A 144,179-nucleotide genomic window follows, 5' to 3' on the forward strand; every position below is an offset into this window, starting at 1 on the left:
AGCAGCAAGGTACTGAGGGGCCAACGCACAAAACGAACGCAGTTAGCGTTTGATTTGCGTACACGTTATTGTGTGCAGAATGTTCACAGGGCTTGAGGGCGGATGTTAACCTGTCCACTAAACATTGCTGCAAAATGTGTTTTAACTGGATGCAAATGAGGTCAGTAACTATTCCTTCCCAGTGCTCAGACGGCAGCACTGCAATGCCCAAAGCAAATGATGGTATTAAATGCTGAAAACGTACCGCCAGCTCAAGGGCAGCGTACAGGGGTTTGGGGAGAGAATTTCTTGCTAATTTTTCACTTTAAACTGCAGAGTTTGTCATCTTTTAGAAGTGGAAGGAAGCCTGTGCACCTTCTTAGTACCTGTCGTGAGAAACAAACAAATATGAGCTTTTGAAAAATTTTAGTGCAATTTTTGAAAAGCTCATATTTAAAAGCACAGAACAGCACCACGTGTGCTTGCATGTCCGATTTTGTCTAGAAATGCGTATGAGTTGCGCTTACCGTGAAACATTTGTGCAGACCCCCTTGCTTTCAGCTTAATAGCATATATAAAATTTGAATGTCATTTGCTTTGAGCATTAGTTAGCTATTTTTCTGCACTGTTGTTGTATTATGGGGTTTGTTTGCCCAGACTTTGAGCTTTGGCATCTGGGTACCAAAGCTTGAAGGCCTGGATTTAGATATAGGCAACTGCCTAGAGCACCAAAGAGGCCAAAGAGGAGCCTGCTTCAACTTACCTTGGGCCCATGTGCTGCTTCAAAATGGGTACCTCTCTGGCACTGTGGTATCCCTCTGCTCCTCTTTTTGTTCTCCAATCGTTGGGCTGTCTGACTCCACCTAGGCTTCCATTTTCTAGGATCTCCTTTCTGCCCTTGCATGTGGGTAATAACATCTTAAATCCAGCCCTACTACAAAATACCCATTGTTATACGACAATCTGGAAGTTCTGTAGATTCCCCATCTTTGGAAAAGGTGTGTTTGTATTTAAATGTCTGTATTATATCTCCCCTACCCTTCCTTTCCTCTACCATATACATAGTCAGGTTTTTAAGACTCTCAAATACACACTATTTTAGTCGCTTTTCTTGGAAGTGATTCAGGACTTTTTATATTCTTAAGATATGGCCTCCAACGCAGAACACACTTTGGTATCAAGCACCAAATCTCCAATTCATTTATGGTCCAACAGGTGCAAATGACATGGTATGCTGAGGTGGCAGGGATCTGGTGCTGAACAGAATCTGGCTGGAAAGCCTAGTTTCTGCTCTTAACTAATGTTCAGTGGAATCTGGCTGGAGACTGATGAACTGCAGGTCACAGGGAGTGGTGAACTCTTGAGCTGCTGCTGTGGAGAGCGGAACTTTGTTTGGTTTTCTTATCTGTGTTAGCTGTTTCTCTTCCTGCTGGGGCCCCGTTCATTAGCCCACCACCATCAGGGAGCAAGAAAGAAAGGAGCTACCAGGAACCTGAACAGTACTATTTCCCTGGAAGGAAACTCATTAACTAAACTCTGCAAAACAAGATAAAGACTGCGAACCGGACCAGAGTAACCTGCTACAAATTCCTTAGTTGCCTGATACACATCATGGTTTGTATTCTGAGGCCTGGGCTTCAAGGTTTCTACAACAATGGATGCCAAGACGTTATCCAGTTCCAGGCTGAAAAATTTCAGGACAGTCCTAGCTTTCTGACCACCCCATCCTGTTGCATTATGGGACTTGCAGCACTGATCTCAATGGACAAGATCAGGCACTACAAATCCCATACTGCTTTGGGACATTTCAAAACCAGGATTGTTCAAAAATCTCCAGCCTGGAACTGGGTAACTTGGCATCTGATACCCATGATGAAATAGCAGATATTTGGTAGAAGTCCCAGTGTTCCTATAACACACTTATGCAACAGCAGGGATTATACACAAGGAAACAGCGGAGAATTGTCCTAACAACAGTAGATAGTAAACGTCAAATATTCTTGTATTATACCTGCAATGGAAGCTGAAGGAAGGAAATTTAAAATATTTCTTCATGGAAAGTGTGGTGGATGCTTGGAATGCCCTCCTGGTGGAGGTGGTAGGGACAAAAATAGTGACAGAAAAAAAAAACCCTGGTGGTTCAGTGAGACCCTTAGTCAGGACCCCAACCATCCCCCTCTGAAGCCTAGTCCTGGTGGTTTAGCGGTGGCCCCACCCCCCACCCGCATCCCCTACCTTGAAGAAAAGAAGAAGAACTAGGACTTTCTCTCTCCTCCTGCCGAGTACCTCTTCAAAATGGCAGCACTTTGCCCTGGGATGCACTGGGTGGAGCTTAACTACATATAAGGGAGGGCTGGGGGGCTGGGGTCCAGACCCTTACGTGTTTGGGGGGGGGGGGAGGGTGTATGGGGTCCATCGGACCACCAGAGCTTTTGACAGATCTGGAAGAAAATCCCAGACCTGTCAAACCTCTTCTGTTGGAAGATAGTGCCTGAGTACGCTAATCCTCCCCTTAATGCTCCATAAACTCCCTCGTGATCAACACTATGACTGCGTTTAAATTTGCATGTCATTAGCGTTGCTTCATTCCCCACACTGCTTTGGCGGTATTTTTACTGCGCTGTTCGGAAGAGCACGAGGGTTCTTTTCATCAGGACCTGAATGCCAACACTGCTACTCCTGTGAAGCAGACAATTTTTTAAAAAATAGCCTATATTAATTCCCAGGTGTCAAACAGCATTTCACACCTGGGAGTTTTAAAGTTGTGTTTGGAGGGTTGGGGTCCACTGGACCACCAGGGCTGTGACGGCTGGTCTCCCTTAGTCCTCCCCTGCTCGGCACAACCCTAACGCCAGCTCCACGCTGGCATAGGGTTTGCCATGGGAGGAGCGCCCTTGTTGGCACACTGCTCACTGAGCATTTGGTAGGAATGCGGGAGACCCTGTTTTGCATGCACTTGCATGCTCATTGCATTTGGAGCCACTGAGCTTGTTATTCCACGTGCTTGCCGGCTCTAAGCAATCAGTGGTAGCAAATGCAGGCACTAGTCCGACACTAATGGCCTATAGCACCCACATTTGCTTCTGAGCATCGGGCCTCAGTATTCAATGTCCCTGCTTCATTTAGGGGGGTTGTTATTAAGGTGCATTGTGATCCTAATCAGGGCCGTAGCTACGTGGGGCCACGGGGGCCTGGGCCCCCGTAGATTTGGCCCTGGACCCCCCTGCCGACGACCCTCTCGACCCCCCTCCTGCCGCCAACCCGCCGTTAACCCGCCATTGCCTACCTTTGCTGGCGGGGGACCCCAACCCCTGCCAGCTGAGGTCCTCTTCTTCCTTCATTCTGTTTCTGAGTCTGACGTGCAGGACGTCAGACTCAGAAACAGAACGAAGGAAGAAGAGGACCTCGGCTGGCGGGGGTTGGGGTCCCCGCCAGCAAAGGCAGGCGACAGCGACGGTGACAGCAGAGGAGGGTTGGCGACGGGGGGAAAATGCTTCTCTCTACCTTGGCAGTTGCAGCAGGCATGCGCTGAAAACAGAGCATTCGCAGGTGCCAGTGTCATGGAGCACACCATTTTCATTACCATCAGGGGGAAGTCTTCAGCTGGTAGAGCTTGAAATCCCCATCAGCTACTGCTAAACATGTGCTACTGTTGGGTGGGCCTGAGCCCTAAGTGGGTGGGCCCCAGCCCACCCAAGCCCACTTATGGCTAAGCCACTGCTATAAACTATGCCTAACTTTAAGCGTTGAATCACGCTAACTACCTTCTTTAGATCATAGCTTCCAAAAAAGACTTAAACCTGTGTTGTTTAGTGATGACAGAGCAATTCTCCAAAGTATGGTTCTGTCCAGACTTGATTACTATAATTCACTTAATTTGGGGATTTCACAGCAGAGTATAAAGTTGCTGTTTTTTTTGTAAAGAATGCCTCTGCTCTGCTCATCTATTGACAGGTACATCACGGTATTCCCATATTGTGCCATGTTTAAAAGTTTTACATTGGTTGCCATCCATTTTCAGATCACATTCCAAATTTTAGTTTCGATCCATAAGGCCCTAACAGAATGATGCTCCACACTTTGTGTAAACAGTTTTGAAGACCTATGTGTCAGGCAGAGCCTTACAGTCTGAAGATATGCAGTGTCCATCCATTCCATCTGATCTGACGAAGAAGGGCAACCTTCGAAAGCTAATCAAGAAATGTATTAAGTTATGTCCAATAAAAAAGGTATCATCTTATTTTTTTTTCCATGTTTTATTTTGTTTGATTTCTATTGGTAACCTTAAGAGTGGACTAACACGGCTACCACACTCCTCATCCATTCCATCTAAATATAAGATACACTTTTCAGAAATGAGATCCTGCTCATTTCCCATAGCAGAGCCTAAAGACCGGAATACTCTCAGAATGGTAACTGACACTTTAGGATTTAAAGAGCAACTGATTCACTCCTGTCCATGCAGACATTTTGTCTTTAGTATTACTTTTATTTTGTGAAAGTAATAATGTTGGTGAGATGGCATATGTTTCTTATCTCTTTTGTTTATTTTGTTAGTTGTTCTATTAACTTTTGTTATTTTATTCTATATTTGATGATTTTATATATGTGTTATATTATTGGTTCTGTATGCTTGGGTTGTAATCCACTTAGTTATAAGCAGTGCGTTTTTTTTTTCTAGCAAAAAAGGTGCCGGTACTCAAATGCCAGGCCACTCTTCAGGGGTGGGGTGATTACTGAGGGACCCATCCCACAATAGCCAGGCCCCCTGCAACCAGTCACAGAATCTATGACAAGGCAGAATTGGTGTGTAGAGCCTGAGCTCTTTCATTAAAATTTGGGGACCATGGGTCAATTTTAGCAGACAATGGAAAATGTGCCGGTACTTGGTACCCCCAAGTACCCCCTCAAAAAAAGTGCTGGTCATAAGTGGAATATAAATGCACAAATAAATAAATCTTCTCTCTCTCTCTCTCCCTCCCTGTGCCAGTATCTCCTGTCTCTGTGCCCAACACCTCCCTTCTCTTTCTCTCCCTCCTGCATTTCCCAGCATCTCCTCTCTCTCTGTATCTTTCCCCTTTATCCAGCACCATTCCTTGTAAGGTGTGCAGGAGTCACCCACCTTCCTGCAATTTGGAGTGATATAGGAATATCACAGATTCAATTGGGAAGGGGCAAGTAGGTGAATTGGGAATCCTATAGAGCTTGCCTGATATTGCTGTTCCACTCCCACTGGTAGGAACTCTGGTGGAGGACTACCATGCACTTTAGCATCTCCCCTCTCTCCCCCACTCCCAATATACAGCATCTTCCCCTTGTTTCCCTTCCTACCTCCCTTACCCCCAGTCCAGGTATTTTCCTTGCTTCTCCCCACCCCAACCTACAGGTCCGGAACAGACTACTAATGGGCTACAGTGGCAGAAACCTCTATTCACAACCACCAGGGGATTTCCTCCCCTCCCCCATTGTTATTTCTCCCCTCCCATCTCCAGCCACCAATTCACAACCCTCAACAAAACAACCACTAACAATGGTTCTCTTCAGAACCCAGGTAATATGGAGCTTAAGGGAGGTGATTGGTTGTCACCATGAGTGTTCTTCTCAGCAGACTGTAATTTTCAAACAAAAACAAACAGACAAAAAGCTTTATGTGGCAAGGTGACAACTGCATAAAGATATTCAGTGAAAGAGATAGCACTGGCATGGTGATTGCAATGTATGTAGAGAGAGAGAGAGCTGTGCTGAATATGTGTATTAATTTAAATGTCAGTGCCAGCATTTCAGTTTGTATATCACAGTGCTGGCTCGGTATTGAGTGCAAAGGTAATAGAATTGCTCTGTAGATTCCTAACTCCCAGAGTGTTACTGCTTTGTGTGGTCTGATTTGTCTCTCTGTTTCTAAAATAAACAACGCAGTTCTTTATATGCCTTTCATTATTTTGTTTGTCTCTTTGTCCTGCCGAGGTGTCAGAGCCCTTCCAGCTAATTTCCTGCCAGTGCACTACACTTCCTGACCCTGTACCTTTCTAGACATTGATCTTGCCTGACTTGCATTAATGGTCTTCCTTCTATTGTCTTGCTGGGGGACTAGATTTACAAATCTCAGCAGCTGACATAGATTGTTCTGTGTGGCAGCTGAACTCTGGTTAGTGGCGGCCTCTCTAATTTTAACCTGTGGTGGAAAGTGAAAGGAATCATCAAATACTGTGTGGTGAACTGCCTTTAAACCTAGACATCAGCATTGTAGGGCCTCAGCTGGAGAGGAAAACCACTCTCCTCCCCGGAGAATGAAGAGCTGGGTAGGGACAGGGACAACCTGACCACTAGGAGAACTGGACACTTTCCTGGGGTGGCACAATTTGGGGATGGGGTGGGGGCAACACCAGCTTGGCAATGAGCCTCTCTAAATAAAACTCACAGCAGCTGGTGCAAGGCCTTGAGAACCCATGTGGCTGGCACAAGGCCTCCCTGGTTCAGCCCCTTCTGAAACAGGATGTTGAGCATGCAAAAATACTTGAGATCCTACGTTGGCCGCTCTGAGTCTTGTTTAGTGCAAGAGGCCCAGGCAGACTTGGTGGTGGTGCAGCAGCAGCAGCAGTATGAAGTACCAGTAGGAGTGAGGTAGGCCCGACAGGGGAAGGGATGGAGATGTTGGGGACAGGGGAGAGAAAGAGGGAGATTCTGCCAGTTGGGGAGTAAGGACAGGAAGAGGGATGCTGGTGTCCTGGAGGTAGGGGAGGTATACATGGCTGAAGTTTCGCCTAGGGTTTCAGACAACCTTGGGTGAACTACTAGGTAGAATTGAGGTACATTGCCAGAGCTTGGGAGGGGGTGGAGGAAAAGGTGCCTCAATATTCGAACAGCAGGAGTTATTGGCAAAACTGTATATTGGGTACTTAGAAAACACTAAGGGGCCGATATAGAAAGCTATTACAAGCTAAGGTATACACCAGCGATCAATGTAGGTTGGGGTTAAGGGCAGGTTTATCTCAGTATGGCATACATGGCCACACATTGCATTCAAATGAATGCATATGAGGCCATTAAGTATGCCACACTGAAGCAAAAAACAAACACATGGCCAATTTCATGCAGTTACCATTTTCCGGTTAGCTTTCTGCATTGGCACCCTCTTCGCTCTTCTACTGGACATTTGGGCACCCCCTACCCAGCCCCAGGATCTAAGGCACTTGACCCCTTAGGGCACCCCCCACCCATTACCCCTCCTTCCCCTTGACCCTGGTACCCCTCTCAACCCCTCCCCCCTGACTGCCCGACCTACCTTGATTTAAAAAATATCCCTGTTGTCTAGTGACACCCCTTCCTCCATCCCATTCCCCACCCTGTCTCAGCTAAATAAAAACCAAAATGTCCTGTGGCTAGCAGGTCCCCCTGCCTCATCAAGGCACCCCCCCCCCCAGCCCTGTACCTTACATTTGGCAGGAGCAAAGCCCACTTGCTCCTGCCTCCAAGCACAACCATCTGCAAAATGGTGGCACCCTGCCTAGTGAAGTGCATTTTGGGATGCACCACATGGAGCCAGGATACCATATAAGATAATTCTTCCCTTATATTCCTGGCTTCGCCCAGGAGGGTGCCACTATTTTGAAGCTGAAGGCGCCCAGAAGGCGCCCAAAGGCAGGAGAGTGTGGGCATTGCACCTACCAAATGTAAGGGGCTGGGGGAGGGGTCTTGGTGAGGTAAGGCACCCACTAACCACCAAGACATTTTATTTTTATTTATTTGTCAGGGTTTGTGGGGACGGGTGGGAGAAAGGAGTGCCTAGACACCAGGGATTTTTGGTTTGGGGCTCGAGACAGGAGAGGGTCAGTTATGTCAGGGGGTCCCACTAGACAGCAGGAATTGTTTGAGAGTCAGGACAGGAAGGGGAGGAGCAGTCATGTCAGGGGGGGGGGGGAATGCCACGAGATGCCAGGGATTGTTCAGGGATCAGGACGGGAAGAGAGGGGCAAAGTGTCAGTGCCTGAGCCAGTCACCACTCAGGCACTGACAGGAAGGGTGACAGTTATCAATGAGCTGCGGATTACTGCTGTGATTGTAATTTGCTTGCTTATTGATTATACAATGCGTTGCGTTGTTTTGTTTTTGTGGTAGAGTGTGGGCTCTACTGCAGAGCTTTCTGCATCGGCCCCTAAAACTGCTAACAAATACTAAAGCCAATGGTGCTGAAGATTATCTAGATTGTAAGCTCTTAGAGCAGGGACTATCTTTTTGTGTATGGTGTACAGCGCTGCGTATGCCTTGTAGTGCTATAGAAATGATAAATAGTAGCAGTAGTAAACCACACATGAACAAAACAAACTCATCTCTCTATATAAAAGGCAAAACCAACGTTCTATGAAGCCTCCAGCCGGAAGTGTGAAGGGGGCGAGATATCCGGTTTCCTTATGAGTGTCTGCCCCGCCCTCTCTGTAACACAGTCAGTGAAGGAAAACAGCAGAGCATGAAATCAAATCGCTGGCTCTGTAACAGTGAAGGACTCACAGGGGGGAGGGGAGAGAGGCCAGAGGGCAGGGACACACACACTCCCACATGCACACAGAAGAAAACATTGCTAGCCCCCGTTTCATTTGCATCAGAAACGGGGCTTTTTTACTAGTATGAATATAATACCAGGCTCCTGTAGGCTGCACCCCTGCAATTCTGTGGATTCCCACATGATGGTAGCAAAGCACAAAGATGTTTTGTCTGGTAGCAGATATCCTTAGCTGTTTATAGATTATTAGGTTATCAATAGAAATCAAACAAAATAAAACATGGAAAAGAAAATAAGATGATACCTTTTTTATTGGACATAATACATTTCTTGATTAGCTTTCGAAGGTTGCCCTTTTTTGTCAGATTGGAAATAAGCAAATATTTCCGATCTGACGAAGAAGGGCAACCTTCAAAAGCTAATCAAGAAATGTATTAAGTTATGTCCAATAAAAAAGGTATCATCTTATTTTCTTTTCCATGTTTTATTTTGTTTGATTTCTATTGATAACCTTTAAGAGTGGACTAACACGGCTACCACACCTCTCTACTTAAGATAGATTATTAGGGAAATTTTCAGCCACAATAGTCAATGGTTTTTTTTTAAAGCTAGTTGCACTGGTCAAATTAAAAGCAGATATTCAGCATCAGCATCAGTATCAGGATAGTGCCAGGTCAGTCAGTAATGATTTACAGAGACAGTATCCAAATAGTGCAGCTGAAAATCAATGGATGACCCTGGGCAGCAGAACTTATTCAAATAGCGGGTGCTACTCTCCGGATGAGTGTGTTTGAATATTGGTCCCTATAAATGTAAAAGTGGCAACTGGGAAGGAGGTTGTGCTACGGGTGGGTAGAGGAGAATCCCAGCCCGGGAGCAAGGGGATTGGAGCTAGAGAGAGAGCTTGTCCCCAAGAACCAGGGTGGATCCAGAAGGGTCACCGCTGGAGAAAGGTCAGACTAAGGAGAGATCTGAGCCACTGGAACTGAGTTTGTTTGGAGAGGAGGAGAAACAGTCTTTGGGTCCTGTACCTGTTCTGGGGATAGACATGGACAGGAGACTTGTACACTGGTAAATATCCTGGACCTATGAGGACCCTTGTCAATAAGCCTGAGGGAGGAACAAGAGTTCTCCGGGAGGAATATCAGAATTGGAGCTGGTTTACTCTGCGTTGCCAACTGTTTTGAATTGCTGCTGTTGCAGATCCTATATAATAAAAAGCACCTCCAACATTCTGAAGCTGACTCCGTGGCACTGTGGCAGTGTAGGGTTCGTAAGTCTGTAGTTCAGCATTTCATTGGCTCTCACTGTCCCCGCCCTCACGTCGAGGAAACGGAACGCTGCATAGTTGCCAAGCAAACAAATGCGACGTCACAGGAACGAAGAACCGATCAGACAGAACGGAACTTGTAGGAGGGAAGTGGAGTGGATTGAATCTCTAACAAACAATCATATACAGGGAGGTACGAACATCAGTGGAGGCAAGTGCACAGAACGGAAGGGAAGACAAACATTTAATCACTATTTGTCACTCACACACATCACACACACACACACATCACATACACACACTCAATCACTCTGTGTATCTCTCTCTTACACTGTCTGTAAAACACACTGTCACTCTCAGTCTCGCACATGGGCAACTGTATGTTGCATTCTCAGGAGTAAGGAGTTTTTCTGATGTGATTGTTAAACTGAAGGGCCTGAACAAGGAAAACTTTTACCACATTGTAACACAGTTTACACAAAAAATATTGTATATAAAGAAATCTTATACATGTAAACAACAATTATATTCAGAATACAACCGTGGAAGCATTAATGGCGGGAACTCATTACATTGCTAGCGCCCGTTTCATTGCATTAAGAAATGGGCTTTTTTACTAGTTTCTAAATAAAGAGTCTGAGTTCCCTTTTTGCATAGGTTGCTCTGAGGGAAAGAACCAGGACCCTAACCCAATCAGACTGAGGATTGAGGCATCCCAAACTGCCTGAATCACAGTTACAGAACAGTAAACCCACTCCCACGCTTGTCTGGGGAGTAAATTGACGTGGTAGAACTAGAGGACATGAATTGAGGTTGACGGGGGGGGGGGGGCAGACTCAGGAGTAATGTCAGGAAGTATTTTTTCATGGAGAGGGTGGTGGATACGTGGAATACCCTCCCGTGGGAGGCGGTGGAGATGAAAATGGTAATGGAATTCAAACATGCATGGAATAAACACAAAGGAATCTTGTTTAGAAGGAATGGATCCACGGAATCTTAGAGGAGATTGGATGGCGACGCCGGTAATTGGAAAGCAAAACTGGTTCTAGGCAGACTTCTACAGTCTACGCCCTGATCGTAACTGAATAGATATGGATGGGCTTGTGTAAATTTTAAGGGGTTTCAACATTAGCTTCAGAACTTTTAGTACAAGAGTGCTGGGCAGACTTCTACGGTCTGTGCCCTGAGAATGGCAAGGACAAATCAAACTCAGGTATACATATAAAGTATCACATACCATGTAAAATGAGTTTATCTTGTTGGGCAAACTGGATGGACTGTACAGGTCTTTATCTGCCATCATTTACTATGTTACTATGATAGAGAGTGCTGAGTGTTGGAGTGTGGATGAGTCTGAGGAATTGTCCCTGTCAGCCCAGGCCGAGTGAAGTGAGCCTGGGGCCGAGGTCCGGGTTACAGAGGTTTAGTTTAACTGCCTGTCAGTCCAAGTAGTGGGTATGTGCTGGGAGAATTAGATAGGAATTCTCCTTACTTGTTCTTTTATTTGAATTCAGTTAATTCACAAGGCTCTGTTGCCAAAGAATATACTGCCTGAAGTTAGGGCACATACACCGAGGACAGGGAGTAAGGTTTTCTCTTTCGGAGTTTTTTTTTTTTTGTCAGGATAGTAGGTACCCTGGAGTTCCTGAGCCAGTGAGCTGATACTGACACCTGAGGTAACGTGAATGGAGAGATGCCTAACGTAGCCACCGCAAGACAGCTACAATGCTAGCAAAGATTTAATATAATAGTAATATCATTGTGTGCACATTAATTTATTTCATTAAGAAAATCTCAGATCTGAGTATACTAACTACCAGTACACATTCACCGTAAAATACTTACCTGAGGAAAATCTGTGTGTGTGTGTGCATTTGCTGAAACCTGTAAAGGAAAATTAAGATTTGAGAACAAAAAATCATGTTCCTAGTAGAATTGGAATTATGTTAAGGTGAAAGAGTAGCTTTGTATGCTTATCTGATGCTGTGGTCCTTGAAAGCTCTTGGTTGCAGAGGTTGCTGAGGTACTGAGAGAACAAATCAACAAGTAAGTTTTGTGCAACATTTGGGATATTTTGTGTTATTACAGAAGTTAAATTGAAATTGTGTTAACTTTAATTGCAAATTTGAACATCTTATTGCCTTTGGTAGTTGCTTACTAAAGCTTAGCTCACGTTATCTGCAGCAGGGCCCATAGGAATAAAATGGGCCCTGCTGCAGATAACTCGAGCTAAGCTTTAGTAAACAACCCCCTTTGTAATTTATTGCAAAGTATTTAACACCTTGTACCATTTTCTTTAATACCCTTAAACGTGTTAGCCATGATACATGGAGTCTAGCGCAACTCGAATACAGTCTATGAGCCCTGAAGAAGCCTTAGTGAAATGCTGCCACCGTCGGTCGTGGACCTGCATTTGTGCACTGACTGAAGAGGGCATGACTCTTTTTAGAGCTAAGTAAAAACTTTTTTTTTTTAACACTTGTTACATTGCTATTTAAATACAGGAGGTTTTTTGCCAATGATGAAGTATCTTAACCTAAGGACAATGTTTTAAGGCTTCTACTTCACATTAATTTCTCTGGTGCTGTCCCGACCTAAATCCCGCACCCAGACGAAGGAGCATTGCTTTTAACCTTATCTGTTGGACCAGATGTGGTGGTTTGTAATTTTCCACCATCTGGTAACTTAGCCCCTGATGCAGCCGTTTTAAGGCGAAACATGGCCATGTTGGGCACAGATGTGTAAATCTCTGGGAGCCTTTGGATTTTAAATAAAGACTGTTTATCTTCTTATTATGTCTGCCTTTTGCTTTTAGCTTCCACATTGGATTTGGTGGAATGTTTGCCTTGTATTTTTCTTACTTTTGGAAATTTTGTGATTGCTTTTGCTGTGTTTTGTTTCTTATCTCTACAGTCTGCTATTTCACATTAATTTCTCTGCCACTGTCCCAACCTATGCCCCACCTACCAGTTAATGCTCTGAATTTAACATCAGTTCCTCTCTGGTCACTATTTCAGTAACCATACCTGCAGCATTTGCACCATGGGCATGCGCCAAAGGAGCACACCCAAGTAGCATGTTGTACTCCTTGGGTGAGTTCCATGGGGTGATGACTTTTTCTCTTTACCCTGTCAGTATTTTACCTCTTTTTTTTTTTTTTACTCCTGGCTGATGTTCTCACCAGTTTTCTCCATGTATGCTATTCCGGTGGTATGGGGCCGTTACCCAGTCCCCCTCCCTCTACCCCTCCTTGTTTTCTTGTTTCATGTCTCCCTTCTACTAGTCTGAGTACTCCCTCTCTGACTTTGTCTCTCCCTGCCCCTGCTCTCCCCTGTGTTCCTTCCTTTCGCTTACCATTAGCTTCAAGCCTCCCCTTACCCTTCTTTCACTTTCCCTGCTTCTGTAGATCGATTAGGCCCAAAACAGCATTAATCTCAGATATTCAACATTCTGCCTCGTTGATTTTGTGTACTGAGTGAGACTTGTTTCTGCTCTTGTGAGGATCCCCTTCTGTCTCAATATTTGCCTGCTAATTTCTTAGTCTGCTCAGTTCCCCACTCTACTAATAATGGGGGGGGGGGGGGGGGGGGGGGGGCGGGGAGAGATAGTGGCTTTGCTAGCTCCTTGTTACTTTTCTTTCTTGGACCTCTCTTATGAGCTCCACCCCCTCCCAGATTTTGTGCTTCTCTGTCTATGCTCTCCGGTGTCTCTCCATTTTCTTCTTGTTTATCTTCTCCTATCCCCTAATCCTTCTCTTCTTCACTTCTTTAAACAGTGTCTCTCTGATGCTGTTACCCGTTTTCGTAACATGGTAGTTCTTGGTGATTTCAATATTCATTCTCTTGCCCTATCCAGATCGATTGACAAGTTACTACTTTCTCTGTTTAATGAACTGGGTTTGACCCAGCACTTTTCTTTTCCCAGTTACGAAGAAGGTCATGCCTTAGACCTTGTTCTACACATTTTTCTAATCCCTTTTCTCTTGCTAATTTTCTGCTACCCCTCTTCACTAGGCAGATCATTTCTGATCTACTATTATTTGAATTTTCATGTTCTCCCTGCCCCGTTACTCTCAGTTTCCTACCTCTGTTTTTCAGCTGTAGATCCTTTTCCCCTCACTCTCCTCGTCTTATTTTCCTTCTGATTCAAGGAGGCAAGCGATGCGAATGCGGAGCAGCCGGACATAACATGGCGGCTGCCGCATGCTCGCCCCTGGGCCCGAATCGTCCTGCGCTTCCGGCTTCCCCGCCATCCCAGGTGACGTTGCGGGTGACCCGCTGCGTCATTGGCTGGGAGGCCGGAAGGGGGTGGGATCGCAGCGGGTGGACCCCCGGGTATGGATAAAAGCTACCGGGGGAGGGGGGGGGGAGATTGTACGAGTCTTTTGGTCGGAAGCAGGCGGTACACGGGCTTTCCCTCCCCACCCCCACAAGCACGTTCTGTAGTTACGACGGGCAGAGGGGGGTCACTAGGAGAATTTTACTGTTATGTTGTAATATGTTTAGTTTGTTAGGTTATAGAAATAGGGTATGGATTGTTAGCAAGTTGTACCATGTTAAATTCGGGTATCCAGTGTGAACATGATATGCCACTTATATGCATTATACGCTTACCTTTGTTACCCATTATGACTGTCTTTACCAGTTATGTTGTAAGAAACAGGGCGGGGCGGGAACGGTTAGTATGTCATGTTATCACAGTAGAGTGGATTGTTAGCAAATTTTTACCACATAAGTTTGAGTATCCATTGTAATATGATTTGTCACTTATATACATTAACACACTTACCTTTGTTACCCATTATGACTGTCTTTGCCAATTATGTATGCTGTCACAGCAGCGGAGGCACCCGAGCCTGGGAATTCTTGGAGGTGCCAGGACAATGGGCAGAAGGAAGATCGGAGCTTCTAGCAAGAGACGCTGGGAGACTATTCACCTCACTGGGTTACATGGCGGGTGGAACACTGGTCTGGAGCACAGTTCCAAAATCCGATGGGAGTGCGGCCACGCTGGAGGCAGAGACATGGCTGGCCGCAATGCTGGATTGAGACGTGGGCCCTCTAGCTGGAAGCATGGCGGAGGGCCGGAGCATCTACAACATCATGCCCAAGGCTCGGGTGCTTCCTAGGGGTGTTGCTGTTAATGTGTTTGCAATAAAGCTGTGGCCAAATTTTCCCAAAAGAGCAAGCCTATCTCATGCATGGTCTATGGGGCAACGCGATAATGATGAGGGAGGGGGGCGAGAGTGTGTGCTGCCTGCCCATGTTATGTTTATCAATCACTTTCGCAGCAATCCTCTCTCTTTGGAGCTCCTCCCTTTCTAAAGCAGTTGCTGCCGAAGTCCCCTCCCATACTAAGACTGTGGACTCGTCTCGTAAGCCGTGGTATCAAGCTGATTTCAGAACTATTAAATGCCAGCTACACTGACTGGAACAGCATTGGTGTATGTCTAGATCTTCTCAAGATTGTCATTAGTATCTCTCACTGCTCTGTTTTCATCGTATGAAGCTCCGCTCTGCCCGGCAACACTATTACACCTCTCCTAAAAAGCTTTATGAAGTTGTGTCTCAGATTTCTTCTATTGATTTGCTCTTTTCTTACCCTGCCTTCAGCTGGTAACCTGGCTTCTTACTTCTCCCAAAAGGTTGCTGTCCTCACAGCTTCCTTTCCCCCTTGTCCCTCCTCTCCTCCTCCCTCCTTTTCCTCTTTCTCTTTCCCTCTGTCATTCTCTTCTTCCATCCCTCCCCTCCATCTCCCACTCCTGGTCTACCTTCAGCTTTCCATCTTTCACCACTTTTGAATGATATTTCAACTTTTGCCATAAAACTATTTATTTGTTGGATCCTATCCCATCCTCTTGGATTAACCTGAATTCTCATGGCTTTCTCTCTCTTGCCTTTTCAATGATTATCAATAGTCTTTTGACCGACGAGTTTCCCGCACCTTGGAAAACTGCAATAATTAAACATATTTTGAAAATGTCTTTCTTGGACCCTACTGTCCCCGATAATTGCAGACCAATTTCCAATTTACCATTTCTTTCTAAATGGACAAAAAAAATTGTTCTTGATCAACTTGCCCAACATGCTGAATCATCTCACCTTCTCCACCCACCCCAGTCTGGTTTTTGGAATGGTCACTCCATTGAAATCAATATTACTTCTCTTCTTAATGATCCTCAAGCAGCCTTGGACCATGGTAGGTCTTCCATTATCATTTCTCTTAACCTTGGTGCTGCCTTAGTGCTGGCTCATCACTTTCTTCTTCTTTCTCGTCTTTCCTCCATGGGTATCTCTGGCACAGTGCATAAATGGTTTTCTTCTTACTTGAATGGTCGTTCTTTTTCTGAAGCCAGCCCAACTGGAAGAAACTAGAGGGATATAGAAGTAAAAGGTCTTTTTTAAATCATATTTTATGTATATATGCCTGAGGGCTATTAGGACTTCTCTGAGTAAGGAAAGTTTCAGATTCATAGCCCAATCCAAATTTTTTTCACAACTGGATTATTGTAACTCTCTGTATTGTACAGTATCTGTAAAGTTGCAAAGAAAGCTTCAGCTTTTGCAGAATACTGCTGCCAGGCTTATTTTCTATTCGGGTATGTGACACCCCGAGCGTGGCTTGGGCGTGGCTGGTGAAGTAACACAGCCAGACAAAAGGATGAAAGAAAATAAATATTTTATTTAAAGGGATTCTTGGGTCTATTCCTTCAAAGGGCCTGAGACGTAGGGTGGAAAGCCCTCTGCAGTTCATCAACCAGGGGCAAAGGCAGGCCTCTGGCAGCAGGCCAAAACACAGTCCATGGCTGCCAGGGTTGCCACACCTCAAGCACAGCCTACAAGTTCTCAGATTCCTTCGAGATCCAAGTCTGGCTCCAGACAGACCTCAAAGCAAAACCTGAACAGTTCAATTCAATAGAAATAACGGCTTACCTCAGCCGGGTCACAATTATGGAATGGGCGCTTCAGTGGCATACAGTGGGCATTTACATTTTTCCTCTCTGGGCCTCCTTAACTTCTACCTAGCCCTGCCTTTTGAACTTCCTGATAGCGACTGCGTCCCTCCTTGGTTACTTTCTTCTGAGGCGGGATCTGCACTCTTAAGGTGGTCCAGGCTAATTAAAGAGGGACTTCTTTTAAAGATGAGGGGCAATGTCCTATAAACCCCATCACAGGGTATATTTGAAAGGGTTTCCCCTTTACTGGATGCGTTAATTCACGGATAGTTTATAAACTTGAATGTTTGATTTTTAAATCATTTCATGGGTTAAAATCAGATGGAGTCACTAGGATCTTAAGTCTCCCTAATAATCAGGCTGCTATAAGTGAGATTAGTAAGATGAAGCTTAATTTCCCCATCTTCAAAAGGGGTGCTAAAAATAAGCTTGTTCTAAACTTTAGAGATGCCCATATATTCCTATGAATAACCAAATTTAATGTCCCAAACAAAAAAAGCTTTACCCATAGATTTTACAACCTCATAGACATTGTAAAGTAATTCTAAGCAGGAGTAGCATACAATTCAACTTCTGTCGTCTTCATCAACTTAATAGAGTGTTCAATCTTTTTGTATGGGGATCATCGGACACTAATGCAGCTCACACCATCAGAACTCAGCATTCCTTGTTCCATTGAACAATGGTTGTGGTGCAAATCGTCATAAGATCACCCTTTAAGAATTTTCTAGAGTGCATTTCATTGTAAACATTTATCCAGAAAGGTGCATAGTATAACAATGTCTCTGTTATCTTTGTTCAACATCTCTCATCTTTGTTCAAAAAATAATATGTAGTGAAACATCAGCACTTATCTCTTATCTCTTTTTTCAAAATTGCAGCAACCTTTTACCACAGGAGTTGCTGCAATTTTGAGCCTGAAATAAGAGCTTGTATTATTTTCACTTGGCAGAGCCTGTTCAGTAAGGTCAGTCTGACCTATAGCTGCCCTTCCAAGACACTGAATGCCCTAAAGCAAAAGATCTGGTCATGAGGATACTGGTTCCTCAATCTTAGTCACCTAAGCAATCATCTGTAGACCTCAATCATCAAAGAGGATAAGTAAGCAATGGCATTGGTGAGCGTCATCTTCCTAGCTGTGTCAGGGGATATTTCTCCCACCCAGGGGTCTATCCTACACCCAGTCACCAAGGCAAGCCTTCAGTACTCACGCAGAATCTATACCATCAGAAAGGGATCATATTACCACCACCATTCTGCTACCACCCAATAAGATCCACATAAAAGGCTCTGTAAATTGAACAGTAAAACTAACACCTAAGCTAAAAGAAGAAAGTAGACCAATTAGCTGGGAGAGACCTGAAAATAAATACCAAAGGATTAAAGTACAGTCTAACACCTACTATAAGTGTGTGAGAGATATTGGAGTTGGATGTCAGTTAAGTTATTATTATTATTATTATTATTTATTTTTATTTGTTACATTGTATCCCACATTTTCCCACCTTTTGCAGGCTCAATGTGGCTTACATATAACCGTTAATGGCGTTAGCCGGTTACGGTTTGAACAAATGCATAGTATGAATGAATACCAAGTGATATTGTGTTATAATGAGGTATATGTATGTATGAAACATTTTGGGGGAACTTAGAGGGAAAGGGGGAAGAAGAGTCTTTGGTATATTGTGTCGCAAGTGACCGGTATTTTATGTTGGGTCAGTGGGGTCAGTTCCTTCAAGGAGATCTTCTATTTTTCAGTGATGAAGTCTCATCAGTTTAATTTGATATCATAGACAATTTGCCTTTTACTTTTATTTCCCTTACTTGTACATACTTGTTAATACTAGAATACCCCAATTAAGGAATTATTTTTATCTGAAAGTCTTCTGGTCTCCAGTGTACCAGGGCTGTACGTGTAAGCATATAATAAAATTGGCATATCCCCCCCCCCCCCCTCTTCCCCTGCCAATACATCTAAAAAAACATGAAAAATGTATAGGAGATAAATGTTGATCTCACAACATGCTATCAAGGTAAACATGGAAATCCAGAATGTTCTAAAAGGGTGCCTATAACGCAGACACTGCCTATAACGCAGAAACCAGCTCCACATGGGGAAACACATGCATGGCCTGCCCTTCATGTGTAGCAGTTAGTGTCTATGAGGTCCCCTTGCTATGGAAGCTGTCCATCTAGTGCCTGTTTGGAAGAACATCTAGCAGGGTTTGCGGTGGGTGGCACCTACATTTCCTAATTCTATATATGGCGCTCAAAATTGCACATGCATGTTTGGGCACATTCCCAATTGCATGCACAAATTAAATGCTTGATGTGCCAATTAGCACTGATAATTGGATGTTAATCAATTATTGGCATTAACTGGCAATAATTTAAATTTAGGCATGCATCTTTATAGTCGCTATTCTATAAAGGTGTATGCGTATGTTTTTCCGTGGGATCCAAAAAGGGAGTGTGCCCATGGAAGGGGCATGGGCAGCTCAGGGTCATTCCTGGAATTTGTGCACAGAATAAGGCTGATCCAAGTCTAATTTAGGTATGAGGATTTATACCAGCTTTTACATGGTGTAAATCCTCATGCCTAAAATTCGGTGTGAATCCTGGCACCAAACGCTATTCTATAAATGGCACCCAATTCAGAGCACCCTTTATAGAAAAATGTTTAATATTCATTTTTTCTGTGCTGATTTTTCAGCACCATACACAGATCTAGCCCATAACAGGCTCCTGCTACAGCAGTAGGCATCTAAAATACCTGTGATAGTTGGCCCCTGCTGGTAATGACATGGACCAGCCCTGTGCCTGTGGACCACCTCACATAATCAGCCCCATTTAGAAGGACAAATAAGTCCAAACTGAAACGTCCAGGTCAAGATGTCTCCAGTTTCAGTAGTATTTTAGAATACAGTCTGCTGATGTAGAGGCTGTTCTAAAATACAGAGAAGCAAAATTGGCACAACACTCCATTTTAGAAAAATAACATATAGGGGTTGATAATTGAAATGATTTAACTGGCCAGAAATGGCAAGCTGACAGGTTAAATGGCTTTTTGGGACTATCTGCTAATTTAAAGTAGCATTTAACTGGTTATCACTGCTGAAAATTGACTGGTTAGTGCCTAAGTGAAAATTAGCAATTTTGGGGGCGCTCTAGGGACCCAGTCAGCATTTGGCTGGTTATGTGCCGATATGCAGCATTTAACTGGCCAGGAACCTGCATAAATGGGATGGCATAAAAGTCAGTTCCTATCTTTTATGGGATAATTCATGGCCGGTTAAGTACTGAATGTTGTCTTACTGGCTATGTGTTTAGGCTGCTCCACAAAAAAAGCAGTATTTAATACCAAAGCCCAGACGTGGCCCGACATTGAATATCAAGAATAACAGTGCTGGCAGTCAGCAAAATCCTCATGGTTGCCACCTGAATATTGACCCCCCCCCCCCCCCCCTCCCATAGGCTGTTCTTATGTTTTCAAGCTGGCACATAACCAGGTATCTTTGTGACCTTGTAAACATAACCGGTTATCATCTCGACACTGCACAATGACCACTTTTCCCTTTCCAGTTGGATCTGGTGGGGGACAAAAAACACTGGTGGGACTAGGGCCCCCCCAGTGTTTCCAGTGGAGTATTGCTCAGTAGCAGTTGTTTCCCAAATCCTTAATGTGCTTGGGTAGTAGGAGCAAACTCTCAATATCGATCTTTTAGGACATAGGTGTTTACCCCCTAACCCTCAGATTCTATGTAGTGCAACTTAAGTTGTGCGTGGAAATCCGTCATACTCTGGATTTGCGCATGCAACTTAGGGCTCCTTTTACTAAGTGGCGGTAAGCCCAAAACCGATTTACCACTCGCTAACAGGAAGTACCGCCGGGCTACCACAACAGCCTGGTGGCACTGCCCAACCCCTAGCGTGCCGTCATTTCCTGCACTACAAATTTTTAAAAATTTTTGTAGTGCCCGAGTGTACCCAGAAATAATCGGGCAGTGCCGCATACTGCTCAGCAACCATTTGGGTTAACGCGGAGCCCTTTCCGCCACTTCAATGGGTGGTGGTAAGGGCTCCCCTTGAAATGGCAGCACGGCAAGTGCTTTACTTGCCGCCTGGCCATTTCCTGTAGGAAAGCGAGACTTCCCTTTTATCAGCTGTGATAAAAAGGGGGCCTCAGCGCACATGTAAAACATGCGTCGATGCCAGGGCTGGCCCCCTTTTGCCGTAGCTTGGTAAAAGGGGCCCTTAATTAGCAAAGAAGCCAATCAGCGCTGATAATTGCCAATGAACAAGCAATTATTGACACTAATTGGCATTAATTAGAATTTACATGCACAACTAAGCGTATTCTGTTAAACTGATGTGTGCAAAGTCTGACACAGAGTTTGAAAAGGGGGCATGGCCATGGGTATGGAATGGGCCAGGTCATGGGCATTCCTAAAATCTATGTGTGTGGTTATAGAATACACCTGGTCCATGCCTAATTTAGGCATTGGCATTTACACCAAGTTTTGCTTGGTGTAACTGCCTGTGACTAAATCTAGTTGTGCAGATGGCGCTCAGCATATTTTAGAAATTGCACCGAAATTTAGGCATATTCTATAAAGAACACCTAAATTTAGACATACTTTATAGAACATGCTTGTCATGACCTCGGGGGTCCTTCGCAAAATGTCAGGGAAAACGTGAGCTCTTGGGCCGCTGCTGGCAAACAGCAGCAGCAGGCAAACCTTCCAACCAGTACAGGACTGAACAGGCAAGACTGGAACAGACTAGAAGTGCAAAAGCACACAGGCAGGAACAGACCAGAAGTGCAATAAGCACACATGCAATACTAAGAAACAGCATTTGGCTAGACAAGAACAGGGTACACAGAAACAGAACCAAGTAAAGCAAGAAGAAAGAGACTCAAATGGGACGCAAGGCCAAACTGGAACCCAAGCACAAAGGAAGAAGGCAAAAGAGGAGGCACGTACTCACAGGCAGAGGCAAACACAAGAAGGCTGAACACACACAAGCAGCAAAGCTGCACTGGAGTCCACAGAAACACAAGGGCTAAAGGCAAGCCCAAGTTCACACAAGCATATAGGCAAAACAAATGAAATAAAACACTGGGCAAGGCAGAAAAGGCAGAAGAGCTAAACCTCACACCAGCAAATAAGCAAAGGACACGATAGAAGTGCCAACCAGGCACACAGACAACAATCAAAATTAAGACAGAAGTGCTAACCCTAGCACACAGGCAAACAAATGAACAAACCAGAAGTGCAATAAGCACACAGGCAATAGCAAACAAAAGAAACAAGGCAAAGCAGAAGGGCCACACAGGCACACTAGCAAACAAAACACTGTGCCACACAGCACTCAGATAACTAGCAAAGGGAAACCATTCAAAGAAGCACTCAAGGAACAAGACAGAAGGGCCACACAGGCATACTAGCAAACAAAACACTATGCCACTTAGCAGTCAGATAACTAGCAAAGGGTAAAGGGAAACCACTCAAAGAAGCACTCAGGGAACATGACAGAAGTGCCCACACAGGCACACAAGCAAGGAAACAAGGAAGAAGTGCCCACACAGGCAAGGAAACAAGGCAGAAGTGCTAAACAAGCACAAGGGCAAACCAACAAGGAACATGGCAGAAGTGCTACAAGCACACAGGAAAAACTGGAGAGCTTTGGCGTTGCAAAGGCCCTGATTGAATGTCCTCACCTTCCTTATGCGAGCCTTCACTGATGATGTCATGACTACAGGAAAGAGGCTTGAAACTCACTGAACACCAGAGTGAGGTTTGGAACACAGAAAAAATGATAGCAGAGGCAACAATGCAAAGAAAAAACAGTCTGGCGCCACCTCTGAGGCTGACAACCAGAAAACAAGGTGAGTCAAAGTGGGGTCATGACCACAGTTGTGACAATGCCTAAACGTATTTTTCACGCGACCTTACTATTTAAATGAACCACAGCTAATCATAAAGGTACTATGCCGATTGGATACTCAAGAAGACCCAACAGCCAATGAGACTACAACAAAGACTACCAGTCTATTTCTGCATTTAAACCAACCGGAAATAATGTTTTCAACTGAAATATCCATCTTTGCTCTTTCAAGTTTAATAAATGAGCAATGTTACCACCCTTCCATCCCACATCCACTTGATCAATAATTCTCCATCTAAAGTCTGTTAACAGATGACCACAATCAGACCAATGTTGAACCATAGGTGCAGAAAACGTTAAATTTTTAATACGTGATTTATGTTTCATTCAACGTATCTTATAGGTCTGCTAGATCTTCCTACATACATTTTATGGCAGGGACAAATGATCACATACACTACATTCTTAGAGAGACAGTTAGTGTTTGACTTAGCATAGATAGGTCGTGCTATATCTGAATATCTCCAGACTGGACCTTCAATCGTGGATTCGCACCACTGGCACGATCCACATTTAAAATGTCCCAAAGTAACAGAAGTCAAATTCTCAGTGTCTAATCTTTTATATGATAGCAGTTCACCCAGCGTTTTACTACGCCTATAAGTTCCAATAGGGTGCTGTTCAAAACATTCATAAATCTGTAAAATATGCCAGTGTTGATGAATACTTGACATAATTTTAGAACTGAGAGATGAATATGGAAAGTACAGCAGTCAACTTATCCTCCTGTCTTGAGATTGATATTGTAATAGCAAATCTCGGTTTGCAAATTTAGCTCTCAAGTAGGCTTTCTTGACTACCAATTTTGGATAACCTCTCTCCAAGAATTTATATATTATTTTTGATGCTTGATCTTCAAACATACTTGTCTCTGAACAAATTCTCCTGATTCTTAAAAATTGACTGATCGGTAAACTACCTTTCAAGTGGTATGGGTGAGAGCTAGAAAAATGTACCAAGGTATTTCGTGAAGAGGGTTTTGAAACAATGTAGTTTTATATCCAATTCGATGTTTTAAACACCCATACATCCAAAAATTCCAATTCTTAATGATGATAATGGAATGTAAACTTCAAATTTTGTTGTAAAGAATTTATGGAGATATTAAATTTTTCTGCCATTGTTTATACCTTAGTTCCTTGACCCTTGGTCACTACTGGGACTTGGTGATCGCCTTGACGGTATTATGTAAGCCACATTGAGCCTGCTAATGGGTGGGAAAATGTGGATACAAATGTTATAAATAAATAAATAATAATGGAATAAAATAAAAACATCCAGGGGCTATAAATTGGGGACGTTTTGGTCTAGACCTGTTTTAATAAACCACAAAAAAGTGCCCCAAATAACCAGATGACCACTGCAGGAATAAAGAGATGACACCCCCTTACTCCTTCAGTGGTCACTGATTCCCTTTCACCCTGCAAAGTAGTAAATGAAACAGTACATATCAGCCTCAGATGTTATGGCCGTTCCTATTATTTATTTATTTAGATTTGCTCACACCTTTTTCAGTAGTAGCTCAAGGTAAGTTACATTCAGGTACACTGGATTTTCCCTGTCCCTGGCAGGCTCACAATTTAACAGGATCTTTAACTAAAGCCTAGCTTGAGTTATCTGCAGCAGGGCCGTTTTTGTTCATGAAAGTGATAAAGGGAATGGAATGACTTCCCTATGAGGAAAGGCTGAGAAGGTTAGGGCTCTTCAGCTTGGAGAAAAGGCGGCTGAGGGGTGATATGATAGAAGTCTACAAGATAATGAGCAGAGTAGAGCGGAAAGATGTGAAGTGATTGTTTACACTTTCAAACAACAACAGAACCAGGGGACACAAGATGAAGCTAGAATATGGTAGATTTAAAACAAATAGGAGAAAGGTTTTCTTTACTCAGCATGTAGTTAGACTCTGGAACTCGTTGCCGGGAGAATGTAGTGGACAGCAGCTGGCCTTACGGAATTTAAAGGGAGTTTTGGACAGATTCCTGAGGGAAAAGTCCATTGAACATTATTAATTTTTTTTTCGGGGGGGGGGGGGGAGAGGTTTGCCGGGTTCTTGAAGCCTGGATTGGCTGCTGTCGGAGACAGGATGCTGGGCTGATGGACCCTTGGTCTTTTCCCAGTATGGTGGTGCTTATTGTACTTATGCACTTATGTTCCTATGGGCTGTGCTGCAGATAACTTGAGCTAAGTTTTAGTAAAATACCCCCTAAATTTTGTACCTCAGTAGTGGATGGTTAAGTGGCTACCCATGATAATGAGGAGCAAGCAGTCGGATTTAAACCAGCCCTCCTAACCACTAGAACCACTCCTCCACTCCAGCCTAGTCATGGGTGCAGTGCACTGTAGAGAAGGTAACCCAGGCCCATAATCCACACTATTACACATGTGGTGTGAAAATGTCAGCCCCCCCCCCCCCTCCTCAAAACCTATTATACCCACATAGAGATGACACCTGCAGCTATAAGGACTATTGTAGTGGTGTAGGTCGTGGGTTTTGAAGGGCTCAACAAACTATATAAGTGGGTAATGGCGAGATGTGTACCTAGGACCTTTAATGTGAAGTCAACTGCAAGGCCCACTGATCTGCTGGGATACCTGTGTGGCCAATCTACTAGGAAAGCTGGCTCCTCCTACATCCCAATGACTTGATTTTGTGCATTTTTCATCCTGGCCTTTCTTTTTTCTTTGGAAAATGGTCCAAAAAGATAGACATAGTAAGCACAACAACATCTAGGAAATGTTAAGTTTTTGCATTGTTTTTGGTTAATTATCAATAAAAGAGATTTAAACTAAAGTTAGGCACATCAATGTGGACTCACACTAGCATCTAGAATGACAGTTGTGCATACAACTGCCGCTATATAATCCGTGTTTCATCCTGGCACCTAATTTTAGCAATCTATTGAGAATTACCTCCTTAGTCCCCTTCTGAAATGGGGACTAAGTCTCTATGAACTTGCCACACCCTTTTCCCACCCCAAACATGCCCAGACCACACACCCTCACTATTTGCAGACACTTGGGTTTGAGACGTGCATATCTCATCGTTATAAAATGAGAACTTAAGATGTTTATGTAAGATAAACATTTCAGTGCTGGTTTATGCACATCTCAAACGCAAATAGGACTTGTAAGATGAGGGCCTAAGTGTGGCATACATTACAAAAAAATAGAAAAAGAGATGATGTCCATCTGAATGACCAGAGTGTGAGATATAGGGTGATCTGTAACTATACTGGAAAGAGTTATGTGATCTTTGGCAGCCATGAGCTTCAGCAATTTACCAGTGTTCCATATCCTTATGATTTATGATCAGACTTCTGGCAAAAACACCCCCACCCCATCCCCCGTTTTTTTCTCTCTCTCTTTCTTATGGCCACACCTCCCATCAACACAGTCATATTCTTGGTCTGGAGGTTGTTTATATGATCGGGAAGCACAGGAGAGTAAGGGAGTATCCTGCTCTGCCTTAGGTGAGGTAAGGACTCTGAGTAAGTTCTGTAGGTTCTGTTCCATCCCTAGCCTCAGGTGGACTGGGCAGCTCCAGGTTATTCTAGGGCTGTTAGGTGGAACAGGGTGTTTGACAGGTCAAGGTAACCCAAAATAAAAAGTGCACAGTAGGGCTGATATGTTTGCAGAGAAAGCTGAGGAAGACAGACAGCAGCATTTATTGCTTGAGGGTGAAATAACTTTATTAGCGCAACAATTTTACATATGTTGCCAAAGTAATACAAATACAAGGGTAAAGGTAAAAAGAAGAAAGAAGTGATTTACAAAGTAGGAAAAATAACAGCAAAATACAGGTCTATGAAATAATGAGTGGAGTTAGAGGTCTATAAAATATTGATTGGAGTGGAACGGTTAGATGTGAATTGCTTGTTTACTCTTTCCAAAAATACTAGGACTAGGGGGCACACAATGAAGCTACTAAGTAGTAAATTTAAAATAAACCAGAGAAAATGTTTCTTCACGCAACGTGTAATTACTACTACTACTACTTAACATTTCTAGAGCGCTACGTAATTAAAATCTAGAATTCATTGCTAGAGAATGTGGTAAAAGCAGTTAGCTTAGCAGGGTATAAAAAGGTTTGGATAATTTCCTAAAAGAAAATCCATAAGCATAATTAAGATGGTCTTGGGAAAATCCACTACTTATTTCTAGGATAAGCAGAATAAAATCTGTTTTACTGTTCTGAGATCTTGCCAGGTACTTGTGACCTGGATTGGCCACTGATGGAAACAGAATACTGGGTTTAATGGACCTTTGGTCTGTCCAAGTATGGCAACGCTTATGTTCTTATGTTCTTAAGTTACAGGGTACAGAGAGAATAATGAGAAGAACAATTCCCAGGTTCTGGTTCTTGTCTGTATTGCCTAGTCAGGTTACATTTCTTCCTAGAGGCAGGATCCGACATATTTTACTGCTATTGCTGTTGATTCTCCTCTTTCCCCCAGGATTATACAGGATTATATTATCTGCTCATTCTTTTGTGAAAGTCTTTAATTTTCTTTGTTAGTTTTGGGAAATGTGTTTCCCTGATATCTTTGCATTCTGCAAAGTGCAAGAGGAAATGCACTGCTGATTTTTTTCTCCATTTTTATATTGCATGCAGAATCTGGCATTTTTGGGTTTCAATTCTGTTTTTATGTGTATCTTTCTATTTCTAGATTATGGTTTCTTGTTCTACATTTAGTGAGGGTCTTTTGTGTTCTGTGTGTGTGACCAAGGTCTGGTATTCTGTTACTATTATTTTCCGTGTAGGGATCAGTAGAAGTCCAGCTTGTTCTGTTTTCCAATTTGCACCTCCATATGAGGCCAGGGTAATACATTGCGTGTTAAGAATGTATGCTGAAAACCAGTACACAGCTTCTTAACTTTGTACAAACAATCCCCACCTGTATTTTCTATGCTGTATAGAAATTGCAAGCAAATTACTGTGGTGCTAAAAACAACAAGTGCACAGACAGAAAAATGTGTGAAAAACGTTGCAGTAACATATACACAGTTTCTGCATTGGGTCTTTCTGTGCATAAATTTTATTCAGTGCCTCAGTGAAGCAGAAACAAACAGGAGACAGTGTACTGTAGAAGCAGAACAGACAAGCAAGGAGCAGCAGCAATCCAAAGAAGGACGGGCACAGCAAGAGTTTATATAAATGTCAACTTTAATGGAAACAAGACTCAACCTGGTCAAGCTTCGGAAACATTTTCGACAGGGGTCACATAGGTTTCCACAATACATTCTCAGACTCAAAGCATATTCTGTAATACCTGTATTTAAAAGAAAAATGAGGTCCAATGTCAAAAGTAAAAGAATGCAGCCAACAATATCTGCACAGACAAAGCTTTGGTCCAATTCCAAAAGTCAGTAACCACCAAGTCTCCAGCCTTTAACTGCGTTTTTTGAATTTGGGGCTGGAGGCTTGGTGGTTACTGTCTTTGGAACTGGACCAGAGCTTTTCTATGCGTATGCTGTTGGCTGCATTCTTTACTTTTGATATTGGACCTCATTTTGCCTTTAAACACAGGTATTGCCAGGGCTTTTTTGAGGGGGTACTTGGGGGTACTGAGTACCGGCACCTTTTTCATTGTCTGCTAAATTGACCCATGGAACCCAAGTTTTAATGAAAGAGCTAAGGCCCTACACACCAATTCCGCCTTGTCATAGATTCCGTGACTGGGTTGCAGGGGGCCTGGCTATTGTGGGGTGGGTCCCTCTGTGATCACCCCACTCCTGAAGGGTGGCCTGGCATTTGCGTACCGGCACCTTTTCACTAGAAAAAATGCACTGGGTATTGCAGTACATGCTTTGAGTCTGAGAATGTATTGTGGAAACCTATGTGACCCCTGACAAAGGTTTTTCCGAACTTGGAAAGGTTGGGGTCCTGTTTCCATGAACCTGACATTTGTTAAGCACTTGTGTTTGTCCTTCCTTGGATCACTGCTGCTGTTTGGTTGTCCATTCACTGAACCTCACCAATCATGGGTCCCCTCACCGTCAGCTGACAGTGAAGAGACCAATTCCTGATCAGTATTTAAATGGAACAGAGGTGGATTCCTTTTGACTGAAAGACCAACCACTGATGAGGGGTAGAGAATAAATGAATAGGAGAGGGTAGTGGCTCTGTCATTACATACCTTATATAATGAGTTTATCTTGTTGGGCAGACTGGATGGATCATACAGCTCTTTATCTGCCGTCAACTACTCCCTGCGGGAGGAGATTTTAGCCTCTTTTCCTCCTCTTAGGCTTGGGCGTTAACAATCAATTATTGATGTTAATTGGTAATAACTGAAATTTACACGTGCATCTTTATAGTTGCTATTCTATAAAGATGTGTGTGTAAATTTTTCCATGTGGATCTGAAAAGTGGGTGTGACCATGGGAGGGGCATGGGCAGGTCAGGGTCATTCCTGGAATTTGTGCTCAGTGTTACAGAATAAGGCTAATCCAAGCCTAATTTAGGTGCGAGGATTTATGCCAGGTTTTGCATAGTAGAAATCCTCATGCCTAAAATTTGGCACATATCCTGATACCAAGCGCTATTCTATAAATGACACCCAATTCAGAGCATAGAATAACACTTAATGCTCATTTTTTTCTGTGCAGATTTTTCAGCACCATACAGAGAATCTAGCCCATAACAGTAGGCGTCTAAATACCTGTGATAGTTGGCCCCTGCTGGCAATGACATGGACAGCCCTGTGCCTGTGGACCACCTCCCACAATCAGCCCCATTTTAGAAAGGACAAATAAGTCCAAACTGAAACATCCAGGTCAAGATGTCTCCAGTTTCAGTATTATTTTGGAATATAATCTGCTGATGGAGAAGCCTGTTCTAAAATACAGAGAAGCAAAATGGCACAAACATCCATTTTAGAAAAATAAACATATAGGGGTTGATAATTGAAATGATTTAACTGGCCAGAAATGGTAGCTGACTAGTTAAATGGCTTTTTTTTAGGGGGGGGGCTATCTGCTAATTTAAAGTAGCATTTAACTGGTTATATAACTGCTGAAAATGACTGGTTAGTGCCTAAGTGAAAACTCGCCATTTTGGGGGTGCTCTGGGGGCAGAGTCAGCATTTGGCTGGGTATGTGCTGATATTCAGCACAACTGGCCAGGCTAACTGCATAAATGGGATGACATAAAAGTCAGTCCTATCTTTATGTGATAAAAAAAAATATAAACTATCATAAATGAAATTACACATAATAAGGAAAAAAATACTTAGTAGATATCGGGCCTATAATAAGAGGAAGACAAGGACAGAAAATTGAGAAGAAAGAGCTATCAAAAAGTAGCAAGAAAGCACTATGCTCCAGGGGCATTTAGGTATAGAATAGTCATTAATCTTAAATAGGATTTACACTCAAGAGCTCTCTCTTACTATTAGTAAAGGTGACTGTGTAGATTTGAAACAGTATTTAACTATACATTTGCAATTTCAAGAGAAGCTAAAAACTTATCTCTTTACACTAGTCAGCACCTAGATCCTTCTAACTGGATGATAATTTATCTCTCTTCTGTATTATGACATAATTAATATGTACATTGTTACAGTTTATTTGCTAATTTGTTAATCCTTGTCTTTACTTCTTACTGTGTTATGATTGCTGTAATTCATTCCTTGTCTGTTTAATCCTTATTGCAAGCCACATTGAACTCAAGCCTTCTCGGGATAATGTGGGATATAAATGTCATAAATAAATAACCCGAATATTGACATAACGAATCGCGTTCAAAATTTGCACTATGTTTCATAAAATTATCTACGGCGCATAAGTACATAAGTACATAAGTAGTGCCATACTGGGAAAGACCAAAGGTCCATCTAGCCCAGCATCCTGTCACCGACAGTGGCCAATCCAGGTCAGGGCACCTGGCACGCTTCCCAAACGTAAAAACATTCCAGACAAGTTATACCTAAAAATGCGGAATTTTTCCAAGTCCATTTAATAGCGGTCTATGGACTTGTCCTTTAGGAATCTATCTAACCCCTTTTTGAACTCCGTCAAGCTAACCGCACGTACCACGTTCTCCGGCAACGAATTCCAGAGTCTAATTACACGTTGGGTGAAGAAAAATTTTCTCCGATTCGTTTTAAATTTACCACACTGTAGCTTCAACTCATGCCCTCTAGTCCTAGTATTTTTGGATAGCGTGAACAGTCGCTTCACATCCACCCGATCCATTCCACTCATTACTTTATACACTTCTATCATATCTCCCCTCAGCCGTCTCTTCTCCAAGCTGAAAAGCCCTAGCCTTCTCAGCCTCTCTTCGTAGGAAAGTCGTCCCATCCCCACTATCATTTTCGTCGCCCTTCGCTGTACCTTTTCCAATTCTACTATATCTTTTTTGAGATACGGAGACAGTAGGCTCGGGATACATGACAGACCTCATAGACCTACCAGCTAGAAACGCAACAGGACCAACACGAACGTACTTAAATCTCCACTACCCAAGCTGCAAAGGACTCAAATACAAATCAACTTATGCATCCAGCTTCTCCTACATAAGCACACAACTATGGAACGCATTACCTAAGGCCGTAAAAACAACATATGACCACCTAAACTTCCGGAAATTACTAAAAATCAACCTGTTCAAAAAGGCATACCCCACCGGCCCAACTTAAATGCTTGAACAACTGCAACACAACGAAACCAAAGCTAGTACATAAGTACATAAGTACATAAGTAGTGCCATACTGGGAAAGACCAAAGGTCCATCTAGCCCAGCATCCTGTCACCGACAGTGGCCAATCCAGGTCAAGGGCACCTGGCACGCTCCCCAAACGTAAAAACATTCCAGACAAGTTATACCTAAAAATGCGGAATTTTTCCAAGTCCATTTAATAGCGGTCTATGGACTTGTCCTTTAGGAATCTATCTAACCCCTTTTTAAACTCCGTCAAGCTAACCGCCCGTACCACGTTCTCCGGCAACGAATTCCAGAGTCTAATTACACGTTGGGTGAAGAAAACTTTTCTCCGATTCGTTTTAAATTTACCACACTGTAGCTTCAACTCATGCCCTCTAGTCCTAGTATTTTTGGATAGCGTGAACAGTCGCTTCACATCCACCCGATCCATTCCACTCATTATTTTATACACTTCTATCATATCTCCCCTCAGCCGTCTCTTCTCCAAGCTGAAAAGCCCTAGCCTTCTCAGCCTCTCTTCATAGAAAGTCGTCCCATCCCCACTATCATTTTCGTCGCCCTTCGCTGTACCTTTTCCAATTCTACTATATCTTTTTTGAGATACGGAGACCAGTACTGAACACAATACTCCAGGTGCGGTCGCACCATGGAGCGATACAACGGCATTATAACATCCGCACACCTGGACTCCATACCCTTCCTAATAACACCAACATTCTATTCGCCTTCCCTAGCCGCAGCAGCACACTGAGCAGAAGGTTTCAGCGTATCATCGACGACGACACCCAGATCCCTTTCTTGATCCGTAACTCCTAACGCGGAACCTTGCAAGACGTAGCTATAATTCGGGTTCCTCTTACCCACATGCATCACTTTGCACTTGTCAACATTGAACTTCATCTGCCACTTGCACGCCCATTCTCCCAGTCTCGCAAGGTCCTCCTGTAATTGTTCACATTCCTCCTGCGACAGGACGACCCTGGACATATATTAACTCCTCCCCTCTACGAATCCCTAATGTGTCTGTCACACATGAACTCTATTCTACCACTACATCACTTTGTATTTGTTCATACCGGAATTGGCGATCGCCTTTACAGTACCATATAAGCCACATTGAGCCTGCAATTAGGTGGGGAAAATGTGGGATACAAATGTAACAAATAAATAAACTGGCTATGGGGGCTCATTTTTGAAAGAGAAAAACATCGTTATAAAATGGGGACTTAAGATGTTTATGTAAGATAAACATTTCAGTGCTGGTTTATGCACATCTCAAACGCAAATAGGACTTGTAAGATGAGGGCCTAAGTGTAGCATACATCAGAAAAAGAGAGGATGTCCATCTGAATGACCAGAGTGTAAGATATAGGGTGATCTGTAACTATACTGGAAAGAGTTATGTGATCTTTGGCAGCCATGAGCTTCAGCAATTTACCAGTGTTCCATGTCCTTATGATTTATGATCAGACTTCTGGCAAAAACACCCCCACCCCATCCCCCTTCTCTCTCTCTCTTATGGCCACGCCTCCCATCAACACAGTCATATTCTTGGTTTATATGATCGGGAAGCACAGGAGAGTAAGGGAGTCTCCTGCTCTGCCTTAGGTGAGGTAAGGACTCTGAGTAAGTTCTGTAGGTTCTGTTCCATCCCTAGCCTCAGGTGGACTGGGCAGCTCCGGGTTATTCTAGGGCTGTTAGGTGGAACAAGATGTTTGACAGGTCAAGATAACCCAAAATAAAAGGTGCACAGTAGGGCTGATATGTTTGCAGAGAAAGCTGAGGAAGACAGACAGCAGCATTTATTGCTTGAGGGTGAAATAACTTTATTAGCACAACAATTTTACATATGTTGCCAAAGTAATACAAATACAAGGATGAAAGTGAAAAGTAGAAAGGAATAATTTACAAAGTAGGAATAAAAACAGTAAAACAGAGGTCTATAAAACACAGATTGGAGTTAGAGGTCTATAAAATATTGAGTGGAGTGGAACTGGTGTAAGTGAATTGCTTGTTTATTCTCTCCAAAAATACTAGGACTAGGGGACACACAATGAAGCTACTAAATAGTACATTTAAAATACACTGGAGAAAATGTTTCTTCACTCAACGTGTAATTAAATTCCGGAAATTCATTGCCTTAGAATGTGGTAAATGCAGTTAGTTTAGCAGGGTTTAAAAGGTTCAGATAATTTCCTAAAAGAAAAGTCCATAAGCCATTATTAAGATGAACTTGAGAAAATCCACTACTTATTTCTAGGATAAGCCGAATAAAATCAGTTTTACTGTTCTGAGATCTTGCCAGGTACTTGTGACCTGGATTGGCCACTGATGGAAACAGAATACTGGGTTTAATGGACCTTTGGTCTGTCCAAGTATGGAAACGCTTATGTTCTTATGTTCTTAAATTACAGGGTACAGAGAGAATAATGAGAAGAACAATTCCTTGGTTCTGGTTCTTGTCTGTATTGCCTAGTCAGGTTACATTTCTTCCTAGAGGCAGGATCCGACATATTTTACTGCTATTGCTGTTGATTCTCCTCTTTCCCCCAGATTTATACAGGATTATATTCTCTGCTCATTCTTTTGTGGAAAGTCTTCCATTTTCTTTGTTAGTTTTGAGAAATGTGCATCTCTGATATCTTTGCATTCTGCACAGTGCAAGAGGAAATGCACTGCTGATTTTATTTTTCTCCAGTGTTATATTGCATGCAGAGTCTGGCATGGGCTTCAAGTTCTGTTTCTATGTATATCTTTCTATTTGTAGATTATGGTCTCTTGTTCTACATTTAATGAGGGTCTTTTTGTGTTCTGTGTGTGTGACCAAGGTCTAGTATTCTGTTACTATTATTTTCCGTATAGGGATCAGTAGCAGTCCAGCTTGTTCTGTTTTCCAATCTGCACCTCCATATGAGGCCAGAGTAATACGTGTTAAGAAAGTATACTGAAACCAGTACACAGCTTCTTAACGTAGTACAAACAATTCCCACTGATATTTTCAATGCCGTAAACAAATGGCAAGCAAATTACTGTGGTGCTAAAAAAAAAGTGCACAGACAGAAAAATGTGTGAAGAATGTTGCAGTAACATGAACACAGTTTCTCCAGTGTCTTTCTGTGCATAAAGTTTTTTCAGTGCACCTCATCAGGGCTGCTGAGAGATACAGTGGTGCCCTGGTCAGGAATGCCCCACACACCTGGGTCACTGCAATGTCCCAGTCCCCACCACACTTGGGCCGCTGTCCCTGTCCCCACTGTGTCTGCTTCTTCCTGGGTCTGTTAGCACAATTACCCAGGCCCTGGCACACAGGAGCAGTAAAGAGACAGACCCGAAAGCAGGCAAGTAGGAAGAAGGTTGTGCTCCCTCAAAACCTTGCTGGCACTGGGCCCCCCCTTGGAGGCTGGGCGCAGGGAATCTTGCCCCCCCCCCTGCGCCCCCCTCTCGGTAGCACTGCACCCCATGAATCAAATGAGTTCCAATGTCAAAAGTAAAAGAATGCAGCCAACAACATGTGCATAGAAAAAGCTCTGGTCCAGTTCCAAAAGTCAGCAACCACCGAGTCTCCAGGCCAAATTCAAAAAGCACAGTTAAAGGCTGGAGACTTGGTGGTTACTGATTTTGGACCTCGTTTTTCTTTTAAGCACAGGTATTGCGATACATGCTATGAATCCATGAATGTATTGTGGAAACCCATGTGACCCCTGACACTTGTCTATGTTTGTTTTGAATGCCAGATACAGCATTTTAATTATTAATGGATATTCGGCGCTATCCAGAGAGTGAGGGCTGGGAAGTACCACTGCTGTCCAGATAGCTGCAATATTCAAACCAGTATCCAGACAGCTCTTCAAAGAAAGTTAGGACAGCAGTATTCCTGGCCTAACTTTATTCGGATAAATTTCCAAATGGCATTCTGAAAATTGTGACAAACCGGATTACTTCTTCCACCTCGGACCATTTTAGATGTTTCAGTTCTTGGTATTAGTATTGGTATGGAATGATACAGGGCTGGCCCAAAGGTATCTAATGCCCTAAGCAAATCTTCACAAACCAGCAATGGTTTCCTGTCACAAGGTGTTGTTTGCTGATTGGTTGGCTGTTTTTTTGTTCTCTCCATGGATTAAACTGTTATATAACCACGTGCATACAAAAAGGATTTATCCAGGCTAATCAGCTTCTTTTCAGAGAAAGTTGTTTGTGACCCCTGAGGCAGGCGCTTTGACGCCGAAACACAGACTGTGTTGGGTCCTTGATATGAATATTCTGAATAAACTGCTCTTTGATATTATCTCCCTATTGGTTTGCACATTTGTCAGCCTCTACTTTTGCTGGTTTGTTTCGATTTTCCATGGAGGCTCCTCCTGTTTTCTTGGATAAGCAAATCTTCACCATGTCCCCCCCCCCCCCCCCACCACAAGGAGCAGATCTAGACCCTTTCTCCTCCTGTCTACCAGTTACCCATCCCTATCCCCCATCTACATCACCTCTCCCTACCCACCAAGTGTCCACATCACCCCCTCCATACCCCCATGTGTTCAGTCTCTCCCTTTCCCTATCCTCCAAAATGTTCATCCTTTCCCTTTCTGTACTCCCCCCCCCCCCCACCGAGGTATCCAACCTCTTCCCTTTTCTTCCATAACCTCCACCCCTGAGATGTCTAGCGTTTCTCTTCCCTTCCCTAACCCCTGAGGTGTGCAGCATATCTCCTTCCCAGGGTGTGCCAACACGGTAAGCGAGGTAAGCATGGCAGGGGGGTGCTTCCCTCTGGGGGGGCGCCGCCGCACCATGCTCACCTCGCTCGCCCTCCCCCCAACATCCCTTTTCTTTTTTTTTCCTTTTTAAATGTACCTCCGTAGCGGTTCCGGCAGCGCAGCGTCAGTGAAGGAGGCGGCGCTCCCGACGTCGCTAGCCTTCCCTTCGCTGTGTTTCGCCTTCTTCTGACATCATTTCCTTGACGTCAGAAGAAGGCGGAACACAGCGAAGGGAAGGCTAGCGACGTCGGGAGCGCCGCCTCCTTCACTGACGCTGCCGGGACCGCTACGGAGGTAAATTAAAAAAAAAAAAAAAAGAAAAGGGATGTTGGTGGGAGAGAAGAGAGCATGGATGCGAGGGGGGGCGGTCATGGAAGGGAGAGAGGGAAATTGCTGGAAAAGGATGAATGGAGGGGGCAGGGGACAGAGGAGCATGGATGGGCATGGATTGGGAGGGCAGGGCTCAGGGAGAGAGGGGAATTGCTGGAAAGGGATTAATGGAGGGGGCAGGGGACAGAGGAGCATGGATGGGCATGGATTGGGATGGCAGGGCTCAGGGAGAGAGGGGAATTGCTGGAAAGGGATGAATGGAGGGGGCAGGGACAGAGGAGCATGGATTGGGAGGGCAGGGCTCAGGGAGAGAGGGGAATTGCTGGAAAAGGATGAATGGAGGGGGCATGGGACAGAGGAGCATGGATGGGCATGGATTGGGAGGGCAGGGCTCAGGGAGAGAGGGGAATTGCTGGAAAAGGATGAATGGAGGGGGCAGGGGACAGAGGAGCATGGATGGGCATGGATTGGGAGGGCAGGGCTCAGGGAGAGAGGAGAAATTGCTGGACATAGAGGGGAGGGAAGAAAGATGAAGGAGATGAAATGAGGGAAAAGGAAGAGAGGAGAAAAACTGCACATGGATGAAGAAAATAGGCAGAAGCTGAGGACCAGAAATGAAGAAGAAAGGAGGAAAGGAAAGAAATAAATGGAAAGGAAGCCCTGGAAACGGAGTTAAGAGGACAGATAGCAGCAGAATCAGATACTGAGCCAGCATGATCAGAAAAAGAAAGTCACCAGACAACAAAGGTAGAAAAAAATCATTTTATTTTCATTTTAGTGTTTGGAATATGTCCACTTTGAGAATTTACATCTGCTATCTTATTTTGCAATGTATAGCAATCTGTTTCTAAGAATATTGCTGACAATTCCTGTCAGTGTGGCAAGTGATGAGCGATCATTTTCACGGGGGGGGGGGGCGCCGCCGCCGCCGCCAACTGATAGTCTGCGGGGGGGGGGGGGGGGGCGCCAACTGATAGTCTGCAGGGGGGCGCCAGAGACCCTAGGCATGGCCCTGCTCCTTCCCTTCCCTACACTCTCCAGGTGTCAGGGCCTCGAAGCAGAACCGCAATACGTGAGCCCTTGGACCACTGCCAAGGAGCGGCAGCGGCAGGCAAGACCACCCTGGAACTGGATACATGGAAGGACAGGGCTGGACTTCTGGACTGGAGTTGGGACTGAGGCAGGCAACTGGAACCGGCAGAACAGGAACAGCTTCACCTGCACTTAGCCACCGTTCCTCCGGAGTTGAGCTCCGGATTGCAGGTGGCCGGCAGGACTGGCAGGACGAGGCCAGAACTGGAGATCCAGAGGACCCACCCTGGGTCAGGGAACACGAGGAAACTAGACTAACTAATAGACTCAGACTGAAAGCTGCTGTGCTGCCACTAGCAAGGAACTCAAGACAGAACAGGGAGACAAGATGAACAAACGCGTAACAGGAGCAAGGACTAGGGCACACTGCAAGCTAGGCAGAACAGGGTTCAGGGAATACCCACAGGGTAAACCCACTAGCTAGGTAGAGGCAGGATACAAGATAAGCACCCAGAAAATACACACTAGCTAGACAGAGACAGGATTCAGGATGTACACGCAGGATATACAAGCAGGGTTCAGGATATACACTCAGGATATACAAGCAAGGTTCAGGATATACACTCAGGGTAAATGCCCTATCTAGGCAGAGGCAGGGTTCAGGATATACCCTCAGGATATACAAGCAGGGTTCAGGATAGACACTCAGGGTAAACACCCTAGCTAGGCAGAGGCAGGGTTAAGGATAACCCTTCAGGGTAAACGCCCTAGCTAGGCAGAAGCAGGGTTCGACAGGAACCGGCAGAGGTCAGGGCTGGCAGCAAGCGAGGAAAGTCAGGAACAAGCAGGAGTCAAACTCGCCAGGCAAACAGAAGGAGTAACCAGGAACTAACGGAGTCTTAGGGCTGGCAGCAGGCAGAAGAGTATATCTGGGTTCAGGCAATAGTCAGAGGCAGGCAGCAAGCAGAGAATATCGGGGTTCAAGCAATAGTCGGAGGCAGGCAGCAGACGATAGAATACACCAGGAACTAGCAGAGTCAGGCTGAAGCTACAGACTCTCACCACAAACCAAGGGAGAGTGGCTGACGGCTTCAGACTCCAAACACAGAGCAAGGGAGTAGAAGGACAAGCAGTCCACATGTTGCAGGAATTGATGCATGAATTACCCCTATTGTTAGCAGAATCTGTGGTACTTCAGGAGTCAAACAGCACATACCAGAGTGAGGGAGAAATCTTCTTTATTTGCCAACAAACAAAGTAGGACATCAGTTCTAGCTCTCTTCTCTCTCTCTCAGCTCTCTGGATGTTATGGCTTCTGTCTCAGCTGCTTCTCTCCTTCTGCTGTCTCTCCCTCTTCTGTCTGTTCCTTCTGACGTAAGCTGCTTCTACTCCCACTTATATACCGTGCTATCCCCCTCTCTAGCCCCCCTTACTTTCCAGATGGTAAAGAATAGATTGGTTACCTTGCCTCAGCCAATCATTACTTTAAAAATATCAGTTACATAGGTTTGATATTTCTCAAACTGACCTATGACCTGGGGCCCCTCAAGCTAGACAATATGGCACCAGTCTCTTACATTTTCATTATGATTAATTTCTCATATTCCTAGTCAACTTCATACTAACTGCTAACTGAACTCTGGCATTCATTAAGGGGTCAAGGGCCAGTCTTACTTAATGGCATACAGCTATAGTTTGTTATTACTTTCAGGACCATTCCTACATTTACCTATAATTAATCAAGACTTTTCTTGACCCTTTTCACCTATCAGCTCCATACATTAAACCAGCCAGGACTGCAGAAAACTCAAACCATATGCTGACCTTTTCACTGCAGTCTTACTTAGAAAGTCAGACAGAGAGTTGAACAGACATTCCACACAGAATTATTAATTTACACAGAATACAGCATATTCTAAAGTAAGCATCCTTATAAGACATATTCTAAAATACACAGAAATCAGAATTCAAGAATATCTAGAATTATTTAACCAGCTTTAAACTACTTTTAAACTACAGCATGTCTGGCTCATGCTTTGTTTATAATAGTATACAGATGTGTGGTAAGGTAATATCTTTGAACTAGCATTAGCAATCCATCACTCACAAGGTGTCAAAGAAAGTTTCTGTCTCTGACCTTTCTAACCTTTAGCTTAGCCAAAGCTAGACTTTCTAAGTAATTAAATCCAGCTGCCATTCCTTCACTTGCAGGGTGAAAAAGTTGAATTCAAACATCAAACTTTTAAACCCCAGATTTTTAAACAGAATTAACACTTAATATAATTTCTTATATATGTATAATTATGCCCATGCTGTCTCACACAGACACAGAGTAGCAGGGCAGAGCCCCTCACGGAAGGACTAGCAGTCCACACACAGAGTAGCAGGGCAGAGCCCCCCACGGAAGGACTAGCAGTCCACAGACACAAAGAGAAGCTGGGCCAGAACCCAGAGAAAGGCTAAGCAGTAGTGCAGCAGAACACTAACTAACCTGACCTGGCCTAAAGGCATAACACCATGCAAAGGCCCTGAATGCTAGCACAGCACTTCCTTATGAAGGTCCTCACTGATGATGTCACCTGCGTAGGACATGAGCAGGAAACACATTCACACCAAGGGGAGGCTGGGAACACATAGGAAGTGAACACACAGGAAAGACAAGCAGGAGCCATCTTGGAAGCTGGCACAGAGTAGGTGGCAGCCATCTTAGATGCTGGCTCCCCAGAGAGGCATAACCCACACAGGTGAGGTCTAGTGAAGTAATCAGCACACAGAGCCAGAGACAAAACTAACACAGAGACAGACAGAAGCCAGCACAGAGGCTGACCCCCAGAAACAAGGTAAGGCAGAGGGTGGTCACGGCCACAGATGTGACACCAGGGCAGCACAAACTTCCTGTTTTAGAGGATATGGGACACAACAGGCCTTGAGCCATGCTCATGATCAAAGCCTTGTGCTGGCTGTGTTGAATTTAAAGACACTGACTGCCTCACCGGTGCTGTCCCCCCCCCCCCCCCCCCCCTCAAAAAAGTGCTGTCTAGTCTATCTATGGGTCTGGCTGGCCCTGGTATAATAGATTTGCTGTGTACTTGCGAAATATGTTTTTCCAGTGTATTTTGTTATTTTAGAAAGTGCCTGGCAATAGAGTTTCTGCTATTGTTGAGATGACACCAAAATTTGAATATTCTTTTTTGAATGGTGAGTAGTAAGAGGGGTGTTTCTGTCTTCTTGGAGGTTTAGGACTTCCACTGGGGAATATAGGGCTATCAAAGGATTGCCTCTGGTAAAGCGTGAGAAGTCCAATGTCCCTACTAAGTCCGTTTGTGTATGTTTCAAAGTATTTATTAGTGATGTGCCATGGTTAGCATGCATCCAGTTTGTTAGTGGAGGAGTAGCCAAATGGTAAGAACAGTGGGCTGGAAACTAGGGTTCAAATCCCACTGCCATTCCTTGTGATCTTGGGTAAAACACTTAACTGTCCAGTGTCTTCGGAGACAGGAGAAAACCTACTATACCTGAAAGAAGCTCACTTTGAGCAGCTGTTACAGAACTACTAGTACTACTACCTATCATTTCTATAGCGCTACTAAACGTACGCAGCGCTGTAACCTTGAACATGAAGAGACAGTCCCTGCTCGACAGAGCTTACAATCTAATTAGGACAGACAAACAGGACAAACAAGAGATAAGGGAATATTAAAGTGAGGATGATAAAATAAGGGTTCTGAACAAGTGAATAAGGGTTAGGAGTTAAAAGCAGCATCAAAAAGGTGGGCTTTTAGCTTAGATTTGAAGACTGCCAGAGATGGAATTGACGTACGGAGTTCCCTGGGAGGAATGTAGGGAGACTTGAGAGTGGAGAGGTACTGAGGAGCTGCAGAGTGAATGCACTTATAGGTCAATAAGAGGAGTTTGAACTGTATGCGGAAACGGATAGGAAGCCAGTGAAGTGACTTGAGAAGAGGGCTAATATGAGAATAACGACCCTGGCGGAATATTAGTCGTGCAGCAGAATTTTGAACAGATTGAAGAGGAGAGAGATGGCTAAGTGGGAGACCTGTGAGAAGCAAGTTGCAATAGTCTAAGCGAGAGGTGATAAGAGTGTGGATGAGGGTTCTGGTAATATGCATGTGAGCCAAATCCCCTTCCTCTTAGAAAATGTAATGCATGCTAAATTCATTTAATACGTGTTAACCTATGAATTAATCCATGTTCAGTCAATTAACACACATTGACAAGTTCTAAGCCACCTTAACTATTTATTAAAATATAAGTGTACAACCAGCTGAAAAAATCCAGAAATCAAGAAGACCGACCAAAAAGATAGCAAACCCAAAATGTTTGCCCAGTGAACAGCCCTAGTAGTATTGCTGCTTACATTTGTCTCTGGAGACAGGGTAGTCAATGGATAAAATTTTATTGGTGCCCCTCCCCCTCCCCCTCCCAGTCCCTTTAAATGTTCACTGACTCAAAAGAGTGGTATTATTTTATTTATTTATTTTCAGTATTTATAAACCACCCAGACTTAAGAAGTTTGCAATCTTTACAGGTACCTACACTGTCCCTAATGGGCTCACAATCTAAGTAGTATGTTGAACCTGGGGCAATTGAGGGCTAAGTGGCTTGCCCAGGGTCACAAGGAGCTGCAGAGGGAATTGAACCCAGTCCCCCAGTATCTCAACCCACTGCTGACCATTAAGCAGCAGTGGGAATTGAACATGGTTCCACAGGAGGTATGCAATCTGCTGCACTAACCATTAGGCCACTCCTCCATTCTCCTTTTTCGGTGATGCTTGTGGTGGTCTCCCTTCTTGCCCCTCTCTTGTGACAGCCCTGCCTGGAGACACTAAAACAAGGAGCAGGGCTTTTTTTGAGGGGGCACTTGGGGGTACCGAGTACCGGCACCTTTTCTATTGTGTGCTAAAATTGACCGATGGTCCCCCAAGTTTTAATGAAAGAGCTCAGGCCCTACACAAAAATTCTGCCTTGTTATAGATTCTGTGACTGGATGCAGGGGCCTGGCTATTGTGGGGTGGGTCCCTCAATGATCACCCCACCCCTGAAGGGTGGCCTGGCATTTGAATACCGGCACCTTTTTCGCTAGAAAAAACGCACTGACAAGGAATAGTCCAAATCTGCCATGAGTCTACTGGCTCCCTCCTGCTGGGAGGTCTGAGCCCCCTGTGCTGTCTTGTTCTGAACCCCTTTCCCAGCTAGGGGTTGATGCATTCACCGATCCACCAGTGTGAAGGGGACACATTTCCTAGCAGTTCTGGCTATAGCTAATATTAATTTTTTCAGTGCTTGTTTTTGCTTAGTATACCATGAACATGGCATTGCTCCCAGATGAGGCCCTGACACTGAGGTCACATTTTGTTGAGAAATCCTGGCACAAAATAGATCCAGGCAAGCTATGAAAGGGAGCTGATCCACACATTGCCCTATGGATACTTGCTGGCAGAAATCAACCACAAAAATGCATGAAAGTAACCCAGAAGCAGTACAATAGAGTACAGGAATCCGAGCTGGTGGCTTCCAGCTTTGGAACCCTCAAGGCACATCCCAGATGTTTTACAATTTCAGCTATGGAATGCAGCACTAAGTCTGAGGCAGCTTTCACCTGATCAGGGTCCTAAAGTGCCTTACAGCTTGTTTCAGAAACAGCTGTGCTAGAGCTAGGGCAGATGCAAAAGTGTTAGGTGCCCCCATCTGAATCTTCAGCTTTGTACACTCTTCCCCTTTCACATGCATAAATATGCTTTCCAGTCCACCCAATTCCTGAATCTTCACTCTCTCTACTTGCCCCAGATCCAAATTAATCCCTTGTCTTCCTATCTACCTTTACCCCCCACCCACCACCAATTCCAATCCCCCAGTATCCACCAAACCTGGATCTAGGTATAGGCCACGTGGAGGGGCATAATCAAAAGGGACACCCAAGTTTTGCTGAGGACGTCCTCACAAAGCATCCCGATGGAGGGGCGGGGAAACCCGTATTATCGAAACAAGATGGACGTCCAGCTTTCGTTTCGATAATACGGTCGGGGACGCCCAAATCTTGAAATTTAGGTCGTCCTTAGAGATGGTTGTCCCTAGACTTGGTCGTTTCTGATTTTCAGCGATAATGGAAACCAAGGACGCCCATCTCAGAAACGACCAAATGCAGGCCCTTTGGTCGTGGGAGGAGTCAGCATTTGTAGTGCACTGGTCCTCCTCACATGCCAGGACACCAACCAGGCACCCTAGGGAGCACTGCAGTGGACTTCATAAATTGCTCCCAGGTACATAGCTCCCTTACCTTGTGTGCTGAGCCGCCCAAAACCCACTACCCACAACTGTACACCACTACCATAGCCCTTATGGGTGAAGAGAGGCACCTGCATGTGGGTACAGTGGGTTTTGCAGGGCTCACATTTACCACCACAAGTGTAACAGGTGGGGGGGGGGGGGTCGTGGGCCTGGGTCCGCCTGCCTGAAGTGCACCGCACCCACTAAAACTGCTCCAGTATATTTTCAAAACCCATCCAAATCTGTCCAATTAATACTGGCCAATTAATATTTGGGACAGGAAAAGGTCCAAGCTCAATTGGAAGAGGTTAACCCAATCAAGGGAAGATGGGTTTGGAGCTGTCCTAGCCTTACTCCTAAAACAAGCCTATAAGAGTGCACTGGGTGTGGTTAGAAAGGGAGGTTATGACTGCTCAATTTTCTAACTAGTAGGTGTTAAGAGAAGTACAAATCTAGATAGAAAGATGGAGGGTGTGGCATAATTAAAGCCTGGGAAACCATACAGAAATAGATTCAGTTAAATTGGGTGGTTCCTCCAAAGTATACCAGAGGAATTCCATTCTCACAGCAGAATTCTGCATCATTCCTAAGGAGTTTTAGGACAAAGACATAGGGAAATCTACATATTTATTTGATATTGTTGGTTTTGCGTCTACAGTTTGAGCAATTTGATACAAAACTGGACAGCTGAATAGTCTACTGTATTTCTACTGTTTTCAACTCTAATACTTTGCCATGGAGCAAGAAAATGGAATAATCATTTATAGAGATTCAAATATTTTAGAAAAATACTTTTTAGAGGTAATAGAGGTCCCTGCTATCCAGGCTGAACAAAGTATTGACCAATGTTTGCCTCTCACAGACACTTCCATACACCAGTGCCCGGAATTCATGGTGAGCAGTTCCTATTGCAGAACAAGAGTGCAGGGTAATCAAACATACTGTGTATCTTTGCCACTAATTGGTAAACAGTACTATATCATACTCCACTTAAGGATAAAATGAGATCCATCCCCCAGTTACTGGAGGGGAAGTGGGCAGAAGGATATAGTGGAATTAGAAAAGGTACAGAGAAGGGCGACAAAAATGATAAAGGGGATGGGACGACTTCCCTATGAGGAAAGGCTGAAGCGTCTAGGGCACTTCAGCTTGGAGAAGAGACGGCTGAGGGGAGATATGATAGAGGTCTATAAAATAATGAGTGGAATGGAAAGGGTAGACATGAAGCATCTGTTTACTCTTTCCAAAAATACTAGGTCTAGGGGGAATTCAATGAAGCTACAAAGTAGTAAATTTAAAACGAATCAGAAAAAATTTGTCTTTACTCAAAGTGTAATTAAACTCTGGAATTCGTTGCCAGAGAATGTGGTAAAGGCGGTTAGTTTAGCAGGGTTTAAAAAAGGTTTGGACGACTTCCTAAAGGAAAAGTCCATAGACCATTATTAAAATGGACTTGGGGAAAATCCACTGCTTATTTCTGGGATAAGCAGCATAAAATGTTTTTTTACTTTTTTGGGATCTTGCCAGATATTTGTGACCTGGATTGGCCACTGTTGGAAACAGGATGCTGGGCTTGATGGACCTTTGGTCTGTCCCAGTATGGCAATACTTATGTTTCCCACATGTGATGGGATTGCAGTGTCATACACAAAATTTGGAAAGCATCTTCATATTCAGAGTGAAAATCTGCTGGGCATGGCCCTTATCAGGAAGCTGAAGCCATCTCTATTCAAGCTCCACAATAAGATAGTATGACAGATGCTCATATGATCAAATTGGCTGTGTGGCTTTAACTGGCAGCTAGAATGTTGTATCTAGGAGATAGAAAGCCTCTTACTGGGTAATGATTAGGGAATGGTTGAGTCAAGGGGGAGCTTATGTACCATGACAAACTCACTTGGGCTTTGAGAAGGAGATATGCATTCTTTATCTTAGTACAGTCCCCAGTTACAAATAAATTTACTTCTCATTGACCTGGGTATACATTTATACCAGCAGAGCAGAGACATATGCTTTGAGAAAATATATTTTGCTATTTTTCTAAATCAAGAGTTGTTGATTTAATGGGGGGAAACTGAGGGGTCCTTTTACAAAGGCGCGCTGAAAAATGGCTTGCGGTAGTGTAGTCGCGGGGTTTGGGCGCATGCTGATCCATTTTTTAGCGCACCTGTAAAAAAGGTCTTCTTTTTGCCAAAAATGGACGTGCGGCAAAATGAAAATTGCTGCGCGCCCATTTTGGGTTTGAGACCTTACTGCCAGCCATTGACCTAGCGGTAGAGACTCACGCGATAACCAGGTGGTAATGACCCATGCGCACAAAATGCCACTTGGCTCACATCCGTTACGCGCGCCCGGAAATAAAAATATTTTTCAGACACACGTAGTGGACGTGCGCCAAAAACGAAATCACCACAAGAGCCACGCGGTAGTCGGGCAGTAACTCCATTTTGGCGCACATTGGGTGTGCATAGACGCTTACGTGGCTTAGTAAAATGGCCCTTGAATGGGTAATACAGTTTACTGGATTTGTAAAACTAGATGCTGTAACCCTCCTCCCTCTTACTTAATGACCTATAAGTGCATTCACTCTGCAGCTCCTCAGTACCTCTCCACTCTCATTTCTCCCCACATTCCTCCCCAGGAACTCCGTTCACTGGGTAAATCTCTCTTATCTGCACCCTTCTCCTCCACCGCTAACTCCAGACTCTGTTCCTTTTATCTTGCTGCACCATATGCCTGGAATAGACTTCCTGAGCTGGTATGTCAAGCTCCATCTCTGTCCGTCTTCAAATCTAAGCTAAAAGCCCACCTTTTTCATGCTGCTTTTAACACCTAACCCTTATTCACTTGTTCAGAACCCTTATTTTATCATCCTCACTTTAATATTCCCTTATCTCTTGTTTGTCCTGTTTGTCTGTCCTAATTAGATTGTAAGCTCTGTCGAGCAGGGACTGTCTCTTCATGTTGAAGTGTACAGTGCTGCGTACGTCTAGTAGCGCTTTAGAAATGATAAGCAGTAGTAGTAGTTAATGGATTGTACAACAGATTATTCATTAAGGAACAGATTTCATGTAACATGGTGATGTAATTGTAAATCTGTTCCTTATTGAATAATATGTTCCTTTAAAAAAAAACTAAAGTTTAAAAAATGCTGCATGGCATCCACTGATGTTCTTTGCTCCTTATTCAACAGGGTGAGGGAGAACGCTTCAATGTGGCTCTGGTTACTAGTCCTCCTGGGGTTCTACATTCTGTACCGCTGGTACCAGGACAGACAAGTGCTCGAGAACCTCACAGATAAATATGTGTTTATCACTGGCTGTGACTCGGGCTTTGGAAACCTGCTGGCCCGTCAACTGGATGGACGGGGTCTGCAGGTGCTGGCGGCTTGTCTGACACAGCGAGGGGCGGAGCAGCTGAAGGAAGCCACATCCCAGAGACTGCAAACAATAATTGTAGATGTCACTGACACTGAGAGTGTCTCTGCTGCTGCTAATTGGGTGAAACAGCAAGTGAGAGACCAAGGTGATATCTTTTTTTCTACTATTTGCTGCTGAAAGAGTTACCTATTATCTCATCCCTCCTCATTCAGCTCCCTTGCTGACCATCAGTTCTATGCACAATGGAGAAAAAGCTTCAGCTCAAGATCTGCTCTGTTCTCTAATACAGGGGCGTAACCAGACAGCAGATTTTGGGTGGGCCTAGGCAAGAAGTGGGTGGGCACCAAGTGTTCTCCCCTCCCCACCACCACCAAAAAAATCTCAGCTGCCGGGAAAATGCTTCTTTCCACCTTGGCAGTCCGCAGCAGGCATACGCTGAAAACTGAGCACGTGCAGGTGCCAGTATCATGGAGAGTAGCGTTTTCGTTACCAACAGGGGGAACTCTTCAGCTGGCGGAGCTTGGGATCCCCACCAGCTACCGCTAAATGTGTGATACTGTTGGGTGGGCCTGAGCCCTAAGAGGCCCACCCAGGCCCACCTGTGGCTACACCACTGCTCTAATACTGATGTGTTTTAGTGCAGCTGGGGTGTTCCTGCTAGCATACATGCACTATTGCAAAGTCTAACATGGGAAGCTGTCCTTCTTGTTCTTAACCAGCATGGGAAGAAGAGGAGGCCCATGCAGAAAATTTGCCACGCAATTAACACAGGCGTAATAGAGTTCTACCACGGGATAGCAAGGCAGGAAGGGTTTCAGCGTGGGTGTTAACTCGTGCGGAGACGCTTATTGCAGACCACAATAAAATGCATATTAATTCAGTTATTATCTATCCCATGCCCATTCAAGAAAAAAAATAGATTTCTTATGCAACTTTGCACCAGGTCCAGGACAGCGTAGAACGGTTGTAGAAGGGTTGGTTGAGAGGAATGGGTGTCTAGTAGCAGCCCCTCTTTCATTCCAATTTGACCACTCTGCCCTGAGTCTAACAACCTCCCTCTCTCCCTGACCTGATCGGACTCAGACCCACAACAGGAAAAATGAAATATTTTTCAGGTGGCGTAATGGGACCCCCTGCCCCCAACATCAACACAAATGCCATGGTGGTCTAATGGACCTCCTCCCACCCTCCTACAACCCCTCCCTAATTAAAAAAATCTGTAACGAAACTGGAGGAATGGATATTTGGCAACTAAGATTTCATCCCAAAAAATGCAGGGTCATGCACTTGGGTTGCAAGAATCCAAGAGAATGGTACAATCAGGGCTTTTTTTGAGGGGGTACTTGGAGGTACTAAGTACCGCCCCCTTTTCCATTGTCTGCTAAAATTGACCCATGGTCCCCAAGTTTTAATGAAAGAGCTCAGGCTCTACACAATAATTCTGCCTTGTCATAGATTCTGTGACTGGTTGCAGGGGGTCTGGCTATTGTGGGGTTGGTCCCTCAGTAATCACCCCACCCCTGAAGAGTGGCCCGGCATTTGAGTACTGGCACCTTTTTTGCTAGAAAATATGCACTGGGTACAATATAGGGGGTGAAGTGCTTCAGTGTGTGAAGGAAGAGCAGGACTTGGGGGTGATTGTGTCTGATGAACTTAAAGCTTCCAAACAGGTAGAAAAAGCGATGGTCAAAGCCAGAAGGATGCTTGGGTGCATAAAAAGAGGGATAACCAGCAGGAAAAAGGAGGTGATAGTGCCATTGTAGAAGTCTCTGGTGAGGCCCCAATTAGATAGTATTGTTTTCTTCTGTGGTTTCCTTTGATCAAGGTGGGTAAAGGGAATGCTAAATTATTCAGTCAGGCAATTCTTTTAATACAAAATTTTTTATTAAACCTACAGACAGAAACACAATTTTGTCATCCTGTCAGTTTAAAGAAGAGTTTATCATATTCACAGTTATTGAGATATAGAAGAATATCAGGGGAATTTTCGAAAGAGAAGGGTGCCCATCTTCCGACACAAATCAGGAGATGGGAGTCCTTCTCTCAGGGCCGCCCAAATCGGCATAATCAAAAGCCGATTTTGGGCGCCCTCAACTGCTTTCCATCGCAGGAATGACCAAAGTTCCCAGGGGTGTCTCGGCAGTGTACCGAAGGCGGGATGTGGGCGTGCTTAACAGATGGGCATCCTTGGCCGATAATGGAAAAAAGAAGGGTGTCCCTGATGAGCATTTGGCCAATTTTACTTGGTCCATTTTTTTCACGACCAAGCCTCGAAAAGGTGCCCGAACTGACCAGATGACCACCGGAGGGAATCGGGGATGACCTCTCTTTACTCCCCCAGTGGTCACCAACCCCCTCCCACCCCCCACCCCCCCAAAAAAATTTAAAAACATTTTTTTGCCAGCCTCTATGCCAGCCTCAAATGTCATACCCAGCTCCATCACAGCAGTATGCAGGTCCCTGGAGCAGTTTTTAGTGGGTGCAGTGCACTTCAGTCAGGCGGACCCAGGCCCATCCCCCCCTACCTGTTACACTTGTGGTGGTAAATGTGAGCCCTTCAAAACCCACCCGAAACCCACTGTACCCACATGTAGGTGCCCCCCTTCACCCCTTAGGGCTATGGTAGTGTTGTACAGTTGTGGGTAGTGGGTTTTGGGGGGGCTCAGCACCGAAGGTAAGGGAGCTATGCACCTGGGAGTCTACTGCAGTGCCCCCTAGGGTACCCGGTTGGTGTCCTGGCATGTCAGGGGGACCAGTGCACTACGAATGCTGGCTCCTCCCACGACCAAATGCCTTGGATTTGGTCATTTTCGAGATGGGCGTCCTCGGTTTCCATTATGGCTGAAAACCGGGGACGACCATCACTAAGGTCAACCATCTCAACATTTAGGTCGACCATCTCTAAGGTCGACCTAAATGTTGAGATTTGGGCGTCCCTGACCTTATTATCGAAACGAAAGATGGACGCCCATCTAGTTTCGATAATACGATTTTCCCCGCCCCTTCGCCAGGATGTCCTTATAGATGGGTGCCCTTAGAGATGGGCGTACCCGTTCAAAAATGCCCCTCTATGTTAACTGCACAGATTTTAAGCAACAAGCAAAGGGTTTAATACAACATTTAAAATGAAGAGGATATTGACCAGAGCTTTTAAAAGAGCTAAATGCGATCATCAAGAATTCTTAACATCAGAAACAAGATATTGATTCAGCACTTCAAACTTGTATGTTAAGATTTTCAGCAGGAAGTTCTGAAGTTCCCAATATCATTAAAATAAGATGGGAAATCATGCAGATTCATCCTGTGTTTAAAGTTGTGGGATTGATTACGTGTAGCCTTTTCAAGGAATAAAAAAAGAATATTTTAAGTCCATCATCAGTGCCAGATGACCACAACAGTAGGAAAATTATACACACTCTTCCACCAGGACAAGATCTGTGAGACAACATTACAGATCAAAGAGTTTATTAATTAGGCAGATAGCAAAATCTATAAACGGAAGTGGTTTACAACTTGCAAGCCTGATCATGTAGTTTATGTGATGTCTTTGCAGAAAGTTTTATGTGGGACAGAACTCAGATCCAGTGTAAGGAGAAAAAAGTTGAATGGACCTTTGGTAGCTCATTGCATTGATTTCTCCCATGATCTCTGAGATTTTAAATGTTTCAAAATTGACTCGGAACTACCTAACAGGAGGGGTGGAGTTTGTAAGACGTGAACAAAGATGGATATATCAAGTGAAAACTTTGGAGCCACGAGGTTTAAATAATTGTATTGAATGAAATGCTTTCTTTTAATGTGATTGAGGAACGTTGTACAACAGTGTTGATGCAAATTTGAACATTATGGCGTTTCTGTGTTATTGTGATGTCACAAGAATGGGTGACCATTATTGGTCAGTTAGTCCTACCGTGGACCAGGCATAATTGTGCGTCAGCTTTTGGGGGAGGCATGTTTATAAAGGTACATACAGTAGATGTCTATGCTGTCTACATAAAACAGGTACAATATAAGCATCTATGCGCCTTCACAGCTTAGATATCATGTATAATATTACTGTTCATGAGGGCAGTTTTCAAAATCATGTTGATGCATAAGACAGTTTTATTTACAGAGCTGAGGCTTTTGAAAATTGCACAGCACATGTATGTCTAGATCAGGGTAAGCAACCTCGGTCCTCGAGGGCCGCAATCCAGTCAGGTTTTCAGGATTTCTCTAATATGCATTCACTAACCCTTGAGTGAACTTAATTTATTAACTGTTATTCATGTTAATAACTAGTATCTCCAATAACAGTACATACACCTTTTGTTTTCTTTTATTAATAATTTATTCAAATTCTCCTGAATATATTATCTAATACATATTAGTATTTCATGCCTAGGTGCTATGCCATTCATACTACCATTCATTCTATTCAATCCTCATGTCTAATCCCTTTGCTGCTTATCCCGCTACTCAAAGCCTATTTGTCAACATTAACCTCTAGATTGTTTAATACGTTCTACTCTAATATGTTACTTCGTTAAGTGACTCCCTTTCAAGCCGTCCCTTCTCTACTGTTAGGCTTGTTTATAATTGTGCAGTCTTTATAATTCAAATCAGTTCTAATGATGCTTTGCTTTGCTGTGCTGTGCGGGATCTCCCTTTTGAGCCGTCTCTTCACTTCTATGCAACTTCTTTTGTGCTTCTTTGCTTTTACACTGACTGTTCTACCAGACTCTCAGCTTTTGATTGTATATTAGCAACAAGGGCGTTTCTCTTTCTCGTGATTATTTCAAAGTCACTTTTAAGCTCATTTTCAAAGCACTTAGCCTCCCAAAGTTCCATAGAAACCTATGGAACTTAGCCTCCCAAAGTGCTTTGAAAATATGCCTCTTTGTATCTGTCAGTTGTGACTTTTAAGGACATCAGATACAACGGGACTTTGAAATAATCACGAGAAAGAGAAACACCCTTGTTGCTAACAGTGGCGTAGCCACAGGTGGGCTAATGATGACACCCTTGGCCAAACTACTATCGAACCAAAACCTAAACCCATAAATATACGCTGATGATGTAACGATTTTCATCCCATTCAAACAAGACCTAAGGGAAATCTCCAACGAAATCAAGCAAAGCCTACATATCATGAATTCCTGGGCAGATGCATTTCAGCTGAAACTTAATGCAGAAAAAACCCAATGCCTAGTACTCACCTCGCAATACAATAAGAATAAATTTACCACCATCAACACACCCAAACTAAATCTACCAGTCTCGGACACCCTAAAAATTCTTGGAGTCACCATTGATCGACACTTAACACTTGAGAACCATGTGAAAAACATAACTAAAAAGATGTTTCATTCAATGTGGAAACTAAAAAGAATTTTTTCCAAGGACTGTCTTCCGCAATCTGGTACAATCATTTGTACTCAGTCATCTGGACTATTGTAACTCACTCTACGCTGGCTGCAAAGAGCAAATACTTAAAAAACTCCAAACAGCCCAGAACACGGCAGCCAGACTTATAGTCAGCAAATCAAAATACGATAGCGCGAAACCCCTACGAGAAAAACTACACTGGCTCCCACTCAAAGAACGCATCACGTTCAAACTTTGCACCCTGGTCCATAAAATCATCCATGGTGACGCCCCAGCCTACATGTCAGACCTAATAGAACTACCACCCAGGAACGCAAAAATATCCTCTCTCACATTCCTCAATTTGCATCCTCCCAAGTGTAAAGGTCTGAAATACAAATTAATGCACGCATCTACCTTTTCCTATATGAGCACGCAATTCTGGAACGCGTTGCCACGTGACCTGAAAACGGTTTATGAATCGACCAATTTCCGTAAACTATTGAAAACTTATCTCTTCGACAAGATATATCATAAAGATCAACACGTGTAACTGTACTATCCTTAATACATCCAGAAATGTCGTTTAATGCCTTTTGCTTTAACACTCTCATGTATCTTACCACCATGTAACCCATAACCCTCTGTAAAACCAAATGTATATTCTCTTCTATCTCCAGTACCCATGACAAATTGTAAGCCACATTGAGCCTGCAAAGAGGTGGGATAATGTGGGATACAAATGTAATAAATAAATAAAATAAATAAATTTAGGGTTCAGGCCCACCCAACAGTAGCACATGTTTAGTGGTAGCTGGTAGAGATCCCAAGCTCTATCAGCTGAAGACTTCCCTTTGATGGTAAGCCAAGGTGGAAAGAAGCGTTTTCTTGCCAGCTGAGATATTTTTTTGGTGGTGGTGAAGAACACTTGGTACACACCCACTTCTTGTCTAGGCCCACCCAGTATCTGTTGTCTGGCTACGCCCCTGGCACTTGCTAATATACAATCAAAAGCTGAGCGAGTAAAAGCAAAGGAGCACAAAAGAAGTTGCATAGAAGTGAAGAGACGGCTCGGAAGGGAGATCCCGCACAGCACAGCAAAGCATCATTAGAACTGATTTGAATTATAAAGACTTGGGACTGATGTTAAAGGCTTTTTGCCTAACAGAAGGGACGGCTTGAAAGGGAGTCACTTAACAAAGTGACATATTAGAGTAGAACGTATTAAACAATCTAGAGGTTAATGTTGACAAATAGGCTTTGAGTAGCGGGATAAGCAGCAAAGGGATTAGACATGAGGATTGAATAGAATGAATGGTAGTATGAATGGCATAGCACCTAGGCATGAAATACTAATATGTATTAGATAATATATTCAGGAGAATTTGAATAAATAATTAATAAAAGAAAACAAAAGGTGTATGTACTGTTATTGGAGATACTAGTAACGAATATGCATGAGATCTATCTTCATACCACGGAGACAGTATATGCAAATAGATCTCATGCATATTCATTGGGAAAATCCTGAAAACCTGACTGGGTTGTCTCCCTCAAGGACCAAGGATGCCCACCCCCAGCCTAGATGTATGTGCATATTAGGAAGGGTGTTCCTGGGGATAGGATTGGGTGGAAAATGCACTGAAATACACATACTTCTAGACTTCTGTCACAGAACAGTTTCATGTAGGTCAGGGGCCCTCAAATCTGGTCCTCGAGGTCCACAACCCAGCCTGGTTTTCAAGATGTCCACAATAAATATGAATGAAATCTATTTGCGTGCAATGGAACCAGTGAATGCAAATAGATCTCATACATATTCATTATAGAATTCCTGAAAACCAGGCCAGGTTGTGGACCTCAAGGATTGGATTTGAGAACCCCTGGTGTAGGCAAAGCATACAGGTCTCAGGTTTCAAGAGATGCCCTTCATGTCCAAAGATGCTCTACTTTGAAAAGGTGGAGGGATTTAATGGTTTATAACACTAGAGAGACGTTGTGTCACTGAGCTCTTGTTGCCTTTTTACAGGGCTCTGGGGTCTGGTGAATAACGCAGGGACTGGCATTCCGGGAGCCCCGAATGAGTGGCTGACCAAGGATGACTTTGTGAAGGTGCTGGATGTGAACCTGGTGGGGATGATCGACGTAACCCTCTGCCTGCTCCCCTTGATCAGAAAAGCCAAAGGCAGGATCGTCAATGTGTCCAGTATAGTAGGAAGAATAACCTTCTGTGGAGGGGGCTACTGCATCTCCAAATATGGAATAGAAGCCTTTTCAGACAGTCTCCGGTAAAATAACCAGAGCTGGTGCAAGGGGAAATGGGCACCTGAGATGAACCTTCAGCATTACACTCCCCCCTCCCCAGGGTTACCATATGGCTCCAGAAAAAGGAGGACGGATTGAGCCAGCCGGGTTTTACTTCCATTGCAAAGCAATGGAAGTAAAACCCGGCTGGCTCAATCCGTCCTCCTTTTTCTGGAGCCATATGGTAACCCTACGAGTCCCCCCAGATGCCTAAATCTCACCAAGATTTTGAAATGTGAGCTCAACAATAATGATCGTCCCAACACCAATCCTCTCACAACAATTCTGTAAAAACTCATTATGACATCATTCCCTGGATTCCATAAAGGTCATCCAAATTTGGGAGCGCTGGGCAGATGCTCACATAAATTAATTAGTTAATGATCCATTAACAATCAGTTATCGGTGTTAATTAGCACTAATTTGGACTCGTGTGTATCTGCTATGTGCTATTCTATAACGCAGACCCAAAGAGTCTCTCCTGCAACCCAAAGGGGGTGTGACAATGGGAGGGGCATGGGCGGGTCAGAGGCATTCCAAATATTTGGATGTAGTGTTATAAAATTCTTGGGTTGCATGCTAGGATTTTCACCGGGCTTCAGCAGGCGTTAAGTCCTCACGCGCAAAGTTGGGTGCAGGTTCTTAAGCACTATTAAGAACACAAGAATAACCATACTGGGTCAGACCAATGGTCCATCTAGCCTAGTATCCTGCTTCCAATAGTGACCAATCCAGGTCACAAGTACCTGGCCAAAACCTAAATAGTCACAAAAATAATAGGGAAAAACTATCACTCCTCAATAAGAAATTAGAAAAAACAAAAAAAAGGAGTAGCAAAACTGAGCAGCAGTGATGAGAATCATAAGGCTTTATACACAGAAAAGCCCATCAAACCTTAATAAAGGAAAAACCAGACAGGAGGCATCATAGAGGAAATTAAATCAGCTATGTTTTATCTTCTATAGCACAAAGCTATTTCAGATCTGCAGCACGTCATACATATTAATAACTTGCCTCCTATACCGGATAAACCCTTTTTTATTGTAATTTTATTTAATTTCTAATTTTAAAGTAGTTTTATGAAAATTTTCAATAAAATCAAAAAACACAAAAACAGTGACTCCAGTACCTAATTTTGTGCTATAGGAGATCACATAACTGATCTAATTTGTTCTATGATGCCTCCTATCTGGTTTTTCCTTCTAGAAACCCAAATAGTAGCCACATTCCATGCTACCAATCCCAGGGCAAGCAGTGACTTCCCTATGTCTGTCTCAATAGCAGACTATGAGCTTTTCCTCCAGGAACTTGTCCAAACCTTTTTTAAACCCAGATACGCTAACTGCTGATACCGCATCCTCCAGCATGAGTTCTAGAGCTTAAGTAGTCTTTGAGTGAACAAATTATTCCTCCTATTTGTTTTAAAAGTATTTCCATGTAATTTCATTGAGTGTCCCCTAGACTTGGTACTTTTGGAAAGAGTGAAAAATCACCCTAATCATATCTCCCCTCAGTTGCCTCTTCTGCAAGCTGAACAGCCCTAACTTCTTTAGCCTTTTCTCGTATAAGAGTCGTTCCATCTCCTTTATCATTTCAGTTGCCCTTCACTAAACCTTTCCTAATTCAACTATATCATTCTTGAGATGTGGCAACCAGAATTGCATAATACTTAAAATGAGGTTGCATCATGCAGCAATACAGAGGCATAATATTTTTTGTTTTCTTCTCTATTCTTTTGCTAATAATGCTTAGCATTCTGTTTGCTTTTTTGGCAGCTGTCACATACTGAGCACGTTTAAGGTGGGGCAGTAGTGGTGTTATATCATACTGTCCTTTCTTTTGTTGAACTGTATACAAAAAGAAAAAAAAGCAACACTGGGCCTTCAAGACTGAGACGACAGGAGTATTTTATTGACAAATGATCCGACACGGGCCGTGTTTCGGCGCTAAACAGCGCCTGCCTCAGGGGTCAGGATTTAGTTGTAAAGTGTACAAGGTGTATGTATGTCCAATGCCTCTGAAAATGAACGAAGGAAATCTTTAAATCCGAGCGTGCCTGTCAAAACAGACAGCCGCAGCGTTGAAAATAGACTCCTGTGTAAGCCTTTTCTTTGAAAAAAACTGGTAGAATCCTGGGATGAACACAGAGAATCTCTAATTAGAAAATGGAAGTTATAGAAAGCCTAAACTTAAATGGCTGCTTTTGTGTGAATATGTCGTGTGACACTTAGATGGCGACTCTGGCTGTGATGAACTAGGGCTGATACCGGGAGACCTGTACAGTCTGTGTCTCATATATGGCAATGTGGTTTAGGATGGGTGGAAAGGGTTTAGACAGCAACTTTAGTGACTGAAACATGAGGACAGTGATGGACAGCCTTTTACGGTCTGTGTCCCGCAAATGAGAAGATGAACAGGCTGGAGTGGGCTTTGAGGGCAACTCCAGCAGTTGGAACATAAGGATAGGGCCAGGCGGACTTATATGGTTTATGTCTCAGAAACGCCACAGAAAGACCATAATCAAGTATATAATATCACATTCATTGTTGATTTAATCATGAATTGATAATGATTGTGACTATTGGGCAGACTGGATGGACCGATCTGGTTTTTATCTGCAGTCATTTACTATCTTACTATTAATCCTCTCTGCTCCCGGGCTAATGCGCAGACCTCAGCTCTGACATAGGCACGAGCATCAGATGTCACCTGACCTACTGCTGCGTGCATGTGGCAATCTCTTAGCACACAGTGCCAGTGAATCAGAGAAGTCTTACATGTGTGCACCAGAGCGTTCCAAGTTCCGTTCCTTCCTTGCCTGCAGTGCTGCGGCTCAAACCCAGAGAGAGACTGAGAGAGCCGACAGCAATTTTTTTTTATGTACCAATAAATTCTTGCAGGACTGGGTGAGGACAAGTTAAATTCTCACGGGGACAGGTTAGATTCCCCACGGGGATGGGCAGGGATGGGTTAGATTGCCTGCGGGCACGAGTTAGATTCCCTACAGGGATGGATGGGGATGGGTTAGATTCCCTACGGGGACGAATGGGGACGGGTTGGATTCCAGTGGGGACGGGTGGAAATGGGTTGGATTTCTGTCCCCATGCAACTCTCTAGTTCAAAGTCATATTATTGCATTCCAAAAGGTTCTGATGCTACAAACTAGACCCATTTTCTCTGTCTGTAGCTCTGACAGATTTAAAAGCAAAGAGGCATAGCAAATAGTCTAACACTAAGGGGCTCATAATCAAAATTTTAAAAATCCAAAAAAATGGCATAAGTGGCAGATAAGCGTGTTTCTCACAAAAAAATATTTAAACCATATAATCAAACATTTTTAAAAAATGTTTAAGTCCGATATTCGCTGGAAACAAAACATCTTCATAAGGGGTGTTTCAGGGCTGTGTTGTGGGTGTGAGATGAGCGGGGTTAAGTGATGCATGTTTTCTTGTGGTAATGGATAGCAAAATGACTTCCCGGGGCCATAAAGAAAAACATTGTGATTTAGACCTGCTTTAAAAGCAACTAGGTCAAGGCCAAATCTGTTTTTGGACTCGTGAATTTGCTGAGTTGGAGCATGGAGAGGTGGAAGTGGTCGTTTGTGAGAAAGAGTAGAGAGTTGCTGAGTTTTATGGCACTTTTGTTTGTTTGCCCCAGTCTGAACCTCATATTTCCTACCTTGTCTCACCTCCTCAAGTCTTTGCCCACACCTGCTAGCCCCCAGACCACACCCACAGAGCTACCAAGGGAGCCGACCTCCTATGTGGGAAATTTAGGGCCCACCCTGACCTGCCTTGCCCATAGCTCTACCCCGCCCCACCTATAACTCTGCCTCACCCGCCCATAACTATGCCAACCCCACCCACAACTCCTCGCAAGTCTGCCCACAACTCTGCCCTGTCCTGCACACAGTCACACTAGCGGTAGCTTCTTCTTCTGGCAGCAGCAGGAGATGACGTTTTAGGAAGGCCTCTCTTTCTGACGCTGGAAGGGGAGACTGCTCAGTGGGAGATCCTGGCTCCTCAGTGGGAGTGCAGGATATGACCCACTGAAAGTGGGAGACTTGACAGGTCTGCACCCATCCCTTGCTCTGTATCTAGCCCGCTTTCCCTACAAAACTCTCACTGTCCCCAAACCCCCACACTTCCCATTCTACCCTCTACCTGCTTGTCTTCTGTCTGTCATTGTTGCTCTGATTGTCCAATTCCAGTTTGTCACTGTGCTGTGTGCTGATGCTGTCTGCGTGAGGACTGTTTGTTGCTGCTGGGAGGGTAAGTGCTTTGTGTTGCTGCTGTATGTGTAAAGACTCTTTGCTGGTGCTGGGTCTCACTCAGCACAGTAGGTGGAAGCAGGGCTGGCGTTAGGGGTGAACAAACAGGGCAATTGCCCTGGGCCTGCATATCACTGGGGGCCCCAAACTTACCTAAAATTGAAAGAGGGACAAGTGCAAGCAAGGTTTGGGGCTCCCTCCCTTGCATCTCCCTGGGGCCCATCATGTCTAGCACTGGCCCTGGATGGAAGTGTACACAGTGGAGTTACTGGGGTTAGTGGGTTGCATCTGTAGTGGCAACTCTAGTCACAGGAAGGTGCTGTCCAAACCCCTTCCCCCTCCCCTCCCCTTCCTTTCCATCTCATCTCATAGGATTCTAGTGGATATGGGGGTTGTGGGCACACTGTTATGAGCGTAGCTGCATACTGGTGTTGATCCAGGACAAAGCTGTTATGGAGATACAATGTCAGTGGTACTTATGTCGGGACCTGAGGTGCTCCCTCATGCGCTTGGTGAGGTCTGGATCTTCCCACCATACCTTCCGGTAATGGTGCCTGAGTGCCTCAAGGTTCCTGTATATGCCAAATGATCTACAAAACACAAGTTGGTGGAGACAGGGTTCAGGTGATGGGCCTTCTTAGCATCACATACATAATTTTTTAATGACATTCAATGCTTCTCACATGGCCTGTGATAGATGGCTACAGCCATATAGCCAGATTTAGGATGGGGTGGGTATGCAGTACACATTGCCTATTTTATTATTTGTTATGCTAAAACTCAATACCCATTAATTTTCTGCCCAGTGTGTGGCAGCGGCCAAAAAAGCAAACAGGATGCGAGGAATTATTAGGAAAGGGATGCAAAATAAGACCAAGAATACAGTAATGCCTCTGTATCGCTTCATGGTGCGACCTCACCTTGAGTAATGCATTCAATTCTGGCCCCCATATCTCAAAAAAATTATAGCGGAATTAGAAAAGGTTCAAAGAAGTGCGACCAAAATAATAAAAGGGGTGAAACTGCTCCCATATGAGGAAAGGCTAGAGGTTAGGGCTCTTCAGCTTGGAGAAGAGACAGCTGAAGGGAGGATATGATTGAGGTCTATAAAATCCTGAGTGGTGTAAAACGAGTAGAAGTGAATTGATTTTTCACTCTTTCAAAAAGTACAAAGACCAGAGGACACTCAATGAAATTACATGGAAATACTTTTAAAACAAATAGGAGGAAATATTTTTTCACTCAAAGAATAGATAAGCTCTGAAACTCACTGATAAGCTCTGAAACTGTGGTTAGCATATCTGGGTTTAAAAAAGGTTTGGACAAGTTCCTGGAGGAAAGCTCCATAATCTGTTATTGAGATGAACATGGGGGAAGCCACTTCTTGTTCTGGGATTGGTAACATGGAATGTTGCTGCTAATTGGGTTTCTGTAGGGTATTTGTGACCTGGATTGGCCACTGTTGGAAGCACTAGGCTAGATGGACCATTGGTCTGATCCAGTATGGCTATTCTTATGTATTCGGCCGAATAGTAAAATATTTTGTTTGGTGCAGCTGTAATATAGAGACACACACACAAACACCCCTCCCACACACAGATACATACACACAAACAAAACACAGACATACACATAGATACCAATGGAAAACACATACATACACACATGAATTGGGAATAACTCCATGAGGATGCCCACGTTTTCCCTATCACGCATCCTTCTCTAGGGCTGACACATCCCTATCTCTGATGGGCTGCCTCTTGGTAATTCAGATATGCATTTCATTTTCTTTGTTGTATATTCTACTATGAAACCTATAGGCTGAACCATACAACTTTCTTATTGTTTGCTATGTATACTGTCATCTAAAACCTATTCCCATAGTACCCTATGGTTAAACTATAAAATCCATCCTTTGAAATCTAAAGATTTGATATATTATCACACTTGCTTTCATTTTATGATGTTATTTTAATTTTTTTTTCAAACCAACTTAATGTTTGTATACTGCTTCTTTCAAATAACACCCTCCCTTCTGTCCTCCAGAGACAAGACAGATGCATATATACAAATAGAGGGGTTGGAACGAATTACATGATCCATGCTCTGCAAGCCTTCCCCACTTGTTAAATTTTAACATCTGAAAGCCTCTTTTTATTTATAGAGCGTACAGACCACTTCTTTTTTTCTGTAGAACATTTCCCCCCCACTCTCTAACTGGAGTTCCAAAGGAGATTTCCCTCCTCCTCCACTCCCAGTCAACTGAAGCACCAAAGGCAGAATCAGTCCCCCAGTTTAGGCACATTCTACTAACGTGGCCATGTATAAAGTTTGCCTAGCTCTGTTTTAGGGCCTATAGTTGTCTACATTTTCCAGTACTTTCGCCTGACACCCCTTTCCTCCCCTCATCCTAAAAAGAAATAAACAACAACAAGGAGCAGAAATAAAATGTTACTAGAAAGAGGGCTATGTTCAGACTGTTTACCCTTGAGCTTATGTGTTGTATGTCAGGGTCTTATGCATCATAAAATCAACCCAGTTCAGTGATACAGACTTCTCCAGTGTGTAATATAATGTAACCAAGCCTCTGTGCTACTCACTGCTTTTGTTATAGACGTGAGCTGAATCCATTTGGTGTTAAAGTCATCATCTTGGAGCCAGGTTTCTTCAAAACTGAACTCAACAACTTGCAACACATGAAGACAACTCTGTACAACATCTGGAGCCAGGTCCCAGCAGCTGTCCAAGAGAGCTATGGGCAAAAGTACTATGAAGATTGTGAGTTTCCTTATTTTATTGACATGGGTGAGGCTCCAGTGATAGATCGTAGTTGACCATGGGAATCAACTGTGGTCCCCAGTCCTTATTGACATTAATTATGCTCAAGAATTAAACAGAAGTGTAGAACATCTCTTCAGGAGCAGTTAGGAGAGAGCTTTGGATTAATGAGTTGGTCAGTAATTGAACCACAGGTGACTAGATTGTAAAAGATAACAGAATGTCATATCTTACACTTTGCAAGAGTCATATTATTCATGGAACTAAACTAGACAGTGACTGAGGTTCCAAAGTAGTGCTCAAGCTTATTTTTCAGGTACATAAGAGCATGATTTTTGCCATACTGGGACAGCAAAGGTCCATCCCAGTATCCTGTTTCCAACAGTGGCCAATCCAGGTTACAAGTACCTGGCAAGATCCCAAAACAGTACAATACATTTTATGTTGCTTATCCTAGAATATGCAGTGGATTTTCCCAAGTCCATCTTAATAATGGTTTATGGACTTCTTTTTTAAGAAGTTATCCAAAGGGGATAACTACCTAAGGAATACATAGACTGGCCCCACAACCCCCAAGGGAAAAAAGGAACTGCTAAAGGGAAAGAACAGGGCAGAGCTACTCTGCAGACGAGATAAAGGGAGAGTAAACAAACAGAGAAAGCTGCCTTGACACACACAGACCAGAACAGGAACGCTGCTCTCCGCACACAGTAGACAGCTACAGCAAACAAAAGAGAACTAAAACAAACAGGAGCAAAATACAAGGACAAGAGAAGGCAGAACCACAGGGAGCAGAGCAGCAGCTCAGCACAACAAAGGGAACACCGAGGGAGAGAAAGCTAAACAAATAAACTGAAACCACTCAGGGCCAGATGCACTAAACTTAACGAGCCATTAACGAGCAAGTAGTAAACCCTGGCATGCACTAAAGACTTTTTTCCGACAACGGTAGCTGCTAACGAAAACGGAATGCAGATGAGCTAAACGCGCTGTGATTGGCTCAGAGACTTCCAGGTCTCTCAGCTGAGTGAAGCACTGCCAAAAAAGGCCAAAATGGATGGGTTTTTTTTGCATGGGTGCCCATTTTTGCCGCCTTCCCCCCTTGCAATTATAAAAACTTCTTTTTTGGCAGTGCTTCACTCAGCTGAGACCTGGAAGTCCCTGAGCCAATCACAACGCGTTTAGCCAAGCTGAGATATCTTTTTTAAGTTGGTGGGGGGAGGAGAACTCTTTGTGCCCATCCACTTCTTGACTAGGCCCTCCCAAAATCTGCTGTCTGGCTACGCCCCCGAGCTGATTGATGGCCTTCAAATCACTCTTGCAGCCAGTGTGGACCTAATGTATCACAGTGGCTTCTGTTAATATATGGCTTGGCTTCAGACCTACCACTGGAATAGTGGTGGGCTAAGCTACACGGCCTAAAACAACTGAAAAAGTACTGACTAGGCCAAATGACAAGCTAATGATTTCTTATATGAGAATCTGCAAAAAGCAGGTCTGAACAATGAGTCTTAACACAACCAGGTACAACTTTCTAATTGAATATAGCACCTATAATGAAAGAATAATGGGTAAAAGGAATAAAATGAGGTTCTTAAAATGGGACTTATTTTCCATAAGATGGCACACAGATCATAAGATGTTATGAAAGGTATTACAAAAGGAAGATGTGAAACTGATAAAGATATTTTGGTAAACGAGAAAAACAAAATGTTCCAAAAACATGTTGACTTTGACGGATATGGGGCAATCTCTTGAAATAGCTAGAACGGAAAGACAGATGGTACAGATGCGCATCTGGCCGGATACGAAAGTATGATCTCAGAAATTGAGAAATATTAGAAAAAAAAAGGTGCCTCACAATACACTTGTATTGGGATCTGGGGCTATAAAAGAGATAAGATTTTGACAGGGAGTTGGAGTCTTCCCCAACACTTCTCGGACGGCAGCGCTCTGTGCCATTGAACCCAGAATCTGTTTGATGTCTGTACTTAATTGAACACTTGGTAAGAATAAAGCCTTCTCTCTGAAATCTATCTCTGTCTTTATTTTCAAGCATTCTTCACCTTTCATTGATACTACAACCTAAGCCACACACACACCTGACACTTAGTGTGTAGATAAATTACTGTAGCATTGTAATAGAATACATGTGGGTACATAGATGAACAAGGATTCACTTAGATCCTAATAGACAGAAGGCCATGGTCATGGACATTACCTTTGACTTACGACTACTGATACCTACACAACTGAGATATCACTGGGATGGAATCTCACAAGGATTTAGGCAGGCGGGCCAACAGATAGTGGAAGCGCAGACCCTTTGTCCTTGGAGAAGGGTATACCTGGGGCGCAAAGAGGGCCTTTAAAATTTACACTTCTTTCATTGCTGCCTCTAGTGCCTAATAGTCTCTTGGCTCTGGCTCCTGCTGATACAAAGAGCTGCATGCTGAGCCTGCATCTAGTCACGCTACGAGGAATTCGCTGTCAGTCTCACCTGTGCCATTCAAAGTGGTGCAGAGCCTTTCATGGAGGCACAACGCAATTCTGTGTTTCAGAGGCAGTGTTGGTTGGAAGGAACAAATAATCCAATCTCCAGTCCCGTCTCCATGCTCTCTAGTTGCTGATGCTGTATTGGATAAAATATTGATAAGGCCATGTTCTCAGTGGCCCACCCCATTCTGCTACCTGTGTTGTGTTTGTTCTGGGCATATGAGTTGGGTTTGACTTTGAGCATGTGTACAGATTTAAGAGCACAGGTTACAAATTTAGTCCGTGCCCTCTGGCAGCCATGGGTGACTATGCTGAAGCCAAGGCTTTTTTAGTATTTATAGATATGGGAACAAATGTTGGAACAGATTTCTAGGCCCATGCTGCAGGCTGCTCTCCTCACAGAATTCTCCAGCACTTCACTGCAAAGCAAAGAATTAAAAAGGAACCTTTCAATTTGAAAGACGTGGTTAGGGTGGATTAGAGCAGACCATTCTTGGGCCAGTATTAAAGCCCATGGCGGTCAGTATTTTTTTTTTTTTAATCAGCTGCCACAGGTAAATAAAACTGGGATATTGAACACTGGTATCCGAATACCGGCTGGTGCTGAATATCCGAGAATCCGTGCTGATGTTGGCGCTATCTAGGTTGCAGCGATATTCATACCACTAACCAGATAACTAACTGGATAAACTTAAGTCAGTCTTTTTACCATCTTAATTCGGACTTACCCACACACCTGCTTATGTGCTATTCTATAATGCTATGTGCCCAAAGTGTCTCACGTGTAACCGAAAAGGGGGCGTGGCCATGAGAGGGGCATGGGCGGGTCAGGAGTGTTCCAAATATTTAGGCACAGTAAACAGTCTGAATATTGCTGTTGTGAAGAGCCCAGGGAAAGGGGTAGGGAAAAGAGCCAGAGAGGACTACTTTACCCTAAAACCCCAGGAGACATGGCCCGACCTAGATTGCTCTCTCCTCCTAGGAAGAGCAGATTCTCCCTTTCCCCTGAGAGGCAGGAAGACTACAGTTCCCAGCAGCTCCAGGATAAGGCACCTGACCTGGCTAGGAAGAGTCTCCAGCACTACAATTCCCAGGCTCCTAAGGGGGAGGAGGGTGTTTGGCTGGGGAGGTCTAATCAGGAAGATATGGGACAGCTGGATGAAAGGCAAATGTAGGAACCCATGGACTGGCAACCTTTAGAGGGAAGACAGGAGCTTCCTGAGGGAGAAACTATGGAGATGGAACCTATGGATGTGTCAGCCCTGGCCCAGGTGAAAGGGCAACAGTTGAAAGGGCTCATAGCAGCCTTGCTCTCAAGCTTGGTGCAAGGGGGGAGAAGGTTGCTGGGGAAGGAGGAAAGAACCGGATGAAAGGTTCAGCCCTGACCCATGTGGGAGGATACCGGGAGTTAATGCTGGTAGAGATATGAGATGGGGTCCATTCAACCTCTGCTAATACATTTAAGTAGGAGTGAAGGTATTAAGGGCTGAAGCTAAAGACAGGAGAACTGTTTTGTATATAAATGAGCTGTATCACCAGAAGAACTGTGTTCTGGGAATTGAATGAGCTTTGGGCATGTAGGGGCCTATTTCAATGTACTAGTGACTGTGGGGGACTGTGGAGTCAAATTCAGGAACTTGCTTTGTTTGTGTGAAGCAATTTCCCTCCAAGGACTGTGTTAGCCTTTGGAGGGGAGTGGTCCTGAAACAAGGAGTGTATATTAAGCCCCTGTGTTACAGACTGCCTAGGCAGGGGCCTAGATGAATTTGAAGAATCTGGACTTGGGGAGACTGCACCCAGGAATATAACCAATTTGAGTTTGTTAATGAACTTTATTTTTAAGTTGCTAAAGGAAAGCTCACAAAGGCGACCGGAGTAGCAGTGTGACTCAAGCTTACCCAGAGCTGAAGGGCAGCTTGCCTCCTCGTGAAGGGGAGGCGTGACTACACTGTTAAGCGGGTAACCTCTGGCTGTGCCTGAGCTCCACCCACTGTCTAGATAGTGCCAAGGCAGTGTTTTTTCGGTGGCACTCTTCCACCCCACCACCACCATTTTTAATCAGCTTCTAAGGAAGCTTCCCCTGCTCCTGTGCCCATGGGTGCACCAGACGTAAATTTAGCCCTGGCTGTGGTCCTCAACTCACAGAAAACTAGCAGAGCTAAGTCAGAGACTGAAGGAAGTCTTTTACATATTATAGCCTGTTGGCAAGGTTGAGAGTTTGAAAGCTGTATGATATGGAAAGAAAGGGTTCTGTGCTCCTTCCTAACCAGGAAGGACTGTCCTCTCTGATTCTTGTATTCTTGTTTTCCTATATACAGATGTGAAGCACACAGAGAAAACTTTCTTAACCTTGTGCAACTCGGACCTGTCCCCTGTCTCAGATTGTATGGAGCATGCTCTGACAGCTGTGCATCCCCACACTCGCTACTCTGCCGGCTGGGACGCCAAACTCTTCTACATCCCCCTCTCCTACCTCCCGACAGTGCTGGCGGACTTCTTGCTTACTTGGCCTTTACCCAAACCAGTGGAATACAGATAAGCCTGTGGTGACAATGGGTAATGGACAGAGGACCACTGTGAACTGCTGAGACCCCTGAGACTCATTGAGATGTCCTTTAATTGAGTAAAACTCCATCCTGCATAACTAAATCATCATTGATATACTTTATTTTCTCATCAGCATTTTTTTTCATTGTCCTACACAAACAGCTCCTTCTCTTTGCCTATCTCTACTGCTTCTGTGGCTCCTGCAGCTCTGGATAAGACTGGAAATACCTCTGAATTCTGCTTCATTGGAGTGCAGTGTCACTTGGGTGTGAAACCCAATACATAACTCCAGGGTAAAGTTATGGATGCTAATGACCAAAAGCATCAAGCAGTCTGCTCTCAGGATGGGTCTAACTTTCCTGTTCACTCTGCCTTTTCATGGTAGCCAAGGACTGGGGGGGGGGGGGGGGGGGGGGGAGGAGAATGATAAGGATAAAGTCTGGTGTCTACAGGAGAGTTTTTATTTGTTCTACGTAATTGAATGGTCACATACCAGTGCTTCGTGCCACTGAAATATGTTTTTTCTGCTACAGAGCCTCAGAGAAAACTCATGTAAAGACCCAAAGCAGTCGTTAAACAAAAAGGTGTCCCGGTCAAGGCTTATTTTTGTCACCCTCATTCCCTTTTTAGCTTGTACGCTTGCAGACTCTCAGATTGACTCAAAAGGCCAGCATGGCACCCCCTGGCTTGGTGTCCAAGGCAGTTGCCCTGTTTGCCCAGCCATTTTGATGTTTCTTAAAGAGCCATTGGATCCTCACCAAGAAAATATGTCTCTCTTAGACAGAACAGGTGATGGTGGATGGGGGGCTTTTTCACACATATATACTAATGTATTTGCATAAAATATCACTTATAAAATTATCCAATACATAAAGATATGCACGATAACCAGAACATGTATACTTTTGCACAACCTAGGTATAGGAGTGTTTGCGAACAGATTTTGGACAGAGCACAGGTGGACCTGCAATTTATACACGTACCAAGGGAAGAAGTATAGATGGAGAAAAGAAGAGGTCCCAGGACTGATCCCTGAGGTACATCAACTGACAGTGGGATACATGTAGAGGAGGATCCACTAGAGTATACGCTAAAGGTACGCTGGGAGAGATAAGAAGAAAACCAGGAAAGAACAGAGCCCTGAAATCCAAGTGAGGACAGCGTATCAAGGAGTAGGCTGTGATCAACAGTGTCAAAAAGCAGCAGATAGATCGAGAAGGATGAGGATAGAATAGAGACCTTTGGATCTGGCCAGGAACAGATCATTGGAGACCTTAGCAAGCGCTGTTTCAGTTGAATGAAGGGGGAGCAAAAGCCAGATTGAAGTGAATAGCTTGAGATGAAAGAAAGTCAAGGCAACGGTGGTAAACAGCACGTTCAAGTATCTTGGATACATTATGCATTTATTTATTTTATTTTATTACATTTGTACCCCGCACTTTCCCACACATAGCAGGTTCAATGCGGCTTACATAGTAAATGGAGTTACAAAATCTTGACGAAGAGTAATAACAAGTTGTAGTAAACATAGTAATAACGGGGTTTTAAGGATATGTAGATTGAACAGGAGAGGTAAGCAAGATAGGATGATCAAAAGGAGAGAGATTGGGAGGGGCAATGAGTAGGAAGGATGGATAGGAAAAGGTAGGGGTACGCATAAGGAGATATGAACATGTATACCTACTCTTGAGTGAGTATAAATACTAAAGCTTCACGTTAGTATTTTTGCTTGTAAGAGATGTGGAGGGGCATGTACCAAGATAGCCGGCTCCTCCCCAGCACTATCTAAAATCCAGCCACCCAGCTATTTATATCACAATCCATGCCCAAAGCTTGACAGCAAGGATTGACCAAAACCAGCCCAGCTCAGCTACCTTTGGATGTCTAGCAGCCACCAGCCCAGAGTGCTCCAGCAGGAAGGTGAGACTTGGGGACTGGGTGGGAGGGAGGTCTAGGTAACAACATAAGGAAGGAGTAAGGGTTAGGACACAGGCAACACCGCCTCGTCCACACCAAGACTCAACCTAGAGAGACAGTAAGGAACCAGGAGTTGTTGCTTAGGCAAAAGGACCAATGGATTCAAAGAATATTGAACTAATTGAGTAAAAGAATACTGGCTGTAAGAGAAGTAATTGGTTAAAAGTGTTGGTATTGCCTATGTGATATATGGTTTATGGTATTCTATGCATTTCAGAGGTTATCTCAAAATAAAGCTTTAATCATTTTAAATCTTTCAATGCTTTTAGATATTTGTATAGGAAAACCTGTACATAGTTCAATAAAGCTGTTCAACCTTTGGTTGACAGCCTTCTTCAGAGGTCATTTTTGGGTTTCCTTGGTGGGGGGGGGGGGGGGAGAATAGGGTAGCCCAGGGGTGTGCTGGTAAATTTTTAACAACAGGCTCTTTCTCCGGACGTAGCCAGCTCTGCAGTTGGAAGGGCCAGGGGTGGCCGGGGGGGGTGGGGGAGCAACACTTGCCTCTCTCTCCTCCCTCCTTCCCTCCTCCTCCCTCTCTTCATGCGGGCACGCTAGGCATACCTTTGCTGGCAGCAAATAAATGGACTGCCACCACTCCCAAAGTCTTGCTCTGAGCAGCGTGCTGGAAACAAGCAGCGGGGAGCAGCAGTAGTCTATTTACTTGGCTGGCAGGGCTCAGCATCCCTACCAGCAAAGTAAAAGATAATTCAGCAGGGGGCCCAAGCCCACATTCTGGGAGCCAGTTGTTAAAGTAGCCATGGAAGGCCCTACTTTAACAACCGGCTCCCAAAATTCTTAAAAATTTAACAACCGGCTCTTGCGAGCCTGTGAGAGCCTGCTCCAGCACACCACTGGTGTAGCCCCACCCATTAATGCTTTCCTTCTACAGGAGGAGGCACCAGGCATCAAAAGCTCAAGGCGGAATCTCCCCACAACGGAATCTCCCCACAGGGGACTCCAGCCAGGTCAGGCCCTGGATCCAGAGACACCCACAAGGGCATGTTACATAAAGCTGTGATTTTTTGCCAAATGATGATCTGGCTGGCTTATTTTTGTTTAGCAAAATGAGAGGTGTGAATCTGTGAGTGCCTTGGTTATGTATAAACACTACAGTCCAAAGGATAAGAGAAAGCACAGTTAATGTTGAATCTTTAATACATATCACATCTAAAATTGCTTAACAATGCTTAGCAGATGATATTTTTCCTCTGACAACTTAACTACCTTGCTCAACTGTTGAATTGTCCACTGCTCAGCAAAGCCCAGGGCACACACTTCCAAGATATTGCATCTAGGCCTTCAGGATACAGGATCTAACCAGGATTGATAATATTTACCTCCTTGAAGCTTTAAGCTGCTTTACAGGGATTGGATTTAGGGCTGGCATCATGAGAGAGGGATACTGCCTAGGGCCAGCCCAACCATTAGGCAAGACTAGGCAGTTGTCTAGAGCAGCTGCTTCTTGGGGGGCACCAAAAACAACGTCAGTCACAAACAGGTTCCAGCAGCCACAGAAACAAAGTACATATTTTAACCTGCCTTTTTAAAAATAGGATGTTTGTGTTATTATCATGATTGTTGAGTTTAAGATTCGCTTAGGGCACCCACTACCCTTGCGCTGACTGTGCTGCTGTCACATATCCAAGTGCTTCAAATTCCAGATGGGGGCTCTCCTGCCATTTACTGAAGAATGTTCATTATACAGATGGCTAGACCCATGGGCGTAGTTTGAGGGGGGCAAGGGGGGCATTGCCCCCCAAACGCAGGGCTGGTGCAATGCTGCAGGCAGCTCTTCCTCCGTCCCGCCCTCAGCTCCCTGCCCAACAGCCCTCCTCCTCTCCATTCCTTCCCCCCCACACGTTTAACCCTTTTATTTTCAGTGGCAGCGATGGCAGTGAAGAAGACAGCACTGCAGGCTCACCTCCAGCTTCTCCCTTCCCTCCCTCAGTGTCCCGCCCTCGCGGAAACAGGAAATACATCATCGCAGAAAGCGGGACACTGAGGGAGGGAAGGGATAAGCTGGAGGCGAGCCCGCTGTGCTGTCTTCTTCACTGCTGTCGCTGCCACTGAAAATAAAAGGGTTAAACGCGTTTGGGGGAGCAGGAAGGAATGGAGAGGAGGGCTGTCGGGGAGCTGACGGAGGGCAGGGAGAATCACGGGACATGGATGGAAGGGAAGGGCAGGGGAGAGAAGAGATCGCTGGACATGGAGAGGAGGGGAGGGCAGTGGGAGAGAAGAGATCGCTGGACATGGAGAGGAGGGGAGGGCAGGGGAGAGAGGAGAACTGCTGAATATGGGTGAATGAAGGAGAGGGCAGGGGAGAATGGAGAGTTGCTGGACATGGATAGATGGAGGGGAGGGAAGTCAGGAAGGAGATGCACATGGATGGAAGGCGGGGAAGAGAGGAGAAATGCTGGACATGGATGGAGTGGAGGGCAGTTAAGAGAGGAGAAATGTTGGACAAGGATGGAGGGAAGGAAACACAAAGTAAGGAGATGCACACAGATGGAGGGGAAGGGAGAGCGGAGAAATGCTGGACATGGATGGAGAGGAGGGAAGACAGGAAGTAGATGCACATGGATGGAGGGGAGGGGAGTGAGGAGAAATGCTGGATTTGGATGGAGGGCAAACTGCTGAATTTAAGGGCTGGATTGGAACACTTTGAGGGCAGATACTGAAAATCGAGGAAGGATAGGGACAGGGCTACAGATGGTAGACAGGACGCATAAGGACACAGGAGGATGGTGGACATGGTGAGTGAAAAAATATCAGATGGAAAGAAGACACTGCATAAAACAGAAGACACTGGGACCAAAGTGAATAGAAAAACTAAATGATCAGACAACAAAGGTAGAAAAAACCAATTTATTCAGAATTTATTAATTGGAACATGTCAGCTTTTGGAAATGTGCATCTGTGATATTTTGCATGTAAGTTTCAATTTTTCTAGTATTGCTGCATACTGAGTCTGACTTCTTGAGGTAACTTTCCAGTTCACTATTTTGCCTTCATATTTTTTTATTTCTAGTTCTTTGTGTCATATTTTTTTTCATGTGTGATCAAGGTACAGTATTCTGCTAGTGTGTAGTATTTGCAGCCCTTTTTGTTTTGCTTTTTCATTAGATAGTGTACTGGTGTTTTAGAGCCCAATGTAATTACAGTGCTGCCTTTCCGTGCATAAGATTGTAGCTCGTCCAGTCCTTGGAATTAGTGCTGTAATGGTTTGGTAAGGTTATGAGTGTGTTTTTGCACAAGTTTGTGTATAGTGTTTTGCATTGGAGAGATTGTGTGTTGGCCTTACTGAGGTGGCACAAAAACATCAGAAAGGGTTTTAGAGCCTAAATCATGACACACTACCTCTTGAAGGATCTACATATAGAGCTTATGCATTTCTAAGGTCTACACTGGCATGGTATGAGAAAGGGGGTGGGGAAATACCACTGAAGAGGAAGAGGGAGTGCTGGGTAAGGAGGAAAGAAGGAAGGAAGGGAGAAAGAGCTGGCTTTTTTGGGAATAACCATGTGTATGAGATATCTCATACATATTCATTATGGTTATTTCCAAAAAACGTCAGCTACCCGGTATATGCAAAATGAATATGCTAATATGCCCCACCCCATCCTTTGCTCCCCAAATGAAACAGTCAAACTACACCCATGGCTAGACCTGTGGTTTTCAACTCTAAGGCCAGTTGGATTTTCGGGATACCCACAATGAATATGCATGAGAGATGTCATTCATTGTGGATATCCTGAAACCTGACTGGCCAGGTGGTCCCTGAGGACTGGGTTGAAAACCACTGGGCTAGAGTATTAATACTTTCTGCACAGGGTGACTGTATTATACAAGTATGACCATTAGTCCAGTAATGTAACATTAACCCTGGACTCTTGAGTCCTCCATTTTTTTTATTGACAAGGCAGAAGGCTAAATCACAAAATACATTTAACATGCCACACTGCTTTCTCCAGGACACACACACTTACTGATTACAAAACTCATCCTACCCTAATTCTACTCCTGGACGTTGGGATTCTGGGACTGAATTAGTCTGGAATAGGAGACGAGCTTCCTGCACAGTTATCAGCACAAATTAAAAATGGGATCAGCAAACAGAAAGAGCAGATAAATTTCTGAGCAGAATAGAGATAAAAATCCACAAAAAAAAACAAGGAAAACAGCTCAAAGAGGTGCAAGAGTCCCACATGTCACGGAAATCCTTCAGTGTATGTTCCGTTCACAACTCCACCGGGTTAGGAGTACTTTCCAGGTACTGGTGATGTTGAGGCCACTACGAAATCTGCCAGTTCTGTTGGCAAGTTGGAAAGGGGGATATATAAGAGTTTGGCATCCCAGCCAGGGGAGTAGCGGGTATCAGGGTACACGGCTGTCAGAGCATGCTCTATGCAATCTGTCATCTGGGAGAGATTTGAATTGCTCCCCAATATGAGCTTATTGAAATGCTTGCAGTCTGCAAAAACAAGAAATTAAAAATTAGATGTGAGAAAAGAAGCCACAAGACAACCCAAAGAATATACTATAAGGTTCTCATCCAGTGGCTCTTGCCAGCTCTGCTTTATCCAATAGAACAGTCTATACTTTTATAGAATATTTTGACAGTGGGCTCCTGGAAGCACCTCCCCTCCCCCCCCCCCCCCCTCATCAGATGGTCTATTCTGACTGCAGTGAACTTGATGTATTTTTCATGGCAACGGTTGCCACACAGATATGCAGACCGCTTGCTATCTTCTGATTGGTTGGTGCTTCTGATTGTAGGAACTACGTTTGAATGAGAAAAGAAATTTTCTAATGGTCGTCCCATGCCAGGTTCCCATACAGGTAAGCGCCTCTAACTGATCATGTTTCATTGTTGGTGCACTCTGTGTGCACATATGCACAAAGCACACTGCCATACTTCACGTTTACATATCTATTAGAAAATACTGGTTGATGAAAATCTTAGAACATTTCAACAAATCTTTGAGAAAGCTGCAGGTATGATTTTCCTGGCAAGACAACAATAGGTTAGCTCATCTTAACTTTTGCCCTGAGTGCTGGCCTGTTCATAGGCTGCAGGAAGGGATGAGTTTAGTGGCAGTCTGAGCACTGCATTCCCACAGGTCTTGGCTTTGAACCTTCCTAGCAATATGGCAGCAAGCTGGACAAGAGAGGATTTTGATTGAGCTGTGAGCCAAAGGACAGCAGGAGGCTGCAGCTCTTACAAGTAGAGAGATATCGAGTACAAGAATTTCTCTCTCTCTCTCTCTCTCTCCCTCAAAATGCTTTTCTTTCTGATTTTTAACCTTCCTCTATATGGGTTCTCTGCTGTTGTCCATCATGCAGTCTCAAGTATTCTGATACAAGTTACCCAGTTCCAGGCTGGAGATTTTGGGCCAGTCTTGGTTTTGAACATAGACCCAAAGAATTGTTGGATTTGCAGTTTCTGATCCTGCCCATTGACATCAGTGCCGCAAATCCCATCCTACACCAGATCGAGGTGGTCAGAAATTCAGGACTGTCCAATATTTCCAGCCTGGAACTAGGTAACCTGGTGTCTCTGCTGATAGGTTTCCTCTCCAAGCTCCTCCCAAATAGAAACCAAGTTGTCCTAATGAGACTGAGGGCCAGCTGCAGCTCCCTCACAATATTGCTCTTTGGTTGGGTTCCAGTGCTGCCAAACCATGGCTCAGCCTTCTGCTAGAGACAGCATTGATGTCAAGGGTGGACTGACCATTCGGGGAACCAGGCAGTGTCCGAGGGTCCAGAGGCTCTAGGGGGCCCAGAGGTTCTGCCCGGTTCACCCGCTGCCACCACATCACATTGCATCCCTCCCTGGTCCTACCTTGAAGGGCCTGGTAGTCTAGTGGCCTTTGCAGGAGCAGAAAAGAATCTCACTCTTTTCTGACCACTGTCGCTACTCTGCATGGTGGTGCCGGCACTGCTATGTTTTAAAAATGTCCGCCGAGACCTGCGAGACTGCTGCTGTAAGTCTCTGCAGGCATTTTGAAAAACACGGTGGCACGGCTGGGCACAGTAACGACAGTGGACATGAAAGAGTGGGGTTCTTTCCTGCCCCCGAAGAAGCCACTAGACCACCAGGTCCTTCAAGATAGGACCACGGAGGGCGGCGGCGGTGCAAGTGTCATTATTGCTCAGTAAAAGGGGAGAGGGTTAGTCAGAGGAGATCAGATACTAACACTACAACGAAAAGGAAGTTCTAGTGCTCTGGTTTCCCAGTCCATCCAGGAGGCACACCTAACCAGTCAGATTTTCAAGATATTTATAATGAATATGCATGAGGTGTATTTACATACAATGGATACCAGTGTATTCAAATCTACCTTGTCCGTATTCACTGTAGGAAATCTAGGAAAATAGACTGGTTAGGTGTGCCTCCAGGACTGGATTGCAAAACGATGGTCCAGAGCAAAATGCCATGAAATGAGGGTCCAATAGGGTTCAGCTTTGGAGTAGCATCAGAAAATATTTCTTCGCAAAAAGAATGGTGAAATGATTGAAATGTCCTTCCAGGGGAGGTGAGGGTGGCAAAAAAAAAAAAAAAAAGAAAACAGTAAGAGAATTCAAGAAAGCCTGGAATAAGCACAGAGGATCCTTTGAAGCAATGATGTGAGCATGAAGTCTGACTGTGAAGACTGCACTATTGTATCAGGAATGAGCACACAAATAGGGCTTTAAGTCCTTCATCTGTCAACACTACTGTTGTGTGTTATCATTGGGAACTAGTTAGCTGGCATGAGAACGAGCAAACCCAGTAAAAGGACATCACCAGTCAACAGTAATATCACTGAGTCATAAGCTGGTTTGCAGTGGTAGAAGTTCAAATTAAGGGCCCCCCGGTGCAAGGGAGGGATCCAAATCAGCAGATGTGGGATTGGCTATAAGTGCCCCCCTCCCACCCTTCCTCTGGGCTCTCCTGCATTGCCTGGGTAGAACTTCTGTCAGCATCTAGTATAAAATAAAAGGAGCCCCAGGTAGGATAGAAGTACAGATCTAAGAAAAGTCCTTTAATACATTTGAGACTAAGGCAAGTGTTCTTACATGCTTCAAAAAATCCTTGACCGTAGCTCTCCTTTATCTCCGTTGGCACCTTGCTCCACACCTCCTGGCATTTATCCTGCAAGATCTGGAGGTTCAGAATGGGAGTTTTGAAGAATCCAGGCTCAATGATTGAGACTTTCACACCAAAGGATTGAAGATCACGTCTGGACAGGAGACAATAAAATTCCTGGCTTGTATAACTAGGAACCATTCAGTATAAATGTGAATGTAATTAAGTAAAATGATAAAATAAAATAAAACAAAAAAAATCAGGAACCATTCAGTATGACTTTTTTTTAATGTAGCAGTTTCTCCCTGCTCCTTTCTATTCTGGTTTGGTCTGAACCAGGGCTCGTATCCTGGAGCTGTGAACCTAGAGACTTTTGCCCATTTTTGTATTGCTCCCACCCCTCTACACCCAACACTTTAGTCTGATCATTGGAGTGATGATCTTGGCCCAAAGGCCATGTACCAAGGCTCCTTCCCAGACCCTTCAATGGGCCATGAATCTGACCACCAGGTGTCACCCCTGAGTGATGACCATTTATTTAAAAACATTTGGATCCCACTAATATGTGACAATTCTAAGCAATATTACAACAAATACAAGGGACCATGACTCCCTTCCTTCCCGGTGCCTATGAGTGCTGCCTCCAAAGCATCCCCTCCCCCAGATGGCTCAGGGAATAGAAGAGCTAATCTTGGAATTGAATCCTGGTTCTCTACATGGCAAAGAACAGCACTTACCACTGAGCAAAGTACAAAACAAGACAAAACAAAAAAATTGTAAGTCTACATTCAACTGGGGCACTGGGCATTTTTTTTAAACCATCAATCACCACAGCTGAATTAAATCCAGAAATACAGCATCATCATCCACAAGTGGTCAAGGCTGAATATCCGGATTAAGACGCAACTGGGGTAACTATCAAAACAGTGGTAATATTGAGACCGCTATTTATTTATTTTTAAAAATGTATGTACCACCTATAACTAGGTGGTTTCCAAGAAAACATTCATAATAAAACATAGTAAAACAACAATATACAGAATAAAAATAAAAAACATAACGTCACTCACCAATAAAAGAAAATCTAGATAGCAAACTAGATAAAGTTCGGACAGCCATCCAAGAACTATCCGGATAATGCCGAGGTGCTCTGTAAGCACAATCAGCCACACTAACTGGAAAGGGCTGCTGAATGTCCACTGGTAGGTCTGACTAAAGGGTCATTTTACTAAGCTGCGGTAAGCCATCAGGTGCCCGTGGTAATTTTTGCATGTGTGTGTGCTACCTTCATGCTAAAAAAAAAAAAAAAAATTATTTTTTAGCTCTGGGGGTTGAGAGTGGGTGTGTTCTGTGGTAATCGGTTAATGCAGCTACATTAGTATGTGGTTAGCTGATGAGCCCTTACCACCTACATAATGGGTGGCAGTAGGGGGCACAAGCGCTAATGGGAAAATTAGCATGTGGCCATCAATTGGGAAAATAGAAAAATTGACCATTTTACTCCAGCAGTAAGAATGGCCTTAGTGAGTGGGAATGACCTGTGTAAGGACACACTAAGGCCACTTTTTACCACAGTTTGAGCCTGCACAACTGTGGGAAAAAGTGGGGTATAAATGTACGATAAATAAATAAATAAAAGGGCCCCATAGCCATTTTATCCACATACTAGTGGCAGTTATCCAGATAAACAGCTCTGAACGGCACTGCAGAGGGGAAGACAGAAAAAAACAGAAAGAGACAGAGAAGGCCTTTGGGGGGGGGGGGGGAAGAGAAGAGAGAGAGAATGAGGGAAAAGGGACAGATAGAGTGATTGCGGGAAAAGGGGAGAAGGAAAAAGTGAGTGTAATCAAGGCAAGAGAGTAAGAATGAATGCGGGGAAAGGAGAGAGAGAGAGAGAGTATAGAGAAAAAGTGCCTGGACTGTGTTAGGGATAATTTTATGAGCTTTTGCCCTACAGGAAATGGGTTTCAAAGCAGTGAATGTATATACAGGTGTATAAGGATGCATGCTGACAAAAGCCCATATTCTTTTACAAGAACTGAGCGGAAGGGTTCTAAGGGTGGCATTTGCATACAGCTGGGGTAGAGTTGGGAGTTATACACATCCTTATAAGGTGCACATGAACCCACCCAAAGTACAGCGTACAGAAAGCTGCACCTGTCTTGGAGCAGGTGAAACTGGTGTGGTAGCATTTGTGTGCTACTGGAGATTATTCAAGAAGCCTATTTTATAAAGGCACATACAGGCATATGTTGCCTTTAGAAATTTTAAAAAGGTGCTTATTTTATATAAGCAAATTACAAACTGGCAAAATATATATTGTGGTCTACTGACACAAATATTCACTTAAATACCACAATAGTTTTAAAATATGATTTCAATAATGGGTTTCACTTATAATTGTAATAATAGCAGGAACCTCAGCAGTGGCACTTGACAAGTAATACTTTTTCATCAAGCTGCATCCACCAACCTCTTCATCGGCTCCTTCAACCTGCTTTATCTTTTAAAGTTCTCCCAGGGGTCCTTTCACTAAAGCGTGCCGAAAAGTGGCCTGTGCTAGCGTAGGTGCATGTTTTGGACGCGCGCAGGTCCATTTTTCAGTGTGCCTGTAAAAAAGGCCTTTTGGGGTTTTGGCTGAAAATGTACGTGTGGCAAAATAAAAATTGGCATGCATCCATTTTGGGCCTGAGACCTTACCGCCACCCATTGACTTAGAAGTAAGGTCTCACAGGTTAACTGGGAGGTAATCGTCAGCGTGCATACACTGCCAGTTACCGCCCAGTTAGTGCTGCATGGTAGAAAATTAAAAATTATATTCTGATGCGCGTATCGGACGCGCATAAAAAATGGAATTACCGTCTGGGGCACATGGTAGCTGCGCAGTAGGTCCAAACTGACGTACGTTGGATGCGTGTGGGCGCCTACAGAGCTTTGTAAAAGGGCATATCAACCTTTAATCACTTATTAAACAGAAAGTATTTTATAGCTCTTATCTGAAAGGATGTCGGCTCAGGGGGACATTTTCATGTTTTGCACATTATCGGGAGCAACATTGGATTTTTCTGTTAAATACTGTTAATCCTAGTGGTTTAAATGCAGAGACTGAATGGGCGTCTTTGATCTAACCAGTGGCATAGCTAGGGGGGCGCCAGGGGAGCGGCGGCTCCCCCAAATGAAGTTCTGCCAGCGCCGGCGCCTATATTTTTTTCAATGTATTGCATTGAAAATGTGCGCTGGCGGAAGTTCGCTCTCGCTCCCCCTGCGCCGTCAACCTGGCTCCGCTTCTGGATCTAGCCTGTAGTTTGGGATTGGCAGGTAGAAGATCAGCTGATCATTTAAATGTGGACGCTTTCATGCTAGCATCATCTTGGTGAAAGAATCAATTATAGTCAGCAGGATGGACCTAGCAGGTTGAAAGATAAAAACTCAGTCATTTTTGATAATCGTAGTAAGCATAGTTTACAATATACATGCTAAATCAGTACGTTCTTTTCTAGGGGGTTCCTTGAAAAAACCTTGTTCGAAACGTGAATTATGTCGGAATAATGTCCCTCTGAGCTGACATCCTTTCAGATAAGTGCTATAAAATACTTTCATTTTAATAGTTTAATAAGCGATTAAAGAGTGAGAGAATTTTAATGGCTAAAGCAGGTTGAAGGAGCCGATGAAGAGGTTAGTAGATGCAGCTTGACGAAAAACGTATTACTTGTCAAGTGCCATTGCTGAGGTTCCTGCTATTATTACAATTATAAGTGAAACCCAGTTCTATTCCCACTTCAGGCACAGGCAGCTCCTTGTGACTCTGGGCAAGTCACTTAACCCTCCATTGCCCCAGGTACAAATAAGTACCTGTATACAATATGTAAGCCGCATTGAGCCTGCCATGAGTGGGAAAAGCGCGGGGTACAAGTGTAACAAAAAAAAATATTTAAAACTATTGTGGTATTTAAGTGAATATTTTATTTAAGCACCTTGCTTTAAAATTCTCAAAAAGCAGTTTCCAAAAATCATTTGCTGGAGTAAATGGGCTATTTGAAAATTGCCTACTCACCCTGTGAGTGCAAAGGCCCCTTTGATAGTTCTACAGTTGTCTGGCTTTCAGGACCTCTTGTTTTGCTTTAACTGCAGCTGATCATTGCTGCCCCTTTGAAGCTGTCACCTTAGGCGGTTACCTAAACCTGCCTAATGGTTAAGCCAGTGCTGCCCCCCGCATCCATTTCTCTGTCATTTACCTGAGCATGTCTGAGAAGGCTTCTACCCCAAATTTGGAGACACAGTAGCCCCCTCCACACAGCGATATTCTCCCTGCTATGCTGGAAACATTGACAATCCTGCCCTTGGATTTTCTGATGAGGGAAATCAGGCTGAGGGTCACATCGATCACCCCCACCAGGTTTACGTTCAGCACCTTTGTGAAGTCATCCTTGGTCAGCCACTCACATGGGGATATCGGGTGCAAAATCCCAGCATTGTTCACCAGGCCCCAGAGCCCTGAAGATAGCAGAGAGAGGGTAAAGTCCTGAGTATTGCATTCCAGATGTTCCTTACCAGTAGTGCGATTGCTCAGTCCAGGTATCACATGTAAGGTATCACTTCTCCTACAACTGTGCATTCACAAAAGACAGTTTAAATATACATATGCCATACATATTTTTAAATTATAGGATCATTTATAGAAAATCATCTGGCATACCCTGAATAGAAGTACATAGGAATAGCAGTTAAATTGGAAAAATTTAAAATCTTTCCCTCCGATATTTAAAAACCCCAGGCAGTGTTGAGTTCTAACACTGACTGCAGCATTTAAGAACATAAGAAAAGTCATACTGGTTCAGACCAATGGTCCATCTAGCCCAGTATCCTGTTTCCAACAGTGGCCAATCCAGGTCACAAGTACCTGACAGAAACCCATGCTACCAACCCCAGGGCAAGCAGTGGCTTCCCCATGTCTGTCTCAATACCAGACTATGAACTTTTCCTCCAGGAAATTGTCCAAACCTTTTTTTTTAAACCTAGATACACTAACCACTGTTGCTACTTCCTCCGGCAACATTCAGCCCACAGCAATAAGCAACTTGGAAGCTGCTCATAGTCAAAGGCTGAATTAACCCCAATATATTCAATGCTGAAATCTGGCCTACGGTACTGAATATCCAGGTTAATGCAGCAACCCAGAATTTAACCAGATACCAGCTGATATTCAGTCTGGTGCCTGGTTAACTTAGGGTATAAATTTGGCAGTCCTAACTTTATCTGCTTACTTACCCCTCCCCACTTTTACAAAGCCGCACAGCAATGCTGACACACAGCACATTCGCTTTGAATGGGCTGTGTTGGCATTACCGCACTGACAGCTGCTAGCGCGGCTTTGTAAAAAAAAGGGGGGGGGGGTCAGTCAGTTAGTGACCTGAATGATACCACTAACTGGATATGTAGTGTATCTGTCCAAACTCCGCACCCTACCACCTCTAACCTAGCCAGTTTCTCCATGGCCAGTTGGTGGAGATATGCAGCAGCACTGCCCAGTTAAGTGTCGCTCATTATTGGCAAAGACAAGATAGCACCGTGTTTCGACCACTGTCTGCCTCAGGAGTCTGTACTTGGTAAACGCCAGTTGATGGATACAGCGATACTGCTATTTGGCATTTTTTTTGCACTCGACTCTTCTCTCAGCTTTATATACTCATCAACAGTCTTTTGAAAGGCTTTATTTGGTTCATTTTCTTCAACTCCATCAACTGGCGTTTACCAAGTACAGACTCCTGAGGTAGGCGGTGTTCACCGAAACACAGTGCCTTGTCGAGTCTTATCTACTATTAAAGAATATTTTGCCATCTCTCGTCTCCTTGGATTTGTTTGGAAGTGTCCTGTGGATCACGCTACTCCCTTGTCTTTGCATTTCTTCTCATAGCGGATCCAGTTTCTCCACTTCTGTGGCGTTTTTGGGCTGATTATTGGCAGCCAGCCAGCTCAGTAGGGTTTAACCAGACAGGAGCCTCTCAAAGAAATTGAACAATAAGCTTCAAATTCTTCAGAATACCACAGTACGTTTGATTTATGGAGCAAGTACATTTGATAGGGCTTCCCCTTTGTTGTATAAACTGCATTGGTTACTGATGGAGGCACAGGCAATTTTTAAATGTGTTGTTTAACTTTTAAAACAATGTACGGTCAAGCACCATCAATATAGGTTCACTTACTTGCACGTTCTTCATTTAGTAGGAATTTACATTTGAAGGAACAATTTATTTAAAAATTTCTTGAAACTAGTGGGGTCAAATACAATAGAATGCTGTTGCTCTCTTTCCCTAATCAAGCTGCCCCCTTTATTAAAACAAGAAAACAATTATATGCCTTTCCGTTGAATTGAAAAACACATTGGATAGGTTTTCAAGATAATTTTACTAGGCTTTGCATTTGTGCTATTTATAGCATTCTGGGCCCCTTTACCAAGCTGCGGCAAAAGGGGGCCTGTGCTGGCGTTGGCGCGTTTTCGACATGCGCCGAGTCCCCCTTTTATCGCAGCTGGTAAAAGGTAGGTCTTTCTTTTTTTGAAGAAATGGCCATGTGGCAAATGAAGCACATGCTGTACAGCCATTTTGGGGAGGAGCCCTTACCACCGCCCAGTGAGGTGGTGATAATGGATCCAGCGCTAACCCGGCAGTAACCGGGCAGCGTGTGGCGCTGCATGATTACTGCTGGGTACACACCGGCGCTACAAAAATAAATATATATTTGTAGCATCAGATATGATGGTGAGCTTGGGGTGGGAAGTACTGCCGGGCTGCTGCGGTAGCCCGGCAGTACTTTCTTTTTAGCAAGCGGTAAACCCAAATTGGGCTTACCTCCGTTTTTGTTGAGATTGTTATTTTAGCAATGTTTATGCGATTTGTATCAACATTCTGCAAAGGATATTACACGATTTGATATCCGCAAGCGAGCTTTCTCAGGAGTAGCACCCACACTCTGGAATGCACTCCCTGAAAGGCTTCGCTTAACGCAAGACTATCTCTACTTTAGGAAGCAGGTGAAAGCTTGGTTCTTCAACCAGACCTTTAATGGAAGACGTAACTAACTTGCGAGTCACACACACAAGGAATGACGTCGGCTGCACGTACTATAGCAGGACGTGTTTACTCACTTCAAGCACCTTTCTGGCCTCATGTGTAAGTTTCTTTAAATCAGTCCCTTATTTTTTACTCCTGTTACTTTATTTTATCTATCTATATGTTCCGTCTTTGCTTACACCCTATACTGTCTATTAAAATGTTTTATTACATATTGTATTGACATTGTAAGTAGTATACTATGCTATACTTTGTATTGTTGTTTGACTATTTTTACTGCTGTAATTGCCTATTGCTTATGTTTGACTTATTCTTGCTGTACACCACCTTGAGTGAAGTCCTTCAAAAAGGCGGTAAATAAATCCTTATAAATAAATAAACCTCCTACTAAATGTGTTCTGTATGGTATTTTATTTTGTTGAGGTTGTCGCATCCTAGAAATGTCTAGTCTATTTGTGATCTGTGTTGAACGGTCTGGTAATGGTGGAATAGAAGTTCTTTTTGAAATTTAGGGGCGTAGTTCTCATCATGGGCTATTGTTGAGGTGTTATTTTACCATTAATTTGTGCTGTTTTAGCACAGGTCTCATTTGATGCAATGAGACCTAGTTACTCAAAAGTGGGGTTAACAGGAAAATAACACATCTTAATGGTGGCCCATGTTGATAACTTCCCTTCTTAATTAAACTAAAAAGACATTTCTCTAAAAATGGAAATCACTGCTGTATGTAATAAAAGTGAGCCAGATACAGGACCATGAAGCCATTGTGATATCACTGATGCAGTTGGCTCTTAGGCATTGGTGGAATGAGGTATTGTGACATCACAATATGAGCTCAAGTTCCCAGAGACTGAAACTCTTCACACTAAGGAGGAAAGTTATCATTGTGGGCTTCCGTTAAGACGTGTTATTTTACCACTAACGTGCTATTTTAGCACAGGGTTCATTTGATGCAATGAGACCTAATTACTAATAACTGGGTTTAACAGTAAAATAACACATCTTATCGGTGGCCTGTGTTGATAACTTTGGGGTCCTATTATTAAGCTGTGGGAAAAAGGGCCCTGCGGTAGTGATGGGGGCTGTTTTTCTCGCACGCCAGGGCCCTTTTTACCGCAGCCGGTAAAATGGCCACATGGTAAGATCACTCTTACCTTGTGGCCATGTAGTGGGGAGAACTTACCACCACCCATTGAGGTGGCGATAAGGGCTCCTGTAGTAGCCTGGTGGTAACTGGGCAGTACTGCAGCATTGCTCAATTACTGCCGGGTTAGCATGCGGTAAGCCATTTTGTAAAAGGGCCCCTTCCCTTCTTAATTAAACTAAAAAGAAATGTCTCTTGAAATAGAGGAGTGGCCTAGTGGTTAGAGTGGTGGACTTTGGTCCTGAGGAACTGAGTTCAATTCCCACTTCAGGCACAGGCAGCTCCTTGTGACTCTGGGCAAGTCACTTAACCCTCCATTGCCCCATGTAAGCCACATTGAGCCTGCCATGAGTGGGAAAGCGTGGGGTACAAATATAACAAACAAAAATCACTGCAGTATATAATAAAAGTGAGCCAAGTATAGGACAATGAAGTCATTGTGATATCACTGATTAGTTTGGCTCTTAGGTATTGGTGTAATGAGACACTGTGACATCACATTATCAACTCTTGTTACCAGACTCTGAAACTCTTCACATTAAATAGGAAAGTTATCATCGTGGGCTTCCATTAAGATGCTTTATCACTGCCATTTTATGCAATGAGACCTAATTACTAATTACTGGGGTTTAAAATAACATGTTTTGACTTTCCTCCTTAGTTTAGTTTAGTTTAAGTGGATGTCCAAAGCCTCCTATTTAAAACTACACTAGTATTTTCTAAAAGTCTTGCTGGTCTTTTAACCTAACGGCAACCTTGTCCAAACATTGTTCTAAAGGCTGAAGATCAAATATGAACAGGGTTGGTGTAATAAACTAACAAAATATCTTCAGCATACACATAGGAAGAAATACCATATGAGTGCATCAATGTTGGCTTCCTTGTTATACATGGAGCTAAATATGACCATTTTTTTACATTCTATAAAAGGTTTTTAAGAAGGTTCAGTGCTCTTAGCATATAATTGCTTTAGCACTTGGCTGCTGAGGTGGGGGTGGATATGGGAGGGGCATGGGTAGGTCAGGGGTGTACCTAGCACTTATGTGTGAAGGTTCTAGAATACTGTCAGTTACATGTCAAACTGATAGAAGTTAGGCTTGAGCATTCACACTAGCCAATGAGCTATCATAAGTGCTCATGCCTAAAATTAAGCATGTAACTGCAGATATAGACTAATGTTCTATAACCACAATTACACGCATAATCACCATTATAGAATTTGTGATTAGTGTACACACTTTAGGTGCGCAACTTTAGGAGAACTTTGGAGAATTACCCTTGTACTGCCTAAGGGGCCCTTTTACTAAGCCGCCTAAACGTCTATGCATGCCCAATGTGCGCCAAAATGGAGTTACCACCCGGCTACCATGTGGCTCTTGCAGTAATTTCATTTTTGGCATGCGTCCGATACGCTCATCCAAAAAATTTTCAGATGCGCGTATTGGGCGTGCACCAAGTGACATTTGATGCCCCTATGCGCATATTTTTGTGCATGCTCAGTTCATGCATGACAACTGAGCGTGTGTGGGGTGCTGGCGTTGGAGGCTCAGAGCACTGCTGCTCACTGCTGTGGTGGTAAAGAGGGATGGAGAATCGAGATGAAGGATATGTGACAGGTTGGGAAGGATGAGTGCTGGGAGGAAGGAAGTATGTGAGCAAAGGTAGGACAATCTGGCAGGGTCCACAGAATTGAGGCAGCAGATGACAACTGCAGTGATTAGGCAACAGACCTCAGCAGAAGGAAAGTGTCAGCCAGCTCAGGCCCACTTCCCTGTCCCTGCGAGGTGAGAAGTCTAGGAGGAGGATTATTGCTGGAAAGTGAGTACAACTGGATTGCGGTTCTCTGCTGGAGGGGTTTTGAACTGGTGACCATGGGGGTGGGGTGGGGTTTGAACTGGTGACCATGGGGGGGGGGGGGGGGGTCTGAAGGTCCACTAGAGGGATTATATTAAGCATTTGCATTGGAAATAATGTACTGTCTTGATTTGCTGGCTTTCTCACTTCTAGGACATGTGGAGGGGCATTTTCAAAAGGGACGTTCAAGTTGCGATTTGGACGTCCATGCAAAATGGCAAAATCCAGGGGCGGGGAAACACGTATTTTCAAAACAAGATGGACGTCCATCTTTCATTTCGAAAATACTGTCAGGGACGTCCAAATCCTTGAATTTGGTCATCCTTAGAGATGGACGTCCTTAGACATGGACGTTTCTGACTTTCAGTGATTTTCGAAACCAAAGACGTCCATGTCAAAAACGTCCTAATAGAAGCCATTTGGGCATGGGAGGAACCAGCATTTGTAGTGCACTGGTCTCCCTGATATGCCAGGACACCAACCGGGCACCCTAAGAGGCACTGCAGTGGACTTCATAAATTACTCCCAGGTACATAGCTCCCTTACCTCGTGTGCTGAGCCCCCCAAAAAACCCCAACTGTACATCACTACCATAGCTCTTACGGGTGAAGGGGGGCACCTAGATTTGGGTACAGTGGGTTTCTGGTGGGTTTTGGAGGGCTTGCTGTTTCCTCCACAAATGTAACAGGTAGGGGGGATGGGCCTGGGTCCGCCTGTCTGAAGTGCACTGCAGTACCCATTAAAACTGCTCCTAGGTCCTGCATGCGCTGTCATGGACCTGAGTATGACATCTGAGGCTGGCATAGAGGCTAGCACAAAATATTTTTAAAGATGTTTTTTGAGGGTGGAAGGGGGTTAGTGACCACTGGGGGAGAAACGGGAGGTCATCTCTGATTCTCTCCGGTGGTCATCTGGTCATTTTGGGCACCTTTTTGTGCCTTACTCGTAATAAAAACAGGTCCGGGTGAAAACGCCCAAGTGTTCGTCAGGGACGTCCTTGGGTTTTTTTTATTATGGATCAAGGACATCCAAGTGTTAGGCACGCCCAAGTCCTGCCTTCGCTACGCCTCCGACACTTCCCCTTGAACTTTGGCCTTCCTTGCGATGGAGTGCAGTTGGGGACGTCCTAAATCGGGTTTCGATTATACTGATTTGGACGTCCCTGGGAGAAGGACGTCCATCTTCCGATTTATGTTGAAAGATGGACGTCCTTCTCTTTCGAAAATGAGCCCGATAGTATTAGATTTAAAGGGACCTTATCGGATTTGTGGTGTGCTGACTGTGGGGTTCCGGAGGGCTTCCCTCTATCACCAACGTTGTTTTAATGTGCTGATGTCCTCATTGGAACTGGTATTAAACTCTGCGGGTTTTGAAATTTTTAGTTACACGGACGATATTATGATTTTACCACCAGTTTTTTTGACAGCTGAAGATACAGCAATTAAGATAAAGGCTTGTATTCAGCTTCTTGAATCTTGGATTAAAGATCCATTGCTTGAAACTTAGTAAAGACAAAAACTAAGTTTCGTTTTTTAGGTCAGTTAAATTATATATGGATTGATAACATGCTGAAGTTGGAGTGGCCAGAATTTTTCTTTTGAAAAAAATATTAAGGTTTTAGGGATAACATTATCCGGCTCTTTAACACTGTAGTCACAAGTGAATTTGCAGAAATCTTTCCTCTTGATGAAAAAATTGAGAAAATTAGTCATTTGTTTGATATCTATACATTTCGTTTGGTGGTCCAAAGTCTACTTTTGTCGATATTGGATTATAGTAGCAGCATCAATACAGGCTGTCAGAAGAATCTCATTAAGAAAATTCAAACCATTCAAAATACCGCTGCAGTCTCATATTTTCAACCAATAAAAATGATAGCATTTCTTCTTTGCTGTTGGACCTATATTGGTTTGCCTGTGGAGGCTTGTGTCCAGTTTAAGGTTTGCATAATGGTCTATAAAATCCTTTATGGACTGGCTCAGGCATATCTGTCAAATTGGGTTCAGACTGTTACTAAAGATAAAGACCTCCAAGGTAACTTGCTACTTAATTTTCCTAACCCTAGCAGGTTGAAACAAAAGACTATTTTTTCTGCTAGTCTTATTTATCAGGCCCCAGCAATATGGAATTCACTTTCATTCCATCTTAGAAAGATTTGAAACTATCTTGACTTTAGGAAATCATTAAAAACTTTACTTTTTAATAAATTCTTAATATATCAGTGAATTTTAATTAATTTCTATATTGGCGCTGTTTCAAATTTTCTTAGACTTAATTTATTGGTTTTCTAGATGTGTTTATTAATTTTATTGGAATTTGTTATTTAGTGATTGTTATGAACAACTTCATTGTTTGTTCCCAGGGATTGCCTGTTCTGCTTTTCTTTGTGACCCGCACAGAAATCTTTGGGTACTTGCGGAATATATGAAGCAATGTAATGTAATTAATATATTATGCCGGAATGTAGGAATATCAAATCACCCAAGCTTAACCAAACAAGTAGTTTTGCCTATCCAGTGTTGCAAAACTAGAACTGGATAAACCTGTTCAGTTACCTAGGGTGAGCTGGCAAATGTGGGTGGCCCTCCTGTAAGCATATTACAAACTGGATCACATGTATGAAGGAATTTGGGAGCTGGGTCATGTGTATGAGGTAGCATATGTGTGTTGGGAGTGAGGAGGGGGCTGTGGCTCAATGGGGGCTCAAGTGTCCAACCTCTTGTACCCCACCCCAAGTAGCTTGCAAGGCATGAAGCCTGTACTACAATCATTGCTGTTGTAACCTCTCTCTTTCTCTCTCTCTCTCTCCCTCTCATGCAGCATCTCCCCCCATCCAGTGTTTACCTATTCCCCACCCCCCATTTCCGGCATCTCCCTTCTGTCTCATATGCCCTGGTATTCAATATTCCCTCTGTCTCCATAGTTACCCCTCTCCCCATGTCCAGTATCAGTCTTCGTTCTTCCTAGCCCCACCCCCATGTCCTGCATCTCCTCTTTATCTTACCATTCCCACCTCCCCTTCTGGTGGTCCAACATCAACCATCTGTGTCCCTATAAACCCCCACAGCCCCAACCTGTCCAGCTTCTCCCTTCTATATCCCTATTCCCCCCTCCCAAGTGGTATAGTATCTCTCGTATCTGTGTTCCTCCTATTCCTCCCATCACCACTATAGCCCCAGCATGTCCCCTCAACTTCTTTACCACATCCAAGTCTAGCATCTGCTTCCCCTGTGTGGAGGCAAAAAGAGGAGTAGGAGGGATGCGGCGCGCCAGTGAGAGACCGAGTAGCCCCGGGCGGGCGGAACTGAGCATGGGCATGGTGCTCAGGTGATGGTGAGCCAGCAGCACTGCAAAGAAGAGAGAGGACTGGAGTCAGTCAGGACTGGTCTACTCTCGGAGAACGGAAAAGATAAAGACCGTCGGAGAATGAGAAACAACTGATCCATCCTGCTGCGGCTGGGGAGGCTTAGCCTCCCAAGCCTCTTATACCGGGCGCCTATCACCGCCGATCCGCCTTCAACCAGCTTCGGGCTTCCCAACATCACCGATCGTCATCATGATGTGCTTCTTCGCCTCAGGCTCGGCTAGTCAGAGTCAGCCTTCCCTACGAGAGCTCCCGTCCCATCATGATGCAACTTCCGGTTCCGCATAGGCGAGAACGCGTGGGAGGGGCTGTCACGGAGTAGGGAAGGCTCAAGGCTGGTTAAGAGTGGCTGTCTGAGGTGTTCCCAATTCCTTCCCAGACCCAGACCATAATAATTCGAGGAAATTGTGGCACGCCGAGTCTGTTGGATTTCAGGAGAGGTAGGTGCTGACTCTGAAGGTTTTAAGTCAAAATAAAAAAATAAATATTTTGTTTCATGCAGATTTCTTTTGTTTAAAAATAACTAAATGGGCTATAAGCCCCTAATGCATTTGGTTTTCCTATATTTTGTTTGTGATGACTTATACTGTGCCAAAATTGAAAATTGAAAACTCTTATCTCTATCTGGTCATTAATAAAAGGAGCTCATTGTGAACACTATCCACCCTAAAAGGGTGTTTTGTGGCTCTACATGAGAAATGTGAAGGAGTGGCCTAGTGGTTAGGGTGGTGGACTTTGGTCCTGAGGAACTGAGTTCGATTCCCACTTCAGGCACAGACAGTTCCTTGTGACTCTGGGCAAGTCACTTAACTCTCCATTGCCCCATATAAGCTACATTGAGCCTGCCATGAATGGGAAAGCACAGGGTACAAATGTAACAAAAAAATGTGATATTATGATCCCTTGTTTCATATTGTTGATGGTCTGCATTTTCCGTATGGGTGGTATATTGGTGTATTAAGGTCTGCCCAGTGTAATATTTATGGTACAGTAAGGTTCTGAGTGTGTTTTTGCACAAAGTTGTGCATAGTGTTTTGCAGTTGAGCGATTGTATATGCTTTGAGCAACCACTTTATTCTTTGACATATGATACATATCTAATATCTAAATTGAATAAAAGGTATTAATTGTGACTATTTTATTTTTTTCTGTGTGTTGTCAGACAATTATGGATGTAAGCTCCGCCCCTGGCCCCACCCCCAACCCCACCCCCTTTAGCCTCCCCAAACAGTTGGGCCACCGACCGCCTATGCCCTGCGCACTGCAGCATCCCAGAACCACACCTATGGCAAAACCATCATAAAACTGAAAAGGTGTGCAGGGCCTGCGCCAGGTCCACCCTTTCAGCATGCGCATGTCCTCAAGCAGGCTCTGCGCATCTTTTTAGATTTACTGCAGTGCCGCAAGGGTGCTGCAGAAAGTGGGCAAGACAGATGATGGATTTGAGCTGGGGGAGGTAATCAGAGGTGGCAGCAATGACAGGCTTCACTGACAGAGCCAGCCCTGGGTTTATCATATGGCAGGAAACTGACACTTTAGCTAGTTTTCTGTCCTGCCAATCGCAGGCCTCCTGTTTAAGGAAATGGTTAAGCTGTCCCAATACTGGTCAGCATGCGAAGTGCAGAGAAAAACTCAGTCATTTGTCTGTCGGCTCCAATGTTGTCCTCCTTGACATTACTCCTGGGGGAATTCTGCGCTACTGCGCAATGCAGAATTTGAACAGAATTCCCCGCCTCCACAGACTGTGCAGAATTCTGCTTTTCCCATGTAGAATTATTCTGTGCAGTCTGCTTTCCAGCTGCCTCCCTCTCTACTCACACACTCACTGCTCCAGCAAGGCAAGAGGAGGTGCTGTAAAGCCGCAGGTCAGGCTGCTCCCTCCTCTGCTGCCCCTGGTTCCTGGCATTTCCTTTAAGCCACACGGCTGAATGCAGGCTCACGAAGCTCAAAGCAATAGTCAGGCTGAGGACAGCAGAGGAGCAGGAAGCAGCCTGATGTGCAGCTGTGCAGCTCCTCTTTTTACTGTGCTGGAGCAGTGAGTGTGCTGGCAGGAAGGGAGTGGAGAGGCATGGAAAAAACATAGATAGGGAGGGCTGACAAAATGTGGATGGTGAATGTGCACTAGATACGGCACTTAGTATCTCCTTTCCTATTTCTGAGTAGCACTGTATGTATTCCATGTTATTTTTCTTGTCACTGGTTTCTTATACTTTCACACAGCATCTCCTATGTGTAGCTCGGGTGCATATTCACATTGGTATATTTATCTTTTTACCTTCTTTTAATTAGTCTGTAGTCTGATCCATACATTGGCTGTCAGTATGTTCTTTGATATGGCAACATTTGTAGCATGAATTGCTTTCAGTATAGTTGGTACTTGTAGGATTACCCATATAGGCTTGATGGTTCATCTATATTGTAGCCCTATGAATTTTATGCCATGTGTTATTTATTCAGTTTTTTTTAATGTGTGTACATCTGTTATGATTTTAAATTTAGTTTTTACATGTGGATCTTATGCGAAGCATATTTTTAATTACATTTTAATTTTTTTCATATTTATATATATATATCAGGGGCGTAGCCAGACAGCAGATTTTGGGTGGGCCTAGTCAAGAAGTGGGTGGGCACCAAGTGTTGTCCTCCCCCCCCCCCCCCAATGCGATGAGGCCAGTATCAGCAGCTTAGGAAGCTTAGACTGCTGAAGTGGAAAGCAGTGTTTTCAGCACCATCAGGGGGAGGTCTTCAGCTGGCGAAGCTTAGGATCCCCACTAGCTAGCACTAAATATGTGCAGCTGTTGGGTGGGCCTGAGCCCTAAGTGGATGGGCCCCGGCCCACCCAGGCCCACCTGTGGCTACGCCACTGATAATATATATATATATATATATATATATATATATATATATATATATATATATATATATATATATATATATATATATATATAGTTGATATTGATATATGATATGTATGTATATGTCTTTTAGAACATCATTGTGACCGCTGAGGCCGAAATACAGACCATGTCAAGTCCTTCTGTCCAAACGGTGAATAAAGCATCTTTTAAGCCCTATTTCCTATGTTGGAGTGTCTATGGCCATCCTCTACTCCTGTTTGCTCTTACTTGCTACTTGGACGTTCTTCCTGTTTGCTGTTCTAGAAGCTCCTGGAGACACATCCTCAGTTCAAGAGGATATTGCATCCCCTGGAGGGCAGGGGGTTACCAGTAGTCTGCTGATGGTCTGCATCCCACATAGTGGACATGCTTTGCTTTCTTCTAATTGGCTCCAGTCCCTCCTCAGACTCCTTGAATTAGGGCACGATTAATATGTAGGCAAATTAAGCACATACTTAGAGCCAAGATGCTTAGGCAGGGTCATCTCAGATCTGCTAATTCCTTTGGTGGGAATGACTGCAGGGAGGTGAAAATAATGATGTGGAAATTTTCCATATACTTGTATTACCACTATAAAATATAAAATACATATATACTTTGAAGGACCACCAAACTATACCAAGAAAGTGCCTCTCCTTTAAATTGCCACATTCTGTGGCTTCCATTAATAAATAGCTCATTTTCCAAAATTGCAGCTTACACATGTATGCTGATTTACTTGTGTAAATGGCTCCTAACCAAGGAGGTTTGATAACAGAAGATGCTGACGACATGATGTGACAAGGCTGAAACCAGTTTCCACCTATTCCAACCAAGGAGGTTTTAATTCTCCCCAATGCAACTGCCACCATCTTGGTACACCCAAAACAATGAAATTGATAGGGTGACAAGCTCCACCTATTGGCTTCAGCCCACATAATGGGTCAGATAGGCTCATGCCATCCCTTGTTATCAAACTTCCTTGCTCCTAACCATTCTAAAATCACTTCCTAAAATATCTAACCTGTTCTATAACTTTCAGTAGTATCCAGTACCTCTGTCTCCCACTTGCTGTTTCACCCAATTGGCTGCAGCAGCGACACTCTCACTGTTGGTGACATCTAGGATTATTGTTTGCAGTCTCTGGGATGTGGCTTCCTTCAGCTGCTCTGCCCCTCGCTGTGTCTGACATGCCGCCAGCACCCGCAGACCTCGTTCATCCAGCTGACGGGCTATCTGGTTTCCAAAGCCTGAATCACAGCCAGTGATGAACACATATTTATCTGTGATGTTCTGGAGTGTCTGTCTGTACCGATACCAGCGGAACAGGAAGTAGAACCCCAGGAGGGCAAACAGCCAGAGCCACATTGGGATGTTCTGCCTTCCCTGCCAGAGAAAACATAAAATCCAGTCACTATGCAATCCACAATTGCCAAACTAGTCCCTTACTGCAGAGGGATATGTAAATGCATTTCATTCCACTAAGCTATACAACCTATATCTATGCAAAAATATGCCTCTGACAGAACTTAATCAGCAGGACTAAAACAAAAGAAAGGACAATAAATACCTTTTTATTGGACTAACAATACATTTTTTTGTCAAGCTTTCATTGGATTGCTCTTCATGTTTCACTATAAAGGGGCATTTTTGATATGATGTTTAAATCCGGTTTTGGACGTTTTTTGATGAAAACATCCAAAACCCAAGTGGCGAACATGGCCATTTTCAAACCTGAAAAATGTCTATCTTTTTGTTTTGAAAATGGTCATTTTCTAGATGTTTTTAGAAGTTTTGTGCTCAGTGCGTTTTTCTTTTGTTACCATTTTTGAAAAAAAAAAAAAAGGTCCAAGTGAACAACGCAGCAAAACAAGCCATTGGGACATATTGGGGCCTAGCATTTTTAGTAGACTGGCCACACAGACATCCCAGCAGAGCAGTAGGGCAACCTAGGGCAGTGTTTCCCAAGTCCGGTCCTGGAGTACCCCTTGCCAGTAAGATTTTCAGGATATCCACAACAAATATGCATGAAAGAGATTTGTATATAATGGAGGCAGTGTATGCACATCAAATTATAATGTCTATATTGGAGAGATTTTTATGAAAAGAAATTGGGAAAAAAAAAGAAAAAAAGATAAAGAAGAAATTAAACATTAATATAATACAGGAGGTGGAGGCTTTTCAGACTAGTGATGGCAAAATTCAGTAACCTTAAAATCAGGGGCGTAGCCAGACAGCAGATTTTGGGTGGGCCTAGGCAAGAAGTGGGTGGGCACCAAATGTTCTCTCCCCCACCCCCACATCAAAAAAATATCTCAGCTGGTGGGAAAATGCTTCTCTCCAGTCTCCACCTTGGTAGTCTGCAGCAGGCATGCGGTGAAAACTGAGCATGCGAAGGTGCCAGTATTGTGGAGAGCAGCATTTTCATTACCGTGTGCTACTGTTGGATGGGCCTGAGCCCTAAGTGGGTGGGCCCCGACCCACCCAGGCCCACCTGTGGCTACGCCACTGCTTAAAATGCAGTGGACAAACTGATAAGTTACTGATATAACATTGAAGGTGTTTCCTCCATAACATTAACCTGTGATTACTTTGTTAATATATGAAATCAAGCAATAGTATTGATTTTATAGTGGTATAATTGACTAGCCTACTGTTTACAGTGGTATTTATTTCCTTCTCAACACACATCTAAAATGGTCCTTTAAATGAGATAAAATACAGCATAGCATAGCACATGTAGGTAGTGAAATGGTGTGGACTTCTAGAGCCATGGACCAATCAATATTTTGCCCGACTCTTCATCAGCAACTAGAAAACTTTGGGGCAGGACTGAAGATTAGGTTGCTTGGCTCCTCCAACAACAAAAAAAGGGTTCAGCTCCATGATAGCCAATACAAAATGTAACAGGCTGCCACAAATAGCATTCTGATGCAGTTGCATTAAGAACATTCAGGATCCCTGCTCCAGAAATCTGAGTAGAGGGTAGTCTGTTGCAGGAAAGTAGCCTTAAGTAGGGGCAACAGGGGTTTCCACAAAAGGTCCTGAACTTAACTGAGTCAGCTTTGCAACTGATGGCTGACTAAAAGTTAAAGCTTCTTTTCCATCTCCATCTCTCTCTCTTTCTCCTCCTCTCCCCCTCACCCTTGGTAATCATGCTCCTCGGCACTCATACTCTATTCTCTTCCCACCACACTGCCAACCAGCCCTTACATTTCCTCTCTCTTGCCCTTTAGTTTTGGGCTTCTCAGAGGGATAGCACCATTTTATTGCCTTTTCGGTCCAGGGTAACCCAAGCTTGTCAATCACTGAGATTACAATAGTAGTCAGTGATTAAAGAATTCCATTTAAATAAATAAATCCCTGACACCTCATTGAAATCTTAAGTACTAGGCGGAGAGCAGCAAACTGGACTGCACAGGACCCCACAATTGCTAAGGCTGGCCCTGAGCCAATAGAATTAAAGTCTTAGTGTTTGGAGGGAAGTATACAACTTTGAATTCAGGAAGGAGCCTTGTCTTCCTCCCCTAGAGGATGTCGAACAAGGAGGGGATCTTCCTCCCTGGAGGTGGCCCAAAAAGGAGCATGTAACTACAGTAGAAGGGTTACCCCACTATGGGACCCATCTCTACCAAGTCTGGCCCAAGGGTATCAGACACCCAAGGCAAACTTTCAGCCATATGCCCTCCCACCCCACACCCCCAAAATCCAGCCTCTCACCTTCCCCTACCTACCTCCCTATAGTCTAGCATCTCTCCTTCCCTCCCTACCCCCTCATAATCCAGCATCTCTCTTGCCCTTCCCTACCAACCATCCCTAACCCAGCATTTCCACTTCCCTACCCTCCTGCCCCCCCCCCCCCCATGTGGCCAGCATCTCCCTTTCGTACCCCTCCTCCCTCATGTCCACTGTACAGCTTCTATTTCGCTTTCTTTCCTCCTGCTGGGATTGTGCTGCTGCCATTGCTGTCGCCCCTGCCACTGTCCTCCATTTTCTGGGGCCAAAGAAACAAGCAGATTCAGTACCAGAGCAGGGTCTTTAATTGCAGGTCCATGCTGAAGCACTGCCACATCCTGTCATGCCTCTCCCCCCCCCCCCCTCCCCAACACTGGAATTCATATCAAAGAAGGGAAGAAATGCAGTAGCACTTGACTTGTGTGGGCTAGCTGAAAGTCTTGGACTAACTGAATTCAAAGCCACTGTTGGATGGTTGGAAAGATGGAAGGAGAGGAACAACATAAAATTCAAGAAACAGCATGGTGAGAAACAAAACGCTGATGACTTTGGTGCTAAAAATTGGGTTGTTTCAGTTCTTCCTACCATCTTGAACAAGTTTGCACCTCTTGACATTTTCAATGCTGACGAAAACGGTCTCTACTGGCGAGCGATTCCTGATGGAACAGTTGCATTCAAACAAGCTGAAACTACAGGAGGTAAAATGTCGAAGGACTGACTGACGATCCTCCTTTGCTGCAATATGGATGGGAGTGAGAAGTTGGAACCACTTGTCATTGGAAAGCGCAAACAGCCCCATTGCTTCAAGAATGTTAAGCGACTTCCTGTGTCATACGAGGCTAACGCAAATTCATGGATGACTGGGGAAATTTGGAAGAAGGCTAAAGAAGTTAGACACTAGAATGCGGGCACAAAAGCGTCAGATTTTGTTGCTTTGTGATAATTGTGTTGCACACAGTGATGATGTCAGGCTATCTAACGTAAAGATGGTCTTCCTGCCACCAAACACTACCTCTCTGATCCAATCTATGGATCAGGGCATAATAGCCAATTTCAAACAACATTATTGGGCTCTTGTGCTACATCATCTGATAAGCATTATGGATGACCAGACTGGCAAGGATAAACATGCTGTTGAACTGGCTCGTAATCTATCACTGTTGGATTCCCTACATATGCAGAAAGAAGCCTGGAATCATGTTACACAGGCAACCATTGTGAACTGCTACAAGCGGGCAAGCTTTGTTAGGGATGTGAAGAGGGACGAAACAGATGCAGCTGTTGCAAACGCGTCAGATGAACAGGCTATTGACATCCCAGCCTGTGTTACTGAAGAGGAGTTTCATCACTACGTAGCTGTTGATTATGATCTACAAACAGCTGATGACAGCACTGATGTCCAGATATGTGCCTACACGCAGGTAATGGCTGATGATGAAACAGATGATGAAATGAGCAGCGAGGCACATGCTGACAAAATTCAACAACCTCCTGTCACTTTTGCAAGAGCGCTGGAGAGTCTCAAGACCATGTGGGCCTATCTGGAGGCCACTGGATGCCAGTGCTATGACAGTTTTTACTGTCTGGCAGACGTAGTCTATGGAACTCACAGACACAAGAGTGTACAGAGGACTATGACTGATTACTTCAAGTAAGCCTAATGTCAGTTAATGGAGACTGTATACTGTACTTATAATAAACAGTACTGTACATATGTTTATCAGATGTCAAGCTTCTTTGTGTCACAATGGTTAAGTGCACGCTCTGGTTAACTGCATGTATTTCTTTGGTCGCAGACCCTTGCACTTAAGCGGATTGCACTGTACATATAAAGCATTACATACCATGTAAAATGAGTTTATCTTGTTGGGCAGACTGGATGGATCGTTCAGGTCTTTATCTGCCATTATTTACTATGTTACTATGGTCTCTGCCTTAGCAGCCCTAGTGAACAAAGTTTCCCATTGTCCTGCACACAATGTTCCAGTAATCATAGTACTGCAAGTTCCCATTTCAAAAATACTAAGTTATCATGACCTGAACTAAAATTCAAATTTCCATGGATGGGTAGTAAGAGAGCTGTGGGGGATCCTGGTCTAATATTGATGTGAGAGCTAACCAAAGTCTACTAAGAGGGGCCAGCAAGACACTATGGAAAGACTGGGCATTTAAGTGGCAAATTAAATTTAATGTGATGCATATTGGGAGGAATAATCCAAATCATAGATACCTGATGATAGGGTCCACTTTAGGAGTCAGCATCCAAGAAAAAGATCTAGTGTCATTGTAGACAGTATGCTGAAATCTTCAGCCCAGTGTGTGGCGGTGGCGAAAAACGCAAACAGGATGCTAGGAATTATTAGGAAAGGGATGGTAAATAAGACCAAAAATGTTATAATGCCTCTGTATCACTCCATGGTGTATTGTATTCTATTCTAGTCGCTGTAGGGTCCTTTAACTAAGGTCGCTGAAAAATGGCCTGCGCTAGTGTAGGAACATGTTTTTGATGCAAACAGATACACTTTTCAGCGCATCTGTAAAAAATGCCCTTTTTTGAGGGGGGGCCAAAATGGACGTGCGGGAAAATGAAAATCGGAATGCATCCATTTTGTGTCTGAGACCTTACCATCACCCATTGATTTAGTGGTAAGGTCTCACGTGTTAACCGAGTGGTAATAGTCTAAGCGCATACAAAGCCGATTACCGCCTGTGCACCAGAAAATAAAAAATATTTCCCGGCACGCAAAGTGGACGCACATATAAAATGAAATTACCGCAGGGCGATAATTCAATATTGATGCGTGTTGGGTGTGTTTAGGCACCTATGCAGCTTAGTAAAAGGGCCCCTGTATCTCAAAAAAGATATAGTGGAATTAGAAAAGGTTCAAAAGGTTCAAAGAAGAGCTACCAAAATGATAAAGGGGATGGACCTCCTCCCATATGAGGAAAGGCTTAAGCGGTTAGGGCTCTTCAGCTTGGGAAAGAGACAGCTGAGGGGGGATGTGATTGAGGTCAACAAAATCCTGTGTGGTGTAGAATAGGTAGAAGTGAATTGATTTTTTACTCTTTCATAAAGTACAGAGACCAGAGGACACTCAATGAAATTACGTGGAAATACTTTTAAAACAAATAGGAGGAAATACTTTTTCACTCAAAGAATAGTTGCTCTGGAACTCATTGTCTTAGCATGTGGTAGCAGTGGTTAGTGTATCTGGGTTTAAAAAAGATTTGGACATGTTCCTGGAGGAAAAGTCCATAGTCTGTTATTGAGATAGACAAGGGGAAGCCACTGCTTGCAATGGGATCGGTAACATGAAATGTTGCTACTATTTGGGTTTCTGCCAGTCACTTGTGGCATGGATTGGCCACTGTTGGAAACAGGATACTGGTCTAGATGAACCATTGGTCTGATCCAGTATGGATATTCTTATGTTCTAATGTTACGGCAGAAGCAGTGTGCACAGCTCTATGGCTCCACACATGGTTTCTCTTTATTTGCAGTCCCTGAGTCAGGAAGTCAGTGAGTCAGGCAGGTGGGCAAGCAAAGAAGTGAGCAGGTCAGGTGGACATCAGGGAGAGGAAGCTTACAATTTATTTTATTGTTCCTGCCCCGAACTCGAGGAGGCAGTGAGCTGGCAGGCAAGCAAGCAAGTACTGATAGGGAGGAAGGGAAGGTTACGGTTGGGCTGGGGAGGCAGCCTCTTATGGATGGTGGCTATGCTATAGGTGTTGCCAGCGTAGACCACAGCAGTCTCCTGAAGCACAGAGTTCCAAAGAGATAAAAAGGGATACCACATCAGGGAGATATGATCCTGATCCTCAGAAGGGAGAAACTGAGTGAAACTACTATTAACCTATAGGGAAAGGATTGGATGCTGGGGAATAGTGAAGCTGGTGAAGACTGAGACCCTGAAAGAAGTAGGAGGTAGAGCCCACCCAGGACTTGAATGCTGCTTGATCTTCCTGAGCTGAGAGAAAGGAACAGAGCCACAAGAGAAATAGAGAGTGTGGAGAAAAGTATGGCTGGATTTACACATAAGCAAGTCCTGCTGCCGGTTAAGGTAGTTAATGGCAATTCTTCATTGTAGAAAATCACCCCAGACATTGGGGCTCCCTTCCTCTGTGCAGCTGGTGCTAGTCTTTGTAAATCCATTGAAAGTTTGATACTTTTTGCAACTATTTCACTATGTTCTTAAAAACTATTTGCCTAAATGTTTTCCTATCACTTCTTTTGCATATATTTGTACATTATTATACTGTATATTCAAGTAGACCTATTGCTTTGACATGCTCCTTTTGTTTCTAACTTGTTGACAGGGCTGTTGGTCCCAAAAGCTAGACAAAAAACCCAGCAGGGTGGAGGCGTAGCCTAGTGGCTAGTGCAGCAGACTCTGATCCTGGGGGACTAGGTTCAATTCTGTATAGGCAAGTCACTTAACCCTTCATTATCCCAGATACAAATAAGTACCTGTACATAATATGTAAACCACTTTGAAAGTAGTTGGAAAAACCACAGAAAGGCAGTATATAAGTCCCTTTCCCCCTTTATATATTTTTTTTTCAAATTACGACTTTCCTATGAAGAGAGGCTGAGAAGGCTAGGGCTTTTTAGCTTGGAGAAGAGACGGCTGAGGGGAGATATGATAGAAGTGTATAAAATAATGAGTGGAATGGATCGGGTGGATGTGAAGCGACTGTTCACGCTATCCAAAAATACTAGGACTAGAGGGCATGAGTTGAAGCTACAGTGTGGTAAATTTAAAACGAATCGGAGAAAATTTTTCTTCACCCAACGTGTAATTAGACTCTGGAATTCGTTGCCGGAGAACGTGGTACGGGCGGTTAGCTTGACGGAGTTTAAAAAGGGGTTAGATAGATTCCTAAAGGACAAGTCCATAGACCGCTATTAAATGGACTTGGAAAAATTCCGCATTTTTAGGTATAACTTGTCTGGAATGTTTTTACGTTTGGGGAGCGTGCCAGGTGCCCTTGACCTGGATTGGCCACTGTCGGTGACAGGATGCTGGGCTAGATGGACCTTTGGTCTTTCCCAGTATGGCACTACTTATGTACTTATGTACTATGTACCCATTATTGCCCTGTGATCACCATCAGAAATGCAATAAAACAGGACAGAGGATGTGAGGCCAGGCGTGAAGAACTGAGATTACATAACCAGGCTGTGAAAAATATTAAAATACTGCAGGTGCCAACCCATTCCTCTACACTTCAGCCAGGAAAGTGGGTCATATTAAAGAATGGCAAAGTAGCTTGCCCATGACATGGCCCATTCAATCTATATCAGCACCAGGCCTGCATGCAGAAAAAAATATGCATGACGATCATCTAGCTGCAGCATATGATCAACCTCTCTAACAAAGAAGGAAATGCCAACTGACACTAAATTCGGCATGGTTCTAATCAATTTTTACTTGTTAATACTAAAAAGAGGACCTTTCATTTTCCAGGCTGGTTACTTACCACATCTCTCTAGTTTCTGAAAATAACATTAAGGCAGTTAATGCCCTTCCTCTGTACACACAAAAAATGGAACCGTGAACCAAGATTCAATGGTATCCAACAAAAGGTTCACTCAAATATAGTATCAATGCAAGAATCTAAAAAAAAAAAAACACTTTCAAACAATATAATAACACAAAAGGGAAAAAGCCTCAGAACCCCGTTAGAGGTACAGTTAAATCTCAAAACTGGAAAGGGTAAATCACGCCACAGGCTGAAAACCCCTTCCATAAAAATTCAAACAGCAAACTGAAATTCAAAAAAAAGCAAAAACGTAACTTATATTTAACTGTTTAAGATTACAGTTACAAAGTTCTTAAAGGTTGGACCATCTTTGGAATTTCAAGACTACAGTGAAGACTATAGTTAATGTAAGATAAGTTTTTGCACTTTTTTGAATTTGAAAGTTTGTTGTTTGAATTTTTAGAGGGGTTTTTTTTTCAGCCTGTGACATGATTTACCCTTTCCAGGTCTGAGATTTAACTATATCTCTAATGGGGTTCTGAGGCTTTATCCCACTTGAATTATTAGTTTGTTTGAAAGTTTATATTTGTTTAGATTCTTGCATTGATACTATTTTATGCTCCCTTCCTCTGTCCCTTCCTGTCCAAATGTCTATTGCTATGCCTATTAAGTGAGAACAGTAGGGTAATCTACCCTTGATATAAGAGTTAAGGTTACCTGTGGGAATGTCCTCTGGAGAAAGTCCTATGCAAAACCTGCAGTGCTGTCAGACGTGGTTATCCAGTCCCTTTCTTAAGAGACCTGTGATTAAAGGAAGAAGTTTGCAGAGGGATAGTATGCAGAGAGCAGGTTAAAGGCAGGTGTAGGTGGAAACCTAACCACTCCTATTCAGGGTGCAGCCAGATACAGAAGTTGCCAAAATGCCAAAAGGACAGAAAAGTAGTGTGGTGAGGAAATGTGAATCTCTTCTATTTAAATCCGAGACTGAAGTAAATAAGGAGAAAAGGAATGGAAAGAAGAGGGAGAAACAGTATTTCACACAGAAATGCAGATTAATACATTTTAGACAGAAAAAAAACTTCTGACAGTATGAATGTCCGAGAATCAAAAAGGTCTTTTTAAAAAATATATTGGGGCCAATATTCCAATAAAATTATACACTTACCGATGGCCATCCTGAATTTTCAGAATGAACTAGAGCCTAATCAAGGTCAGATATACATATAAAGTAGCACATACGAGTTTATCTTGTTGGGCAGACTGGATGGACCGTACAGATCTTTATCTGCCATCATCTACTATGTTACAATCAGGCTTATTTTCAAAAGAGAAGGGCGCCCATCTTCCGACACAAATCAGGAGATGGATGTCCTTCTCTCAGGGTTGCCCAAATCGGCATAATCGAAAGCCGATTTTGGGTGCCCTCAACTGCTTCACAGCACCATATCGAAGGCGGGACTGGGGCATGATTAAGAGATGGGCGTCCTTGGCCAATAATGGAAAAAAGAAGGGCGTCCCTGACCAGCACTTCGCTGACTTTACTTGGTCCATTTTTTCTTACGACCAAGCCTCAAAAAGGTGCCCAAACTGACTAGATGACCACCGGAGGGAATCGGGGATGACCTCCCTCCCCTTACTCCCCCAGTGGTCACCAACACCCTCCCACCCTAAAAAAAAACGTAAAAAATATTTTTTGCCAGCCTCTATGCCAGCCTCAAATGTCACACCTAGCTCCCTGACAGTAGCATGCAGGTCCCTGGAGCAGTTTTAGTGGGTGCAGTGCACTTCAGGCAGGCGGACCCAGGCCCATCCCCCCCTACCTGTTACACTTGTGGTGGTAAATGTGAGCCCTCCAAAACCCACCAGAAACCCACTGTACCCACATGTAGGTGCCCCCATCACCCCTTAGGGCTATGGTAGTGGTGTACAGTTGTAAGGAGTAGGTTTGGGGGGGGGGGTTGGGGGGCTCAGCACCAAAGGTAAGGGAGCTATGCACCTGGAAGCAATTTTTGAAGTCCACTGCAGTGCCCCCTAGGGTGCCCGGTTGGTGTCCTGGCATGTGAGGGGGACCAGTGCACTATGAATTCTGGCTCCTCTCAAGACCAAAGAGCCTGGATTTGGTCGTTTCTGAGATGGGCATCCTCGGTTTCCATTATGGTTGAAAACTGGGGACGACCATCTCTAAGGTCGACCATCTCAACATTTATGTTGAGATTTGGGCGTCCCCGACCATATTATCAAAACAAAAGATGGACGCCCATCTTGTTTCGATAATATGGGTTTCCCCGCCAATTCGCGGGGCTGTCCTACGAGGACACCCTCATGAAATCTTGGGCGCCCTGTTCGATTATGCCCCTCCACGTATTATGGAAGATAGAGGAGTGGAGTCAGTGAATGAATGGAATAAGGGAATATATACTATTTATAATACATGAATTCCAGAAAAGGAAGTGATTAGTGGAGGGCATGGATCTGCCCTGTGAGTTACTAATGTGCTACACTGTTTAAAAAGTGTGTCAATTAGAAGGAAACTGGTAGAAAATATAATACATACACACACATACTTTTACAGCAAATTGGATATCATGTGCATTTAAAGAAGTGAATCTGGTGCTCAGATGCTCAGAACTCCAGCACAATAGGAACAACGCCAAAACCTAGCTCCTCAATGCTCAGCGCTAATGGTATACAAATTATATATGCTTTGTGAGACTGAAAAAAAGAAGGAGAAACATGGAGGTGAATAATCGAACGGGGACGACCATCTCTAAGGGCGCTCATTTCTAAGGACGTCCCGGTGAAGGGGCAGGGAAATTGCTATTATCGAAACAAGATGGGTGTCCATCTTTCGTTTCGATAATATGGTCGGGGACGCCCAAATCTCAACATTTAGGTCGACCTTAGAGATGGTCGACCTTAGAGATGGTCGTCCCCGGTTTTCGGCAATAATGGAAACCAAGGACACCCATCTCAAAAAGAACCAAATCCAAGGCATTTGGTCATGGGAGGAGCCAGCATTCGTAGTGCATTGGTCCCTCTGACATGCCAGGACACCAACTGGGCACCCTAGGGGGCACTGCAGTGGACTTCACAAATTGCTCCCAGGTGCATAGCTCCCTTATCTTCGGAGCTGAGCCCCCAAAATCCCCCCAAAACCCACTCCCCACAACTGTACACCACTACCATAGCCCTAAGGGGTGAAGGGGGGCACCTACATGTGGGTACAGTGGATTTTGGGGGGGGGGTTGAAGGGCTCACATTTACCACCACAAGTGTAACAGATAGGGGGTGATGGCCCTGGGTCCGCCTGCCTGAAGTGCACTGCATCCACTAAAACTGCTCCAGGGACCGGCATACTGCTGTCATGGAGTTGGGTATGACATTTGAGGCTGGCATAGAGGCTGGCAAAAAAAAAGAAATTAGTTTTTTTTAGGGTGGAAAGGGGTTGGTGACCACTGGGGGAGTAAGGTGAGGTCATTCCCGATTCCCTCCGGTGGTCATCTGGTCAGTTTGGGCACCTTTTTGAGGCTTGGTCGTGAAAAAAAATGGACCAAGTAAAGTCGACCAAATGCTCATCAGGGACGCCCTTCTTTTTTCCATTATCGGCCGAGGATGCCCATCTCTTAAGCACACCCCAGCCCTGGCTTCACTACGCCTCCGACAAGCCCCCATGAACGTTGGTCGTCCCCGCGACAGACTGCAGTTGAGAACGCCCAAAATCGGCTTTTGATTATGCCGATTTGGGTGACCCTGAGAGAAGGACGCCCATCTCCCAATTTGTGTTGGAAGATGGGCGCCCTTCTCTTTCGAAAATGCCCCTGATAGTAACACAGTAGATGATGACAGAGAAAGACCAGTACGGTCCATCCAGTCTACCCAACAAGATAAACTCATATGTGATACTTGATTTGTATCTGCCATTTTCAGGGCACAGACCTAGAAGTCTGCCTAGCACTAGCCCCGCCTCTCAACCACCGGTGCTGCCACCCAATCTCTGCTAAGCTTCTGAGGATCCATTCCTTCTGAACAGGATTCCTTTATGTTTATCCCACACATTTTTTAATTCTGTTACCATTTTCATCTCCACCACCTCTCGCGGGAGGGCATTCCAAGTATCCACCACTTTCTCAATGAAAAAATAGTTCCTGACACTTTTCTTGTCTGCCCCCCTTCAACCTCATTTCATGTCCTCTAGTTCTACCGCCTTCCCATCTCCGGAAAAGGTTTGTTTGCGGATTAATACCTTTCAAATATTTGAACGTCTATATCATATCACCCTTGTTTCTCCTTTCCTTCAGGGTATACATGTTCAGGTCAGCAAGTCTCTCCTCATACATCTTGTAACGCAAATCCCATACCATTTTTGTAGCTTTTCTTTGCATCACTTCAATTCTTTTTACATCCTTAGCAAGATATGGCCTCCAAAACTTAATACAATATAACCCTAAGGGGTTAAAAATAAGGAAAAAATACCTTGTCGGGGTGAGGCGGGGGTCAGCATCGATGAATCCAGAGGGTTTTAGCTGCGTTGGGAGGAGTGGCACATTTTTTTAGGAGGGTGAAAGGGGCTGAGGCGGCGATTCTGGTCGTATCGAGCCAGGTCAGAAATAGCAGTGGGAGCAGTGCTGCTCGAGTGTGGCTGCAGTCTGGGAAGGGTCTGATGTCCTGCGGCAGCCGGAATTTCTGGCGGGGCCAGGGCCGCTGGCTTCAGCGGCATCATTTGTTTGTCGGCGGGGAAGAAGGAGGAGAAGGGGGAAGCCCGGGAAAGCCCAGAGGACCTGATTGGCCCTGCGTCAGCATCTGACATCGGCGTGATGACGTCAGATGCTCGTTCTGATGCAGAGGCCTGGGGATTCCGTCTGTTTAAAGGAACCGGCTCAGTTTAAGGTATAGAGCTGGTTCCGAAGAGAATAGATACCCGGCGAGGGACCAGAGGGAGTGGGGAGAGTGCTCCGGTGCACTCTCCCAGCATTTTTATTTTATCTTAGCAATGTCCCGAATTTGAAGTTGGCGCTGCATGCGCTGAAGAGAGTGAGGGCCGGGTACAGAGATGAAGGCAGAAGCCAAATGCCAGCTCGTGACGGAGCTGGGCAGGAGGCTCATGCCAGAAGTAAAAAAGAGGATTTTCGGGCTCTAAGGACAAAAAGGTACAGACATTTATATTAATTTAAAAAGCTGTTTATTTGTATATGTGTACAAAATATTTAAGATAGCTTAAAACAAATGTGTTTGTGTTCTGGGGGCTTTATTGTGTTTGAGGCTCGTGGCTAGAGCTCGGGGAGTGATGTCAGGGGATTCTAAACAGTATGGTTTGTCAGTTGGGAGGTAGGCTAAGTGCTGTAAAGACCTGTAGTAATGGTGTCTGAGCAGCTGTGTGAGGGATTCCGTTTTTAAAATGGATAAAAAGGTTTTTGAGAATGAGCTGTGTGTTCTGAAGTGTGATTGTGTAACATTTCTTAATTTAAAGAGCCTCTCGCATTTTTTTAAGAAAAAGCTTTAAGTAGCATGATTGAAGCTGGATGAAAGGGCTCTTGTCTAATATAAAAATACTTTGATGTTTTAACAAAAACAAATGGTAATTTGAAAAGCTGGTATGATTTATTCTACCAGAAAATTGTCACACTAAGTATTTTGAGCTCATGTGAAATTTGGTGTATTTTTTTAATAACACCAGTGTTTAAAAATAGCCTTGGAAGAAATATTAATTATATTGTCTCCGCCACCCTTTTATAATAAGCTATATATACAGTGGGGGAAATAAGTATTTGATCTCTTGCTGATTTTGTAAGTTTGCCCACTGACAAAGACATGAGCAGCCCATAATTGAAGGGTAGGTTATTGGTAACAGTGAGAGATAGCACATCACAAATTAAATCCGGAAAATCACATTGTGGAAAGTATATGAATTTATTTGCATTCTGCAGAGGGAAATAAGTATTTAATCCCTCTGGCAAACAAGACCTAATACTTGGTGGCAAAACCCTTGTTGGCAAGCACAGCGGTCAGACGTCTTCTGTAGTTGATGATGAGGTTTGCACACATGTCAGGAGGAATTTTGGTCCACTCCTCTTTGCAGATCATCTCTAAATCATTAAGAGTTCTGGGCTGTCGCTTGGCAACTCGCAGCTTCAGCTCCCTCCATAAGTTTTCAATGGGATTAAGGTCTGGTGACTGGCTAGGCCACTCCATGACCCTAATGTGCTTCTTCCTGAGCCACTCCTTTGTTGCCTTGGCTGTATGTTTTGGGTCATTGTCGTGCTGGAAGACCCAGCCACGACCCATTTTTAAGGCCCTGGCGGAGGGAAGGAGGTTGTCACTCAGAATTGTACGGTACATGGCCCCATCCATTCTCCCATTGATGCGGTGAAGTAGTCCTGTGCCCTTAGCAGAGAAACACCCCCAAAACATAACATTTCCACCTCCATGCTTGACAGTGGGGACGGTGTTCTTTGGGTCATAGGCAGCATTTCTCTTCCTCCAAACACGGCGAGTTGAGTTCATGCCAAAGAGCTCAATTTTTGTCTCATCTGACCACAGCACCTTCTCCCAATCACTCTCGGCATCATCCAGGTGTTCACTGGCAAACTTCAGACGGGCCGTCACATGTGCCTTCCGGAGCAGGGGGACCTTGCGGGCACTGCAGGATTGCAATCCGTTATGTCGTAATGTGTTACCAATGGTTTCGTGGTGACAGTGGTCCCAGCTGCCTTGAGATCATTGACAAGTTCCCCCCTTGTAGTTGTAGGCTGATTTCTAACCTTCCTCATGATCAAGGATACCCCACGAGGTGAGATTTTGCGTGGAGCCCCAGATCTTTGTCGATTGACAGTCATTTTGTACTTCTTCCATTTTCTTACTATGGCACCAACAGTTGTCTCCTTCTCGCCCAGCGTCTTACTGATGGTTTTGTAGCCCATTCCAGCCTTGTGCAGGTGTATGATCTTGTCCCTGACATCCTTAGACAGCTCCTTGCTCTTGGCCATTTTGTAGAGGTTAGAGTCTGACTGATTCACTGAGTCTGTGGACAGGTGTCTTTCATACAGGTGACCATTGCCGACAGCTGTCTGTCATGCAGGTAACGAGTTGATTTGGAGCATCTACCTGGTCTATAGGGGCCAGATCTCTTACTGGTTGGTGGGGGATCAAATACTTATTTCCCTCTGCAGAATGCAAATAAATTCATATACTTTCCACAATGTGATTTTCCGGATTTAATTTGTGATGTGCTATCTCTCACTGTTACCAATAACCTACCCTTCAATTATGGGCTGCTCATGTCTTTGTGAGTGGGCAAACTTACAAAATCAGCAAGGGATCAAATACTTATTTCCCCCACTGTATAAAAAAGTGTGCTGTTCCTTTTTAGAATAACTTAAATGCTCTGAACCTAAAGAGGAGTCTCAGTAATTATATGTTAAAGGAAAAATTATACTGAGACTAATTAATATCCTCTTGGGAAATTATTCTTCTGGGAGGGCTAGCATAGAGCTACCGAATTATCTTTTGTTTCACTGGGGCAGCTAGATAGGGAAATGTTAAAGTGAGGTTATACTAAACTCTTGAAACAAATAAATTAGTTAGGGTTTACGTATTTCCCTTTGTTAATTTTTAAAGCCTAGAGTAGTAGGTATTCTGCGCCTGGCCTGCCTTCTGGTTCCTGTTGATTTTCTACATAAGGTACCCAACGATTAAAGAAAGAAGAAGAGCGGAAGAATACCAAGAAAGCTTGAAGTTCAGCTAAGTTCACTCAAAAAAAAAAAAAAAAAAAAGAAAAGGACTGAGATTTTAGAGAAAAGGGGTTTTAATACCTTAACATTATACTTACCTGCTCTGTGGAGAATCACCTGTGGAAAAAAACCACAAAAGTATCATATTCTTTGACTTCATATACTGTTGAGTTATAACAAACTAGAATTATTTTAGTTGAAGTTTACTTAGAGGGGCATAATCGAAAGTGGGTGCCCATCTCCGTGGGCGGCAATGCGAAGGGGCGGGACAAACTGTATTTTTGAAAAAAGATGGACGCCCATCTTTTTTTCGATAATACGGGTTGTGCGGGGCAAATGCCTAGGATTTGGGCGTTTTGAGCTGGGCGCTATTGGTTTTCAGTGATAATGGAAACCGAAGGCGCCCAGCTCAAAAACGAACAAATCCAAGGCATTGGGTCACGGGAGGGGCCAGGATTCGTAGTACACTGGTCCCCCTCACATGCCAGGACACCAACCCTCATCTCCCCTTACGTTCCTACCCGTAACCTCCGCTCTCAAGACAAATCCCTCTTTTCAGTACCCTTCTCCTCCACCGCCAACTCCAGGCTCCGCCCTTTCTACCTCGCCTCACCCCATGCTTGGAACAAACTCCCTGAGCCCATACGCCGGGCCCCCTCCCTGCCCATTTTCAAATCATTGCTCAAAGCCCACCTCTTCAATGTCGCCTTCGGCACCTAACCACTACGCCTCTACTCAGGAAATCTAGACTGCCCCAACTTGACATTTCATCCATTAGATTGTAAGCTCCTTTGAGCAGGGACCATCCTTCCTTGTTAATTTGTACAGCGCTGCATAACCCTAGTAGTGCTCTAGAAATGTTAAGTAGTAGTAGTAGTAACTGGGCACCCTAGGGGGCACTTTTACAAATTAAAAAAAAAATTAAAATAGCTCCCAGGTGCATAGCACCCTTCCCTTGGGTGCTGAGCCCCCCAAATCCCCCCCAAAACCCAATGCCCAGAAGTCTACACCATTACCATAGCCCTAAGGAGTGCAGGGGGGCACCTACATGTGGGTACAGTGGCTTTGGTTTTTTTTTTGAGGGCTCAACATTAACCAGCACCAGTGGAACAGGTAGGGGGGGATGGGCCTGGGTCCGCCTGCCTGACGTCCCCTGCACCCACTAACAACTGCTCCAAGGGACCTGCATACTGCTGTCAGGGAGCTGGGTATGACATTTGAGGCTCGCATACAGGCTGTCAAAAAAAGTTTTTAAAGTTCTTTTTTTGTGGTGGGAGGGGTTAGTGACCACTGGGGGAGTCAGGGGAGGTCATCCCCGATTCCCTCCAGTGGTCATTTGGCCAGTTGGGGCACTTTTTTGGGACTTGGGTCGTGAAAACAAAAGGGTCCAGCAAAAGCGACCCAAATTCTCGCTTCTGCTGCCCTTTTTTTTTTTTATTATCGGCCAAAGGCACCCATCTGTCCTCGGCCAATAAACACACCCCAGTCCCGCCTTCACCACACCTCCGACACGCCCCTGTCAACTTTGCTCATTCCCGCGACGGAGTACAGTTGAAGACGCCCAAAATCGGCTTTTGATTATACGATTTGGACACCTTTGCGAGATGGATTTGGATCGAAATATGGGCGCCCATCACTTTCGAAAATAAGGCTGCTAGTATACATAAATTATACTTATCTGATGAGATGTTTAAAAAAATTCTGTAAAATGTAATCATTTTAGTTAATATGCTTAAAGAAACATATATATATATATATATATATATATATATATATGATATAAATAAAAATAATCATTTATTGACTTTTATATATAAATATCATTTGTTATTCTGAGTTCAAAAATAAAATTAAGAAAAAAAAGGTTACATTTCCCCATCTATTTTAGAAATAGACTGGCGAGGTTAGTTTTAATGATTGTATTTCACCTCTGTCCGTTTAACGAGGGTTTACCTGAGGTATTCTACAGAGTAAAACCTTTCTTCCTGAGATACATCTTCTGTAACCCTGGTACAATCAATGGTAATAATCCATCTAGATTACTGCAATGCACTATATGCCGGGTGCAAAGAACAGACAATCAAAAAACTCCAAACTGCCCAGAATACAGCCGCCAGACTCATATTTGGAAAAACCAAATATGAAAGCGCAAAACCCCTAAGAGAAACTTCACTGGCTTCCACTTAAGGAGCGCATTGCGTTCAAGATCTGCACCATTGTACACAAAATCATTCATGCAGATGCCCCAATCTACATGCTAAACCTTGTGGACCTACCTCCCAGAAATGCCACAAGATCATCCCGCAAATTTCTCAACCTGCACTACCCCAGCTGCAAAGGACTTAAATACAAACTGATGCACGCCACTACCTTTTCCTACAAGAGCACGCAGATATGGAATGCACTACCTACAGAACTGAAAGCAATCAAAGAAACAAATATGTTTCGAAAATCTCTGAAAACATTCTTCTTCAACAAGGCCTACAATGAAAACCTATAACCTCACTAAGCCCACTCAATTATGAACACACACCGTCTATAACTACCCTAACAACTCTCTTCCTTCTTCCCTCTCCCCTTCCTTAATCGCTACACACTACTAACTGTATCAGATATCTAGTTATGACTATGTTACCAAATCTATGTAAGCCACATTGAGCCTGCAAATAGGTGGGGGAATGTGGGATACAAATGCAATAAAATAAAAATACATACTTATTTGTAACTGGACCCTAGTTCCTGTTCCTGGTTCCTGTAGTACCGTAACCCAGCACAAGTAAGCAATGAGCTGGTGAAGGAAAAAAGATTTTTTTAACAAAATTTTATTGGTTTGGCGTGCATACAGTTATTTTTTTTTGGTCATTTTGTGGGACATTTATTTCTTATAGCTGAGTACTCAAGCTGGGTTTTTGGAGTCAAACTTACCTGGTACTGGATACAACCAAGCTCTGTTGTCTTCTGCAGTACATATAGGGAAACAAAAATGAAAGAGGGTATTTTATTACAAAGCAACACATTTTGTGGATAAAAGTGTGACTTAGAATCTGGAAAAGTATTTTAATGTTACTTATCTAATATTGGTTCCTGAGGAGGTGGGGTTCTCTGCTGAGAAGGCCTTGAGTTGAACTGGGTGGGGTCTGAAATACAGACATTAATGCATGCAGCACTTTAGTCAGATATACACAGCTGTTTTGGGAGGGGGGGTTAACTTGAAATATCTTATTGTAGTTTAATTTGTTCCACACTTTATGGTCATTGACATCTTAAATACATTTTGAAGCTTAAATCAAAGTCCTTTTTAAAGTATTATGTGCAATAAATATTTGTTAACATAAAGAAAGTATTGTGTAAAGTTTCTTTCTGCCTAGTATTTGCAAGGGTTACCACACATTCTAAATTTTCAACACTGGTATTTTAATGTCTGTAATGCTTTAAGGTGGAAGTGTGCCTTGACTCAGGGGAACCAACCCATCTCAAACCACTGAGTAGGGTTACCATATGGCTCCAGAAAAAGGAGGACGGATTGAGCCAGCCGGGTTTTACTTCCATTACTTTCAATGGAAGTAATTGAGCCAGCCGGGTTTTACTTTCACTGCTTTCAATGGAAAGCAATGGAAGTAAGACCCGGCTGGCTCAATCCGACCTCCTTTTTCTGGAGCCATATGGTAACCCTACCACTGAGACCAGTAGCCATTTAGCTGCTGAGTCAGAGTAGTGCTGAAACCAAGGGGGCATTACAGATCATTTTGTAAACACAGGCAGGATTGCGTTTTGAGCCTCTGGAGTGGGTGTGCAACCTTGCAGATGTTGGCAGTAAATTTTCTGAGCAACACCCTATCCACCTGAGGAGTTTGAGGCACCTCCAGAAGACAACATAGAAGACTGGGTGAGAGCTCTGCAGGAAGAATGGCAAAATCCCAGGTAAGATTGTGCAAGCAGGAAGAGCAGCAGCAGGAACACAGCTCACACAGGAAGAGGAACTGCAGTGGCGAGAGGAGGAACTGAGACATATGTAGAAAGAGCAGAAGCAGGAGCATCAGATAATGGAGAGGTTCCTGGAAGGTCCTTGAGCCACAACCGCTATGTACATTCCACACAACAAGATGATCCCTGATTTTGATGGAACTCCCAGGAAACATGGGGATTACACTGTTGAGGAATGGATTGAAAGAACTAAAACTATGCTGTAAGTTCCTCACATCCCCACTGAAGACCAGCTCAAGGCTGTCAAGGATCATCTGGTGGGACAGGTGAGAGACACAGCCAGATTCATTTCTCCCGGTTCCCAGAAAACTTTGGAAGACCTACTTGAAGTGCAAAATATGGTGTATGGTAATAAAGTCCCAGTTACCATAAGAGTTAAAGAATTCTAAGATAGGAAGCAAGCACTGAGAGGAGACATCCGTGCCTGTGCTTATGGTTTACAAGAGCAACTGTCTCATATTGAAGCCGTAGATATGAACTCTTTCAGTGACTCACAGAAAATGTTGAAGAAACAGTTTGTGTTCGGAATCAGAGAGGAGAGTCTCTGTAGGGAGATGAAGAAACAGCTTGAGAGAGCGCTGCAGCTGACTTTTGCCCAGTTGCTGCAGGAAGCAGTGAAATGGTCGGAGGAAGATGTGCCATCCTACTGGGAAGAAGTAGCTCAGGTTCTCAGTGCTGAGAACAAAGTGGAAGCAGGGTTCAGTGAACTAAGACAGATGATGGGTGAAATGTTGAAAGACCACAGACAGTCTCAAGTGGATCACAGCTATGCCCAGCATCCCTGGAGAGTGAGAGAAGAAAATATATAGGAGAAGACACAAGAGAGATGGAAATCATAGACAGTTTGACAGAGGGGAAAACTCTTACACTGGAAGGCATGTGAGAGACAGGAGAGCTCCTCTGAGGAATGACCATGGAGAGCTGGTGTGTTACCGCTGCTTAGAGCCTGGTCATGTGGCAAGAGAGTGTAGGACTGAGAAATTGGTTAGTGCTCCGAGTGTTGTTTGGGCGAGATCCACTGGTGCGTTATCCAATGCTGTATCAAGTGCAATATCAACTAGTGTGATACCAAGTGCAATCCCTGTTGCCGTTTCCTGAGAGAAGAAGATACCTCAGGTAGAGACCACCACAGCAGCAGCAGCAGCTATACTGCCTATCTCAAGGACAACTACCTCTGCAATTCATCTGCTATGGAGAGACCCTCAGGTGTTGGAAGAAAGGAAGGAAGAGCAACAGTAATAGAAATTCTGGTCAGGAGTGTTTCTGTGCAATGGTAGCCAGAATAGACTCAGCTACACTGCCTACTTGAGTTCACTTGGCCATTGCGCTTGTTAAATCTACATAAGTACGTAAGTATTGCCACACTGGGACAGACCAAAAATTCATCAAGCCCAGTGTCCTGTTTCCAACCGTGACCAACCCAGGTCACAAATACCTGGCAAGATCCCAAACAAGTTCAATACATTTTATGCTGCTTATCCCAGAAAAAAGCAGTGGATTTTCCCAAGTCCATTTAATAATGGTCTATGGACTTTTCCTTTAGGAAGCCGTCCAAACCTTTTTTAAACCCTGCTAAGCTAGCTGCCTTTACCACATTCTCTGGCAACGAATTCCAGAGTTTAATTAAACGTTGAGTGAAAAAAAGTTTTCTCCGATTCGTTTTAAATTTACTACTTTATAGCTTCATCGCATGCCTCCTAGTCCTACTATTTTTGGAAAGAGTAAACAAACGATTCATGTCTACCCGTTCTACTCCACTCACTATTTTATAGACCTTTATTATATCTCCCCTCAGCTGTCTTTTCTCCAAGCTGAACAACCCTAGCCGCTTCAGCCTTTTTCTCATAGGGAAGTTGTCCCATCCCCTTTATCATTTTTGTCACCCTTCTCTGTACCTTTTATAATTCCATTAGATCTTTTTTGAGATGCGGCGACCAGAATTGAACACAATATTCGAGGTGCGGTCCCACCATGGACCGATACAAAGGCATAAGAAAGACAAGGTGCTGCTGTGAGTATTGAATGCTGAACAGCGAAAAATTCAACTGCCAACAAGGATTTGCATGGCAGAAGTGTACCATCTAAAAGAGATTCTGGCATCTTCCCCAGTACAGTGTCAGCTAAAGGGAGACACAATAGTGGTGCAACTGTGCTAATGAACCGAGCTGTCAGAAAAAGCCTCAGAGGAGCTCATCCAGAACCTCACTGTGAAAATAGACTGGACTGGGTTGACTACTGAACAGAGCAGTGACCTTAAGCAAGTGTTATGCAAACACCAACATGTCTTTTCTAAAAATGACAATGATATCCTTTATACAGATAGAATCCACCACACCATAAATCCGGGAGACTGCCCACCAATAAAGCAGGCTTACCAGACAGTGTCACTGCACATATATGAGGAATTGACGCACCAGTGCAAGTCTTTGTAACACAGGGTATTCTTGAACCAAGCTTGAGTCCGTGTGCCTCACCTACTGTGATAATATGTAAGAAGAATGGCAGTGTTGTTCACAGTATTAGGTCAAAGTACTTAAGTAAAAGTAAATGCATATTTTAATACTTAAGTAAAAGTACTGTGAACAACACATTAAAAAATTTACTTAAGTGAAAGTAAAGAAAAGTAATTTCCTAATAAAATAATTTTTGAGTAAAAAATAAAAGTACCACAACTACAATGAATGCAACTATTGTGAATGTTTTTATCCCAACAACTTTATTGCTCTACAATTCAATCCACTTTGCTTTTAGTAAAACTAAAATTTTGAAAATAAACTGTCACTCAGGTGAGTGTGAGTCATTAATCCAGCACAGCTAAAAAGGTTCAACAGCTGCACTAGCAGAAAGTGGATTGATCAGTCTGATAAAAAGTTCCTTCAAATCGGGTCAAGTTACAGTATTACTGATGTCTTCTGATTGTATCTGCAGGTTATGATCAAGGGAATCTCTGAAACACTTGAGTTTTATATAGCAAAGAGTATTTATCACCATTATTGTCATTATCATCGACATTAGAAGTGGTGCTGTCTAATTCATCACTTGCATCTTCATCTTTATCTTTGTTATCATCAATCATGCTGTCCAGTTATAGAGAAGGCTTTCACAAAGTTGGAATCATTGTGTTGTTCTGTTTTTCATGTGATGGCAAACTGTTTGAATATCTTCAAGAACTGATACAAGAACGTCAAATGTGTGGGAACCTTTCAGTCTTAAGGCCAGACAAGCAAACTTCCTCTCTAAAGACTCTTATCAGTCCAGTGGACAGCCACCCCAATGTAAAATGATGAGCAGTCTGTTGCTGTACAGACATATGTCTGTTCACCAAGAATTGGTACTAGCTTCAGCTTCATCTCCATCTCCGGTTTAAAAGGACCCAACTCATCACTGTTGTGTTGTGTTTGTTGAACTGTGTAACCAGTTCAACAAACACAGTTGACTTCACTGTTCTTATAAGCTATATTCAATGAAGAACAAAATTTAAGATGAGATGATCGACGGCTGCGTGATGAGGTTTTCAATGACAAAATCCTGTTCCCAGTTTTGTTGTTTTATTTGGTTGACTGAGGAATTGTCATTTGCATCTCCCTTCCATGTTTACTTTTTACTTACATCAGATGTAACCGAGTAAAAGTAGTAAAAATTGGTGAAATTATTACTTCAGTAAAAGTGAAAGTAACAAATGTTATCCTTTACTTTATTACAAGTAAAAGTAACAAAACCTTTACTTAAGTACAGTAACTAGTTACATTTACTTAGTTATTATACAATACTGAAGGATGGTTTAATTCACTTATGTGTCAATTATCACAAGCCGAACAATTTTACAGTTAAGGATGCATACCCTCTTCCCCGCATCGATGAGTCCTTGGACATTTTAAGTCAGGTGACACTTTTCTCATCTTTAGATATTACAACTGGCAGAAAACAGCAATAACCGGGGGGGGGGGGGGGGGGGAGGCACTTTGCACTCCTTTTAATAAATTGCATTTGTCATAAGCTCAGAATTTATCTTTTCAACACAATTTACAAGGCAGAAAACAGCAGTAACCACACCCTTTGGGCTATTTCAGTGGACCTGAATGCCAAATGAAGTATCAAATCTAGAATTGCTGGTATTAACTTCTGAAATCAGAAAAATCTTATGTCATAGTCAACAAACCATATTGCTTCAGTTTTGTATAAGAACGGCTTTTCATGCATAGATCATTATCAAATGTTAAGTAAAAGTGCTCTGGGCATGGGAGGAAGTATGTCGAAATAGTTTTCGGAAGAAAAGGAGATATTGCGTTAAGGGCCAAAATTCAGTCTCATCAACATGGGAGGCTCATTGTGGAGTTCCACAGGGCTCCCCACTTTCACCTTTGCTGTTCAGTGTTATATGAATTCATTGGGGGAAATGCTGTCCAATCTGGGCATTTTTATGTTATCGTATGCAGATGATATTTTTATCTTTAAGTCCTGCATATATGAATTTTGAAGAGATGGACAGGTTTGTTCAGTAAGTTATTCAAATAATAGATGATTGGACGTATAAGCTAAATAAACAAAACTAAATTAGTTTGTTTGGGGAATTCAGATATGATTATCAGAATGAAGACTGTGTTGCATTCTGGGGAAATACTTGATATAGAGTCCAGTTTTAGGAGTATTTCTTGATTCTAGATTGTCTCTTGAGGCACAGATAAACAAACTAGTAAAAAAAAAGTTTTTTTTTTGATTGCATGCAATATGTCCACATTTAACTTCAGAGAATTTTCAGACAGTGGTTCAGGCAATTATTATACCTCAATTAGATTACGCGCGCAGGGCATTTTTCTCTTTACATTTATTTTCCTCCCAGTTACTATTTATGGCTCCAGTACACTTTTTCTTCTTGGTACTGTCCCTTCCTAATCTGTTTCTCCATCTGAAACCGCTGTACACTGCAGCAGGGGCGTAGCTACAGGTGGGCCTGGATGGGCCCAGGCCCACCCAATCTCGGCTCAGGCCCACCCAAATGACGACGTCTGGAACAGCGACTTTTTTACTTGAAGTCGCAGCAATGAACGGGCGGGCAGCGCTTCGGTAGTAAAAGCAACAAGGAGGCAGGTCGACCGCTCCGTCATTCGCTTCCCTGCTTGCCCTCTGCGTCCCGCCTTCCTCTGACGTCATTTCCTTTCGGGCAGGCGGGATGCTGAGAGGGCAAGGAAGTGAAGGACAGAGTCGAACCTACCTCCTTGTTGCTTTTCCTACCGCTGCCTGCCCGCTCGTTCGTCACTGCAACTTGGGGAGTGCAAACAGCAAGCAAACCTGTGAGCTGCTTCATCCACGTTGTCCTTACAGGTGGCTGGGAGATGCTGCGAAGGGGGAGAGGGGGGGAGACGCTGGTCAGAAGGGGGAAGGGGATGGGCAGAAACAGGATGGGCAGGGGAGAGAGGAGAATTGCTGGACAACAGGGATTGATGGAGGGGATAGGGGAGAGAGGAAATTTGCTGGAGATGGATGGAGGAGAGGGCAGGGGAGAATGGAGAATTGCTGGACGGAGCTGAGGGCAGGGGAAGGAGGAGAATTGCTGGGGATGGATGGAGGAGAAAGGGGAGAGAGGAGAATTGCTGGGGATGGATGGAGGGGAAAGGGGAGAGAGGAGAATTGCTGGGGATGGATGGAGGGGAAAGGGGAGAGAGGAAATTTGCTGGAGATGGATGGAGGAGGGGCAGGGGAGAATGGAGAGTTGCTGGACGGAGCGGAGGGCAGGGGAAGGAGGAGAATTGCTGGGGATGGATGGAGGGAAAGGGGGAGAGAGGAAATTTGCTGGAGATGGATGGAGGAGGGGCAGGGGAGAATGGAGAGTTGCTGGACGGAGCGGAGGGCAGGGGAAGGAGGAGAATTGCTGGGGATGGATGGAGGGAAAGGGGAGAGAGGAAATTTGCTGGAGATGGATGGAGGAGGGGCAGGGGAGAATGGAGAGTTGCTGGACGGAGCGGAGGGCAGGGGAAGGAGGAGAATTGCTGGACATGGATGGATGGAGGGAAAAGGGGAGAGAGGAAATTTGCTGGGTATTGTTGAGAATTCAGGGGTCCCAAGCCCCCTCCCCAAGAAGGCTAGGGTGACCTTAATCTGACTCCATCCCTAAATAGCCCTAGAACTGGGGCAATCAGGGGGTTGTGAAGTTCTAAGAGGAGTTGCTACTGAGAGAGACACTAGAGCTAAGGAAAAGGTACCAGCCTTATGACAAACTGGAACCAGATTACAAGTTATACAATGCAGTGAGAGATAGCTGCTGGATGCAACAAAAGCATTTATACTTACAGCCTTTCATCATTAAGTTAAGCCCACAAATCATCATTTGGAATAAGGATTTTATTTGCACAACAGACTTTAATCAGGTACATTCAGCAGATAGATTCTGGGTACAACCGGACAGAGCTTCGCCGTCTGAGATAAGCGTTGGGGCGGATACCAAAGCTATGGCAAATTGTCCCCTCTTTTATACACAAACTCTCCATAGAAGTCAATGGTGAGATACCTAGCTCTCAATTTCTGAGATGATACTTTCCCACACAGTCTTATCAGCATGTTTTGGGAAGCTTTGAGATAACAGTTCCACATCTGTCTGTGTCGCAATACTTTTAAGAACTCTGTATAACCTCTGTAGCCTTCTATACAAAACTAATAAACTCCATTTTGTTCATCTGATTTAAAGTGACAGTTGTACCAGTTTGTGTCAGGACTCATTGTTCAGACCTGCTTTTTGCAGATTCTCAAATATTAAATCACTTTCTTGTTGTTTGGCCTAGTCAGTACTTTTTCAGTTGTTTTAGCTGTTAAAGGTATGTAAATTGACCCATCACTATTCCAGTGGATGGATCCCAAGCGGGGACACATATTAACTTACAGGAAAAGCAAGTCCTTGCGCAGCCAGTCATAGATTTTTAAACCTAGCTGGTATTTTTACAGCCTGAGTCCTAAAATCTGGCCTTCCCACCCTTCCGGTGGATCCAGTGAGGGTCTCTTGCTGTAGTATAATTATACATTCCCCACTTGTCACCCCCTCTGGAGAGGGGTGACACAAAACTCGTCAAGCGTGTCATCATCTATTCCAGAAGGTGGCAAGCTATTAAACGAGAGGGGGAGTTTTGCTCTTATGGGTTGCTAGCAGATATTATGCCAGACAGAAAACTTCAATCTTAGGTGGTATATTTTTGGGCATATGGAATTCCCTTTATATTACCCAACCCCTTGGGCCTTAATCTTGATATTACCCCTCTTGAGGCGTAAATGGGACAAAACCATGAGTTCATCTACAAAATCTCACGAAGTATAGGTATACGGGTAATAGCAATTTCAGGTGGATCATACTAATACTTTCAGGTTTTGCTATGACTTCTATTATATCTGTTGCATAGTACATGGGGAGATAATCTAATGTATCTTTCTTAGTGGTCTTGAGAAGGAACAGTGATTTTGATTAAGCATTGTTATGGTGGCTCAACAAATATATGGTTAGTATTCAGATTGCAGGCTGTTTAAGGTTGTAGATATTCAGAATCCTCAAACAGGTCGGGATTCTTGGACCTTACTAGTACTTATCATTGGCATTCAATCATGAGCACTAATAAGTGGATAGCAAGTATGAGGTTGCCTCATACAGCAAAGAGGGTCAATCCCAGCACCAAAGGTCATGCATGGATCTTGACATATGCATAATGACCTGGAAGTATGGGAAGCAATTTATATATCCATTACCCCACTTGGAGCTTAGTCAAGCCTACAGAAAGACATGCAACGTAAGTAAGCCTACACCAGAGTTAAACAATTGCATAGCTGGTTGATACTAACAGAGTTTACATCTACATTATGATATCTTAGCCCGTACTAGGGTTTGATGTTACCCTTGTATCTGAGCAAGATCAACTTCAATTTTAAATTACCTAAACAGAAATAACAGGGAAACTCTTAGAAAAACAATTAGAACAATAAAGGAAATAATAGGAAAATAAAATAAAACCTTTTCAATATCTAGACATGATTACTGCTAAACTGAAAATAAAATAAAATATGAATCTATAATGTCCATAAACAGCAACAGTAATTCTCAAATTAAGTATCAGTTCCAAATTCTCTTTCATCGATCATGGTTGAGGCGGTGGAAGCGCTGAAGAATCTGGCCGGTCTTGAGATGGTTAGACTGGTAACATCTGGTTTTGCGGCTGAGTAAACACGTATATCTTTCACATGGACCCAGGACTTGCGGTCCAGTAGTTTGCAAGGTGTAAAGGTCATTGCCACAACCTTGGGGGATCTAACATCATTTGGATAGATCTTGAAGACGTACTTGTGGTGTATAAAATGGGATCTTTCCATGTCTTTATTCTAGGCATACACCATCATAATCAGTCCATCAAGAGCCAGAGGCTGGCAAAGGAATAAGCAAAATAACTGTATGCCTGAATGATACATTGCTATATCTTAGTGGGCATAATCAGTGTGAATTGAATAGACATGAAAGACAATGTAAACATGGAGAAAACAGTGCTAATTAAGTGCAAAAGAAAAAAAAAAAGGGAAACCAGAAGGGTTCAATAATGAAAAGCCAATTTACATAAATAGCAATAGTATATATGAAATTATATCTCCTGATTGGTAGGGATCAGAGTTTCAATTTCAACCCTCTTAATACTAGGAATTGGGATTTGCATAATATATCTCCACTTCAGATTGGTAATTATTACAAAGACATGATCAAATAACAATGGTAAAGTATATGGAATAAAAGAGAAGATTACAAAAAAACAATTAGAATTTAGAGATGATGGTAAATGTTCAATTATTGATGTATGGAGGGCAATGCGTCGTAATCTATCGCCAATAGATATGGAATCTTCACCTACGATGACTACCATTCACCAAGGGTTGAGCCCTCAGCTGCAGGAGGCCAGCAGGACTTACGAGTGAGATGATTCAGAAGGGTAGATTAGCAAATAGTCATAGTCAAAGCTGAAGATTAATGTGCAGAAATCTAAAACTCATAAATAGTCCAGGTGATGGAAGTATATTCTGGAATCACGGTCGTTGTCTGTTGTAATAGAGAGCTCATACGTAAAGTGACATGTCGGTTCTGAAAAAGATGAGAAGCCTGCAAAAATATTCAATATAACAAAATATTTGAGAGCATAACCAAGAAGGGCTACATTAATGACATCATTTGAACAAAAGAAAATTCTCATTGGAGGAGGTGGCACTTTTTTTCTTGCCAGAGGTCAGTTGTAGCAGAAGTATCAAACTGGAATAGAGGCGGTAGATCAGGAATTGAATATGCCGTCTTCACTCATCCTACAGGACTTAATAAATAGAGGTGATATAAGAAGTAATATCAAGTGGTCAAATCTCAGCATAGGACCATTAAAAAGAATAGATTATAGAATGCAATAGTTAGTTTCTTTGCGCATCAGTAGGTGGAGCATAGTGTCAATATATAATATATAATATCAGAAATTACCAGTAGGAATAATAATAAAAAATTGTTCTCTGTATATTACATGTGGCTGGCACAGGAAGTCGGCAGAGTCTGAGGAAACATTGTGGTCAGAGTCTGTTCCAGGAAAATGCAGCCCTTAACATGATATTTTAAAAGATAGAGAAGAGCCAAAATCAGAAATGTAAAAACTATATATTTCTATGAAGCCTTCTCACGTGACCTTTACAAGGTTAAAATAGGTCAAATGAGAAGGACAATAACCTATAGTCCTCTGTAATAGTTCACAGCCAATTTGGAAAATAAAACTTATATTAAATTTTAATTTGATCATTTCTATGCTTTCACAATTTTGGGCCCTAAATTATGACAGCATATCAAGATTCACATTCAGAGGGATAGCTAAAAATAAGCTTATATATTCCCAGCAATCAATTTACAATTTAGAGTATATTTTAAATACAGAGGATAAGCAGCTTTATAAGCAGCAAACAAGTAGAAACATTTCTTTAAACATTTTAGTAAAATTCAAAAATCAAAGATATAATAACAATTTTTTATTAATGCAATAAATGTACAAATTGACCAGTATGATATGAATTCTAAACAAAAAGTAACAAGGATAATACAGAATCATAGAAAAACCCATTTAGTTATTAAAAATCTGAAACACGTAATGAATTCCTGTATCATATAAGAGGCAGGGAAGGAGGTTTGAAAGTAGTAGATAAGACGTGAAAAGAAAAATTAAAACAGTTAATTCATTATTACGGAACACATCCCCAATAAAAAGCCAGGAAGTGAACATCAGCACTGGTTATTTTAAACAATGTCTAGTGAAAGCAATTTACCAGAAGTCAAAAGCATCACGTCACAAATCAAACAAACATTGCTCAAATGAAATAATATACAATCCTGGAAACAAAACACTCCTTTGAGATTTACTACCACTGCAGTTGATAGGCAATCTCGCAGAGTAACCTTAAAGCACAAATTTAAAACTAAAGAAATGATTCCTTAATAACTAGCTGGTTTAATATATGCTATAGGAAAATGAACTAGATTAGCAATATATATATATATTGATTAGATCTAGAACCTGGTACAAGGTCAGTGGTTCACAAGGCAGCTTCAGGGATAGCAAGGAGATCTAAAAATGATAATGTGCTAACAGGTTACAAAAACATGTGATGATGATCCTGATAGTAGAACATCTGCTAATGTACTCCAACATAGAGACCCAAAATAAAAATTACTAATTAGCTCAACGCTTTGACCGCAAGTGACATTAGGAGAAAGCAAGACAAAAACTGTAAACAGAAATATGCCTAGAGAGACAGTACAAAAGTAAATAAATACGTAGTGTCAGCTATTATATTTATACTACTCTATCCCAAATTAATAAATACTACTCCCCAGAGTGTGCTTCTAAAGACAGCTACAACTTGCCTGCCAAAAACTACACTGGTAATTATTGGCCATGGGCTCCAATGCCATGATAGAGCCCCCAAAAAGGGACATTGCAAACACTCCCAAAATGAACCCAGAAAAAACCTGCGAATAAGGTCCTCTGAGTCGAGGAGCAGCGGTCCACAGGGTCCCGCTGATTAGCTACAACGTAATCACCCCAATGAACCTTAAGTGGCTACAACGCACGTAGTGAAATAAAAAAGTTTTATAGGTTAGGCTCTCCCGCGTATACAACTAACCATTTCTAAACAATTTTAAATTACCCGAGTCAACCTGTACACAATCGCAACGAAAGTCGTTAGACGTCTCTTTATTAACCCCGCGGTCATCTATACAAGTAACTCATAGGTGGGCAATAGTGCCGAAACCGCAGGCCACTCCGAAAAATGGAATGGAAGTCTGCTCCTACTAGTCGAGATACCGTCATCCATTGAAGGGGCACCTTCGATGGATGTGAGTCTCAGACATCAGTATCAAAATTATAGCATGACACTAGTAGAAGGAAATTAAATAAATAAAAATTAAGAAATAAAGGGAAAAAGAAAAAAGAAATGAGAAATATAGCATGTCCCTAGAAAGAACCTCTGAAACCTAATTCAGAAGTAGCACGCAAAAAAAAATTATTTTAAAGGGAAAAAAACATGTAAGCTCTTCTGGTAAGGCACCTTAACTTTACCGTGTATATTGAGGCTGCCACACAGCAAATTATGAAAGGAAAGCTTGAGGGTGGTAGAGCAGAACAGAAAGGAAGCTAGGGCAAGTAGTACAAACTCAGTCATGCAAGACGAACAAAGCTGAAAAAACTGTGAAATACTTAACCTTGTAGAACAGTTGTGACATACGTAACTTAGTGTTAAAGATTGTAGATGGGCAGCGGTCCAGCACTGCCATCATAGAAGTAAAAGTTATGAAAATTTGAGCACAAATATTTTTACAAGAAAAAGTCTGTAGTTAGCATGCTCTGGAAATCACGCTATATTCCTGTATTATAGAGCACGAGCACAATATGATAGCATTTAAATGTAACAAAAACAGTTGCTTCTCAACAATATAACCAAAATATGCAACAGTCTTCCTAAAGTACTACCAGTTAAGCATTCAGCAAGAAATACATGCATATTAATCATACTAAGGTAAATGACATTATAGTGGAACATTAAGACATATATCTATGCAGGGCAAAAGAAAGTAACATCTGTAGGAATTGAATAATACCATTTAAAGTACGAAAACCAGGATCATAAAGCATAAATCATGGGGGGCCACGTAAATGAACTATCAGCATAATACCAAAAACAGATTAAAGAAGCATTGTAACGTAATCACAGGAAGCCGCACTAGGACAAAGAAGGAGAAAGCCGGTTGTCAAAGGAGTAAATTATGATACCCTTTGAACACCCTGTCTCGAGGTTAAAATCATGGCTCAAAGGCAAAATGAGAAAACATTTGTTTAAGGGAGATGAAATGAAACAGAGGGCAACGGCCAAAAGTCAAAGCAGTATGAGCAGAAAATTTTGGGGAGTGGGAGACAACGTCCTAATAACATGACATCACAGAGGAGGAAAAAGTATACCCTGATAAAAGGAGAATGCAGAGTAAGACTAAGATGCAGTGTCATAATCTTAAAAGTGAAAGAAAAAAAATACATCCGTACATTGTTACATGCTCAGAGGTGCACGTATAACGGACTTGGCAGCATGAGGCATGAAAAGATAAGTCATTTTACAATTATGATACCTGCTAAGGAAATATACCAGAGAATCTCGTCGGCGTTAAGGGAAGGACCCTTGCATAAGTCCACCGTCGAGAAACGGAGTTGAAAGATATGCAAAAGATATGAAAGAGATGGATTCAGGAGCAATACAGTTGACAGAGGATAGACAGTGAGAGGTTAAAAAGAATACCTGTGTAAATGACTGTTTAACTTGTACCATTTCAGTATAGAACAAGGACAAAAATGAACGGAACAGGGGGAAAGAAAAAAAAATCACTTTCTGAGCTTTAAAAGTGATCTGCAGAGCCTCGTCTGCCAAAGCAGTGCTGGACTGATAAGGCAGCTAAAGTGGGCAAGCTTCCCAGATTCTCGTGTCCTTGAGATAGTGAACTACAGCGCTTGTTAGGGAAAACTCTTAAAAGGTACAGAAATATGTGAGGGAAAAAAGGGTTTAGAACTTCAGCTCTTCGGGCAAATTTAAATGGATTTATAAAGGCAGAGGGAATATATATATCAAATATGACAGCTACTAGTAATGTAGTAAGCTTTGTTCCGGAAAGAAAAATAAGACTCACAGCTGGGAAAGAAAAAGATTAGTTTTATAAGGAAATCAAAAAAAAAGATGATTTCTAGTTTACACCAGAAGCCAAGAAGGTGTATGTAAGGTGTTAAGTTACCCCAATTGGTATCGTGCGGGCCACACCCTTATAAATTTTACACGGACCACGAACAGTCGGTAGAGCATCAGAAAAGAGGGCAGAGAGGATTATTAGGGCAGGAAAAGTGAGAGAAGAAGAAAATGTTGTGGAGGAAGGAATCCAGATTGAACGTAAGGGAGGGGAAAAAAAAATGGCTATGGGGGTGGGGTGAAAGCACAGAACTGAGCAGCAGTGAAAAAGGGCAATTAGTTGAACTACGCAGTAGATAATAAAAGACAGGAAATGCGCTTCAAAGTGAAAACGCCAAGCCAGATTTAGACAGCGGCATACAGAGATAAGAAATAAGAAAAGCAGAGACGGAACAGTATAGTTCACACAAAAATCCAAATCAGACGGAGTGCAGAGACACACAAAAAGATGCAAAAGGAAAAAGCGGACACTCCTACTGACAAAAAAAAATAAGAGATACTACGCAGTTATTCATACAAGACCAGGAAATGTGTGTAACAGCTGAAACGATAGCACTCAGAGATATCCACTACAGTTTCCCGTAGGCATAAGGAGAAACGGAAATCAGAGGTTGTAATACAGCGCTAAGAAAAAGAGCCGAGAAAAGTACAGGAAGAAGGGCTGTTAGAGGGAAAGCATAGTGCAGAGGACTGAAAGAATAGAATAGGGTATGCTGGGAAGTGTAGTGCACAAAGGTGTGGATACGGATGGCAAAGAACTGAAGGAATATACAATTCTTGCAGTTATCATGAGAGACAGAGAAGTTTAAAACAACCGCAGATAAGACTTAGAGAGATAAGGGGAAAGCAGCAGTTAGACGACGGTAAGCAGCTACCAAGCTGAACCCCGTAATTAGTGTTTGCAGCTGAAAAGAGAAGAAAGTTGTAGGAAGTGGGAGGGACAGTCCCGAGGCAATAAAAAATCTCGAGGGTCAGCACAAGCAAAAGTATGTGCCGCACACACAGAGTAAAGGCAGTAGCAGATGTAGAAAGGTGGGGGCTGTCAGGTATAGGAACAGAGAAACCAGAAGGATTTTAGAAGGGAGCCATCTGAAAACGTGCTGTTCTCCTAGGGTAAAGAAAATTCCCCCGATCCGGGAGCCTACAGAGAAGAACGGAGCAGGATTAGAGCCAGGGGATTAATAGGAAGAGGTAGGCAGAGGAAGTTAGGATGCAGGAGAGCAGGGAAAGGGATTGGGGGGGGCGACAGAAGAAGAAAGAACAGCATACATAGTAAGAACAGGGGGACAGGGATTTGAAAAGGGGGGATTAAGACAGAACACAAGATGGAATGGGAAACAGAAAATGCCCAATCTCTAAGGATTGTTAAGCGAGAATGCTAGCATAAAGACCAATCCAAAGATTTTGAACATTGAAATAAAACTTACAGCAAACCCCAAATCGCAGTCGCCTGGATTCGGTGTTATGCATCATTCACACAACAAGCACAGTCTTGCGCACATCTCACAAATCAAAGAGATGGACAGGATAGGAGAAAGAAAAGAGGGTGAGAAAGAACAGAACAGAATATTGAAAGTTAGAAACGAAGGTTTGAACGCAAATATTTATCCCCACTGCGTTCAAAAAAAATTAGGGAAAGAAGGACAGTAGTGGGGTGCAATTGTGTTAGATCAGCAATCCGGGGTCCACCAATGTTGAGAATTCAGGGGTCCCAAGCCCCCTCCCCAAGAAGGCTAGGGTGACCTTAATCTGACTCCATCCCTAAATAGCCCTAGAACTGGGGCAATCAGGGGGTTGTGAAGTTCTAAGAGGAGTTGCTACTGAGAGAGACACTAGAGCTAAGGAAAAGGTACCAGCCTTATGACAAACTGGAACCAGATTACAAGTTATACAATGCAGTGAGAGATAGCTGCTGGATGCAACAAAAGCATTTATACTTACAGCCTTTCATCATTAAGTTAAGCCCACAAATCATCATTTGGAATAAGGATTTTATTTGCACAACAGACTTTAATCAGGTACATTCAGCAGATAGATTCTGGGTACAACCGGACAGAGCTTCGCCGTCTGAGATAAGCGTTGGGGCGGATACCAAAGCTATGGCAAATTGTCCCCTCTTTTATACACAAACTCTCCATAGAAGTCAATGGTGAGATACCTAGCTCTCAATTTCTGAGATGATACTTTCCCACACAGTCTTATCAGCATGTTTTGGGAAGCTTTGAGATAACAGTTCCACATCTGTCTGTGTCGCAATACTTTTAAGAACTCTGTATAACCTCTGTAGCCTTCTATACAAAACTAATAAACTCCATTTTGTTCATCTGATTTAAAGTGACAGTTGTACCAGTTTGTGTCAGGACTCATTGTTCAGACCTGCTTTTTGCAGATTCTCAAATATTAAATCACTTTCTTGTTGTTTGGCCTAGTCAGTACTTTTTCAGTTGTTTTAGCTGTTAAAGGTATGTAAATTGACCCATCACTATTCCAGTGGATGGATCCCAAGCGGGGACACATATTAACTTACAGGAAAAGCAAGTCCTTGCGCAGCCAGTCATAGATTTTTAAACCTAGCTGGTATTTTTACAGCCTGAGTCCTAAAATCTGGCCTTCCCACCCTTCCGGTGGATCCAGTGAGGGTCTCTTGCTGTAGTATAATTATACAGTATAGATGGATGGATGGAGGGGAGGGCAGGGGAGAGAGGAGAATTGCTGAACAAGCAGGGGACAGAGGACATTTGCTGGATATGGGTGGATGGAGAAGATGGCAGGGGAGAATGAAGAGTTGCTGGACAGATGGATGGAGGGAGGGGAGAAAAGTCAGGGAGGAGATGCGCATGGATGGAGGGGAGGGAAGAGAGCAGAAATGCTGGACATGGATGGCGTGGAGGGCAGGAAAGAGAGGAAAAATGTTGGAAAAGGATGGAGGGCAGGAAAGATAAAGGAAAGAGATGCACATGGATGGAGGGGAAGGGAGAGAGGAAAAATGCTGGACATGGATGGAGGGGAGGAAAGACAGAGGAAGTAGATGCGCATGGATGGAGGGGAGGGAAGACAGGAAGTAGATGCACATGGATGGAGGGGAGTGAGGAGAAATGCTGGACATGGATGGAGGGAAAATTGCTGAGTTTAAGGGCTGGTTTGGAACACGTTGAGGGCAGATACTGAAACTCGAGGAAGGATAGGGACAGGGCTGCAGATGGTAGACAGGACACATAAGGACACAGGAGGATGTTGGACATGGTGAGAGAAAAAATATCAAATGGAAAGAAGACACTGCATAAAACAGAAGACACTGGGACCAAAGCGAATAGATCGGACAACAAAGGTAGAAAAAAGTATTTTATTCAGAATTTATTAATTGGAATATGTCAGATTTTTGAAATGTGCATCGTGATATTTTGTATGTAAGTTTCAATTTTTCTGGTATTCCTGCATGCTGAGTCTGACTTCTTGAGTTAACTTTCCAGTTCAGTATTTTGCCTTCATATTTTTTGATTTCTAGTTCATTGTGTCATGTCTGTTGTGTCATGTGTTTTTCATGTGTAATCAAGGTGCAGTATTCTCTAGCGTGTAGTATTTGCAGCCCTTTTTGTTTTGGTTTTTTTTTTTTCACGAGGTAGTGTATTGCTGTTTTAGAGCCTAGTGTAATTACAGTTCTGCCTTTTCAAGCATAAGGTTGTAGCTCATCCTGTCCTTGGAATTAGTGCTGTTATGGTTTAGTAAGGGTATGAGTGTGTTTTTGCACAAGTTTGTGTATAGCATTTTGCAGTGGAGAGATTGTGGGATAATGTAATTATATTTAAAAATATCAATTTTTCCATTAAGTATGTATGTGGTTATACTGATGCAGGGCAGCTGTTGGGCAGACTACTTAGAAAACCATCATCAAGTGAATTCTAAGGCATTATTTTGTAGGATCCCAAGAGACACTACTCTTATAGACAGTGCATGCCCACCCATATTAGCTCTGGGCCCACCTAAAATCTCAGGTCTGGCTATGCCACTGCACTGCAGGAACACATTGTCCACCCTCTGTATTCATCATCTCACCATCTCTTTATTCCTCTTCCTTTTTCTCAGCTCTCAACCTTCAACATTTCCTTCCTTCCATTCATCCATCTCCTTTCTATCTGAGTACACCTCACCTTCGTCGCTGTCATCGTACTTCTCCTACTCTTCTCCGTACTCTCTTGCTCCTTCTCCTGCTCTCCGCTGGGGACATTAATCCCAATCCTGGTCCTCCACATCAGCTCTCATCCTATTTGTGCAGGTCTCACTGTGATATCGCCAATCTAATTTCTGTTCCTCTCCTCCCCCCTCCTTCCCTGCCTTTCCCTTGTGCTCTGTGGAATGCCCGCTCTGTCTGTAACAAACTTTCCTACATCCATTACCTCTTTATCTCTCGTACTCTCCATCTGCTTGCCCTAACTGAAACTTGGCTTTACTCTGAAGACTCTGCTTCAGTCATGGCCCTATGCTAAGGGAAAAAAGAGCCCTCCATTGCTGACCCCTGCTAAGGGAACAAAGAGCTGAACAGCAAGCAGAACAACACAGCAAGTCCGGTCAGCCCTACTACTACTACTTAACATTTCTAGAGCGCTACTAGGGTTACACAGCGCTGTACAGTTTAACAAAAAGGACAGTCCCTGCTCCAAGGAGCTTACAATCTAATGGGCGAAATGTCAAGTTGAGGCAGTCTAGATTTCCTGAATAGAGGTATGGTGATTAGGTGCCGAAGGCGACATTGAAGAGGTGGGCTTTGAGCAAGGCTTTGAAGATGGGCAGGGAGGGAGGCCTAGCGTATGGGCTCAGAGAGATTATTACAGGCATGGGGTGAGGCGAGGCAGAAAGGGCGGAGCCTGGAGTTGGCTGTGGTGGAGAAGGGTACTGAAAGGAGGGATTTGTCTTGAGAGCGGAGGCTACGGGTGGGAGGCTAAGGGGAGATGAGAGTAGACAGGTAGGGAGGGGCTGCAGAACGAGTGCATTTGTAGGTTAATAGGAGAAGCTTAAACTATATGTGGTACCTGATCGTAAGCCAGTGAAGTGATTTGAGGAGAGGGATGATATGAGTATATCGGTCCAGGCGGAAGATAAGACGTGCAGCAGAGTTCTGAACAGACTGAAGGGGGGATAGATGGCAAAGTGGGAGGCCAATGAGGAGTAGGTTGCAGTAGTCAAGACGAGAGGTAATGAAAGAGTGGATGAGAGTTTGGGTGGTGTGCTCAGAGAGGAAAGGGCGAATTTTGCTAATGTTATAGAGGAAGAAGCGACAGGTCTTGGCTATCTGCTGGATATGCGCAGAGAAGGAGAGGGAGGAGTCGAAGATGACTCAGAGGTTGCGGGCAGATGAGGGTGTTATCAACTGAGATAGAGAGTGGAGGGAGAGGAGAAGTGGGTTTGGGAGGGAAGACAATAAGCTCAGTCTTGGCCATGTTCAGTTTCAAGTGGCGGTTGGACATCCAGGCAGCAATGTCGGATAAGCAGGCCAATACTTTGGCCTGGGTTCTGCAGTGATGTCTTGTGTGAAGAGATAAAGCTGGGTGTCATCAGTTAAAGATGATATTGGAAACCATGAGATGAGACTAGGGAGCCCAGGGAAGAGGTGTAGATTGAGAAAAGAAGGGGTCCAAGGACAGATCCCTGAGGAACTCCAACAGAGAGCGGGATGGGGGTGGAGGAAGAACCATGAGAATGTACTCTGAAGGTACGGTGGGAGAGATAAGAGGAGAACCAGGAGAGGACAGAGCCCTGGAACCCAAATGAGGACAGTGTGGTAAGAAGTAAGTTGTGATTGACAGTGTCAAAAGCGGCGGATAGGTTGAGGAGGATGAGGATGGAGTAGTGACCTTTGGATTTGGCAAGGAACAGGTCATTGCAGACTTTAGATAGTGCCGTTTCTGTTGAGTGTAGGGGGCGAAAGCCGGATTGAAGCGGATCGAGGATGGCATGAGAGGAGAGAAAGTCAAGGCAACGGCTGTGAACGGCGCGTTCAAGTATCTTGGAGAGGAAGGGTAGGAGGGAAATGGGGCAGTAGTTGGAGGGACAGGTAGGGTCAAGTGATGGTTTTTTGAGGAGTGGTGTGACTCCAGTATGCTTGAAGGTGTCAGGGACAGTTGCGGTGGAGAGAGAGAGGTTGAGGATATGACAGATGGGGGGGTGACAGTAGGAGAGATGGTGTTAAGTTAGTGGGGATGGAGTCTGAGGAACAGGTGGTGCATTTTGAGGAGTGATCTATTCAGCAGATCAACAACCGAGCACAACAACCCCCTGCATCAAAGACCCCCAATGCTGCCGGCAACCAGCATGCCTCGAAGGAGCTGTACCAGAGTGTCAACGCAGCCTTCAGACAAGGCTGCAGATATGAACCCCGACGGGACATCCAGACCACACCACTCATCCACTCGGCAGTGATATCGTCCAGACAGGTATATAGATTCTACCGACCTTCCACTTCCCCGAGCACTCGTACCCTCGACCACAGAGACTCACTGTCGCCAGCCTCCATCCTCATCAATTTCTGGGCTTGTGGAGGAATGTTTAACGGAGGACACCACGCCAGGAGACGCCCTAGAGGACCTACCTCAACAACCACCATCTTCCAGAGGTTTAACACCACAGGCTTGGGTGTTTCCTAGGGTTTGTTTAACATGTTTTCAATAAAGCTGTGGCCATTTATTCCCAGAAGAAAATTTGTTTCTTGCCTTGTCATTGTGTGCTTTAAGTGTAAAGGCAAGTGAGGGGGCGAGAGGGTGTGCAGCCTGCCTATGTTATTGAGCCTGCACTGATATCGTAGAGAGTACAGCATACAGTAATTCCATTAGCAATAAAATGAGACAAAAATGAGGAACAGAAATTGGAAAAGCCAAGTGCCTCAAGTTCTTATTCCTTAAACCCAGTTTATTACATTTGCTAATATTGCTGAGGCATTACAAAACCAAGATGCTGTCTGGAAGCATGAACTAGATCAAGAGGGAAATGAGGTTGTCTGAAAGTATTTGACGTTGAAAGATGACCCAAGAATTACGGTTTTCCATTCATGAATCCTGCAAAGACAAACTGTCTGAGAAAGCACACACAGTGGTTCAAATGGAGAGTGGTGCAGCACCTAAGACAGAAAATAGTAGAAGCATATGCAGCGGGTTGTTTACTGGAAATATTTTTGTTGTCTTCAGCGCTAATTGAATCAATATAAATACACAGATGAAAAACATGGCCTTGGTCTTTGGGGGGGTTTAAAGTGAAGGGATCAAGTATCACCAGTAGTTAGTTCTGTGTTCTGCTGCACTGTGTACCATTAATCCAATGCTTCTAAGGTCCTGCACGATTTAAGACCAGGTTATCTTTGTGAAAACTTGTTCCATTACAGCTCTTATCAATAATTGATGGTTGACTGATACTAGTGGGTGTATGTGAGATCATAGGCGGTCGGTGGCCCAACTGTTTGGGGAGGCTAAAGGGGGCGGGGTTATGGGTGGGGCCAGGGGTGGAGCTTACATCCATAGTTGTCTGATAGACCATATGTAGATCCATCAAGAGGTAGTGTGTCATGATTTATGCTCTACACCCAGTGGTATGCTGGGAAATTTTTAACAACAGGCTCTCTTTCTGGGTATAGCAAGCCTTGCAATTTGGGGGGGGAGGGCATGAGGACTAGGGGGTAGGGGGGCAATGCATTCCTCCCTCTCCCCTCCCACCGTTCAGACACGCAAGGTATACCTTTGCTGTAGGGATGCCGAGCCCCATCAGCCAAATAAATGGATTACTGCCACTCTCCGCTGCTTGTTTCTGGCTCTGAGCAGCATGCCAGGAATTCGCTCACTGAGAAGTCCTGGCATTCTGCTCAGAGCCAGAAACAAGCAGCAGACAGCAGTGGCAGTTCATTTATTGGCTGGCGGGGCTCAGTATCCCTGCCAGCAAAGGTGGAGTTCAGAGATGCCAAGGGTGGCCCATCTCAAAGCTGGAGATTTACCTCCACTTTGTCTAAAACCAGTTCTGACAGACGCACATTCAAAAAACTGACATATTCTAATCAATAAATAAAAAATAAAATTATTTTTTTCTACCTTTGTTGTCTGGTCATTTTATTTTTCTTATTGTGTTGGTCCCAGTCTCTGGTTTCTGATTTCCTCTTTCTTCTCTTAACTGTTTTGACAAAGTCTCTTTGTACATTTGGCACGTCTTTTCTCTTCAAGTCCGCCATCCATCTTCTCTCCCAAGTCCAGCACCTCTTTCTCTCTCCGTGCCCTCTCCCTTCCATATTTCCCCCAATGAATCTTTCTTCGTATCCAGCACCTCTCTTCCTCATTTCTCCCCCCCCCCATGCAGTACCACTGTCCCTCCCTGCCCTCCTTGATGCAGCACCTCTGTCCCTCCTTGCCCCCACTCCACAGCACCTCTGTCCCTCCCTACCCCTCTTGATACTGCACCTCTCTCCCTCCTTGCCCTCCCATGCAAAATATGTCTCCCCTGTGTTGTTGCCCACTGCCCCAATGCATCACTTCTCTTCTTCCTTGACCCCATCATGCAGCACAAATATCCCGCCTTGCCACCCCATGCAGCACCTCTCTCCCTCCTTGCCCCCTCCCCGTGCAATACCACTTCCCCTCCCTGCCTCTCGATGCAGCAAATCTGTCCCTCGCTCGCTCCCTTCTCCCCCCTCCCCCCGGCGAGCCAGAACCTCAGTGCCTCGTCTTCTCTCTGCTACACGGTCTTTAAAAAGAAATGTCCGACGCAGTGGGGAGGCGCAGCGCCTCGCATTTGCACGTAAAAGAAGTGGATCGTCTCATTGGGCCTTCCCTCACTCTGTCCCGCCCTTGCGGAAATAGGAAGTTGCGTCAGAAGAGGGCGGGACAGAGTGAGGGAAGGCCCAATGAGACGATCCGCTTCTTTTACGTGCAGATACGAGTTGCTGCGCCTCGCCACCGCGTCGGACATTTCTTTTTAAAAGCCTGGTGTGTGGTGCGGGGGGGGGGTTCCATTAAGAAGAGAAGCGAGCAGCGGGAGCGGCGGAGCACCCCCCCCCCCCCCCCCCCCCCCGCCCCAGGGTTGGTCTGTCGGGGAGCTGAGCTGCCGGTCAGGGAGCTGAGTCGGGAGGGAAGCAGGGGCGCAGGGTAAGGTCACAGTTGGGCTGGGGAGGCTTAGCCTCCCCAAGCCTCTTATACGGGGCGCCTATGTGTGAGATGAAAGAGAGAGGCACATTTTCGGAAGTATGCAAGACTGGAATATAACAATAAATGCAACCTACCTGCAATGGGCAACAGAGTGAATCTCACCTGTTCCCAGCTATTCTTTCTTATGCAGCTGGAAGGCCTCGCACAGGGCTGGTCTTTGCAAGTGCAGGGCCCTGTGCAGACCAATTTGGTGGGGCCCCATCCTAGCCCTGCCCCCACCCCAGCTCCACCCCATTGATAAGATTATTCAATTTTTAGAAAAATTTTTATTTATGAAATTTCAAATAAAGACAAATGAAGCTAAACTTGTACAGAAAAACTGATTGAAATAATAAGCACAATGCTATCATGAACCCCCCCCCCCCCCCAGAAATTATTCAGTTCAAGTCCACTACAATTAGTAGTTCCAATTCTCATAACCCCGGGGGGTCAGAGGTGTGGACACAATCTCTCCACTGCAAAACACTATACACAAACTTGTGCAAAAACACACTCATAACCTTACCAAACCATAACAGCACTAATTCCAAGGGCAGGACAAGCTACAACCTTATGCGTGGAAAGGCAGAACTGTAATTACACCAGGCTCTAAAACACCATTACACTACCTCGTGAAAAAAAAAACTAAACAAAAAGGGCTGCAAACTACACACTAGCAGGATACTGCACCTTGATCACACATGAAAAACACATGACACAACAGATATGAAGGCAAAATACTGAACTGGAAAGTTACCTCAAGAAGTCAGACTCAGCATGCAGCAATACTAGAAAAATTGAAACTTACATGCAAAATATCACAGATGCACATTTCTAAAAGCTGACATATTCCACTACTACTACTACTACAAATCATTCCAATTAATATTAATATTCCAATAAATATTCCAATTAATAAATTCTGAATAAAATACCTTTTTCTACCTTAGTTGTCTGATCATTTAGTTTTTCTATTGCTTTGGTCCCAGTGTCTTCTGTTTTATGCAGTGTCTTCTTTCCATTTGATATTTTTTCTCTCACCATGTCCACCATCCTCCTGTGTCCTTATCACGTGTCCTGTCTACCATCTGTAGCCCTATCCCTATCCTTTCTCCAGTTTCAGCATCTGCCTTCAAAGTGTTCCGATCCAGCCCTTAAATTCAGCAATTTTCCCTCCATCCATATCCAGCATTTCTCCTCACTCCCCTCCATCCATGTGCATCCACTTTCCTCCCCTCCCCTATATCCATGCCCAGAATTTCTCCTCTCTCCCTTCCCCTCCATCCATGTGCATCTCCTTCCTTTGTCTTTCATTCCCTCCATTCCTGCCCAACATTTCTCCTCTCTCCCCTGCCCTCCCCTCCATGTCCAGCAATTTCTCTTCTCTCCCTGGGCCCTGCCCTCCCATCCATGTCCATCGATGCTCCTCTCTCCCCTGCCCCCCTCCATCAGCAATTATCCTCCCTCCCCTCCATGTCCAGCAATTAATTCTCTCTCCCTGGGCCCTGCCCTCCCATCCCATCCCACAAATTTGACCCAGACCTAACCCTCCTACTTACAGATACAAGATGGACACCCACACCATGGACAGACCACCACAAAGCGATGGTCTTCCTCCACTGGCGAAAAATACACAGAAATGCAATTAACAAACATGAACGAACAACATACACCACAAGAGGAAAAATAGACTCCACAACATTCTGGCAACAGGTCTACCAAAGCGAATGGTCAACAAATACAGACACCATCCAATTCCTCCAAGAATGGGACGACATATGTAGGACAACATTAGACACAATCACCCCAATCCAACTAGAACATCACACAGGAAAAAAACAAATTCATGGTTCACCGAAGAACTGAAAAAACTCAAAACACAAGTCAGAAAACTAGAACGCACATGGAATAAAAAGAAAGACGAACACACACACTGAATGCCTGGAAATCACTCCGGAGGAAATACAAATACACCATTAAACAGACTAAAAGACTACACTACAAAACAATGATTGGACCAAACTACAAAGACATACACAAACTCTTCTATCTCGTAAATAAATTGCTAGACACCACACCAGTAACAACCAACAGCAAAGATACACCAGGGGTCGATGACCTCGCGAAATACTTCAAGGAAAAAATCATACAACTACGGCTCAAAATACCCACCAGCCCCACGGAATACACAACACTCCTAAATTGTCTAGACCCAGAAGATGGAATATACCCAGCAGACAGGATCTGGACCGAATTCGAACTATTATCAGAAGACCTCATCTCTAAAACGCTCAAGAGATTCGCCAAATCCCAATGCAAACTAGATATCTGCCCAAACAACCTCATGAAATCAGCCCCTCAACAATTCATAATAGACCTAACTAACCACATAAATTTCATGCTACAAAACGGACTTTTCCCAAAAGAAAAAGGAAACATTCTACTCACCCCAATACCCAAAGACACAAAGAAAAACACAAGCGAAATAACAAACTACAGACCAGTAGCATCTATACCACTAATAACTAAAATAACCGAAGGGATGGTTACCAAACAACTCACAAACTACCTCAACAGGTTCTCCATACTACATGACTCCAAATCAGGATTCCGGTCAAATCATAGCACAGAAACAGTGTTAAATACCCTAATGACCAAATTCAAACAAATGATTGCAACCGGCACCAATATACTCCTACTACAATTTGACATGTCAAGTGCCTTTGATATGGTAGACCACGAAATCCTATTACACATTCTCGAATACTTTGGCATTGGAGGTAATGTTCTAAACTGGTTCAAGGGGTTCTTAATCTCACGTTCATATCAAGTCACATCAAACTCAACTACGTCAGCTGCATGGACACCTGATTGTGGAGTACCGCAAGGATCCCCCCTCTCACCAACTATTTTCAATCTAATGATGACCCCCCTAGCAAAACTTTTATCTAACCATAACCTTAATCCACATATATATGCCAATGATGTAACGATATATATACCATTCAAAAAAGACATCAATGAAATCTCTAACGAAATCAGCCAAAGTCTACACATCATGAATACCTGGGCAGATGCATTCCAACTGAAACTGAATACAGAAAAAACTAAATGCCTCATACTTACCTCCCAATACAACACGAATAAATTTACCGCCATCAACACACCTAAACTAAATCTGCCAATCTCAGAAACCTTAAAAATCCTTGGAGTCACTATTGACCGCCACCTAACTCTCGAGACTCATGCGAACAATACAACAAAAAAAATGTTCTACTCCATGTGGAAACTGAAAAGAACTAGACCATTTTTTCCAAGATCTGTCTTCCGCAGTCTAGTGCAATCACTCGTACTCAGTCACCTGGACTATTGCAACTCATTATACGCAGGATGCAAGGAACAAATACTGAAGAAACTTCCACCAGCCCAGAATACAGCAGCCAGACTCATCTTCGGAAAACCAAAATACGAAAGTGCAAAACCCTTATGGGAGAAACTACACTGGCTACCACTCAAGGAACGCATCACTTTTAAAGTATGCACCTTAGTCCACAAAATCATTCACAGTGAAGCCCCTGCATACATGTCCGACCTAATTGACCTGCCACCCAGAAACGCTAAAAGATCGTCCCGAACCTTCCTCAATCTCCATTTCCCTAAGTGCAAAGGCATAAAATACAAAGTACTGCACGGATCGACTTTCACATACATGAGCACACAATTCTGGAATACACTACCACGCAGCCTGAAAATGACCTACGAACTGACCGACTTCCGCAAACTACTAAAGACTTATCTCTTCGAGAAAATCTACGGCAAGGATCAAAACACATAAAGCCCATACAATCTCATAGACACGCACCAATACACTCTCTGAACCTCTACTCCCGCACTCTCACTACTCTTAAACCCTACCCACAGATAAAATTGTCAGACCTCCCTGTTCCCTCGATAATGTTTTGCCCCCTCTCAACTCACCACTGTTATATTCCACTGTTCTATCCCCTAAGAATATCCTGAATTTACTCTGTCTTATATAATTCTTCACAATGTAACCCATAATTGTACTGCAACCAATTGCACTTCCATCTTTTACAATGTATTGTAAGCCACACTGAGCCCGCAAATAGGTGGGAAAATGTGGGATACAAATGCAAATAAATAAATAAAAATAAATAAATCCATGCCCATCGATCAATGCTTCTCTCTCCCCATCCCTCCCGCTCCCATTTCCACCTGCCCGCCCTCTTCTCTCTTCTAGTATTTAAATTTACCTCCGTTTCAGCAGCTGCGCAGCGTCAGTGAAAGCGCTGTCTGACATCTCTCCACCAGCCTTCCCTTCGCTCGTTCATTTCCTCAGTGCCCCGCCTTCTTCTGACGTCATTTCCTCGAGGGCGGGACACTGAGAGGGAACGAACGAGCGAAGGGAAGGTTAGAGATGTCGGGCAGCACTTTCACTGATGCTGCGCAGCTGCTGCGACATCGGAGCGAGGTAAATTTAAATACCGGAGCGCCAAGATAGAGCGGAGGAGGCTGACTGAGGCGTGCCGCGCGGGGACCCCTTAAGCGCGAGGCCCTATGTGGCCGCCTCGGTCGCCTCGGCCTATGACCGGCCCTGGCCTCGCAGCCTTGAGGTGCTCCAGCTCCCAGGAACATGAGGCATTGTGTTGGATCACCAGAGGAAAAGACTCCAAGAGTAGTTCATCTCTCTAGAAGCATAAGAAACATTGAAAATGATGACACATAAAGAACATGCAGCCTATCCAGTCTGCCCATCCATACCATCTACTATCCCTTCCTTTCCCTTAGAGATCCTAGAAGGCAACCCCACCCTTTCTTGAATTTAGATAGTCTTTATCTCCATCACCTCCACTGGCAGGCTGTTTCACAGCAAACACCACCATGTCCGTGAAGAAGTATTTCCTTAGATTACTGCTGAGTCTGTCTACTTTCACCTTCATCCTATGACTCCTCCTTCTAGCGCTTCCTTACAAATGAGAGTTGGCTTCCGTGCATTTATGCCAGAGATATTTAAATGCTTCTATTATATCTCCAGTCTACCACCTTTCTACCAAAGTATGCATATTTCTCCATATACTTTATGGCAAAGGCCACTGACCATTTTAGTAGCTGCCCTCTGGACTCCCATCTTCTTTATATCTTTTTGAAGGTATGGTCTCCAGAATTGTATACAAATGAGGTCTCACTAGAGACTTACACAGAGGCACATAAGTACATAAGTGTTGCCACACTGGGACAGACCAAAGGTCCATCAAACCCGGTATCCTGTTTCCAACAGTGGCCAATCCAGGTCACAAATACCTGGCAAGATCCCAAAAAAGTTCAGTACATTTTATGCTGCTTGGCCCAGAAATAAGCAATGGATTTTCCCCAAGTCAATTTAACAATGGTCTATGGACTTTTCCTTTAGGAAGCCGTCCAGACCTTTTTAAAAACCCCGCTATGTTAATCGCCTTTTTTTATTTATTTGTTTTATTTGTAGCATTTGTATCCCACATTTTCCCACTGATTTGCAGGCTCAATGTGGCTTACATTTGCCGTAATGGCGGTTGCCATTTCCGGGTAACAGAATTACAAATGGTATTGCATTAGGTGCAGACATGCAAGGTAACATACAAGGAATGTGGCCTTTACCACATTCTCTGGCAATGAATTCCAGAGTTTAATTTGTGCTGGCTATTTTTCTCCCTATATATCCAAGCACCCTTCTGTCTTTTGCTGTTGTCTTTTCTACCTGTTTGGCTACCTTAAGATCATCAGATACCACCCCAAGTTCTGCTTTTTTATGCACAGAAGTCCTTCACTCCTTATACTATACTGCTTTTTCAGGTTCTTGCAGCCCAAATGCATAACCCTGTGTTTTTAAACACTATATCATAGCTGCCAAACTTGAGTATTCTTCAAGTTTCATTACATCTCTCCTCATGTTATCCACACTATCATGAATGTCTAGTACCCTAACGTAGATTTTGGTATTATAGTGCACCCTAGTGGCCATTGGCAGAATCACACCTCTTTTGATAGAAATTATGGGGTCCTTTTACAAAGGCGCGCTGAAAAATGGTTTGCGGTAGTGTAGGCGCGGGTTTTGGGGGCATGCCAATCTATTTTTTAGCACGCCTGTATAAAAGCCCTTTTTTTATTTTTGCTGAAAATGGACATGCGGCAAAATGAAAATAGCTGCGCGTCCATTTTGGGTCTGAGACTTTACCACCAGCCATTGACCTAGCGGTAAAGACTCACTCAGTAACCAGGAGGTAATGACCTATGCACGCCAAATGCCAGACGCGTGTTTTGGGTGTGTGCCAAAAATGAAATTACCACAAGAGCCACGCGGTAGTCGGGCGGTAACTCCATTTTGGCACACGTTGGGCACACGTAGATGCTTACGCGGCTTAGTAAAAAGGCCCCTATGTTAAATGTCAAGTCAGCCAAATGGTGGTTCCCAGAATACGATACTTTACTAAGCTGAGGGACATATCGAGAAGAAATAAAAGTTTTGTTTTATTTACTATAATAGATATTATCAAACATATAAACGGCGAGTGACCGTACTCACTGCAAATGCGCAGTAGAGACTTCCCTCTCTGTCCTGCCCCCGCGTCAATACGTGATGACGGGGGGGGGGCGGGACAGAGAGAGAAACTGCGCCGCCGACGTTGCTACCGCTCCCCCCCCACTCGGAGTCGCCGCCGCCACCCCTCCACCCGGCCCAGGCCCTCTCTTCCCTTCTGAACTTACAGATCCATTCGCCGAACGCAGCAACGCACATCAGCTGAGCTGCAGTGAGCCCTTCCTTCTTTGCCTATGGCCCCGCCCTCCTGTGACGTAACGTCAGCGAGGGCGGGACACACACAGGCAGAGAAGGAAGGGGCAGCTCAGCTGATGTGCGTTGCTGCGTTCGGCGAATGGATCTGTAAGTTCAGAAGTGAAGAGAGGGCCCGGACCAGGTGGAGGGGTGGCGGCGGCGACGACTTCGAGGGGGGGAGAGCGGTGGCGACTTCGCGGGGGGGAGGGGAACGGTGGTGACCGCGGGGGGAGGAAAACCTCTATACCAGCCCGTTTTTACGGGCTCAACGGCTAGTTGAATATATAAACTCACTTGAGATGGTAAGTGTGAGAAGAAATTTACAATAAGTTCCATATAGCTATTTATATATTATCCAAAAGGATGAAATGTATTGCATCAGAAAATGAAAAATAGGCAACAGTATAGTAAAGGTTTGCAATAATACTTGGAATAATAACAGTTGGAACATTAATTGTCAATGTACAGCAAAAATAGCATTAACCAAGGTCTCTGGTTCTGTGTCTCCAATCAAAATGCAACAGTGATAACACCAGCAAAAGAACAACTTTCAGATAAGTCACATACATTTCTGTATACACAAAAAAGTGGCACATTTCTTGGGCAGACTGGATGGACCGTGCAGGTCTTTTTCTGCCATCATCTACTATGTTACTATCCTGCTTATAATCGAACGAGAATAACGCCCAAGTTCCGACCTAAATCGGGAGATGGGCGTTTATCTCACAAAAACGAATAACGCGGTATAATCAAAAGCCGAATTTGGGTCGCTTTCAACTGCACTCCGTCGCGGATGCGGACAAAGTGGACGGGGGCGTGTCGAAGGCGTGTCGAAGGAGGAACTGGGGCGTGGTTATCGGGCGAACAGAGATGGGCGCCCTTCGCCGATAATGGAACAGTTTTGAGCTAGAATTTAGGACACTTTTCCTGGACCCTGTTTTTTTACGAATAAGGCCCCCAAAAGTGCCCTAAATTACCAGATGACCCCCAGAGGGAGTCGGGGATGACCTCCCCTGACTCCCCCAGTGGTCACTAACCCCCTCCACCACAACAAATGATGTTTCACAACTTTTTACTTTCACCCTCAAATGTCATACCCTCCTCCCAAGCAGCAGTATGCAGGTCCCTGGAGCAGTTGTTAGGGGGTGCAGTGGACGTCAGGCAGGTGGACCCAGGCCCATCCCCCCCCCTACCTGTTACAATTGTGCTGCTTAATGCTATTAGTCGTCCAACCCCCCCCAAACCCACTGTACCCACATGTAGGTGCCCCCCTTCACCTCTTAGGGCTATAGTAATGATGTAGACTTGTGGGCAGTGGGTTTTGAGGGGGATTTGGGGGGCTCAACACCCAAGGGAAGGGTGCTATGCACCTGGGAGCTCTTTTACCTTTATTTGTTTTTTGTAAAAGTGCCCCCTAGGGTGCCCGGTTGGTGTCCTGCCATGTGAGGGGGACCAGTGCACTATGAATCCTGGCCCCTCCCACGAACAAATGCCTTGGATTTATTCGTTTTTGAGCTGGGCGATTTCATTTTCCATTATCGCTGAAAAGCAAAATCGCCCAGCTCACACCTTGACGAATAAAACATGGGCGTCTTTTTCTTTTAAAAAATACGATCCGCCCCGCCCCTTCACGGACCCGTTCTCGGAGATTAACGCCCATGGAGATAGGCGTTTCTGTTCCATTATGCCCCTCTATGTATTATATGAAAAACACTTTAACTTCCTTTTCTTTGAATGTGATCCTTTTCCTATCTATTCTTCTATTCTAAAGGTGTTTCTTTACTATGATACTTAGATTGGATTACTTA

At 43.8% G+C, this 144,179-nt stretch overlaps 2 protein-coding genes across 5 annotated transcripts; one reads left to right on the forward strand and one right to left on the reverse strand.

The window, feature by feature from the left end:
* Nucleotides 1–26,074: 26,074 nt before the first annotated feature.
* Nucleotides 26,075–67,225, forward strand: LOC115464870 (retinol dehydrogenase 16-like). 4 transcript variants are annotated; one of them, XM_030195229.1, is made up of 5 exons: nucleotides 26,075–26,120; nucleotides 46,913–47,244; nucleotides 54,475–54,733; nucleotides 61,634–61,797; nucleotides 66,612–67,225. In XM_030195229.1, the coding sequence occupies exons 2-5, from the start codon at nucleotides 46,932–46,934 to the stop codon at nucleotides 66,830–66,832; spliced, it is 957 nt and encodes a 318-aa protein (XP_030051089.1). In that variant the 5' UTR covers nucleotides 26,075–26,120; nucleotides 46,913–46,931; the 3' UTR covers nucleotides 66,833–67,225. The 4 variants fall into 4 exon arrangements, with proteins under 4 accessions (XP_030051089.1, XP_030051088.1, XP_030051087.1 ...); XM_030195228.1 differs by having other exon boundaries at nucleotides 26,085–26,125; XM_030195227.1 differs by lacking the exon at nucleotides 26,075–26,120 and adding an exon at nucleotides 32,893–32,931.
* A 5,480-nt stretch (nucleotides 67,226–72,705) lies between these two features.
* LOC115465864 (17-beta-hydroxysteroid dehydrogenase type 6-like) lies at nucleotides 72,706–102,214 on the reverse strand. Its single transcript, XM_030196664.1, has 5 exons — nucleotides 102,131–102,214; nucleotides 93,250–93,580; nucleotides 80,122–80,380; nucleotides 75,877–76,040; nucleotides 72,706–73,288 (listed from the first exon to the last, which is right to left on the reverse strand). Exons 2-5 carry the CDS (start codon nucleotides 93,560–93,562, stop codon nucleotides 73,071–73,073), a joined length of 954 nt encoding a protein of 317 aa, XP_030052524.1. The 5' UTR covers nucleotides 93,563–93,580; nucleotides 102,131–102,214; the 3' UTR covers nucleotides 72,706–73,070.
* Between the last annotated feature and the right edge of the window lie 41,965 nt (nucleotides 102,215–144,179).

The sequence above is a fragment of the Microcaecilia unicolor genome, chromosome 3 (genome assembly GCF_901765095.1).
Source record: "Microcaecilia unicolor chromosome 3, aMicUni1.1, whole genome shotgun sequence".
NCBI lineage: Eukaryota > Metazoa > Chordata > Amphibia > Gymnophiona > Siphonopidae > Microcaecilia > Microcaecilia unicolor.

Coding starts and splice junctions, on each gene's coding strand:
- LOC115465864 (XM_030196664.1), bottom strand. CDS start 93,562: ATGTGGCTCTGGCTGTTTGCCCTCCTGGGGTTCTACTTCCTGTTCCGC. Junction 80,381..93,249: donor ACAGCAAGTGGGAGACAGAG/GTACTGGATACT, acceptor TGCTATCTTCAG/GGCTCTGGGGCCTGGTGAAC. Junction 73,289..75,876: donor TCAAGGATTTTTTGAAGCAT/GTAAGAACACTT, acceptor TTGTTTTTGCAG/ACTGCAAGCATTTCAATAAG.
- LOC115464870 (XM_030195229.1), top strand. CDS start 46,932: ATGTGGCTCTGGTTACTAGTCCTCCTGGGGTTCTACATTCTGTACCGC. Junction 54,734..61,633: donor GCCTTTTCAGACAGTCTCCG/GTAAAATAACCA, acceptor CTTTTGTTATAG/ACGTGAGCTGAATCCATTTG. Junction 61,798..66,611: donor GCAAAAGTACTATGAAGATT/GTGAGTTTCCTT, acceptor TCCTATATACAG/ATGTGAAGCACACAGAGAAA.